The sequence below is a fragment of the Salmo salar genome, chromosome ssa08 (assembly GCF_905237065.1).
Source record: "Salmo salar chromosome ssa08, Ssal_v3.1, whole genome shotgun sequence".
NCBI classification, from domain to species: Eukaryota; Metazoa; Chordata; class Actinopteri; order Salmoniformes; family Salmonidae; genus Salmo; species Salmo salar.
Window position 1 is genome coordinate 879,578 of NC_059449.1, and position 129,434 is coordinate 1,009,011.

General features: G+C 42.1%; 2 protein-coding genes and 1 long non-coding RNA gene across 5 annotated transcripts; all 3 read left to right on the plus strand.

The window, feature by feature from the left end:
• Positions 1–5,167: 5,167 nt before the first annotated feature.
• LOC123744182 (uncharacterized) lies at positions 5,168–7,745 on the plus strand. The gene is made up of 3 exons (XR_006770759.1): positions 5,168–5,484; positions 6,820–7,374; positions 7,484–7,745. It is a non-coding gene; the product is annotated as an uncharacterized lncRNA (long non-coding RNA).
• A 21,522-nt stretch (positions 7,746–29,267) lies between these two features.
• LOC106610008 (guanylate cyclase soluble subunit alpha-1) lies at positions 29,268–42,848 on the plus strand. Of its 2 annotated transcripts, XM_014209099.2 has the most exons (8): positions 29,268–29,706; positions 29,944–30,005; positions 30,391–30,485; positions 30,707–31,497; positions 35,564–36,049; positions 37,645–37,788; positions 40,769–40,923; positions 41,942–42,848. In XM_014209099.2, the coding sequence occupies exons 1-8, from the start codon at positions 29,464–29,466 to the stop codon at positions 42,135–42,137; spliced, it is 2,172 nt and encodes a 723-aa protein (XP_014064574.2). In that variant the 5' UTR covers positions 29,268–29,463; the 3' UTR covers positions 42,138–42,848. The 2 variants fall into 2 exon arrangements, with proteins under 2 accessions (XP_014064574.2, XP_014064575.2); XM_014209100.2 differs by lacking the exon at positions 29,944–30,005 and having other exon boundaries at positions 29,424–29,706.
• A 9,553-nt stretch (positions 42,849–52,401) lies between these two features.
• On the plus strand, positions 52,402–121,062 carry LOC106610009 (guanylate cyclase soluble subunit beta-1). 2 transcript variants are annotated; one of them, XM_045722638.1, is made up of 13 exons: positions 52,402–52,611; positions 53,022–53,095; positions 54,747–54,847; positions 55,029–55,147; positions 55,589–55,786; positions 57,267–57,497; positions 57,720–57,836; positions 58,004–58,137; positions 61,781–61,978; positions 75,513–75,750; positions 94,750–94,890; positions 120,451–120,605; positions 120,819–121,062. In XM_045722638.1, the coding sequence occupies exons 4-13, from the start codon at positions 55,055–55,057 to the stop codon at positions 120,949–120,951; spliced, it is 1,638 nt and encodes a 545-aa protein (XP_045578594.1). In that variant the 5' UTR covers positions 52,402–52,611; positions 53,022–53,095; positions 54,747–54,847; positions 55,029–55,054; the 3' UTR covers positions 120,952–121,062. The 2 variants fall into 2 exon arrangements, with proteins under 2 accessions (XP_045578594.1, XP_014064578.1); XM_014209103.2 differs by having other exon boundaries at positions 52,436–52,679.
• The last annotated feature ends 8,372 nt before the right edge of the window (positions 121,063–129,434 follow it).

Genomic DNA, 129,434 nt, shown 5'->3' on the forward strand with positions numbered 1-129,434 from the left:
TTGCACCAATGTACCTAACCATCAACATCAATGCCTTTCTTAAAATCAATACACAAGTATATTTTTTTAAACCTACATATTTAGTTAAAATAAATTTATGTTAGCAGACAATATTAACTAGGGAAATCTCTTGCATTCAGTGCAAGCAGAGTCAGGAAATATGCATCAGTTTGGGCCGCCTGGCTCGTTGCGAACTGTGTGAAGACCATTTCTTCCTAACAAAGACAGTAATTAATTTGCCAGAATTCTACATAATTATGACATAACATTGAAGGTTGTGCAATGTAAAAGCAATATTTAGACTTAGGGTTGCCACCCGTTCAATAAAATACGCAACGGTTCTGTATTTCACTGAAAGAATCAACATTTGTTTTTGAAATTATAGTTTCCGGATTTGACCATATTAATGACCAAAGTCTCGTATTTCTGTGTGTTTGTCATATTATAATTAAGTCTATAATTTGATATTTGATATAGCAGTCTTACTGAGCGGTGGTAGGCAGCAGCAGGCTCGTAAGCATTCATTCAAACAGCACTTTCCTGCGTTTGTGTCACGTCCTGACCAGCAGATGGAGCTAGTGTTTTAGTTTTGGGGTCAGGACGTGGCATGTTTGTGTTGGTTAAATGTTGGGTGGATGATTGGGACTTCCAATTGAAGGCAGGTGTGTATAGTTGCCTTTGATTGGAAGTCCTATATAGGTGTGTGTGTTTGTCTTTGGGGTTGTGGGGAATTGTTCTGTGCTTAGCCGTGTGCCTAGTCAGACTGTTATTGTCGTGTTATTGTTTTCCTGTGGATGCCTTACTGGAGTCTATTAAAGTATGAGTATTCACAGTCTCGCTGCGCCTTGGTCCTCTTCTCTCCAGTACGACATTTTCAAGGATGAGTACAACTTATTTTATGACAGAATTCCCCACCAACAAAGGACCAAGCAGCGGAAGAAGGCTGGCGAGGTAAGGGAGACCGAGAGGCACCCCCAATAATTTTTTAGGGGGGGGCACAAGGGCTGTTTGACGGGGCAAGAGCTGCCCGCCAGTCAACAGTCGCCAGAGCTGCCCGCCAGTCAACAGTCGTCACCAGAGCTGCCCGCCAGTCAACAGTCGTCACCAGAGCTGCCCGCCAGTCAACAGTCGTCACCAGAGCTGCCCGCCAGTCAACAGTCGTCACCAGAGCTGTTGTAGACGAATGAACCTCGTCACATGTCTATTCGACGTTCGCTTCAACAGGTAAACCCTGTCAGAACCCGTAGCGTTCGGGTAGCCATCCAACGCGTCCTCTATCTCAGCTAGGAACGTCTCAGTATCGTTTGGCTGACCTGGAACGGGGTCAAAGGTGGGGAAATTCTTGATGAGTTTGTCAAGGTATTCCGCGCCAAGCGGGCGGAGAGGGTTGGATTTACATCTCTTGAACGCAATCAACTTGCCAGATTTAAAAATAACCTTACTGGGAAATCACACTTTGCAATAATCTGAGCACTGCGCCCAGAAAAATACGCGTTGCGATACAGACTAGCCGCCATGTTGGGGAGATCTAAAATCGAAAATACTATGTAAATAATCCATTACCTTTGATTCTCTTCATCAGATGTCACTTCCAGGTATCACAGGTCCATAACGAATGTAGTTTTGTTCAAAAAAGCTCATAATTTTATGTCCAAAAAGCTCCGTCTTGTTAGCACATGATCTAAGCCCGCCGGACTTCACTTCATGAACGAGGGGAAAAAATATATTTACGTTCGTTCAAACATGTCAAACGTTGTATAGCATAAATCATTAGGGCCTTTTTTAACCAGAACATGAATAATATTCAAGGTGGACGAATGCATTCTCTTTTAAAACGTATTGGAACGAGAGTACCCAACATGAACTCGTGCGCCAGAGTCTAATCGGCCACCACCGTTCCAAGGCTCTTGTTCGTTCAGTTCTCACAGTAGGAGACTCAAACCACTTTCTAAAGACTGGTGACATCTAGTGGAAGCCATAGGAAGTGCTCAAAGATTAATAAGCCCCTGTGTGTTTCAATGGCATAGGCTTAAAGGTAATTCAACACATCAGGTATCCACTTCCTGTCAGAATTTGTCTCAGGGTTTTGACTGCCATATGAGTTCTATTATACTTACAGACACCATTCAAACAGTTTTAGAAAATTCAGAGTGTTGTCTATCCAAACCTGAACAATAATATGCATATTCTAGCTTCTGGGGCAGCTGAGAAGACCCTACAGTTCATTAATATTAACAATTGACATGCTAATCCTTTGCACATGAACGCTCACTCATTTGAGAACAATTGCAATCAATATATATTTACGCTCAGTGTGTCGTCGGGATCCTTGTTGGAGCGTCGTTCTGATGGAGAGTTCTCTCTCTCTCTCTCTCTCTCTCTCTCGGTTAGAATGGATCTTTCAAAGCGACATTCATTAATGTCGTCATAGAATGGATGTTTCATTGGTCTTCGTGTTCAATGATATAATTTACTTAGCTGCAGACTAATAATTAATATCAAAGACTTGTTCTTATTCTGTCGGTATCAATAGTCTAAAAGTTAACCACGTGGTATAGTTCACTTTCAGTAGAGTACTTGGATGGTCAAACCTATTGGCCAACTCGCAATGGAGTGGAGGCCGGGTCTGTTAGACTCGTAAGTCAGGGGGGGTTTTATAGTGAACATAGAACATGACGCCTGGTCCTGTCTGTGTCCCTGGGGGTGTGCCGATGACTGAGTTAAGCTTGGTACAGGAATACAACTCCATCACATTAACATCAGTACATAGCATCTCAATGTATTACAAAAGCTTTATCCTTATTAATACATTCTATACAACCATGTGGATGCAATTCTCTTCACTGAGGCTATTATATAAACCGTTTTATGGTAATATGGCTATATTGTCTCTTCTGAGTATCACAAAATTGTACCAAGCGGACCAGTTCGTAGCTGGATTCTTCACCAATCTTCCATACCTTCTCCAGAACACAAATGTCGCTTGGCTCCCCAATTCTGTGAGTTGGAAGAATTTCCTGTGTCTCTCTATGGGCCATGTGGCAAGAGATTCTCCTCTTAGAGTTTTTACAACCCTTTCACACAGGGCCTGGGTGGGGGAAGGTAGGTTGGGGGATGGTGCAAAGGGGGGGAGGGGGTCAACTGTCCTCCCTGTACTCAAAGAGGCCAACGTCATGACAGTACTTACGCTGCAGATGTGGTATTTAAAAAAAAAAGAAAAACATTTCAGCATCATCATACACTATATTTTACAGTGACAATAATATTTTGTTTATTTGATAGACCGATACAATACATACATTGCTGAGCTTAAAATTCGAAATTCGTTTAATTCAATGCATCACATTTTATGCCTCCTGATATTTTAATCTTCAAGTCAACACTATCGATTACGTAGAGACAAAATGTAATGATACTTTTTACCATTATTTCCAATGGGAATTCAATGTTTTAATAATTCCCAATGAAATGTATAGGTTATTATAAATATATAATTACCATTTTATCATGTTATTGTTTTAGTACATACCTGGTCATTTATGTACCGTAAAATAAAGTGCTATTGGTTTTCCTATAGAATAGTCTCGTAACTGAAAACCCCACCCATCTGGCACATCAGGCAGGCTCAAGAAAATTATATTTCAACACAGGTCTGATCAGCAGAGGGCAGCTTTGCTGTGCTGATAGAACACAAATCCATTTATGGCTGGGACAAACTTCTAGACAGTGTTTCGTAATATGGTGCAGTACATTCAACCCAATAAATGATTTATGCTTGGTGAAATAAATGAAAAACTGAAAGTCCTGGATGTCCTTAAAATGCAGAGAGTAGATTTTCTGCACTGCGTTTTTTGGAAGTAACATTTGCACAGCAGTGTGTCCAGGGTGAAGGGAGTTGATAGTTGATTTAGAAATTGGCTAACTTGTAGCTTGACCCGTTCAGTGCTGAGGGTTAACCTGGCCGAGAAGTTGTTTGGTAAACAGAACAGAGCTGTCGATTCCTAAATGTGAGTGTGATCTCCCTCCATCTGGGACATTCTGCAGTGCAAATCAAAGATACTTATGATAGCACAGTGCAGGAGAGTCAGTACTGTGCATAGTGTTAGTAATGCACACTGACAATAAACTCAAACAGCAATAAGAGATTGCCACCGACCTGTATTCATCTCTCAGATGGTAAACAATAAAATAAAAGTGGCTTAACCATACCAAAATGACCTTTGTCATTTAACATAGAGCCACCCCTCCCACCAAGCATATACCCTGGCCTAACTCACAATGAGAGAGATGGAGGCAGATTGGAGTGGATTGACCAGAATAGCAATATTCATCCCCTCTCGATGAGCCAGCTGGCTTGTGCCAATAACATCCTCCCACATCGTCACATAATTTCCCCAAACAATCCAGTTTAATTGCCATGTCACTGACTGTAGTCTCTGTAGTGCATAACAAACAGGAGCTCGAGTGGCCTAGAGACCAGAGTTGGACGCTTAACCCTGAACTGCTGTTGTGATTCAATTGGCACCACACCTTGTTAAAACTTTCCCTCATTGAAAGCCAATTATAAGACGAATTGCATGTCAGCTAAGATCATTTTCTGGCACCACTACAATCATGTCTGTGTTGCGTATGTATACAATGATCAGTAGCTTGTGAACTGGTTGGTTGTCAAAAAGGGGCATAACCGATGTATGGGCTTTCTCACTTATATTTGATTCATAGCGTCCAGTGGTGTAAAGTACTTAAGTAAAAATACTTGATCGTACTACTTAAAAGTACTACTTTTTTGGGGTATCTGTACTCAGGTGTGGAAGTAACAATTACAACTACTCACGTTCCTGTAATTGAGTAGCTTTTCTGTGTACCTCTACTTTTTGAATATTTTTCAAAGGCTGTACTTTTACTTTTATTTAAGTACATTTTGAATTAAGTAAAGTACTTAAGTACATTTTCAAAACCATCCGTTACAGAGTACAATCTAGAAAAAGGATACACATCATCATGTCAAACACATACAGTTTGCGCCTTTTGCAGCAGCAAGAACTGTTCACATGTTTGTCAGTGACAAATAACATGACCAGATGGACCAATACAATTCAATTTCACGCATTGCGCCAAAACGGCCCAATCACAGCTGTGTATGCAAACCAAATTATGATCGGTAGCAGGATTTTCTAACCGTAAAAAAAGGTAGCTAAATGACATGAAAAAAAAGGTTTCCTAATCAACTTGAAAAATAAATGGAGCCTAACGAGATTGAGCAGGTTCAGGAGTCAAAACACACACAGAGACAGAGCCAGTGGCTGGGTCTTCTGAAGACCATGAGGAAGGAAATCCCTGGTCGCATCTCAAAGAACACTTCAGCTTCAATGCCAGCAGAGAAGAGGGGACTGTATGATTATGGAACGTAAACTCTGCTTACCAAAGATGGTGGAGGTGGCTGCCTACAAAAACTCTGCGTCAAACTTGAGGAAACATGTAATGGTACGAAAAGTAAAGTTTTAAATATATTTTATCGCCATGAATGCCGTTTGTTGTGTAGGCTATGTAATGTAGCTAACAAGGTGTTGCTACTAGCCAGTTGCATTTAATCTGTATCATAAGGCTAACGTTAGCTAGTTCATCCTGTTGCTAGCTAACGTTAGTTAGACGATGACCCTGACCAACATCTTTACAGAGCTGAAGGAACTATAAACTAGTGTCTTCCCTGTGGCTCAGTTGGTAGAGCATGGTGTTTGCAACGCCAGCATGGTGTGTGCAACGCCAGGGTTGTGGGTTCGATTCCCACGGGGGGCCAGTACAAAAAAAAATACATGAAATGAAATGTATTCACTACTGTAAGTCGCTCTTGATAAGAGCGTCTGCTAAATCACTAAAATGTAAATGTAGTGCGGGCACTACCGCATTGATATTATGGTGGCTAGTAGCTAGCCATCCCCATAATATAAGTTGTTGCGGACAGCTAAAAGTGAAATTAATGAACTTGTGAATAAATAAATGATTTGGAGACCTGGGATTTTTAGGTGTGTGCTTGCTTATTATCTAGCTATATCTGGTTGGATCACTGAGTTTCGATTAATAGCCAAAAATAATTTTTGGGAAAACTATAGTTCTTTTAACTGGGGAAAAGAAAGAACAATATTCCCAAACATCTGTATGCATTTGGACAGTGACATTATTCAAAACATGCTGACATTTCTAAACGGTTCATTTGATATGAATAAAAACATCTAATAGCTGACAGTCTGCACATTAACCACATTGTCATTGTATCTTTTAAAATCTAATGTGCTGGACTACAGAGCCAAAACAAAAATGTTGTCATTACCCAAATACTTAGAGATTGCACTTTAATTTGTATAAAACCAAACTGGTCAGGGTATATACATTTTTTACTTTTTTTTATTTCACCTTTATTTAATCAGGTAGGCTAGTTGAGAACAAGTTCTCATTTACAACTGAGACCTGGCCAAGATAAAGCAAAGCAGTGCGACACAAACAACAACAGAGTTACACATGGAATAAACAAACATACAGTCAATAATACAATAGAAAAAGTCTATATACAGTGTGTGCAAATGAGGTAGGATAAGGGAGGTAAGGCAATAAATAGGCCATAGTGGCAAAATAATTACAATATAGCAATTAAATACTGGACTGATAGATGTGCAGAAGATGAGTGTGCAAGCAGAGATACTGGGGTGCAAAGGAGCAAAATAAATAACAATATGGGGATGAGGTAGTTGGATGGGCTATTTACAGACGGGCTATGTATAGGTGCAGTGATTGCCCAGATTGATGCAATCATTTTGTCTACAGAGGAAACATCCATTCAAGATTACAAACTACAATATGCTAACCTCTACAACCACAAACAAACAAACAAACCAAGGAACCACAACAGACAGTGGATAAAACTTCATCAAAGCATTCAATGTTTTTGGTGAGCAGAGCCAGGCAGTCGAATCAGCAGACCGAGACCCAGATGCTGAAGAGCCAGCAGAGCAGGTTGAATACCAAGACACCTATTCCATCCTGGAAAATTACAATATCAACTCCCTCAGCATCAACGGTGTGCATGTCACCTGCTGAACCTCATTGCAACAACAGATTCTGCATTGGCAGAGACAAATAGTCATAGCTACAAAATGTTGTCCAGGTCGTCTTTTGCCAAATGCCAAGCCATGTGGAATAAAACGACCGGTCAACCTTAGCTGCTGAAGTTGTAGAGAATGAGTGCAAACTGCAGTTGATCCATCCAAATCAAACACGTTGGAACTCAATTTACCTGGCTGTGGAGAGGATCACACGTATCATACAAGAGAAGGGGGAGGATGCCATAAGAAATGTGTGTGAAGAATTAAAAGTGAAAATGTGAGTAGCAATTCTTTGAATCAATGTACTGTCCTATTACAGTAATATTTATTGTCCATGAAATGTTAGAATTCTAAGAGGTATTAATTACATTTACCTTATCTTTCAGGCTGAGCCCGGCAGAAATGTCCTTCTTGAATGAGTACTGCAAAGTGATGAAGCCTTTGGTCTCAGCTTTGAACATTCTACCGTCTGAGACCAACACAGATATGGGGTGGCTGCTGCCAGTGATCTTACTAAAAACTAAACCTCAAAGGCTGGAAGCAACTTGCCAAATGTGCCTACCACTTATAAGAGCCATTCAGAACGGTCTCCAAAAGCGCTTTGGAGAAATGATGGAGGAGCCACATCTTATTGCTGTTGCAATCCTTCTGCCAAAGTTCAAGACGTCTTGGAATGACAAAGCTGATGTCATCACAGCCGGTATGATTTCTTTACTCCAAAAGGTTTTAACCTCAGTGTCCATATGATGATATCTTTTGGTCTTTGAGTCTTTTCTTTAATTGTTTTTTGTTATGTTTTTCATTATTTAAGTTGCATTACAGGTGCTGGACAATAACCTTTGCATATACAGTTGAAGTCGGAAGTTTACATACACCTTAGCCAAATACATTTAAACTCAGTTTTTCACAATTCCTGACATGTAATCCTAGTAAAAATTCCCTGGCTTAGGTCAGTTAGGATCACCACTTTATTTTAAGAATGTGAAATGTCAGAATAATAGAGAATGATTTATTTCATGTTTTATTTCTTTTATCACATTCCCAGTGGGTGAGAAGTTTACATACACTCAATTAGTATTTGGTAGCATTGCCTTTAAATTGTTTAACTTGGGTCAAACGTTAAATTGTTTAACTTGGGTCAAGCGTTTCGGGTAGCTTTCCACAGGCTTCCAACAACAAGTTGGGTGACTTTGGAAGTATGCTTGGGGTCATGGTGGAGAGTTTGGAATCTGATTGATTGATTGCTTCTGTGGACAGGTGTCTTTTTATTCAGGTAACAAACTGAGATTAGGAGCACTCTCTTTAAGAGTGTGCTCCTAATCTCAGCTCGTTTACCTGTATAAAAGACACCTGGGAGCCAGAAATCTTTCTGATTGAGAGGGGGTCAAATACTGATTTCCCTCATTAAAATGCAAATAATTTTATAACATTTCTGACATGCGTTTTTCTGGATCTTTTTGTTGTTATTCTGTCTCTCACTGTTCAAATAAACCACCATTAAAATTATAGACTGATCATTTCTTTGTCAGTGGGCAAACGTACAAAATCAGCAGGGGATCAAATACTTTTTTCCCTCACAGTAGTCTATAGAAAAATACATTTTTTTTGTTATTCATTTGTTTGTGAAGCTTGCATTCAATTGGCACACCCTTTTCACATGGACTTCCATTCTTGTAAAAGGAGAAAAAAAATAACCATTAAAATTCTTTTAGAAGTAAGTTAGTAACTTTTACTCTGAGTACTTTTTAAATGTGCTACTTTTTACTTTTACTTGTAGTTTTTTACACCTGTACTTTTACTTCTACTTGATTACAATTTCTACTTGAGTAGAATTTTACAGGACTTTCCACCCCTGTCTGTATTTGGCTTTACTATTTATATTTTTGACAACTTTTCACTACATTCCTAAAGAAAATTATGTACTTTTTACTCCATACATTTTCCCTGGCACCCAAAAGTACTCGTTACATTTTGAATACTTACCAGGTCAGGAAAATTGCCTAATTCACACACTTATCAAGAGAACATCCCTGGTCACCCCGACTGCCCCTGATCTGGCAGACTCAATAAACACATGCTTTGCTTGTAAATTATAACTAAAAGTATCTAAAAGCAATGTTGGAGCATGCACCTGGCTATCCGTAAATAAATAAAAAACAATAAAATAATGCCGTCTAGTTTGCTTTATATAAGGAATTTGACATTTATATACTGTTACTTTTAGTTATATTTTAGTATTTTAGCAAATTCATTTACTTTTGATACTTAAGTATATTTAAAACCCAAATACTTTTAGACTTTTACTCAAGTAGGGTTTTACATGACTTTGACTTTTATTTGAGTAATGTTCTATTAAGGTATATTTACTTTTACTCAAGTATGACAAATGGGTACTTTTCCACTTCTGATAGTGTCTTTCTCAAAATGCATTGGAGGAGAAGATTCTAGGTTCCACCCCTTGGATCTTTTCCTCAAATGTGTTTTGAGGAAGAGGCAATTAATCAAGGATTCGAGGAATCAAGAAACATTTGAGATTCATCCCATTTTAGTTTCCTCTCAATCAACTTATCCTCCCCTATTGTCACTAAGAAAAACATGAAAACCTTATGTCAATTCATAACATGGACCTTGGTGTACTGTAAAAACGTGCTACATTCCCCTACAGTGGGTGGGTGAATAGGAATTCTCCTGAGATAGGACTTCCCTCGGGAGATGAAAGATTTATATTTTTTCTGTCTGTGAACAGTGCACATCTCAACAAACATTCCTTGTACTTGTGTGACTGGACAGCTGTGTCCACATATACATTTAGTATTTTTTTTCTTCTCAAATGTCTTTCAGTGTTGGATCCCAGGTTGCTATTTAAGGACTATTTGTAGTCCTATGTTGTTTGTGCCTGCCATCTTACGGTTCAGTATAAACAAAGGATAGGTGGACTCTACTTGAAGCTGTCTGGGCATGTGGCACACACCGTGGGAACTGCCTTGTTTATCAGACATACCTTTTAAGACCACATGCCAAGTTTTGCAACCCTGTCAATGTAAACAGGAAGAGAGACAAGGTGGAAGAGAGGCAAGGTAATGAATTCCTACTTGGGAGAGATGTTGTACCCAAATTACACTACAAGGCATGGTGGCAAAATTGGTTCTCCACATGTTAAGAAAATAAAAGAGATTACAGTTATAAGGTCGATGTAATTGTCCACTTATGATAATAATTTAAGCCACTGGAGTGATGTCCATGTGTTGTAATTTTACCTTTGCGGTATCACATGAATAGTCTACTGTAGCCTATGCCATTAACATCACAGAGGCCTCAAAAAAGCCTTTTGGGGACAGTCAGGAATTTGCTATAATCTTCCCCCTAAACCAACCTGGTCTCAGAGCATTTCGTCTGATTCTGTACGTAAAGTTAGCTAGCTGCCTAATGTTAGCTAGGCTAGGGGTTAGGGCTAAGGTTAGGGTTAAGTTTAGGAGTTAGGTTAAAGGGTTAGCTAACATCCTAAGTAGTGCAACTTAGCTAAAAAGTAGTAAGTAGTTGAAAAGTTCCTAATTAGATACGATGCTAAAGTTGTCTGTGATGAGATTTGAAGTCACAACCCTTGGGTTGCTAGACATTCGTATTACACACCTACCCAACCACCCTATTTTCATTTCTGCCATACCAAACGTAACATATCATACACATTTTGTGTCCTGGATTTACATTTACATCTAGTCTATGAGACCAGGCTGCCTAAACAACAACCAAACTACGACCCACAGTTTCCATTTGACATCTTTTTTAACCTACTCCTAACATTATAGTGTTTTATCCTCTTTTTGTGCATGACACAGAATGACAGAACAACAGATTTTTACCTTGTCAGCTCGGGGATTCAAACTTGCAACCTTTCGGTTACTAGCCCAACACTAACCACTAGGCTACGCTGTCATCTAGTTCTTGCTTAATCTGGGATAGAATCCTCGAGGCGAAAGAAAACAGATGCTGCTACATTTTTTCCCTAAAAGTTTTGTTGACTATTAATTAGGCTTACCCCAACAGATGATGCTTTTAGTGCACAGACTCTCTTAATACAAATAATGCCTTGCATTTGCCCAGGACAAGAAAGATAAGAGCGTAAGATAGGGTTTCAAAATGTAATTGATGCTCTTTTATTATCTTAATTAGTTGTGCTTTGATGTCATGGACTTGTTCTGTTTATGTACTTCAGTGAAGCTACAATATCTGGGGATCAGTGCAGATAGTTAGCCTGCGCCACCAGATTGTTAGGCCCCTGAGCTAAAGCCTATAGGGTATTAGCTCGGGGAGCTTATGCAAGTCTTTAGGTCTCAGGCAAGGTTTCTCATCATCATTTACTCAACCACCTCCGCTACACATACATGAGCACACCTAACAGGCTGAACTCTTAAATGCTCTACGTATTAGGATTTGGAAACTAACAAAAGCAAAAGTGGTATAATGAAATAGATGTCTGTCTTTGCTCATCAACATGTTAGCTAAAATACCCAAGTGGCCTTCTTTAATCTAAGGTCCCATTATTATCAAAAATAGAGTGCGCAGCGTCAGCCAACGGATGCTTCAATAATTCAAATTCATCGTTTGGCTTATTTGGAGGATTTGTGGGTGAAATTGAAGTTGAAATAGAAAAAAAGAGAAGTCCCAAAACAGTTTCCCTGGCTTCTGTATTTGTTATGAGGAGTAACAAAGGATGCCGTCCAAATGCTTCCTTTCCCAAGGAGAGATCGGAAAACTTTCAAGTGCCGGCCCCTCCTTCCCTGCTTGTTTATTATTTAAACTCTGAAAAGTGTTTTATGTCAGATTTTAAAATGGCTGCTCCAATGGAATTGTCTCTAGGCCATTTCACTCCAAGCTTCCACAGTGACTCATGAGCCACCGATGACAAGTATTTGCTATAATTGTGAAGATTTGACATATACTGAATAAGAGCAGGTCATTTTCATTTTAAGAAAGAAGTCATCCTCCTTTTGTCACCAAATTACATATTGACCATACATTGACCTCCGTGATTCCCTGGTCCAAGTCATTGATGGATCCTAAGAGTTTGCAAAACGAAAGCATGACTACATTGAGTAATGTCTATTCACCGCTTAGCATAATCAATTAGTGCAAAATAACAGGACCACTGTCATCAAAATATTGTGGGCCTTAACTTGTTGCTTTCTTCGATACAATTCTGTAAAAGGCACATGACAACCTACTTGAAGTTTGTCAAAAGGCACCTAAAGGACTCTCAGACCATGAGAAATTAGATTCTCTGGTCTGATGAAACCAAGATTGAACTCTTTGGCCTGAATGCCAAGCGTCACGTCTGCAGAAAACCTGGCACCATGAAGCATGGTGTGGCAGCATCATGCTGTGGGGATGTTTTTTAGTGGCAGGGACTGGGAAACTGGTCAGAATTGAAGGAATGATGGATGGTGCTAAATACAGGGAAATTCTTGAGGGAAACCTGTTTCAGTCTTCCAGAGATTTGAGACTGGGATGGAGGTTCACCTTCCAGCAGGACAATGACCCTAAGGATACTGCTAAAACAACACTCGAGTGGTTTAAGGGGAAACATTTAAATGACTTGGAATGGCCTAGTCAAAGCCCAGACCTCAATCCAACGGCTTCACCGTGGGGATGGTGTTCTCAGGGTGATGAAAGGTGTTGGGTTAGCTAAGTTTTAGTCTCATCTGACCAGAGTACCTTCTTCCATATGTTTGGGGAGTCTCCCACATGGCTTTTGGTGAACACCAAACGTGATTGCTTATTTATTTCTTTAAGCAATGGCTTTTTTCTGTCCACTCTTCCGTAAAGCCCAGCTCTGTGGAATGTATGACTTTAAGTGGTCCTATGGACAGATACTCCAATCTCCGCTGTGGAGCTTTGCAGCTACTTCAGGGTTATCTTTGGTCTCTTTGTTGCCTCTCTGATTAATGCCCTCCTTACATTTACATTACATTTAAGTCATTTAGCAGACGCTCTTATCCAGAGCGACTTACAAATTGGTGGATTCACCTTATGATATCCAGTGGAACAACCACTTTACAATAGTGCATCTAAATCTTTTAAGGGGGGGTTAGAAGGATTACTTTATCCTATCCTAGGTATTCCTTAAAGAGGTGGGGTTTCAGGTGTCTCCGGAAGGTGGTGATTGACTCCGCTGTCCTGGCGTCGTGAGGGAGCTTGTTCCACCATTGGGGTGCCAGAGCAGCGAACAGTTTTGACTGGGCTGAGCGGGAACTGTGCTTCCTCAGAGGTAGGGAGGCGAGCAGGCCAGAGGTGGATGAGTGCAGTGCCCTTGTTTGGGTGTAGGGCCTGATCAGAGCCTGAAGGTACGGAGGTGCCGTTCCCCTCACAGCTCCGTAGGCAAGCACCATGGTCTTGTAGCGGATGCGAGCTTCAACAGGAAGCCAGTGGAGAGAGCGGAGGAGCGGGGTGACGTGAGAGAACTTGGGAAGGTTGAACACCAGACGGGCTGCGGCGTTCTGGATGAGTTGTAGGGGTTTAATGGCACAGGCAGGGAGCCCAGCCAACAGCGAGTTGCAGTAATCCAGACGGGAGATGACAAGTGCCTGGATTAGGACCTGCTCCGCTTCCTGTGTGAGGCAGGGTCGTACTCTGCGAATGTTGTAGAGCATGAACCTACAGGATTGGGTCACCGCCTTGATGTTAGTAGAGAACGACAAGGTGTTGTCCAGGGTCACGCCAAGGTTCTTAGCACTCTGGGAGGAGGACCCCATGGAGTTGTCAACCGTGATGGCGAGATCATGGAACGGGCAGTCCTTACCCGGGAGGAAGAGCAGCTCCGTCTTGCCGAGGTTCTGCTTGAGGTGGTGATCCGTCATCCACACTGATATGTCTGCCAGACATGCAGAGATGCGATTCGCCACCTGGTTATCAGAAGGGGGAAAGGAGAAGATGAATTGTGTGTCGTCTGCATAGCAATGATAGGAGAGACCATGTGAGGATATGACAGAGCCAAGTGACTTGGTGTATAGCGAGAATAGGAGAGGGCCTAGAACAGAGCCCTGGGGGACACCAGTGGAGATAGCACGTGGTGCGGAGACAGATTCTCGCCACGCCACCTGGTAGGAGCGACCTGTCAGGTAGGACGCAATCCAAGCGTGGGCCGCGCCGGAGATGCCCAACTCGGAGAGGGTGGAGAGGAGGATCTGATGGCTCACCGTATCAAAGGCAGCAGATAGGTCTAGGAGGATGAGAGCAGAGGAGAGAGAGTTAGCTTTAGCAGTGCGGAGAGCCTCCGTGACACAGAGAAGAGCAGTCTCAGTTGAATGACCAGTCTTGAAACCTGACTGATTTGGATGAAGAAGGTCATTCTGAGAGAGATAGCAGGGATGGCACCAAGGACGGCACGTTCAAGAGTTTTGGAGAGAAAAGAAAGAAGGGATACTGGTCTGTAGTTGTTGACTTCGGAGGGATCGAGTGTACGTTTTTTCAGAAGGGGTGCAACTCTCGCTCTCTTGAAGACGGAAGGGACGTAGCCAGCGGTCAAGGATGAGTTGATGAGCGAGGTGAGGAAGGGGAGAAGGTCTCCGGAAATGGTCTGGAGAAGAGAGGAGGGGATAGGGTCAAGCGGGCAGGTTGTTGGGCGGCCGGCCGTCACAAGACGCGAGATTTCATCTGGAGAGAGAGGGGAGAAAGAGGTCAAAGCACAGGGTAGGGCAGTGTGAGCAGGACCAGCGGTGTCGTTTGACTTAGCAAACGAGGATCGGATGTCGTCAACCTTCTTTTCAAAATGGTTGACGAAGTCATCCGCAGAGTTTTGGTGGATGGCCCTCTCTTGACAGGTTTGTTGTGGTGCCATATTCTTTCCATTTTTTAATAATGGATTTAATGGTGCTCCGTGGGATGTTCAAAGTTTCTGATATTTCTTTATAACCCACCCCTAATCTGTACTTCTCCACAACTTTGTCCCTGACCTGTTTGGAGAGCTCCTTGGTCTTCATGGTGTCGCTTGCTTGGTGGTGCCCCTTGCTTAGTGGTGTCGCCGACCCTGGGGCCTTTCAGAACAGGTGTATGAGATCATGTGACAGATCATATGACAATTAGATTGCACACAGGTGGACTTTATTTAACTAATTATGTGACTTCTGAAGGTAATTGGTTGCATCAGATGTTATTTAGGTTCAATTCTTAAAATATGTAGCCAAGATAGTCAACCCAGCAAAAAAAATCACATTCTGGGAGTCATAGGATCCATTGAGGACTTCTTGCAAACTGAATTGTTCGCATTCATCAACATAATTTCAATAACATATTTCAATATTACTTCTGAGGCCCGAGGTAAGTCTGGTAAAGATGTGGTAAAGAGCCACATCGTAGGACTCTAGTGCCATGCACAAGAGTCCTCACTTTTTTAAGAAAACAAATTCTACTTTCTGACAGCAATAAAGGTGTGGATTTTACCAAAGCTTGTGCTGATATAGGAAAAGCAGCATACATACCTGTCTGATAAAATGAATCTTTCTGGGGAAGTAAGATTAACAGTGAAGACTGGAGCAATTAATCACAGACTCTAACCACATCTCTATTCACAGTTTTTATGCGAGAAAAGTCATACTGTATAAAAAAATAATTTTTTAATTACATTTTTTATTTCACCTTTATAAATAAATAATCATGACAGCTGTGATAGAAACAGGAAGTTTCGCTACCGTTTAATAAATGCCGACAGGTCATTTGGTAGGATCTTTTTGTGCCTGTAAAATATATTATGCAAGAAATGGAGGTGTAAACGCCTTTATACACAAATGTTGATATAACAACCACCATATCAAAGTAAACTTGGAGTCACACGATGACATGGTGTGTGGTCTTCCCACTTGAGTAACTTTCTATTAAGGTATGTATACTTTTGATTATTGCATTTTTTTTTATCAATTCCCCATTACATGTGTAACCAGTAGGCCTAGTAAATGTGTCGTTAAACCCTGTAATTTGGTTACATTAATATCTGTTAATAATGCATGTATTACAGTCATTTACCATTCTCGAAGTAGAAACGTTGTTTGCAGAGTTCAAAACCTGCTGCACTTGTGAGAAACAAATTTGTGTTTACTTCATAATCATCATTAAGGAGTTTTGTCAATGTCTTATGTTTGTATTTGTATTTATTACGGATCCCCATTAGCTGCTACCAAGGCAGAAGCTACTCTTCCGGGGTCCAGCAAAATTAAGGCATTTATACAATTTTTACAACGTTACAAAACATTCACAACAGATTTCACAACATATTAAGACTGTGCCCTCAGGCCACTACTCTTCAACCACATATATTCAACACAAAATCATGAGTACGTGTGTGTATAGTGCATATGTTTTTGTGTGTGTGTACAGTATGCATGTCTCTGTGCCTTTGTTTGTGTCTCTTCACAGTCCTCGCTGTTTCATAAGATGTATTTTTAAATCAAATTTTACTACTTGCATGAGTTACTTGATGTGGAATAGAGTTCCATGTAGTCATGGCTCCATGCAGTACTGTGCGCCTTCCAAAGTCTGTTCTGGACATGGGGACTGTGAAGAGAATTCTGGTGGCATGTCTTTTGGGGTATGCATTGGTGTCCGAGTTGTGTGCCAGTAGTTCAAACTCTCACCCAATGTGGTACAGATCTGCTATTTTTACACTTTAGAACCGGAACCCCCATCAGGAGATAGCCAGCAAACTAGCTACTGGCTAGTAGTCAGTTAACCACTGCTAGCGGTCATCACCATTAACTCGGACATCAGCCAGCCTCAGCCCGGTCAATTCCTGCCAGTCTGCACAGTGCGATATCAACCCAGAGCATATCGGACTGCTTTTTCTCTACCACATCTCCGGATTCCTACCGCACGCTCTGAACCTTTAGACCGGATCATCGCAGCTGGCTAGCTGCTATCCGAGTGGCTACTCCTGGTCCATCAGCCAATTATTGGGCTACAATACCTATTTTGCCTGGACCCTTTTACTGCCGACACGGAGCCCAGCTGATCCATCATGACTGGTCTGCCGACGTAACCGTCCGAGGGGGTTTCAACAGGCTCTTCCGTTGCGACGTCCCTCGGAGGCCCATCTTCTAGCCTGCTAGCACCGGCCCACTAGCTGTCTGAATCGCCGTGTCTCCAGCTCGCCTAGCTACTCACTGGTCCCCTATGATCACTTGGCTACACATGCATTTTTTACATTTTTTACATTTTAGTCATTTAGCAGACGCTCTTATCCAGAGCGACTTACAGTAGTGAATGCATACATTTCATACATTTTTTCTCCATACTGGTCCCCCGTGGGAATCGAACCCACAACCCTGGTGTTGCAAACACCATGCTCTACCAACTGAGCCACACGGGACATGCCTCTCCCTAATGTCAATATGCCTTGTCTATTGCTGTTTTGGTTAGTAATTTTTGTCTTATTTCACTGTAGAGCCTCCAGCACTGCTCAATATGCCTTAGCTAGCACTTATTTTCCACCCCCCACACATGCAGTGACCGCACCTGGCTTAAATGGTGCCTCTAGAGACACAACTCTCTCATCGTCACTCAATGCCTAGGTTTACCTCCACTGTATTCACATCCTATCATACCCTTGTCTGTAAAATTATGCCTTGAATCTATTCTTCCACGCCCAGAAATCTGCTCCTTTTACTCTCTGTTCCAAACGCACTAGATGACCAGGTCTTATAGCCTTTAGCTGTACCCTTATCCTACTCCTCCTCTGTTCCTCTGGTGATGTAGAGGTTAACCCAGGCCCTGCAGCCCCTAGCTCCACTCCCATTCCCCAGACATTCTCATTTGTTGACTTCTGTAACCGTAAAAGCCTTCATGCATGTTAACATTAAAAGCCTCCTCCCTAAGTTTGTTATATTCACTGCTTTAGCACTCTCTGCCAACCCAGATGTCCTAGCCGTGTCTGAATCCTGGCATAGGAAGGCCACCAAAAATCCAGAAATTTCCATCCAAAACTATAACATTTTCCGACAAGATTGAACTGCCAAAGGGGGCGAAGTTGCAATCTACTGCAGAGATAGCCTTCAGAGTTCTGTCATACTATCCAGGTCTGTGCCCAAACAATTCGAGCTTCTACTTTTAAAAATCCACCTTTCCAGAAACAATTCTCTCACTGTTGCTGCTTGTTATAGACCCCCGTCAGCCACCTGCTATGCCCTGGACACCATATGTGAATTGATTACCCCCATCTATCTTCAGAGTTTGTATTGTTAGGTGACCTAAACTGGGACATGCTTAAGACCCCAGCCATCGTACAATCTAAACTAGATGCCCTCAATCTCACTCAAATTATCAAAGAACCTACCAGGTACAACCCTAAATCCGTAACCATGGGCACCCTCTTAGATATCATCTTGACCAACTTGCCCTCTAATTACACCTCTGCTGTCTTCAACCAGGATCTCAGCGATCATTGCCTCACTGCCTGGTGCGTAATGTGTCCGTGGTCATACGACCACTGTCAAATGCTCACTAAAACACTTCAGCGAGCAGACCTTTCTAATCGACCTGGCCCGGGTATCCTGGAAGGATATTGACCTCATCCCATCAGTAGGATGCCTGGTTGCTCTTTAAAAGTGCTTTCCTCACCATAAGCATGCCCATTCAAAAAAAATTGAACTAAGAACAGATATAGCCCTTGCTTCACCCCAGACTTGACTGCCCTTGACCAGCACAAAAACATCCTGTGGAGTTCTGCATTAGCATCAACTAGCCCCCGCGATATGCAACTTTTCAGGGAAGTCAGGAACCAATATACTCAGTTACGAAAGCTAAGACTAGCTTTTTCAAACAGAAATTTGCATCCTGTAGCACTAATTCCAAAAAGTTTTGGGAATCTGTAAAGACCATGGAGAATAAGAGCACCTCCTCCCAGCTACCCACTACACTGAGGATAAGAAACATTGTCACCAACGATAAATCTATGATAATCGATCATTTCAATAAGCATTTTTTTACGGTTGGCCATGCTTTCCACCTGGCTACCCCTACCCCTGCCAATATCTCAGCACCCCATCCAGCAACTTGCTCAAGCCCCCCCCCCCCCGCTTCTCCTTCACCCAAATCCAGACAGCTGATGTTCTGAAAGAGCTGAAAAATCTGGATCCCTACAAATCAGCTGGGCTAGACAATCTGGACCCTCTCTTTCTAAAATTATCCGCCAAAATTGTTGCAACCCCTATTACTAGCCTATTCAACCTCTCTTTCGTATCGTCTGAGATCCCCAAAGATTGGAAAGCCCAAACTGTTATAGACCTATATCCATCCTGCCCTGCCTTTCTAAAATCTTTGAAAGCCAAGTGAAAAAACAGATCACCGACCATTTCGAGTCCCACCGTACCTTGTCCACTATGCAATCTGGTTTCCGAGCTGGTCATGGGTGCACCTCAGCCACGCTCAAGGTCCTAAACGATATCATAACCGCCATTGATAAAAGACAGTACTCTGCAGCCGTCTTCATCGACCTGGCCAAGGCTTTCGACTCAGTCAATCACCGCATTCTTATCGGCCGACTCAATAGCCTTGGCTTCTCAAATGACTGCCTTGCCTGGTTCACAAACTACCTCTCAGATAGAGTTCAGTGTGTCAAATCGGAGGGCCTGTCGTCCGGACCTCTGGCAGTCTCTATGGGGGTGCCATAAGGTTCAGTTCTCGGGCCGACTCTTTTCTCTGTATATATCAATGATGTTGCTCTTGCTGCAGGTGATTCTCTGATCCACCTCTACGCAGATGACATCATTCGGTATACATCTGGCTGTTCTTTGGACACTGTGCTAACAAACCTCCAAACGAGCTTCAATGCCACACAACACAGCCTCCAACTGCTTTTAAATGCTATTAAAACTAAGTGCATGCTCTTCAATAGATTGCTGCCATTCACCCTCCCGCCCGACTAGCATCACTACTCTGGACGGTTCTTACTTAGAATATTTGTACAACTACAAATACCTTGGTGTCTGGTTAGACTGTAAACTCTCCTTCCAGACTCACATTAAGCATCTCCAATCCAAAATTAAATCTAGAATCAGCTTCCTATTTCGCAACAAAGCCTCCTTCACTCATGCTGCCAAACATACCCTCGTAAAACTGACTACCCTACCGATCCTTGACTTCGGCGATGTCATTTACAAAATAGCCTCCAACACTCTACTCAGCAAACTGGATGTAGTCTATAACAGTGCCATCCATTTTGTCACCAAAGCCCCATATTCTACCCACCACTGCGACATGTATGCTCTCGTCGGCTGGCCCTCACTACATATTCGTCACCAAACCCACTGGCTCCAGGTCATCTATAAGTCTATGCTAGGTAAAGCACCGCCTTATCTCAGCTCACTGGTCACCATAGCAACACCCACCCGTAGCACGCGCTCCAGCAGGTATATTTCACTGGTCATCCCCTAAGCCAACACTTCCTTTGGCCGCCTTTCCTTCCAGTTCTCTGCTGCCAATGACTGGAACGAATTGCAAAAATCGCTGAAGCTGGAGTCTTATATCTCCCTCTCTAACTTTAAGCATCAGCTTTCAGAGCAGCTTACCAATCACTTTACCTGTACACAGCAAATCTGTAAATAGCACACCCAACTACCTCATCCCTATATTGTTACTTATCCTCTTGCTCTTTTCCACCCCAGTATCTCTACTTGCACATCATCATCTGCACATCTATCACTCCAGTGTTAATGCTAAATTGTAATTATTTCGCCTCTATATCCTATTTATTGCCTTACCTCCCTACTCTTCTACATTTGCACACACTGTACATAGATTTTTCTATTGTGTTATTGACTGTACGTTTGTTTGTGTAACTCTGTGTTGTTGTTTTTGTTGCACTGCTTTGCTTTATCTTGGCCAGGTCACAGTTGTAAATGAGAACTTGTTCTCAACTGGCCGACCTGGTTAAATAAAGGTGAAATAAAAAAAATAAAAAAAATATAGGAGGCAGACAAGCGGAGTAGAGAGATTAATGTGATTGAAAGAAACTGCATTTTCATCAGGATATTTTTTACAGGTATTTTTGTCGGCTTTAGGCCTTTGTATTTTATTTAGTTGATGATGGAAGTTACAGTATAGGCTGCTGCATTGGCCTGTCGGCTATCTCTGAGTTACATTACATTACATTTAAGTCATTTAGCAGACGCTCTTATCCAGAGCGACTTACAAATTGGTGCATTCACCTTATGATATCCAGTGGAACAACCACTTTACAATAGTGCATCTAAATCTTTCAGGGGGGGCAATCACCATGGTCTTGTAGCGGATGTGAGCTTCAACTGGAAGCCAGTGGAGAGAGCGGAGGAGCGGAGTGACGTGAGAGAACTTGGGAAGGTTGAACACCAGAAGGGCTGCGGCGTTCTGGATGAGTTGTAGGGGTTTAATGGCACAGGCAGGGAGCCCAGCCAACAGCGAGTTACAGAAATCCAGACGGGAGATGACAAGTGCCTGGATTAGGACCTGCGCCGCTTCCTGTGTGAGGCAGGGTCGTACTCTGCGAATGTTGTAGAGCATGAACCTACAGGATCGGGTCACCGCCTTGATGTTAGTGGAGAACGACAGGGTGTTGTCCAGGATCACGCCAAGGTTCTTAGCACTCTGGGAGGAGGACACAAGGGAGTTGTCAACCGTGATGGCGAGATCATGGAACGGGCAGTCCTTCCCCGGGAGGAAGAGCAGCTCCGTCTTGCCGAGGTTCAGCTTGAGGTGGTGATCCGTCATCCACACTGATATGTCTGACAGACATGCAGAGATGCGATTCGCCGCCTGGTTATCAGAAGGGGGAAAGGAGAAGATTAATTGTGTGTCGTCTGCATAGCAATGATAGGAGAGACCATGTGAGGATATGACAGAGCCAAGTGACTTGGTGTATAGCAAGAATAGGAGAGGGCCTAGAACAGAGCCCTGGGGGACACCAGTGGTGAGAGCGCATGGTGCGGAGACAGATTCTCGCCACGCCACCTGGTAGGAGCGACCTGTCAGGTAGGACGCAATCCAAGCGTGGGCCGCGCCGGAGATGCCCAACTCGGAGAGGGTGGAGAGGAGGATCTGATGGTTCACAGTATCAAAGGCAGCAGATAGGTCTAGAAGGATGAGAGCAGAGGAGAGAGAGTTAGCTTTAGCAGTGCGGAGAGCCTCCGTGACACAGAGAAGAGCAGTCTCAGTTGAATGCCCAGTCTTGAAACCTGACTGATTAGGACCAAGAAGGTAATTCTGAGAGAGATAGCAGGAGAGCTGGCCAAGGACGGCACGTTCAAGAGTTTTGGAGAGAAAAGAAAGAAGGGATACTGGTCTGTAGTTGTTGACATCGGAGGGATCGAGTGTAGGTTTTTTTCAGAAGGGGTGCAACTCTCGCTCTCTTGAAGACGGAAGGGACGTAGCCAGCGGTCAAGGATGAGTTGATGAGCGAGGTGAGGTAGGGGAGAAGGTCTCCGGAAATGGTCTGGAGAAGAGAGGAGGGGATAGGGTCAAGTGGGCAGGTTGTTGGGCGGCCGGCCGTCACAAGACGCGAGATTTCATCTGGAGAGAGAGGGGAGAAAGAGGTCAAAGCACAGGGTAGGGCAGTGTGAGCAGGACCAGCGGTGTCGTTTGACTTAACAAACGAGGATCGGATATCGTCAACCTTCTTTTCAAAATGGTTGACGAAGTCATCCGCAGAGAGGGAGGAGGGGGGGGGGGGGAGGAGGATTCAGGAGGGAGGAGAAGGTAGCAAAGAGCTTCCTAGGGTTAGAGGCAGATGCTTGGAATTTAGAGTGGTAGAAAGTGGCTTTAGCAGCAGAGACAGAAGAGGAGAATGTAGAGAGGAGGGAGTGAAAGGATGCCAGGTGCGCAGGGAGGCGAGTTTTCCTCCATTTCCGCTCGGCTGCCCGGAGCCCTGTTCTGTGAGCTCGTAGTGAGTCGTCGAGCCACGGAGCAGGAGGGGAGTTCCATGCGCTAATTTCTTTAGCTGCCAATGGATCACAGTGTAGGCTATCAATGTGTCCACATGGCAAAGGCTGGTGCTCTTGCATTAGTTTAATAAAACATTTCAGATTTTTTATCATTTTAATTCAGATTTTTATGCCACGTGACAATAAAACATTATTATTGAATTGAAGCTGTTCCACGAAAATGCGCATATAAAAATAGTCATAACTGGCACACAGGTAGATCGAAATGGTAGGATAAATTGTACGTTTCCCTAAACTTGAAATGCACAAGCTGCCTATGGTCTTTATTATAACACCCACAGGAGGTCGCATGAAAAAAACAGGCCCGCAACAATAGAAATCAAATCCCCATCCAGTTGATTCGTTCTGGCCCCAGCCCTGGTTTCACCATTGATTTTATATCATGAAAATTGTATGAAAACATTCAGGAGCATATAATACTGGAAAAATAATATAAACTAATACTTTGCTCTATATTGACCCTGATTTTTGTTCTGTTTTAGCGTTAAATCCTTTAGCCTGAAGGAATAGACTGGCACAGCACTGCAGCAAATAAGGTTTTCGTTATTTCAAAATTGAGATGCAGTGCCAAAGCTGGATGGACATCGGTAAATGTTATTCCCTATGGATGGTGTATAGCTATGGTGTTCAGCTGTGAATAATTCTGGACAAACATATACACACACACACACACACACACACCAAATTCCTAGCTGCAGTGTACAGAATCATATACCAAAAATGTTGAGCCTAAATGAAGCAGGATAAAAATGCTGGAGAGACAGGGGATTCTGCCTTGGTGGTGTTCAGCACAAAATCTCCTATTTAGGGATTTGGTTGGCTCTTTCAGTCTAGGTCGAGGACTCGGAGAAATTGGCCCCCACACCGCATGCATTTTCTCTGACATCATCATCCATATACTAAGTGGGTCCATTCACCTGGAAGCTACAGCAATTCACTTCTGTCAACTCCTTAAATCTGGGCAATTAAAAAGTATTCTTTGATTGTTCTGGTTGGGCATAATCTTTCAAGTTCAATTTGGAAGCTGGAACGAGGCATGACCGGGGCATACAGAGTGCAGGGGCCTTGGTACAGAACGGAAAAGGTTACAGTCCTTTGTTTGATCACAGGCCCAGTACACAACTGTGATATGCTCAGAACAAACCCTGGCATGGAGAAGCACAGAATGGCAGAACAGCGGCCAGCTGCTTTGATGAAACGTAAAGGTCAAGATAGCTATGTGGTTTTCAGAGTGACTCGGTTGTTGTGTCACAGGTTAAGACCTAATGGGTTTCCGTAGTTTTGTGATGGTTATTCACCATTGATGCCATTGAATGACCTTCACTGTAAAATCAATGTCATTATGCACATAGGGAAAGTGATATGCAGATTATTTGCTGAGGGAAACAAACATGCAAACTCTTATTCAAGCACAGACTGACAGACAGACAGAACACACTCACACTCTCACTCATATTGCTGGAGTGTTAGGGGGAAAACTATTTCAGAGTAAGTGAGAGTGCTTGTTAAGCGACAACGCCAGGCTATTTCATTTTACATATATATAGCAATACCTCTGTGTTTTCTCAACACAAGCTTAGTTGAGGGAGTCACCAGCAAAATCTAATCAGAGTTGGGAAGCACAATTTTGAAGCCAGATACTTTCCTCAATCAATTCCATATTTTTCTTGTAAAGGAGAGGAGAGATTTGGCCCTACTAAACTCAAAAATCTTTCCAACACATTTTGAATGATATACACCTTCATGTGGCAGACTGAGTGCAGCAGCACACATACATTTTCAAGTTAAAGCTAGGATTGGTGAATTTCAACAAATATGTGCCACACAAACTTTGAGATTAAAAAAGGAAGTAAAACATTTTAGAATATCACAACTTTTCACAGCTGGCTTTATGTAAACACAAGTGTGTGAGTCAAGTAGCTGCTGTTTGGCTTTATTTGGACTATTGTACACTGCGGATATGTTTGTTTATCATCTTGACCATGTGCTAGCGTGGTAGGCTAGTCGACACATTGTTTGTTTTTGAGTGAGTGATGATTTTGACTCTGTAATAGAGAAAGATATTTATGGGATCCCACAACATTCCACTGGTCAGTGTCCATTTTAGGAGGATATGTTGTAAATACAGACTTTAAGTTATGAAATACATGGAAAAGGTGGTTCGACAGTAAAGCAGTGATATAGGTTGACATTTTAAAATGTGAGAACTAATTTATGATTATTATGTGGAGGCTGCGATTCCGAACATAACCCCTCTTTTGCCCTTTTCCCGGCCCCATGAAAGCCTTTTCCCCAAAGCAAAAAATCTGTATCACATCTGTGCATGAATTTCTTTATGCCTCGATCACACCGACAGCATCATTGCATTTTAGTACACCAGAAGTACATTCATTTCCAATGGAACACTGTGTTTACCTTGCAGCATTGTGTTGCAGAGGCAGTTGCAGTGCGTTCTGTGTGGTGTATACATTGTATTTGTTGAATGTATGCGTCAAACTGTATACGCAGACGGCTTGACAGAAATGGTAGCAGAATGTGATGATGAACTTTTGTTGCACACATATCCAGATGATGATGTATTACATTTTGTGCAATGACGCTGTTGGTGTGATCGAGGCGTTACCTCTACTTTACTCACATATTTTTATGAACACCTTCCCTTCACATTCTTCAGTCTGTAAAGTAGGGAATCCCATACATGTGCACAAGCTACAGATTTTTAGCTATAGAGAAGAGGCTTCCAGAGAATTCAGAACCGCAGCCCCTTCGTTATTATCATTCAACCTCTATTTGACCAGTTTAGACTCTCAAATCTTACACAAAATAAGCATAACGTTAAGATGATAAGCATTTAGCTTGACATCAGTAATCTTAAAAGTATGGGCTTGTGACAGCATTGGTAAGGTAACCGTGGTATACAGTATATCTGCCAGAAGTAAAATTGCGATTCAATTATTGAAGTTAAACTCTATTTTCGGGACCCCACAGCCACTTATGTCTGCTGGAGTATTTGAGTCTGGTAATTGTTGAAACAGAAGGACACAGCCTACAAAAAGGACATAGCCTACTCTGTGTAAACACACTGGACCGTGGTGTGGGCTACATTACATTTCTGATTCCTTAGCAACCTTCACATGCAGCACTATGGTATAAAAAGTATATTGACCAGTCCAGTTGGGAATAGGGCCAAGCATGTGCAAGACGTATCAGTATTGGCTCTGTTCCAATAGCATAAGTGAATGAATCAATGTATTGGCCATGAAGTCCCGTTCACTGGAAACAGATAGAGCCTAGTCCTGGATTAAAAAGCACTTTCAATGGAGAACATACTTCTTAGTCCAAAAGTAATCTGGTTCAGGAAATCAGCCTATAATGTGTGGGAGTTTGTCGGCTATAGCTGTGGGATTCTAAAACAGATTTTGAGCATGGAAGTGGACATGCAAGAAGGGCATATGATGAGGGGGAGGGGGCAGGCTTGGCTAGGGAGTCGAGGTGTGTGCGAGTGCGCTTGTGACTTGGCAGTCTTGGCAGTGGAGATAAGAAGTGTGATTTGGATGGGGAGATGGTCGGAGGGGCTTTCCATTAGAAAATGGGGAGTTGTTACTGCGCTGCCAATACAAGTTGGCGGCATACACATGCAGAACGCTAATGGTGATGCTCACACTAACACTTCATTATAGCCTACATAGCTAGGCATTAACCCAGGGGAGATACATTATTATTTATGGAATTATGTAAATACATTTGAACATGTAATATGTGGCTCAGTTGGCAAAGCATGGCGCTTGCAGTGTCAAGATTGTGGGTTTGAATCCTGCAGGGGCCACCTGTACGAAAATGTATGCACACACTACTGTAAATTGCATAAGATTAAAGCATCCACCCTAATTTGTCTCCAGGTGTGTCTTGTTTTGAGGGTTGGGATGCACCTGGAAACAATAATTAGGACATGATGCACTATGTCAAAGTACTGTTAGTGCAGACAGGTACAGCGCATTCGTAAAGTATTCAGACCCCTTTTTCCAGATTTTGTTACATTACAGCCCTAATCTAAAATGGATAAAATACAATGTTTTCCTCATCAATCTACACACAATAACCCGTAATGACAAAGCGAAAACAGGTTTTTCGAAATTTTGGCAAATGTATTAAAAATGTAAAACCTTATTTACATAAGTATTCAGACCTTTTGCTATGAGACTCGAAAATTGAGCTCAGGTGCATCCTGTTTCCATTGATCATCCTTGACATGTTTCTACAACTTGATTGGAGTCCACCTGTGGTAAATTCAATTGATTGGACATGATTTGGAAAGGCACACACCTGTCTGTATAAGAACTCATAGTTGACAGTGCATGTCATGCCAAACACCAAGCCATGAGGTTGAAGGAATTGTCCGTAGAGCTCCGAGACAGGATTGTGTCGAGGCACAGATCTGGGGAAGGGTACCAAAAAATGTCTGCAGCATTGAAGGTCCCCAAGAACACAGCGGCCTCCATCATTCTTAAATGGAAGAAGTTTGGAACCACCAAGACTCTTCCTACACTCTAAAAAGAAAAGGTTCCTGGAGTATCCTTTAGGAGTTCTTCAAAATGAAACTGTGGGGGAACCTCTATAAGTTCTTCGAAGAACCCTACAAAATGGTTCTTCAAAGGACCCCTTTCAATGGATCCTGGAATAACCTTTTGAAGAACCTTTTTGGGTACATTTTTTAACTTCCCCTTCCCCTATTTTTTTTATAATAATACGCATAACAATAACAACAATAACACAACATTTCAGTTGTCAGTGTTTATTATGATTTTAGTGGCAAAGCAGAATTTAAAATTCCAAAGATGAGGTAAACTCCCAGCCAAGCCTAAGTCCAATGGATAGATCCTCTGGCATGTTCATTTTTTAAACCTTTTTTATCAACGCATACATTTTTTTGCAAATGTATGCCTTTATTACTATATGATTTATATTGCCTGAATACTCAACGATGATTAACACCTCAGTTATGTGTGCTTCTGTCAGGGTTGTGGTCAAATGTGTAACGCCCTGGCCATAGAGAGGGGTTTTTTGTTCTTTATTTTGGTTAGGCCAGGGTGTTACATTGGGTAGGCGTTCTATGTTCCTTTTTCTATGTTTTGGTATTTCTTTGTTTTGGGCCGTGTGTGTGCTCCCAATCAGGCACAGCTGAAGCTCGTTGCTGCTGATTGGGAGTCACACATAAGGAGCATGTTTTTCCTTTGGGTTTTGTGGGTAATTGTTTCTGTTTTGAGTATTTTCCTAACAGGACTGTTTGCTGTCGTTTTGTTCATTTTTGTAGTGTTCTCTTGTTTTTTTAATTAAAATTCTAATGATGAACACATCCTCTGCTGCACCTTGGTTCCCTCTTCCAGACAGACGTTACAAAATGCATGTCATTTAAAGTCAATTTAGCAATTGAACAAAAATCCAATTCAATTTGAAAATGTTCCTAATTGCAAAGTCATGTAAAAGAATTTTGGTATTCCAGAACTGTAATTTGCATGTAAATAAACACTGTAGATAGAATGCTCTGTGTGCCAGAGATGGGTACCATTCAGCTTGTCTGGGGATGACAAAGAAGGACTTCAAAAAAGGCAAAATAGAAAATGATTGCTGTTAAATTAGAGATGTTTAAATAAATTACTGTTGTACCTTGTAACTACTTTAAATGTGTAACTGCTGCACTAAAAATGTGAACATTGATTTGGTATACAATTTAAGATTGTAAACATTGTACAACTTTAAGTAAACATTGTCTAACTTCAGATAGAACAAATTGCACTTGAAATATATTTTTTAAAGTTATTGCAAATAAATGCATATCTTCACTTTATTCTCAGACAATCATTGAATTAGATTTCTTCATCTTTAAATGCAACATTTGAGATTTTATGTATTTCTATCAAATCAAAACTGGAATTTCTACTCAAAGCAAAGGTTATAAAAGTATACTAAACATTTCTAGAATAAATCATATCTAGTTTGATGTTTATGTGACAAACGGTGAATTAGTTATTGATTTATACCTGAGTAGCCTACAGGGCATTTCATACTGATGTATTTTTTAAGAGCTCAACCTACCCGCGCATCGATTGGCCAGGTGGACTCTTCTGTCGGTTTTCATTGGCTTGTGGTAATAGTATTTCACTCATATTTTGCCATGTAATTTCATATGAATATTGTGTGTGGTTGCTGGCATAGGTGTGGATCATTTATAACATACGCAGGGGAGAAAGACAGTTGTCCACGAGAGGATGCGCATAAAATAATATATTTTTTTCTCCTCGCTCCCTTGCGAATGCCATGATGTGGGAATGGAATTTCCAACTGAGACAGGAGTTGCGTGTCCAAAATGTAGACATTTGCATGTAACCAAGAGATGAGGATAAGCACTAAGAATGTTTTGCACAAAATTGAAAGACCTGAAAATCTCTGGAGAATGCCCATTCGCCGGTATTGGTCGTGTGGACGAACCCGGAGACTTTGAGGAACGTACAAGTGACCATACCGGGGATGTACTGGCAATTTCCAAGGATGTGCATGGACATGTATCGGAGGTGCTACCTCAAAGGAAGACAAGCAAGACTAGAGTCAATCTTCATTCATTAGGGGAGAGCATCCGAAAATTAGCATTTCCCGAGGTAAATTGAGATTGTGCTGTAATAAAGCAATTTCTCCAAAAAATCATCAGAATTGACTCGTGCACTGTTGTTGAGTGTTGTCTCAGAAGAGAGCAGTTTACACCTATCTGTTTTGGCGGTATAATCTCGAACCAAATGATTTGTTTGCTGTTGCGTTAATGTGATTGCAATGGGCCAAACTATAAGATTTCTTATACAAATATATTGTCAATAAACTTCTGGACTTGTTGTTTACAGTTTCAAAGCCTGCGTACTGCCTTTCTGCAAATGATGAAACGGCATACGTTAGACAAGAAATGGTAAGAAATAAATCCAATAAATGCTGGCGAAATTAATGATTTAAACAATGCTGCCCTGATATTTAATTATTGTCAAAGGTCATGATTATAAGAAATGACGATGTTCAGTTAAGTTCAATTGAATGCGTTCAGCTATTATTCTTATTGAATACCTATTGACTGCGTGCCATGCATGGATGCCCCATGTATCACGACCTGTGTATGGTCAATCAGCAAGATGGCTTTGAAGAGAATACAAGGAATAGGAAAAATAGTCAAACCTTTGGTTAGGAACAGTTTTTCATAACATGCATGGGATTTCATGGAATAGGATATCTAGACCCATTCATTCATGTGGTGAGTGCAGTGCTTACTAATATAATACTGATGTAATTTCTGTCCACAGCCCTTCCGTGTGTTATGCAGACATCTGTCAAGATAGGACCTTTGATCGACCAGAGCATTTACTGGAGATCATGAAGAATTATTCTCTCAAAACAGGTATTGTAAAGCTGATCAAATTCAAACAACACTGAACATGAGTTGCTTTTATTCCGTTGTGGATGTTTTTAACATCTGTTATATTCATGCCTCTGTGAAACAAAAGACACATTTGTACCTTGTGTGGACAATACAAGTATTCTATTCTATTGTTTTCTATTCTAATCTACAGTATTGTTTTTTTTATTTACATTGTTTTATTCTATTACATTCACGACCAGGTATTCACATGGACGCTTTGAAAGTCTCCCTTGGCGAGGAGCTGTTTCAAACGTGCTTCGACGAGGACGGCCATATTCTGCGGGTGGTGGGGGGAGCCCTCAGCGACTTCCTGAACAGCTTCAATGTCCTGTTGAAACAGGGCAGCGTCCCAAACCCTCCAGAACTAGCCTCTCTGCAAGCCAACCCAGACAGAATAACAGATCATGTAAACAACGAAGCAGCGTCGGTGCTGTGCCTGGACAAGGATCTGGGTCTGCACACCGTCTACTACTTCAACCCTGGGCAGACCACGGAGTTCTTCTTCCCCGGGGTCATCAAGGCAGCCGCCCGCCTGCTCTACGACACCACCGTGGAGGTGTTGATGGACATGGACATGGAGATGGACCTTCAAGGAGGCACCAAGGAGAGCGTAGGCCCCTTGCAGTTCCAAGCTGGGCCCCGGCAGCCCACCCTGCTCTACTCGGTGGTGGTGAAGGATGCCAAGAGCCTGAGCCCCAGTCCCATGAGGGCCACGTCGGTTGGGACCATGCCCACCTCCCTCTTCTCCTCCACCTTCCCCTTCCACCTCTTTCTGGATCAGGACCTGGGCCTGTTGCAAATCGGGGATGGCCTCCGGAAGAGGCTTAGCCGGAAGGACGGCCTGAGGCGGCCCGCTGCCTTCCAGGAGCACTTTGCTATCGTCACGCCCCAGATCAGGTGCACCTTCCAAGGCATCTTGACTATGCTGAACACACAGTTCATCATTCGGATAAAGCACCAAGGGGGCTCAATGGCCGATGACACAGGGAGGGTATGACCCTATTTCGACTGGATATCAGACCTGGGTTCAAATAGTATTTGAAGTCTTGAGTGATGCTTCATTGAGCTCGCCTGGTTCAATGGAACCAAGTGCAAACCCACCTATTCGGCAGTCCAGGCAGGCTCAAGCTAACCTAACGTAGCAGCCGTAGAAAGACGCCTGAGTGGAGTTCCCACTACTGTTTTTCAGTGGAAAGTTAGGTGGAAAATACTGTATCCCTTGAAACATCCACTTTCTGTTGATTCCGCAGGGAGTGGGCTCAAGCAAACACTCAAAGTCTTTGATTTGCAAAACCATTTGAACTCAGGTCTGTTGGATATGATCCCTTGGAGTTGAGACGAATGCCTAACAAGGTATTGAAGGTTGTCTAAATGCAGGTTTGATGTTAAAAATAGCCCTTCAGAAAGGCAAAATGCCGCGTTGTTAATTGGTATGTGCTAATTAGCGGAATGCTCCCCCTGAGGTAGAGAACAATATAAGCCCAGGATGAAATTGGACAGCCGGGTCTCATAGACTAGATGTAACATAGTAAATCTAAATCCGGGACACTCAAATTAATATGATATGGTACGTTTGGTATGGTTACATAAGACGGATGGTTACTTAAGGCAACAAAAAAAAGTAGGGAGGTTGTATAATGCGAACATCTAGCAACCCAAAGGTTGCGACTTCAAATCTCATCACAGACAACATTGGCTAATTAGCAACTTTTCAACTAGGTACTAATTTTAGCTACTTTGCAACTACTTAGAAAGTTAGCTAACACTTCCTCTAACCCTAACCGTAACCCTTTTATCTAACCATTTTTCTAACCATAATTATTTTAGCTAACCTTAACCCTTTAATCCTTTAACTCCTAAACTTAACTCTAACCTTAACCCCTAACCCCTAGCCTAGTTAATGTTAGCCAGCTAGCAAATGTTAGCCTCCTAGCTAAAATTCGTAACAGATAGTACATTTTGCAAATTCGTAACAAAAAGGACATTTGCAAATTCGTAACGTATAATATGAATTGTAATTCATAACATATCATACAAAATGGGTGATGGACATCCACAAATGAATATATACCATACAAACAATAACATATTAAATGTGTCTTGGATTTACGTTCAGAATAATATGAAATGCTCTGAGACCAGGTTGAATTGGAGGAACTATGTCAAATCAGTTCACCCATCAAAGTCTCTCACGAGGATGCTGATATAATTGTGTAACAACCTCTATTTATGGTCAACTATTGAGAGCAGTAAAAAGAAAGTCAGGTCAGGTCAAAACATGTACAAAGTTAACTATTCACAGGGTGAGAATCCCTGAAAGCTTCATAGTTATTTTAACACTTTATTTCTCCTAGTGAGTAAGACCATTCGTAGAACTACAAAGTACTTCAGTTAGATTTCATATAAGAAAATCTGTCAATAGAAATAAATTAATTAGGTGTGACCATTCGCCTCATGCAGCGCGACACATGTCCTTTGCATAGAGTTGATCAGGCTGTTGATTTGGGGAATTTGATGTGTGCTAGGGATTATTGTCTTGCTGGAAGATCCACTTGATCTTGTATTCTTAACAGTCCTCTGCCTCCTGGTAGAGGCAACCAGGTTTTTGGCTAAAATGTCCTGGTACTTGGTTGTTCATGATGCCATTGACTTTGACAATGGCCCCAGGACTAGTGGAAGCAAAATATCCCCATAACATCAAAGATCCACCACCATATTTTACAGTGGGTATGAGGTTATCTTCTACAAATGCATCCTTCTTTTGATGCTAAACCCACCACTGGTGTGAGTGGCAAAATAGCTCTATTTTCATGTCATCTGACCATAGCACTGGTTCCAATTCAAGTGCCAATACTGGTTAGCAAAGCTATTTTTCTTCCACTGGTCCTTGGGCCCTTGTTAAGGTCAACGACATCATGAACTTTACCAAGTATCAGGACATTTTAGCCAAAAACCTAGTTGCCTCTGCCAGGAAGCTGAAACTTGGCCGCAAGTGGATCTTCCAGCAAGAAAATAACCACTTAGCACACATCAAAATCCATAAAGAAATGGTTAACTGACCACAAAATCAACATTTTGCAATGGCCATCTCAGTCTCCATACTTGAACCCCATTGAAAACCTGTGGTTTGAATTGAAGAGAGTATTGAATTGAATAGATCAGTCCATAAGAGCAGATGTAGGATATCAAGGATCTGGAAAGATTCTGTATGGAGGAATGGTCTAAGATCCCTCCCAATGTGTTCTCCAATCTCATAAAACATTCTAGAAAAAAGCTCCGTGCCGTTATCCTCACAAGGGGAGGGTGGTGAAGTTTTGAAAACAAGGGGTGCCAATATATTTTTTTTAATGACTTGTTAAACAAAATCTCTTTCTCTGAACAATTGTATTTGAGAATGCAATGTAGCTCACCATTTGTATTATTTATTTTATACAGTATTTTTTGCTAATCTTGATCAAGTGCGCCAATAATTTTGGACATGATTGTGTACAGTGAGTGAAAAAAGTATTTGATCCCCTGCTGATTTTGTATGTTTGCCCACTAGCAAAGAAATTATCAGTCTATAATTTTAATGGTAGGTTTATTTGAACAGTGAGAGACAGAATAACAACAAAAAAATCCAGAAAAACACGTGTCAAAAATGTTATAAAATGATTTGAATTTTAATGAGGGAAATAACTATTTGACCCTAATGCAAAACATGACTTAGTACTTGGTGGCAATACACTTGTTGGCAATCACAGAGGTCAGATGTTTCTTGTAGTTGGCCACCAGGTTTGCACACATCTCAGGAGGGATTTTGTCCCACTCCTCTTTGCAGATCTTCTCCAAGTCATTAAGGTTTCGAGGCTGATGTTTGGCAACTCGAACCTTCAGCTCCCTCCACAGATTTTCTATGAGATTAAGGTCTGGAGACTGGCTAGGCCACTCCAGGACCTTAATGTGCTTCTTCTTGAGCCACTCCTTTGTTGCCTTGGCCGTGTGTTTTGGGTCATTGTCATGCTGGAATACCCATCCACGACCCATTTTCAATGCCCTGGCTGAGGGAAGGAGGTTCTCACCCAAGATTTGACGGTACATGGCCCCGTCCATCGTCCCTTTGATGCGTTGAAGTTGTTGTCCCCTTAGCAGAAAAACCCCGCCAAAGCATAATGTTTCCACCTCCATGTTTGACGGTGGGGATGGTGTTCTTGGGGTCATAGGCAGCATTCCTCCTCCAAACACGGCGAGTTGAGTTGATGCCAAGAGCTCCATTTTGGTCTCATCTGACCACAACATTTTCACCCAGTTGTCCTCTGAATCATTCAGATGTTCATTGGCAAACTTCAGACGGGCATGTATATGTGCTTTCTTGAGCAGGGGGACCTTGCGGGCGCTGCAGGGAACTTGCGGGCGCCTCACCGTTCTCATGATCATTGCAACTCCACGAGGTGAGATCTTGCATGGAGCCCCAGGCCGAGGGAGATTGACAGTTCTTTTGTGTTTCTTCCATTTGCAAATAATCGCACCAACTGTTGTCACATTCTTACCAAGTTGCTTGGCGATGGTCTTGTAGCCCATTCCAGCCTTGTGTAGGTCTACAACCTTGTCCCTGACATCCTTGGAGAGCTCTTTGGTCTTGGCCATGGTGGAGAGTTTGGAATCTGATTGATTGATTGCTTCTGTGACAGGTGTCTTATATACAGGTAACAAGCTGAGATTAGGAGCACTCCCTTTAAGAGTGTGCTCCTAATCTCAGCTCGTTACCTGTATAAAAGACACCTGGGAGCCAGAAATCTTTCTGATTGAGAGGGGGTCAAATACTTATTTCCCTCATTAAAATGCAAATCAATTTATAACATTTTTTACATTTTTCTGGATTTTTTTGTTGTTATTCTGTCTCTCACTATTCAAATAAACCTAACATTAAAATTATAGACTGATCATTTCTTTGTCAGTGGGCAAACGTACAAAATCAGCAGGGGATCAAATACTTTTTTCCCTCACTGTATGTACCATTTAGCATGGAGTACCCGGACAAAGCCATTTATCTCATGTCTTGTTTCGCTCTCTTCTAGCTCATGGACCTGAAAGGCCAGATGATCTGCATCTCAGAGTCCAATACCATCCTCTTCCTGGGCTCGCCGTGCGTAGACAAGCTGGAGGAGCTGACTGGCCGCGGCCTCTACCTCTCTGATATCCCCATCCACAACGCCCTGCGCGACGTGGTCCTGGTGGGCGAGCAGGCCAAGGCCCAGGATGGCTTGAAGAAACGCCTAGGCAAGGCCAAGGCGGCCCTGGAGCACGCTCACCTCGCCCTGGAGGAAGAGAAGAAGAGGACGGTGGATCTGCTTTTCACCATTTTCCCGGGGACGGTGGCCCAGGAACTTTGGCAAGGCCACACGGTGGATGCCAGGGAGTTTGAGCATGTCACCATGCTGTTCTCGGACATCGTGGGCTTCACGGCCGTGTGCTCACGCTGCACGCCTATGCAGGTGGTCACCATGCTCAATGAGCTGTACACACGCTTTGACCACCACTGCGGGGAGCTGGATGTATACAAGGTGTGTTACAGCAGGGCCCAAGGAAACTCAGGGAACTTCTCAACCGGATTTACCGGATACAACTAAACATTGTGGTTATGCTTTATTTTACAAAGTGCCTGGTAATTACTTGGAATGATAAAGGTGAAATTAAATTCATAATAATAACCACAGAATATATTTGTTTATGGGGATAGATCGAATTAATTGAAACACTACGCACAACGCACCATTTGGTACAACGTAGTTATCAATTTTGTGGAATTCCTTCCAGTTAAGTACCAGAAAGTACCAGGTTATAATGACATTTCTCAGTAAAACAGCAGTTAAACAGCAGTTTAAATGGAACAGCAAAAATTGCCTTACAGTGTAAGAAAGCAAGATTAGGTTTTTTATACAGCTAAAATTTACATTATTAAGAAATGGACTCCAAATGTGCCCAAAATGTTGCTTTAGTCTTATTCCACAACCCCTGTTACCGGTTTTGGATTGAATGAATAAGGCCCTCTATATAATCTTATGTTAATATCAACAGATTATTTTTAGAACAAGAATTTATGTTGTTGACTACAGACCCTTGCTGGCATTCCCATATTATGTTGATCCCATCATGAATACAGCTTCATTTGAATTGAATTAGCCATGGAGGTGTTAAGGTAAGATATGCTTCATGTTGCTCTTCGATAGCATTTCATAAGAATGTGTTTACTGATATGAATCATTTGAGAGTGGAGGCTTGTCTCCCTAATGCTTTTGCATAATTTAGCAATAATTCATCAATGTATTAATATAGACAATACTTAACAGTTATGTCTTGACCAAAGCAATTTAGAGAGAATAACAGTTGTGTATTCTTAACAGTCATCAATAATGAAAAGGTCTACTCCAAAATAAGAGTGTGCCATATAAAACAGATGCACAGGCTCCAAAAAGGGGAAAGATCATGGTTGTTTTTGACCTTGTCAGAATGAGACTTATGTGATTTAGGCACAAAAGTACTTTAAGTTCATGGTAGAAAGGTTATTTTTGTTGCGTTCTCTCATAGATTCCACAAGTATTGGACAAAAATGACACAGTTCCACCATTTTATTTGGGTTTATTATTTCTTCAAGAACAGACTGTACTTGTCTCACGGCCAAACTTGCTTGCTCTCAGCCAACAGTCTTGTAATCTGCGGGGAGTTTGGTTAATGTAATCAGTGTGTCACTGAAGTATAACAGAGGAGAGCAGCATGTCTGACGGATCTTTCGTAAAGCACTGGGAAGTCAGAGGTTCCTTTAGGACCTCTGTTTCCATTCCCGATCCAAAAGTAGATTTTGTCTGCTTTCCAAATGGCACTCTATTCCCTTTTATATTGCACTACAATTCACTATATAGAATGCCATTTGGGACATCGACTTTTACCTCACCACCACCACCACCACACAACTGTCGAGTGCTCTCCTGCTCCGGAGTAAAACATAAACACCTCCCAGAAGACTTATTTTGATGCTAATTGGGCAAGTCTTTAAAAAAAAACGTTTAATAGTATTATACAAGATATTATACAAGTCTTGTGATGAAGTTAACTGTATGTCATGTAGTTTGCCTATGGGATATTAAACTATTCTATCTAGGTGGAGACTATCGGTGACGCATACTGTGTGGCTGGTGGCTTGCACAAGGAGAGCGAGACTCACGCAGTGCAGATTGCCCTCATGGCGCTGAAGATGATGGAGCTGTCCGATGAGGTCAGGACGCCCACTGGCGAGCCAATCAAGGTGAGTGTTACGGCTTGCCTTCTTCACAGTGTGAAACCATCAATGGAAAGCCCCTTTCAGAACGGCACTGAGTAGCACAGGAAGTTGCCTGGACAAGAGAGTTTTGTACACAAAACTGATTTTCAGGCTTTTCTACTGTTATGCCATTTGCTCAAAATGTAGACAAAGGTGTTCCCTGCTAGCTGGTTTTTATTTATATCAAGAATGACAATATTGTTCATCTGAAAGGGAGCAACTCTCCATTTGGGCTGATCTATGACACGCTAGCACCTGCCCCGTTAAGAGGGGAATGAGGCAACCTCAGAGTAATTTTATTCACAGACAGAGATGTACATGGGGCTGAAGAATGGTAATGGTTCTGAAACAGAAGAAATAGAGGTAATGGATACACTGTACACAATACGATAAGGGTTCCCAACATTTTTCCCTAGGGCCCCCCTTTTCACATTTGATTTGTTATTGTTTATTGAGATAGCCTATATTAAATACACCACCAGCTTTTATAATTGATTTTATTATTTTGTTTAACTTGACAGACCTTGACAGAACTCATTACATCTTTTAGGTAGGCTATTTAATAATAATAATAATAATGCATATGGAACTCTAGACTCGATTTCCCCAAAGGTCCTTCCGCTACCAAATATGTTTTATTATGACAATTTATATAAAGTCAATTTAATTCTACATATTCTCTTTTTCAGAAATTGAATAGATCAATTGATAGCGACAGAGTCACACATTGTATAAGATTACTTCCCAGCCCCCCGAGTGGCGCAGTGGTCTAAGGCCACTAGAGATTCTGGGTTCGAGTCCAAGCTCTGCTGCAGCTGGCTGTGACAGGGAGACCCATGGGGCGGGGCACAATTGGCCCAGTGATGTCTGGGTTAGGGGAGGGTTTGGCCGGCAGGGATGTCCTTGTCCCATTGCGCACTAGCGACTGCTGTGGTGGGCTGGGTGCAGTGCATGCTGACGAGGTCGTCAGGTGTACGGCGTTTCGATGAGACAAGACTGTAACTACCAATTGGATACCACGAAATTGGGGAGAAAAAGTGGTACAAAAAAGATTACTTCCCAAGCAAAGTCCCATTGGCATCAGAGTTGTGTTTTCCTCTGGCATTTTACAGCTTGTTTCTTGCCTAAAACATCGCATATTTCTGCATAATGTTAGACCGTTATAAACAATCGCGAATTGTAAATGATTAGCTATTATTATCGTTAATTGTATATATGTTTTACCCCCCACCAAATGTTGTGTCCCCCCCAGGTTGGGAACCCCTGCAATAAGTGATAGCACAAGTAGAGTAACAAGGTTATTAACAAGGGAGGGACTATATGAATATATATGCTACCTGCACATATTACAATACAGCTATACACAAAGGCAGCATATAACTACTATAAGAACAACAAGCAGGAATGATATACATGTCACAGTATATGCATGTCACGCTCACTTTGGCCATGCACACCAACCCACAAGTCCAGAGATACAGTAGGAATGAGTCCAGTTGTTGATGGGCAGAGACAGAGGTGTTGCGGGAGACTGTGTATTGTGTTACCTGCAGAGTCAAGAGGATGGGCAGATGTCAGGCCGGCTAGTAACCTCCCTAGCAAACTGACAGTGGCTCATCAACATCTCAAATTTGGAGATTACAATGAGAAAGCTGCAGCTGTTCCTGTCTTTCAGTATTTTTATATATTATTTGACATTTGACATTATATTGAAAACTTAGAGGTAGTTGACCCCATCTTATGAATACCTAGAACACAGATTATGGACCCAAAGAGTCAGTGATCCATGATTTGGATTCGTTCACTTTGCTACAGTTAATCATTAGCGTCATTGAACACAAAACAAGGGGTACACTACAAAGCAGGATCAAGGAGTTAGCCAGCTCTTTAGGAAGATAAGCTTGAAATGTGCATTGTCTTATATACTAAACAACCAAAAACACATCTAAGTTTAGCTTTCCTAATGAACTAGAAAATCAATAGTTATTTCTGGTTGTTTATCCAAAGTAGCTGGCTAACTCATAGATCCTGCTTTGTATACCCCTCTGGTTAGCATGCTCCAAAAATCAGGCCTAAATCACATTCAAGTAACTTCTAAAACACAACTTTGTGCCCTGGGTGGTCAAGTGGTCTAAGCCGCTGCCTCTAGAACACACATACAGAACACACATATATAACACTGCAAGCATGGGTTCGAATCCAATGCTCTCTGCTGTCTGTCATGGGACTGCCCTACTCCTTTGGAGAGGACGTAAAACGGATATCTTGACTCTACGGTCATTACAATTTCATGGCACTTATCGTAAGAGTAGGGGTGTCCTGACCCCATTTCCATCATGGCCACCTAATCATCCCTGTCATTCCTAATTGGCATATGTCACTCCTCACCTCTACACCATGCTTTCTGATGTGTGCTGAGCCTTCTGGCACAAATGGTTGCCTTGCATGACCAAAGTGGGTGCCACACATTGATGGTGGATGAGTTTCCTCCCTACTATGAAAGCGCTTTGAGCATCTGGAAAATTACTATATAAATTCAATCAATAAATCTAAATAATAATTTGGCTAAATAATCCATTCAGAAGTAGGACATGTGGATAAGGTTATTTCACATAAAGCATCACAGCCGATAACAAGGGAAATGTTCTTGAATTATTATCACAAATTACATTTAAATTATATTTACTACAGTCAAAATGTGATTTCCCAAAAAGATATGAGTTGCAATGACTTGATTGTTCTTCAAAGAGTGTCTTGGAAATCTTAAAGCCACAATCACAATTTGTTGTTCCTTGAAGTCACCTTGGTGAACTTTACTTTTCGAATATACAAACATTTATATTGGATTTTTGTTGATTTCACCTTATAGCTATCGCTTCAAAGGAAAACTTAATATAATCAATGAAGCTTTGATTTAATGTTGTAGTTTTTCCCCTCAGCAGAAATGATATTTTTTTATTTACAGATGCGAATTGGCCTGCACACTGGTTCAGTTCTGGCCGGTGTTGTTGGCGTGATGATGCCGCGCTACTGTCTGTTTGGCAACAACGTCGCATTGGCAAATAAGTTTGAGTCCTGTAGCGTACCTAGAAGAATCAACGTTAGCCCCACAACCCACAGGTGACTTAAAACTTCTGCAATTCCAAAATATATTTTATTTTAAGCTCAGCCACTAGCTAATGTTTTATATTAAAAAATGTTTTTTTGTGGTGTTCTTCAAATGACAAGCTACCTGACTCACTGTGATAATGAAAGATGCACTGGCATTCATCAGAAGATAGACCATTAAACCCTATGTTGTCTACAGGTCTTGCCTGGATCTGTACTATTTACTCTTTGTTCTTACGCTCCGTCCACTGTTGGTCATAGAATTTGAACCCTAATTTGGCTGCCAAACATTTGTCATAGTCAATAAAGCCAAGGTCTTTACTACAAACATTCTTGGATGTTCAGTGTGGTCTCTTTAGGGACACAGTTGAGAACAGTTTCACAAAACACTTGATTGGCCAGAAAGTTCACCCACCTGCTTTCCCAAGTCTGAATCTGTCCCTGATTGAAAGGAAAAATGAAAACCAGAAGGTGTATGGTTGTTCTCTCGGACTGTAATAAAAATAGCCCTGGCATTGGGGCCGCTGAAAAGTGTGTCCAAACATTACCTGTGTATTTGGTAATACTTTCAATAAAGTCCTTATTGCACCTGTGTAATAACACTGTAATTACTACATTAACAACATTTTTACATATTTACTGCAGTGCTCTTTATTATTATAATGCGGTTACTAAAGTAAGATGTAACAAGATGTTATATACATTGTTATTACTAGTGTAATTACAGTGTAATTGGTTGATATGTTACTGTATATTTTTTGTAAGGAAGGCAAAACAACATTGTTCATGTGTTTCAAGAGAACGTGTTTAACTTCCTATCCAGTTGAGTTGCTTTTTGGTTTCAGACAGCAACTGTGTTATACAATACATTCTCACAGTACAAGATAAATAGTTTATGTGGTCTTGCACAAGAAACAGGATCCAATGTTGATTGAATAGAGAGCCCCGTAGCCCCCATTTCTATCTGCAGCACACACTAAAACGTTGTATTTACATTCATAATGGTTCATTTGTTCTTTTGGGTTTCCAGATTGCTGAAAGATTGTCCAGAGTTCGTCTTCATTCCCCGGACCAGACAGGATCTTCCGCCAAACTTCCCGCCGGATATTCCTGGTGTTTGTTACTTCTTGGAGGCTTTTGATCAATGGTCGGGCAAAACCACAAGTGACTGTGAGACTGATGAACCATGCTACAGCAATACAAACTTCATGGTTGAGCAAACATAGATGGTATAATGAGACACAGCCAAACCTGGGTTCAATTAATATTTGAAATCTTTGAGCGTTTGATTGAGCCTGCCTGGAGCACCAAATTGGTAGAGTTTGCACTTTTAGCAATATTTCATTGGTTCCATTGCGCCATGCAAGCTCAATCGAGCAGAGCAAAAGTATTTGAAAGAACTAATATTTGTACCCAGGTCTAAATACAGCTAGCACCCGTTGCTGTAGATTTCTTTAGGGGATGTAGAAATGTTGATTATTCTCTTACAAAATCACTAGATGTACATTTTGTATGCTTTCACTGGTTTATTCACCTCACCAGATTCACGTCATTTCTTAAACTATAATTACACTACAACTGCCTATGTAACTACCATGTAAATACATACAGGTATTAATCACACATTGGGACTTAAAGGGATAGTCACCAAAATTACATATTGGTTTCCTTACCCTGTAAGCAGTCTATGGACAAATTAAGAAAGCAATGCATGCTTTAATTTGGATTAACTGGTCTCCAAATGCAAGTCAATATCCCTGCATTTTTATATATTTTTAATTTTGTAATTTGGTTGAACTATCCCTTTAAAGAGAATTACACAATAACTAATGTCACGGCATGGCTAGAACACAATGAATGTGCTTCCATTCCAATTAATATTTATTACTGTGATTATTTTTGTATTGTCCAAGCGACAATAAATATTGTGATTAACAGTTTTGTTCTACTACTCTGATGTTTGGAATATATTTCCAGTTTTCCTATGAGCATAGTCATAGTACAGGTAACTGCCAAAATAAAGGAAACACTAACATAAAATGCCTTAAAACCTGTTGGGGATCGAGGGTAACCTAATCCCACTGACGGGATTGCTAGCAAGGCGGGAAATTCAAAACATCAAAAATCGAATAATTTCAGTTTCTCAAACAATCAACTATTTTACACCATTTAAAAGATAAACATCTCCTTAATCAAACCACATTGTCCGATTTTCAAAAAGACAATACGGCAAAAGCATAAAGTTAGATTATGTTAGGAGAATACATAGCCAAAAAAGTACACACATCCATTTTCAATTCAAGGACAGGCGTCACCAAAAGCAGAAAAACAGCTAAAATTATGCACTAACCTTTGACAATCTTCATCAGATGACACTCCTAGGACATTATGTTAGACAATACATGCATTTTTGTTCTATCAAGTTCATATTTATTTCCAAAAACAGCATTTTACATCGTCTTGTGTCGTTGAGAAAATGTGTCTCCCCCAAAACTGCCAGTGAATTTACCAAAAAAATACTCATTATAAAACGTGGTTAACCTCTATGGGCTAGGTGGGACGCTTGCTAAATGCAGCACTAACCTTTGATGATCTTCATCAGATGACACTCCTAGGACATTATGTTATACAATACATGCATGTTTTGTTCAATCAAGTTCATATTTATATCAAAAACCAGCTTTTTACATTAGCATGTGACTAGCATTCCCACCGAACACTTCTGGTGAATTTACTAAATTACTCACGATAAACGTTCACAAAAAACATAACAATTATTTTAAGAATTATAGATACAGAACTCCTTTATGCAATCGCGGTGTCCGATTTTAAAATAGCTTTTCGGTGAAAGCACATTTTGCAATATTCTGAGTAGATAGCCCGGCCATCACGGGCTAGCTATTTTGACACCCACCAAGTGTGGTACTCACCAAACTCAGATTTACTATTAGAAAAATTGGATTACCTTTGCTGTTCTTCGTCAGAATGCACTCCCAGGACTTCTACTTCAATAACAAATGTTGGTTTGGTTCCAAATAATCCATAGTTATATCCAAATAGCGGCGTTTTGTCCGTGCGTTCAAGACACTATCCGAAGGGTAAAGAAGGGTGACGCGCCCGGCGCGTTTCGTGACCAAAAAATTCTAAATATTCCATTACCGTACTTCGAAGCATGTCAAACGCTGTTTAAAATCAATTTTTATGCGATTTTTCTCGTAAAAAAAGCGATAATATTCTGACCGGGAAACCCTGTTTTCGTTCAAAGACGAAAAAATAAAAACATGGTGTCGGCTCAAACAATTATATGCATATTCTAGTTACTGGGCAGGAGTAGTAACCAGATTAAATCGGGTACGTTTTTTATCCGGCCGTGCAAATACTGCCCCCTATCCCCAACAGGTTAAAGTATTAAACTGTTATTCAAAGAATAACGGTTGCATTCTGAATGCAACCGCATTGACAGATTTCAAAATAACTTTACTGGGAAAGCATACTTTGCAATAATCTGAGTACTCTGGTCAGAAAAATACACTAGGCTATACAGCTAGCCGCTATGTTGGAATCATCTAAAACCATGAATAACATTAGCAATATTCCCTTACCTTTAATAATCTTCATCAGAAGGCACTTCCAGGAATCTCAGGTCCACAACAAATGTTGTTTTTTTCGATTAAGTTCATAATTTATGTCCAAATAACTCCATGCTGTTCCGTGTTGTTAGCGCGTTCGGTAGGCTACTCAAAATGGGAGGGAAAAGTCACGACGAAAAGTAAAAAAAAAAAATCTATTTACGTTCGTTCAAACATGTCAAACGTTGTTTAGCATCAATCTTTTGGTCCATTTTTAACGTGAAACAAGTTTTGAAAAATGTCTCGCCTCACATGAACGCGCATGTGCGCGCAATAATGAAGTGACGACCTCCCAGGGACGTCAACTTCCCTTCCTTCTCATTCGTTCTCTGTTCATCATAGACGCTTCAAACAACTTTATAAAGATCGTTGACATCTAGTGGAAGCCATAGGAAGTCCAAAATGAATCCTTTGTCACTGTGTGATTTATTACCAATGACTTGAAAATAGTACAGCCACAAAATGTTCATTTCCTGCTTGTATTTTTTCTCAGGTTTTTGCCTGTCATATGAGTTCTGTTATACTTAGAGACACCATTCAAACAGTTTTAGAAACCTCAGAGTGTTTTCTATCCAAATCTACTAATAATATGCATATTCTATTTTCTGGGCCGGAGTAGTAACCTGTTTAAATTGGGTACGTTTTTCATCCGGCCATGAAAATACTGCCCCCTAGCCCCTAGAGGTTCGTTGGGCCACCACGAGCCAGAATATCGTCAGTGCACCTTGGCATAGATTATATAAGTGTCTGGAAACTATCGGAGGGATGCAACACCATTCTTTCACGATAAATTTGATCATTTGATGTTTGTTGATGGTGGTGGAAAACGTTGTCTCAGGCGCCGCTCCAGAATCTCCTTTAAGTGTTCAATTGGGTTGAGATCTGGTGACTGAGCATATGGTTTACATAGTTTTCATGCTCATCAAACCATTCAGTGACTAGTCCTACCCTGTGAATGGAGGTATTATCATCCTATATGGCATAGCCATGGTAGCCAAAATAATGGCCTGCCCAGCATTTTTATACATGACCTTAAGCGTGATCGGATGTGAACTGCTTAATTAACTCAGGAACCACACTTGTGTGGAAGCACCTGCTTTCAATATACTTTGTATCCCTTATTAACTCAAGTGTTGACATTATTTTGGCAGTTACCTGTAGGTTGATATTACACTGCAACAATGTGAGGATCAAACATTTGCTCAAAGTTTGTTTTGTATTTTCACACAAAGGAAATTGTATTCAAAATTGCACTCTATTCCCTCTGGACCTCAAAGCCAGTTTTTTCATTCTAACCCCTCTGATCAGGGACTAATATAGACCTGGGACACCAGGTGGGTGAAATTCATTATCTGCCTTAATTGACAGCGACCAGTTGTTGTTGGGGGTTATCTGCCTTCCTTAAGGGCAGAACAGCAGATTTTTACACCTTATCAGCTCAGGGATTTGAACCAGAGACCTTTCAGTTACTGGCCAAATGCTCCTAACTGCTAGACTACCTGCCACTAGTGGCCCTGGTTAAAAGTAGTGCACTACAATACATAGAGAACAGGATGCCATTACAGCTGTGATGGTAGGCCTAAAGGAGGAGATCAGATGCAATTCAGAAAGTGGAATGGGGTTGAGAAAAAGGTAAGGAAGAAAACATTTATTTTGTTATGTTCTGTTATTTTACAATCATGTAGCCCTCAGGCATTATAGGCTGCACAACTCGAAACATGGATCAGTAAACAGGAGGTAAAACTTGTCCACCCCTCAACATTTAAAAAAAAAGCAACAGAAACACTGATTCTGTCCCTAACAGCCCCCTTTTACCTATATAGTGCACTAGTTTTGTGCAGTGTACTGAAACTACAAGGCCCATCCAAGTTGACCTGTGAGCCAAAACCAGTGCAACACCACAGCAGCTTTGACTAAATGAAGGGGATTGTGTTCTTTCTTTGTAAATCTCGATGTTCCAAAAAGGACAATCTATCTAAAAACAGTAATAAATGCTTTTATTAGTGAACATTTGATCAAATGTTTGATTCAAAGAGGACATGTGACATGATAAGTATAGGCTTATATCTAAACATTAGACAAATATTTATTGAACCTTTATTTAACTGGGCATGTCCGTTAAGAACAAATTCTTATTTACAATGTCGGCCTACCACGGCCAAACCCAGACGACGCTGGGTCAAATGTGCGCCGCCCTATGGGACTCCCAATCACGGCAGGATGTGATAGTCTGGATTCGAACCAGGGACTGTAGTGACGCCTCTAGCACTGAGATGGGCCCCCACTCGTGAGCCCAAAATATATATCAATTACAGTACCAGTCAAAAGTTTGGACACACCTACTCATTCAAGGGTTTTTCTTTATTTTGTATTATTTTCTACATTGTAGAATAATAGTAAAGACATCAAAACTATGAATTAACACATATGGAATCATGTAGGAACCAAAAAACTGTCAAACAAATCAAAATATATTTGAGATTCTTCATAGTAGCCACCCTTTGCCTTATTGAAAACTTTGCACACTCTTGGCATTCTCTCAACCAGATTCACCTGGAATGCTTTTCCAACAGTCTTGAAGGAGTTCTGATATGCTGAGCACTTGTTGGCTGCTTTTCCTTCACTCTGCGGTCCAACTCATCCCAAACCATCTCAATTGGGTTGAGGTTGGGTGATTGTGGAGGCCAGATCATTTGATGCAGCACTCCACCACTCTCCTTCGTGGTCAAATAGCCCGTACACAGCCTGGAGGTGTGTTGGGTCATTGACATGTGGAAAAACAAATGATAGTCCCATGAAGCGCAAACCGGATGGGATGGCGTACCGCTGCAGAATGCTGTGCTAGCCATGCTGGTTAAGTGTGCCTTGAATTCTAAATAAATCACCGACAGTGTCACCAGCAAAGCACCCCCACACATCACACCTCCTCCATCCTTCACGGTGGTGCTTCACACCTACTCTGCGTCTCACAAAGACGGTTGGAACCAAAAATCTCAAATTTGTATTCATCAGGCCAAAGAATAGATTTCCACCAGTCTAATGTCCATTGCTTGTGTTTTTTGGCCCAAGCAAGTCTCTTCTTCTTATTGGTGTCCTTTTTAATAGTGGTTTCTTTGCAGTAATTTGACCATGAAGGTCTGATTCACGCAGTCTCTTCTGAACAGTTGATGTTGAGAAGTGTCTGTTACTTGAACGCTGCAATTTCTGAGGCTGGTAATCTAATGAATGTATCCTCTGCAGCAGAGGTAACTCTTGGTCTTCCTTTCCTGTGACGGTCCTCATGAGAGCCAGTTTCATCATAGTGCTTGATGGTTTTACGACTCCACTTGAATCTTTCAACGTTTTTTTACATTTTCTGGATTGACTGACCTTCATGTCTTAAAGTAATGATGGACTGTCATTTCTCTTTGCTTATTTGAGCTGTCTTGCAATAATATGGATTTTACCAAATAGAGCTATCTTCTGTATACCCCCCTACCTTGTCACGACACAGCTGATTGGCTCAAATGCATTAAGGAAAGAAATTCCACAAATGAACTTTTAACAAGGCACACCTGTTAATTAAAATGCATTCCAGGTGACTACCTCATGAAGCTGGTTGAGAGAATGCCAGGAGTGTGCAAAGCTGTCATCAACGAAAAGGGAGGCTACTTTAAAGAATCTCAAATATATTTTGATTAACACTTTTTTTGGTTACTACATGATTCCATTTGTGTTATTTCATAGTTTATGTCTTCACTATTATTCTACAATGTAGAAAATAGTAAAAAATTAAGAAAAACCCTTGAATGAGTAGGTGTGTCCAAACTTTTGACTGACACTGTACTTAAGTAGTTTCTTTGGTACAGATGAAGTCGGAAGTTTACAAACACCTACATTTAAACTTAGTTTTTCACAATTCCTGACATTTAATGCAAGTAAACATTCCTTGTTTTAGGTCATTTAGGATGACCACTTTATTTTAAGAATGTGAAATGTCAGAATAATAGTAGAGAGAATGATTTATTTCAGCTTTTATTTCTTTCATCACATTCCCAGTGGGTCAGAAGTTTACACACACTCAATTAGTATTTAGTAGTGTTGCCTTTAAGTTGTTTAACTGGGTCAAATGTTTCGGGTAGCCTTCCACAAGCTTCCCACAATAAGTTGGGTGAATTTTGGCCCATTCCTCCTGACAGAGCTGGTGTAACTGAGTCAGGTTTGTAGGCCTCCTTGCTCGCACACGCTTTTTCACTTCCGACCGCAAATTTTCTATAGGATTGAGGTCAGGGCTTTGTGATGGCAACACCAAAACCTTGACTTTGTTGTCCTTAAGTCATTTTGCCACAACTTTGGAAGTATGTTTTGTGGTCATTGTCCATTTTAAAGACCCATTTGCGACCAAGCTTTCCACATAATTGTGCTTCCTCATGATGCCATCTATTTTGTGAAGTGCACCAGTCCCTCCTGCAGCAAAGCACACCCACAACATGATGCTGCCACCCCCGTGCTTCATGGCTGGGATGGTGTTCTTCAGCTTGCAAGCCGCCTCCCCCTTTTTCCTCCAAACATAACGATGGTCATTATGGCCAAACAGTTCTATTTTTGTTTCATCAGACCAGAGGCCCTTTCTCCAAAAAGTATGATCTTTGTCCCCATGTGTAGTTGCAAACCGTAGTCTGGCTTTTTTTTATGGTGGTTTTGGAGCAGTGGCTTCTTCCTTGCTGAGCAGCCTTTCAGGTTATGTCGATATAGGACTCGTTTTACTGTACATTATACTTTGTACCTTTTTCCTCCTGCATCTTCACAAGGTCCTTGTTCTGGGATTGATATTGTTCTGGGATTGATTTGCACTTTTCGCACCAAAGTACGTTCATCTCTAGGAGATAGAACGCGTCTCCTTCCTGAGCGGTTTGACGGCTGCATGGTCCCATGGTGTTTATACCTGCATACTATTGTTTGTACAGATGAATGTGGTACCTTCAGCCGTTTGGAAATTGCTCCCAAGGATGAACCAGACTTGTGGAGTTCTACAAAAAAAAATCTGAGGTCTTGGCTGATTTTATTTTTATTTTCCCATGATGTCAAGCAAAGAGGCACTGAGTTTGAAGGTAGGCCTTGAAATACATCCACAGGTACACCTCCAATTGACTCGAATGATGTCAATTAGCCTATCAGAAGCTTCTAAAGCCATTACATAATTTTCTGGAATTTTCCAAGCTGTTTAAAGGCACAGTCAACTTAGTGTAGGTAAACTTCGGATCCACTGGAATTGTGATACAGTGAATTTTAAGTGAAATAATCTGTCGGTAAACAATTACGGAAAAATTACTTGTGTCATGCACAAAGTAGATGTCCCAACCGACTTGCCAAAACTATAGTTTGTTAAAACTTCTTATGGATGGTGGCAGTATTGAGTAGCTTGGATAACTGATGTGCCCAGAGTAAACTGCCTGCTACTCACGCCCAGAAACGAAGATATGCATATTATTATTCGATTTGGATAGAAACACTCTGAAGTTTCTAAAACTGTTTGAATGATGTCATATGGCAGGCTAAAACCTGAGAAAGAATCCAAACAGAACTCATATGGCAGGCTAAAACCTGAGAAAAAATCCAAACAGGAAGTGGTTTGTAGTTTTTCAAGTGATTGCCTATTCAAACTACAGTGTCTGTGGGGTCATTTTGCACTTCCTACGGCTTCCACTAGATGTCAACAGTCTTTAGAACCTTGTTTGAGGCTTCTACTGTGAAGTGGGGATGAATAAGAGCTCATTGAGTTAGAGGACTGCCAGCAGGGCATGAGCCTCAGCCATGCGCACTCACATGAGAGGTAGCTCAGTTCCATTGCATTTCTGAAGACAAAGGATTTCTCCGGTTTAAACTTTATTGCAGATTTATGATGAAAACATCCTAAAGATTGATTCTATACATCGTTTGACATGTTTCGATGAACTGTAATGAGATTTTTTGAGTTTTCGTCTGACCTGTGTGTCGTGAATTTGGCTTTGTGAACTGAAGGCGTGAACAAAAAGGAGTTATTTAGACATAAAGGATGGACTTTATCGAACAAAACAAACATTTACTGATGAACTGGGATTCCTGGGAGTGCATTCTGATGAAGATCATCAAAGGTAAGTGAATATTTATAATGCTATTTCTGACTATTGTTGACTCCAACATGGCGGATATATTGTATGGCATGTTTTTGTGTCTGAGCTCCGTACTCAGGTTATTGCATGGTGTGCTTTTTCGGTAAAGCTTTTTTGAAATCTGACACAGCGGTTGCATTAAGGAGAAGTGTATCTATAATCCTATGCATAACACTTGTATTTTCATCAACATTTATGATGAGTATTTCTGTAAATTGATGTGGCTCTCTGCAAAACATTACTGAACGTAACGCGCCAATGTAAACTGAGATTTTTGGATATAAATATGAACTTTATCAAACAAAGCATACATGTATTGTGTAACATGAAGTCATATGAGTGTCATCTGATGAAGATCATCAAAGGTTAGTGATTCATTTTCTCTCCATTTCTGCTTTTTGTGACTTCTCTCTTTGGCTGGAAAATGGCTGTGTTTTTTTGTGTATAGGCACTGACATAACATAAGGCTTTACGCCGTAAAGCCTTTTTGAAATCAGACACTGTGGCTGGATGACACTCATATACCGCCCACAACCTCAGGGCTCTCCAGAGGGTGGTGCGATCTGCACAAAGATAATCAAGGACAATAACCACCCGAGCCACTACCTGTTCACCCCGCTTCCATCCAGAAGGTGAGGTCAGCACAGGTGCATCAGAGCTGGGGCAGAGAGATTGAAAAATGGCTATCTCAAGGCCATCAGATTGTTAAACAGCCACCACTAGCACAGAGAGGCGGCTGCCTACCTACAGACTTGATGTCATTGGCCACTTCAATAAATGGAACACTAGTCACTTTAATAATGCCACTTTAAGAATGTTTACATATCTCGCATTCCTCATCTCATATGTATATACTATATCCTTCGCTATCTATTGCATCTTAGCTGCTCTGTCACTGCTCATCCATATATTTTATACTTCTATATTCTCATCCCATTCCTTTACTAGATTGTGTGCATTAGGTTTTGTTGTGGAATTGTTAGATATTACCTGTTTGATACAGCTGCACTGTCGGATCTAGAAGCATAAGCATTTCATTACACTCACAATAACATCTGCTAACCATGTGTATGTGACCAATACGATTTGATTTGAATAGCCTGAAGCCACAGGGCTCTTCTTGCAGGCTCTATTTCCCTACTTGGGAACATTGTGAACTGTAGGTCGGGATTTCTGACCTGGTTACATGTACATTGAACAACACAGTAGCTTTTCGGCATGTTTTGTTATTTCTGTATAACTACTAAACATTGTAAAAGTTGGCTTTTTTACAATTGGGGTCAATAAGAAAGAAAATGTGTTTAGTGGTTGAGGACAATTCCTTATTACGCGAATATCGAGTATACTGTGCATTATAGGGAAATAATGCACGCTCTATAATTTCCTTCAAGACAATCAGAAACGAGTATTCAACAATGCCATGATATAGTTAAGCAATAAGGCACCTCGGGGGTGTGGTATATGGCCAATATACCACGGCTAAGGGCTGATACCGCACGACGAATCGCGGAGTGCCTGGATACAGCCTTTAGCCGTGGTATATTGGCCATATATCGCAAACCCCCGAGGTGCCTTACCAACGTAATTAGAGCAGTAAAAATACCTGTGGTATGTGGTCTGATATACACCCAATCAAGATTCAGGGCTCGAACCACCCAGTTTATAATCAATTCTACCTAAGATTTCTTTCTCAATTGATTGTGGAATTTAAATAGGTTGGTTTCGTTGTGTAATCTTTCTTGTAGTGTATAAATAACGTTTTATCGGACTGTTTCCATAAACAACGCTGTCTTCAGCGAGCAACCCTCACTTCTTCCTCAGTGGTCAGTTACCGAGTGAGTATTTTTGTCCTTGAGCTCCCATTGGACACATTCAATGTCAATCTGATGAGGAACGTTTTCAAGAATGGAGCCGCAACGTAACATCTGCGAACTGTGAAGGTGCGGTGTTGATTTAGACATAACAGTTTACATTGATAGGGAATCGTGAAGAACTGGTCGTAGAAATGGTATGTAAACATCAACATATTAGATTTCACGGCGACATTTGATTGCTATGGCTATTTTGATGTGTAGTGGTGTGTTTTCTCGTATGAGAACGAGCTATCAGCCTACGGCTACAATATCTGTTCACCATGCTACTCACTGTAAATTACCACTGAAATTCGTGATGCGAGTGCGATTTTATCGTTCTAATATTCATGTTGCATCAATGAAAGCATTATTTGCTGTTGAACAAGTCCTTCCAATTACAGTGGAATCATAACACTACCATCGCTCTAAGACATTTATTGACATACATGTATTTTCTGATTTATGTTTCTCTTATTTCTGTTTTATATCCGTTTTAGTATGGTTTTGTCAATCACGCCTTGGAACTACTTGTATTAAGAAATTATGGCGAAGACGTGTGGGAAGACATCAAGTGAGTTCAAAGATTTGTTTTGTATTTGTGATTGACACAGGGCATTTGCATACCATAATTCAAAGCAGAAAATGAAAATAAAAACTAAATGGGGCCATGTTACAAAATGCAAAACAAGGAATCAGCAGGTATGTTCAGTAGATAGATATGTTAGTAACGCTTCACATTAAGTTGCTCCTATAACTAACTGTGTGTAGCAGCATTGTAGTAACACATTTTTACACACATGAACGCATAGATTTTGTATTGTAGATATGTGGTAGGAGAGTAGCTTAGTGGCTTGAGGTCAGACACTTAATGTGTTGTGAAAGGTTTTATGAAATGTACGATTTTAAATTGTAGATAACTGCCTTAATGTTACATAATAAATACAAATGACACTACTGCTTAAGTAATTACCATGTAATAACAATTGCTGTTACTTTACATTATTACACTTTAATTTTGTTTACTACATTGTCTTGACCACAACTTTATGTAACCTACCAATATGACATGGATAATAATGCAAAAATATGTCCATTAACCATATTATAGTTTTGAAATCAATAATCTCCCCCTATTGCTAGACAGAGTGGATAACGGATGGCCATGTCATTCCACTGATGATACATGACCAGCAGATATAGTGGGTCTATCTGTAACTTAAACCATGTGACCATAAATCACCAGCAAGCATAAAAGAAAACAATATATATAATTCCTTATTAAATTACACCACTCTTATGAGAAGGCGAGCCATATTTTTGCTCATCATTTCATTTTCATTAGCTTTCTAATAGTGGTGATAAAGGGAGGTTGTTGTATTATGATAACCCCTCTTTTCAAAGTGCTCAAATATTTGGCAAGATCCACGTTTATTTTTCTTCCTCAGTCTTCGCTGTTCCAGGACCCATTCATCCCATCCTATCTTATAAGAACAGAGGCACAGCTGCCTCTCCGAAAAACGTGTTTTGAGGAATCTGGTCATTTTTATCACCCAAGAACATTGTGCTGCAATATTTCTCAACCTTATCTTGGCCGACGTAATTCAACATTATTACATGCCTAATTATTCAAGCTAGGTTTTATTTTCAGATCAGTTTGTTCAGCAGATCACATGCTCAGAAAGTGGTTGCTAGCCAGCACAGCAAATCAGTAATTGTTTTCTCAGATCAACTCGGTAATCAGGTCAAATAGACCTCATTAGGATATATAACAGGCTTATTTATTAGCATGCCAAATACATTTTCTCATTGTAACTTCTAAATATAGATAATCCTACGATGCAGTTAGTGCTCAAAGGTAGATTAATGGTACTGCAACATTCATGAAGGTGTCATGACTTTTTTCGTAAAGTTGTTATGAATGCCTCATGTATACCCCCATAAAGTAAAGTGTTACTGATTGTTTTTGTTTGGACCAAATAAGTGTAGCTATCACTTTACTGAAGGACCCTTATGTAGGATTCATTTAAGGCTTTTATAACAACTATTTAAGACGTTATAACATCAGTCATAGGCATAAACAACGGCATACAATGTTATGAAGCTAGTTTTAATGGATACTATATGTTGTCATATGCTCTTGTCAACTGTCTCTTTATTACATAGGTAGTAATCACATGTTAATATGATATCTAATAATTCAATTTTCTTTTTCCTGTTATCAGGAGGGAGGCGCAACTCGATGTAGAGGGTCAGTTCCTTGTCAGAATCATATATGAAGATGCCAAAACATACGACCTTGTTGCTGCTGCAAGCAAAGTTCTCAGTATGTTTTTTAATCATGTTTTGAAATACAAGATACTTTACTTGAACCAGTTTATTCATAACATAATTGTACGGCAACACTTTAAAATATGGTACCCTTTATAAAGGGTAACTTATTGTAAAGTGTTACCAATGGGACTGAGATGGTGTATGCAACAAGTGTTTATGTTTTTATCTTGCAGAGATTGATGCAGGGTGTATCCTACAGATGTTTGGGAAGATGTTTTTTGAGTTTTGCCAAGAATCAGGGTATGACACCATCCTGCGTGTTTTAGGCTCCAATGTCCGTGAATTCTTGCAGGTAAGCACTCCAGTTCCCTTCTTAATCTTTCTTCAGTTAACAGAGACTAATGTAAAACAATGTCCTCTTCAATGTCATGAATGCTTCAACGTAAGTTAAATACGGTATGACCTATATTTCAATTGTACAGTGCCAAAACAATTCTGTGACCGCCCCCTCGTCTTTGGATTTGGGGGAGTTGACCATGTAATTCAAATAGGACAGTGGCAGTTAGATTTGCCAAGACCGAACCCTCTATTTACAAATAGAAAATGTAGGGCTTCACTTTGGGTTGAAACAGAGATAAAGGAGTGAGGACTGGAGTTATGCAACCTTGTGGTGTTTGGTATGACAATGACCACAGGAGTTGGCAATATAACACAAACTGATATGGGACTAGTCTAAGTGGAATCTTAATGGAGAGAAACTCCCGTTTCAATCATTTATGCAACCCCCATACAGAATCTGGATGCCCTCCACGACCACCTAGGTACCATCTACCCTGGGATGAGGGCTCCGTCCTTCCGCTGCACAGACGCGGAGAAGGGCAACAATCTGATCCTGCACTACTACTCGGAGAGGGAGGGGCTCCAGGACATTGTGATCGGCATCATCAAGACGGTGGCCCAACAGATCCACGGCACAGAAATAGAAATGAAGGTGTGCTGTTTCAAATAAAATAATAAGTATATTATTACTTAAAAGGGATTGGACCCTTTTTTTCAATTTTTGCCTAAAATGACATACCCAAATCTAACTGCCTGTAGCTCAGGACCTGAAGCAAGGATATACATATTATTGATGCCATTTCAAAGGAAACACTTTTAAGTTTGTAGAAATGTGAAATTAATGTAGAGACAGCACGGGTTCAAACTGTAGAAGCCATTACCTACTTTTGAATTTAAAAATGGATTTTATCAAACAAAACTATGCTACATTTTATCTCTGGGACCCTTAAGATGACAAAACAGCGTAAGATTACTGAATGTAAGTACATTATTTACCTTCAGAGGTGAATGTATAAAACCAGTTGCTGTGATAAAAGTTTGTTGTTGTGCACTCTTCTCAAACAATAGCATGGTATTTTTTCACTGTAATAGCTACTGTAAATTGGATAGTGCAGTTAGATTAACACGAATGTAAGCTTTCTGCCCATATAAGACATGTCTATGTCTTGGAAAGTTTGCGGTTACTTACGTCATTCTAGTTAGCAACAACTGTCCCGGTATAGGGACTCCAATCCCGTAGATTCTTAAGAAATTAAAGGGATAGTTCGGGATTTTGGCAATGAGGCCCCTTATCTACTTCCCCAGAGTCAGATGAACTCGTGGATACCATTTATATGTCTCTGTATTCAGTATGAAGGAAGTTAGAGGTGGTTTCGCGAGCCAATGCTAACTACTGCTAGACCTAACTCAGAAACTGTTTTTTTGTGTGCCTTGGTAGTTATTCGGATTCTGTGCTGCTTGGGGTTCTTACCTTCAGTCCAAAATGGGACAGTGGTCGACTTTCAAATGCCCCTCTCCATTCAGGAGTTGTTTGGGTCTGAGCAACTGCTAGTGTTGGTCACTCAGTAGGCAGTTTTTGATCTGAGATGCTGGTGGGTCTCTGTTGACTTGGGTCAGATGTCTATGAAAGGGGCAGAATGTTAGTACACTCAGAAACCTAATCATATCGCAGAGATAGGTGTCAGTATGTATTTTTGTTATCTCCCAGGCTCAGAGTAAAATTAAATGGGGGAGCTGAATTGACAGACCCTCCAAATATGAAGTCTGGAAATGTTATTCGTCATTGCCAGGGAAACCGTGTGCGTCAAGCCATTTGACGTCAGTGTATAGACTAAAAAGGACTTGTTGTGGCCAGGCAGTAACCCTCACAAGAACATCACTGTGTTTAGAACCATCACACCAAACCTTAGATATTTATATAAAGACATACAGTATTTCGATGTCTATGCATTTACCAATCACCCACCGGTATGTCTTACATTATATATTGCCATAATGGGTGGACTGGTGGACATTTTGAGTGTCCCCATAAAGTAAAGCAGGATATAAACACAGGAAGCATAGCATGCACTCTTTCTAAGTTTATGGTTGCACCTTCCTCCCTTTTATGAAATCCATTCTTCCTTTCCCAGGTGATCCAGCACAAGAGTGAGGAGTGTGACCACATCAAGTTCCTGATCGAGGAGAAGGACTCAGAGGAGGAGGCCTTCTATGAGGATCTGGACGGCTTCGAGGAGAACAGCACGCAGGAGACCCGGATCAGCCCCTACACCTTCTGCAAGGCCTTTCCCTTTCACCTCATGTTCGACAGGGACCTGATGCTTACGCAGTGCGGCAACGCTATCTTCCGTGTGCTGCCGCAGGTTTATGTCTATTTAGCTATAGGACATTCAGATTTTATGTGTGTAAATAACTACTCTTATACTGCATTATAACTCAGTAGGAGTGTGTTTATAATGCACTGTAGATATGGGCTTCACAGGTAGCCTGCAGTTGTAATGCATTATGTGGTTATAATGTATTGTAAGACTTGTCATAAGTATGTATGACCCCCTTATGAAGTGTTTTGCTGTTGTATTCCTTAGCTCCAGCCGGGCATCTGTAACCTGCCCTCCGTGTTCTCTCTGGTGCGTCCACACATAGACTTCAGCTTCCAAGGCATGCTCTCCCACATCAACACTGTCTTCGTTCTGCGAAGCAAGGTACGCCAAGAATACTCACTACTGAAACGTTTCATTTTTTAATTTAACGTTAAAATTACATCACCAAAATAATAATAGAGAAACTGGATAGAAAGCTACATTTATATTTTTTTGTGTGTCCTGGCTGCTTGTGTGTCCATGCGTGTGTTTATATTATGCCCTTCCAGGAGGGCCTCTTGAACGTGGAGACTTCAGAGAACGAGGATGAGCTGACTGGTGCTGAGATCAGCTGCCTGAGGCTGAAGGGACAGATGATCTACCTGCCCGAGGCGGAGAACATCCTCTTCCTCTGTTCCCCCAGGTTCTGCTGCTGTGGCGTTAGACAAAAACAATGGGCTGTTCTAGGCTGCGTTCCAAATGGGCACATAGTGCACTACTTTTGACCAGAGCTTTATGTAGGGAATAGGGTGCCATTTGGGATGTAGTCCTAGACTTGGGGTGGATGGCTGGGCTGGATGGATGTCTCTTGGTTGGTGTGTGAAACCTAAATTGGATTCAAAACCACAGCTACTCTAGTGCAGCAGATGGTCTGGCCTTAAAGGGCCAATCTACAGTGGAAACAATAAAAGTCCAACCCCGCCTTTGCTTTGGTAAAAAGCTGAGGGATGGGTCTAAACATTTTACTACTCTCAGATTCAGACAGAGCTATGGCTGCAATGACTGACCATCCATTAGATAAAAATTATAGTTTTAACCATGGTTTGAGGCTATACAGTGTTTGTTTACATTTGCAATGTTTAATAACATTGGAGTAAAACAAGGTTCTATTTGGGTTCTGACAGGGTGTCACAGTTGAACTAAGCTCATTAGGATTTTAAGTGATATTCAAGAATCACTGTATACATACATAGAGTTGAAGTCGGAAGTTTACATACCTTAGCCAAATAGATTTAAACTCAGTTTTTCACAATTCCTGACATTTAATCCAAGTAAAAATTCCCTGTCTTAGGTCAGTCAGGATCACCACTTTATTTTAAAAATGTGAAATGTCAGAATAATAGTTGAAAGAATAATTTATTTCAGCTTTTATTTCTTTCATCACATTCCCAGTGGGTCAGAAGTTTACATACACTCAATTAGTTTTTGGTAGCATTGTCTTTAAATTGGTCAAACGTTTCAGGTAGCTTCCCACAATAAGTTGGGTGAATTTTGGCACATTCCTCCTGACAGAGCTGGTGTAACGGTGTCAGGTTTGTAGGCCTCCTTGCTCGCACACGCTTTTTCAGTTCTGCCCACACATTTCCTATAGGATTGAGGTCAGGGCTTTGTGATAGCCACTCCAATACCTTGATTTTGTTGTCCTTAAGCCATTTTGCCACAACTTTGGAAGTATGCTTGGGGTCATTGTCCATTTGGAAGACCCATTTGCGACCAAGCTTTAACTTCCTGACTGATGTCTTGATGTTGCTTCAATATAGCCACAATTTTCCTTTCTCATGACGCCATCTATTTTGTGAAGTGCACCAGTCCCTCTTGCAGCAAAGCACTCCCACAACATGATGCTGCCACCCCCGTGCTTCACTGTTGGGATGGTGTTCTTCGGCTTGCAAGCCTCCCCCTTTTTCCTCCAAACATAATGATGGTCATTATGGCCAAACAGTTCTATTTTTTTTCATCAGACCAGAGGAGTGAAAAGTATGATCTTTGTCCCCATGTGTAGTTGCAAACCGTAGGCTTTGGAGCAGTGGCTTCTTCCTTGCTGAGCGGTCTTTCAGTTTATGTCGATATAGGACTCGTTTTACTGTGGATATAGATACTTTTGTACCTGTTTCCTCCAGCATCTTCACAAGGTCCTTTGCTGTTGTTCTGGGATTGATTTGCACTTTTCTCACTCTAGGAGATAGATTGCGTCTCCTTCCTGAGTGGTATGACGTCTGCATAGTCCCATGATGATGTTTATACTTGCGTACTATTGTTTGTACAGATGAAAGTGGTACCTTCAGGTGTTTGGAAATTACTCCCAAGGATGAACCAGACTTGTGGAGGTCTACAATTATTTTCCTGAGGTCTTGGCTGATTTCGTTTGATTTTTCCATGATGTCAAGCAAAGAGGCACTGAGTTTGAAGGTAGGCCTTGAAATACATCCACAGGTACACCTCCAATTGACTCAAAAATATGTCAATTAGCCTATCAGAAGCTTCTAAAGCCATTACATAATTTTCTGGAATATTCCAAGCTGTTTAAAGGCACAGTCAACTTAGTGTATGTAAACTTCGGATCCACTGGAATTGTGATACAGTGAATTTTAAGTGAAATAATCTGTCTGTAAACAATTGTTGGAAAAATGACTTGTGTCATGCACAAAGTAGATGTCCTAACTGACTTGCCAAAACTATAGTTTGTTAACAAGAAATGTATGGAGTGGTTGAAAAACTAGTTAATGACTCCAACCTAAGTGTATGTAAACTTCCGATTTCAGCTGTATATAGTCATTAGTTGAATGTAGCAACTACAGATTGTTAAAAGGGACAATCTTTGGTAACACTTTACTTAAATCATCCATTTATATGTTGTCTTATAACCGGGCTTGTCTCAAACGGTACTGTATTTAGTTAACACATTTTATGGTTGAAAACGGCCTGTTGGTGGTAGTCATGTACACCATTTCTAGTCCCAGAAGTGACTAAAAAGCGTAATTAGGATAACTTGAGTCATAAAAAAAGTTTTTTCCAAAAATAAAATGTCAGAGGGTTGGGTTTGATTTTAAGTTATGCCCACAAACATGTGGGTATTGGTTTGTAAATTTTCTCTTTGAATGCACACTGACCATGGTAAAGTTTGTTAGATGTTGGATCTCTTTATGGGGCTAGTTAGGTACCATCAATAAAATGACAATGTATATGGGACAATATGTTCACATTTCAATAGTTCCACATTTTAGATGTCATACAAACCTCAAACCAACTATAAATTGTATAAATTCATGTAAAATAGTGAAAGCATTTAATAAGGAAACTAGAAGGTGTGCAACATGAAAATATTGTCCCATGCCAACCAAAAGCATTGGTTGGCATGGGCTAGATGTCCTTTCAAATCAATGAAGGGAAGTGAACAAGTTCACACTTTGGGAGATAATTGGAACACAGCCCATGTACCCAGTAAAACCTTATTTCTATCAAGGGATAATCTAGAGGCAGTAATGTCCCTGCATGGTGCCAGCAGGTGGTGAAACGTGTTGTTTCCGGAAGGAAAGAAAACTTTTGCAATTGTATCAGTTTGGCCCTACTGATTATTATGTCTCTAACAGAGAGCTTGGCATCTAGAGTACATTGTGTGTGTTTCATTGAAGTTTATTGAAATTGATTGTGAGAGAATTGAGCTCTTGATAATGGACAAAGGGATAGAAAAATAACATAGCTAACCCTCCTGCGTTCATAAGAGGACAAGGCTTTATGATGTCTTTATGTATAACATTTTCAACTGACCCAAATTACTTATTTAGTCAATCTATCACAACTCCGGAGAAGACTTCGAACTGTCTGCATCTGGGTAACGAAAGTTTATTTAAAAAACAGGGGGCAGGTAAACGACCGGTCAAGGGCAGGCAGAGGTCAGTAATCCAGAGCAGAGTACGAAAGGTACAGAACGGCAGGCTGTCTCAGGGTCAGGGCAGGCAGAATGGACAAAACCAGAGAGAAAAAAACAGGAGTACGGGAAAAAACGCTGGTAGGCTTGACAAGACAGACAAACAGAGAACACAGGTATAAATACACTGGGGAGGATGGGCGACAACTGGAGGGGGTGGAGATGAGCACAAAGACAGGTGAAACAGATCAGGGTGTGACACAATCATTATAAGATGATCATTATTAGTTATTATAAGAGGGGCATACATGCTAATCATAATGCATTATGTTGTCCCTACTGAACATAGCCCCTGTTGAGTTGTGTTCAACCACTGTTCAGTGTTCAGCCTCTGATGCGTCACCAACACTGTGTTCAGTGTGATGAACCTGGACGACCTGACGCGGAGAGGCCTTTACCTGAGTGACATCCCGCTGCACGATGCCACACGTGACCTGGTGCTGCTGGGAGAACAGTTCCGTGAAGAGTACAAGCTGACCCAGGAACTGGAGATCCTGACTGACCGTCTGCAGCACACCCTTCGGGCCCTGGAGGATGAGAAGAAGAAGACAGACAGGTTCGTAGAGACTCCCGACCCATCGCACTCACCGTTTGATAGAATCAACCTCTTCACCCATTTCCATAAAAAAATATATAAAAAAAAGTAATGTAAAGGGATGGTCCACTCCAAATAGAATTTCAGCAGTGTTGGAGTCTTTGGTGTAGCTTTCTAAACTCCCGACCACGCACACACACACACCCCCTGACTGGGGTTCGAGCCCTGTTGTGGCCACTTCTCTGTGTCTCTCCCTCTAACTTCCTACTGTACTGTAAAAAATGATAACTTACACATTTATTTAAAATTGACAAAATGCCTTTTGTGAATGTGAAACCTAATTAACCACAAATTGTTTGAACTTTGAGTGCAGTAGCGCCAATCTGCTCAGTAGTGCGGATTGCCTCAGAAGGAACTTATGTACCGCTCATCCACTGAAAATCAGAAAAGGGGTGGCTTCCCTTGATCCTTGATCTTCATGAACGTTAACATATTTTTATAAAATATACAACGCTACATTATACCTCATGTAATGTCATTAACTCCGTCTTTTTTTTTTATTGCAATATTCCAATGAATGTGTGAGGTACAACTCTTCATATAAAATACCAGTCAAAAGTTAGGACACCGACTCATATTTTCTACATTGTCGAATAATAGTGAAGACATCAAAACTATGAAATAACTCATATGGAATCATGTAGTAACCAAAAAGTGTTTGAGATTCTTCAAAGTAGCCACCCTTTGCCTTGATGACAGCTTTGCACACTCTTGGAATTCTCTGAACCAGCTTCATGAGGTCATCACCCAGAAAGCATTTCAATTAACAGGTGTGCCTTGTTAAAAGTTCATTTGTGGAATTTCTTTCCTTAATGAGTTTTAGCCAATCACTTGTGTTGTGACAAGGTAGGGGTGGTATACAGAAGATAACCCTATTTGGTAAGATCAAGTCCATATTAAATGGCAAGAACAGCTCAAATAAGCAAAGAGAAATGACAGTCCATCACTACTTTAAGACATGAAGGTCAGTCAATCTGGAAAATGTCAAGAACTTTGAACGTTTCTACAAGTGCAGTCACAAAAACCATCAAGCGCTATGATGAAACTAGCTCTCAAGAGGACTGCCACAGGAAAGGAAGACCCAGAGTTACCTCTGCTGCGGAGGATAAGTTCATTAGAGTTAACTGCGCCTCAGATTGCAGCCCAAATAAATGCTTCAGCATTCAAGTAACATCTCAACACCAACTGTTCAGAGAAGACTGCGTGAATCAGGCCTTCATGGTCAAATTGCTGCAAAGAAACCAGTACTAAAGGACACCAATAATAAGAAGTGACTTGCTTGGGCCAAGAAACAATGGACATTAGACTGGTCTTTTTGAGACGCAGAGCAGGTGAAAGGATGATCTCCGCATGCGTGGTTCCCACCATAAAGCATGGAGGTGGGGGTGCTTTGCTGGTGACACTGTCAATTTTATTTAGAATTCAAGGTACACTTAACCAGCATGGCTACCACAGCATTCTGCAGCGATACGCCATCCCATCTGGTTTGCACTTAGTCCCACTATCATTTGCTTTTCAACAGGACAATGACCCAAAACACACCTCCAGGCTATGTAAGGGCTATTTGACCAAGAAGGAGAGTGATGGAATGCTGCATCAGATAACCTGGCCTCCACAATCACCCGACCTCAACCCAATTGAGATTGTTCGGGATGAGTTGGAACATAGAATGAAGGAAAAGCAGCCAACAAGTGCTCAGCATGTGTGAACTCCAAGACTGTTGGAAAAGCATTCCAGGTGAACTTGGTTGAGAGAATGCCAAGCGTGTGCAAAGCTGTCAAAGGCAAAGGGTGGCTACTTTGCAGAACCTAAAATATTTAGATTTGTTTAACACTTTTTTGGTTACAACATGATTGCATATGTTTTATTTCATAGTTTGTCCTCACTATTATTGTACAATGTAAATAAAAAATGTTTAATGAGTAGGTGTCCAAACTTTTGACTGATACTGTATGTAAAGTCCAAAGTCCAATTTTATTAAGCATTTAGGTAAAAATAAATTACCCTGTTCAAAATGTTATTGCCATAATGTCAAACTAGGTCTTCTCAGATCTTGAAATTGAATCCATAATTCTAATCTGACACAGACAGAACCCAGTCATAATAAATAAATAAATCAATACGGATTTGAGGTGGACCAAATCCGACCCAATGTCAGAAATGAGGGAGAATCAGATCCACATTGGATAATGTCTATCGGACTCAAATGGATCCGAAAGAAATGCAGCTTTATTGATGTGCAAGCCAGTATAATTGTTTTGACTTGTCTGGCAGGCAGTGAACGTTAACATATCTAAAATAATTGAGTTATGGTCTACACAACAACTTAGTATTTTCATAAATGACATCCCTAATTTAAAATGTCAACACAAGAAGGGAAGGGGTGTGTGACGACAAACGCGCTATAGGAGCTTCTCTCTCCAGAATGCGCTTTCTGCCTCCTGCTAGTTCGTGCGCATTCATTGTTTCATTGTGTGAATTGTTTGTCCCTTTGTTAATGTTTATTTTGCTTGAGCATGCATAGAAGTACCTGGGCTGACGTTCACTAATGTAGGCCTATGAAAGTTCCCATATGGGAATGCCTGATAGGAATTTTTTTTTTCATCACCTCACACAACAGAGTTTTACATCCATTGCGAATGACAATAGTTCCTCACTCTATTTGAAAAATCTTTCCAACACTCTCCTTCCCGATAGGCCTAAGCAACCACTGCACCTCGGTGTGCTACAGCAACATATTGCTGATCCCATATCTCCAGAGGAACATCATAAAATAGGCTACCTGAACACACCTACCGTGCGCAAATACAGCAGTGTCTATTCTGAGCTCATTGGTGTGGGAAACCGTGAGCGCCCAGTTGAAACAATGTTGCAAGTTTGCTATGGTAAGAGTTCAAGCCAGACAGGCAGAGCACCAACTGCAATGCGTAGCAAACATGATTTATGGAGGATATTTATTTTCCTCTGGATATGTTCTTCAAATATAATTTTAGGATCTGGTCGGTATATCATATTTTCAGACAGATCCAAGGTCCGTGGCCACCGAGCGTGATCCAATCTGGCTTTCGAGGGGAAACTACTGAATTTTGTATCCGACCTGTTTGGATACCAGGTCTAATCTCGGGTAATCTGAAGACCTTTTTTGGAATGTTTTATTTTTTTTAAACTTTATTTAACCAGGTAGGCTAGTTGAGAAGAAGTTCTCATTTGCAATTGCGACCTGGACAAGATAAAGCAAAGCAGTTCGACACATACAACAGAGTTACACATGGAATAAACAAACATACAATCAATAATACAGTAGAAAAAAAAATCTATATACAGCATGTGCAAATGAGGTAGGATAAGAGAGGTAAGGCAATAAATAGCCTATTGAGGTGAAGTAATTACAATATAGCAATTAATCACTGGAATGGTAGAATGTGTAGAAGATGAATGTGCAAGTAGAGATACTGGGGTGCAAAGGAGCAAGATAAATAAATACAGTATGGGGATGAGGTAGGTTGGATGAGCTATGCTATTTAAAGATGAGCTATGTACGGGTGCAGTGGTCTGTGAGCTGCTCTGACAGCTGGTGCTAGTGAGGGAGGTAAGAGTCTCCAACTTTAGTGATGTTTACAGTTCGTTCCAATCATTGGCAGCAGAGAACTGGAAGGAGAGGCGGCCAAAGGAAGAATTGGCTTTGGGGGTGACCAGTGAGATATACCTGCTGGAGCACGTGCTACGGGTGGGTGCTGCTATGGTGACCAGTGAGCTGAGATAAGGCGGGGCTTTACCTAGCAGAGACTTGTAGATGACCTGGAGCCAGTGGGTTTGGCGACGAGTATGAAGCGAGGGCCAGCCAACGAGAGCGTACAGGTCGCAGTGGTGGGTAGTATTTGGGGCTTTGGTGACAAAACGGATGGCACTGTGATAGACTGCATCCATTTTGTTGAGTAGAGTGTTGGAGGCTATTTTGTAAATGACATTGCCGAAGTCGATGATCGGTTGGATGGTCAGTTTTATGAGGGTATGTTTGGCAGCATGAGTGAAGGATGCTTTGTTGCGAAATAGGAAGCCGATTCTAGATTTAATTTTGGATTGGAGATGTTTAATGTGAGTCTGGAAGGAGAGTTTACAGTCTAACCAGACACCTAGGTATTTGTAGTTGTCCACATATTCTAAGTCAGAACCGTCCAGAGTAGTGATGCTGGATGGGCAGGCAGGTGCGGGCAGTGCTCGGTTGAAGAGCATGCATTTAGTTTTACTTGCATTTAAAAGCAGTTGGAGGCCACGGAAGGAGAGTTGTATAGCATTGAAGCTCATCTGGAGGTTAGTTAACACACACCTCTATGTCAAACCACAAACAAAATGTTATATTTGTACGTACTAGGCTACTTCTTCGCAATGATGTTCTGTCTGGTAGTTCCCCTTTTGTATTATTTGCCTCTGTCTACTCAGTGGCTCAACAACTTTTCACTGTAACCCAAACACAGCTTCCTCGGTGGCAGCTGTATACAAAGAGCCCATATATTATTGTTCACCCATCTCCCACACCACTATATCTCCCAGAGAGAGAGAGAATAAGATGCAGTCAGAGCTGCTCGAGGCAAAGTGCTTTGGGAGGGGGGTGAAAGGTAAAAAAGGTCAGAGGTCAGGAATGTCAACCTCAGTCAGACGCCTGCGTTCGTACAGTAAACACTGGCAGCTGTTTGTGCTAGCGAACCGTACTTAGTTACCTCGGTTGGGGTTAGGTTTCAAACCAAATGTTATGTCACATGCGCCAAATACAACAGGTTTTGTGAAATGCTTGACGTTCTGCCAAATATCCAATGGAAGAACGTGGCGCGAAATACAAATACCTCAAAAATGCAATAATTTCAATTTTTCAACCATACGACTATTTTACACCATTTGAAAGATAAGACTGTCGTTAATCCAACCACATTGTCCGATTTCAAAAAGGCTTTAGAGCGAAAGCAAAACATTAGATTATGTTAGGAGAGTACACAGCCAAAAATAATCACACAACCATTTTCAAAGCAAGCATATATGTCACAAAAACCCAAAACACAGCTAAATGCAGCACTAACCTTTGATGATCTTCATCAGATGACACTCCTAGGACATTATGTTATACAATACATGCATGTTTTGTTCAATCAAGTTCATATTTATATAAAAAAACAGCTTTTTACATTAGCATGTGATGTTCAGAACTCGCATTCCCACCCAAAACTTCTGGTGAATTTACTAAATTACTCATCATAAACGTTGACAAAATACATAAATTATTTTAAGAATTATAGATACAGAACTTCTTTATGCAATCGCTATGTCAGATTTTAAAATAGCTTTTCGGCGAAAGCACATTTTGCAATATTCTGAGTACATAGCTCAGCCATCACAGGCTAGCTATTCAGACACCCGCCAACTTCAGGGCTCACTAAACTCAGAATTACTATTAGAAAAATTGGATTACCTTTGCTGTTTTTCGTTAGAATGCACTCCCAGGACTACTACTTCCACAACAAATGTTGTTTTTGTTCCAAATAATCCATAGTTATGTCCAAATACCCCCGTTTTGTTCGTGCGTTCAGGTCACTATCCAAAGGGTAATGCGCGAGCGCATTTCCAGACAAAAAAATGCAAAATGTTCCATTACCGTACTTAGAAGCATGTCAAACGCTGTTTAAAATCAATTTTTATGCCATTTTTCTCGTAAAATAGCGATAATATTCCAACCGGACAATGCTGTATTCATTCAAAAAGGAAGAGAAAAAATGGCGAGGTCTCGTGAATGCGCATCTCCAATCTCTCTGTCACCAGGCAGTCCACTGACAAACTGTGCTCCTGTTATCTGCGCAGAGACAGGAGACGCCTCAATCCGCTTTCTGAACACTTTAGAGAGCCAATGGAAGCCTTAGAAAGTGTCACGTAACAGCTCATATACTGTAGTTTCGATAGAGAAGCAACAGAAGGACTACAAATTCGCAGACAGGCCACTTCCTGCTTGGAATCTTCAGGTTTTTGCCTGCCATATGAGTTCTGTTATACTCACAGACACCATTCAAACAGTTTTAGAAACTTTAGAGTGTTTTCTATCCAAATCTACTAATAATATGCATATTCTCGTTTCTGGGCAAGAGTAGTAACCAGTTTAAATCGGGTACGTTTTTTATCCGGCCGTGAAAATACTGCTCCCTATCCCAGACAGGTTAACCAACAATGAAGATCAGAAAAATAAGTCTTAAGTAAAGACAAAAAAAATAAAGAGCTGCAGTAAAATAACAATGGCGAGGCTATATACATGGGGTACCGGTACAGAGTCAATGTGTGGGGGGCACCGGTTAGTCGAGGTAAATAGGTAGCGTTAAAGTGACTATGCATAGATAAACCGAGTAGCAGTGATGGTGTCGGCAGTCGTGCCTGGCCATGCAGTCATGAGTGAACAGGGAGTACAGGAGGGGACTGAGCACGCACCCCTGAGGGGCCCCCGTGTTGAGGATCAGCGTGGCGGATGTGTTGTTACCTAACCTTACCACCTGGGAGCGGCCTGTCAGGAAGTCCAGGATCCAGTTGCAGATGGTGTTTAATCCCAGGGTCTTTAGCTTAGTTATGAGCTTTGAGGGCACTATGGTGTTGAACGCTGAGCTGTAGTCAATGAATAGCATTCTCACATAGGTGTCCCTTTGTCCAGGTGGGAAAGGGCAGTGTGGAGTGTGATAGAGATTGCATCATCTGTGGATCTGTTGGGGCGGTATGCCTACATCTACATATTACCTCAACTAACCGGTGTCCCCGCACATTGACTCTGTACCGCTACCCCTGTATATAGCCTCGCAATTGTTATTTTACTGCTGCTCTCTAATTATGTTACTTTTATTGTTTACTTCTGTTTTTTAATTAACACTTTTCTTAACCAACAATGTAGTTAAGGGCTTCTAAGTAAGCATTTCACTGTAACACCTGTTGTATTCGGCGCATGTGACAAATACAATTTGATATAGGCCTACTGAACTGATACAATCGTTTTTTGTTGTTGCTCAACTACCAATAACCTAAAACACAATACAAGAAGCCAAAGACAACTCTCTTGTCATTTAAAAGCATAATATACACAGTGTTCAAAACATTAGAACACACCCCCTTTTGCCCTCAGAACATCCTCAAATCAAATTGTATTGGTCGCAAACACATATTTAGCAGATGTTATTGTGGGTGTAGCGAAACGCTTGTGTTCCTAGCGCCAACAGTGCAGTAATATTTAACAATCCAAAACACATCTAAAAGTAAAATAATGGAATTAACAGATAGAAATATTAGGACGAGCAATGTCGGAGTCCGGAGTATGTGTGTGTGTGAGAGAGATGGGATGTAAAGACAATATGGACAGTATGTGGATAGAATATGTATTATATCTGAAGAATACGTAAGACAGAAATAGTATATGTACAGTTGAATAGAAAATACAGTATATACACATATGAAATGGGTAAAACAGTATGGAAACATTATTTAAGTGGACAGTGTTCCATGTCTATGTACATAGGGCAGCAGCCTCTAAGGTGCAGGGTTGAGTAACCAGGTGGTAGCCGGCTAGTGACAGCAACTAAGTTCAGGGCAGGGTGTTAGGTGGAAGCCAGCTAGTGATAGCTATTTAACAGTCTGATGACCTTGAGATGGACAGAGAGAAGCCGTTTCTCAGTCTCAGTACCCTGATGCACCTGTACTGACCTCACCTTCTTGATGATAGCGGGGTGAACAAGATGTGGCTCGGGTCTTGAGGACCTTGATGATCTTCTTGGACTTCCTGTGACACCGGTTGCTGTAGATGTCCTGGAGGGCCGGCAGTGTGCCCCCGGTGATGCAAAGGGCAGACCGCAACACCCTCTGAAGAGCCCTGCGGTTGCGGGCAGTGCAGTTGCCGTACCAGGCAGTGATACAGCCCGACAGGATGCTCTCAATGGTGCATCTGTAAAAGTTAATGAGGGTCTTAGGTTACAAGCCAAATTTCTTCAGCCACACTGTCTGTGTGGGTGGACCATTTCAGATTGTCAGTGATGTGTATGTCGAGGAACTTGAAGCATTTCACCTTCACTGCGGCCCTGTCGATGTGGATGGGGGCGTGCTCCTTCTGCTGCCTCCTGAAGTCCACAATCCGCTTTCGTTTTGTTGACGTTGAGGGAGAGGTTATTTTCCTGGCAACACTCCGCAAGGGCCCTCACCTCCCTGTAGGCTGTCTCGTTGTTGTTGGTAATCAGGCCTACTAGTGTTGTCTGCAAACTTGATGATTGAGTTGGAGGCGTGCGTGGCCACGCAGTCATGGGTGAACAGGGAGTACAGGAGGGGTGGCGCCTGTGTTGAGGATCAGCGTTGTGGAGGTGTTGTTGCATACCTTCATCACCTGAGGGCGGAAACTCAGGAAGTCCAGGACCCGGTTGCACAGGGCGGGGTTCAGACCCAGGGCCCCGAGCTTAATGTTGAGCTTGGAGGGTACTATGTGGTTGAAGGTTGAACTGTAGTCAATGAACAGCATTCTTACATAGGTATTCCTCTTGTCCAGATGGGATAAGGCAGTGTGCAGTGCGATGGGGATTGCGTCCTCCTTGGATCTATTGGGGCAGAATGCAAATTACATTGGGTCTAGGGTGTCGGGTAGGGGGATGATCCTTAACTAGCCTCTCAAAGCACTTCATGGTTACAGAGGGAGTTCTACGGGGCTATAGTAATTTAGTTAATTTACTGTCACTTTCTTGGGAACAGGAACAATGGTGGACATATTGAAGCAAGTGGGGAGACTGGGATAGGGAGAGATTGAATATGGTCCCGTGGCCACGGACCTTAGATCTGTCTGAAATGTTATATACCGACCAGATCCTAAATTATATTTGAAGAAGAAAATATTAAGGAAAATATAGTCTATAAATCACATTTGCTACGCATGGCAGTTGGTGCAGTCCATCGCATTAATCTCTTAATGCTCCACCTGTCTGCCTCTCCATCTGGCTTGAGCTTTTGGTTTAGCAAACTTGCAACATTGTTTCAACTGGGTGCTCACTGTTTCCCACACCAATGAGCTCAGAACAGATACAGCTGTATTTGCGCAAGGGAGGTGTGTTCAAGTAGCCTATTTTATGACTTTTCCTCTGGAGATGTGATACACACGGGAAACTATTGAGCGTGAATGACAAACCGGTGGCCTACCATACCCTGTTCAAAGGCACTTAAATCTTTTGTCTTACCCATTCTGAATGTCACAAATACACAATCCATGTCTCAATTATCCTTATTTAACCTGTCTCCTCCCCTTCATCTAGACCAGCTATTCCCAAACTGGTGTACGCGCAATTCCGTACGCCAAATAAAAATGTGATTCACATTTTCAAACAGTCCATTTAGATTTTCTAAATGTTTCACTGCCAAAAATAAAATTAGGCGCAAACATGTCTGACAATGAATGGGCAACATAAACCAAATTGAAACTGATAATTGTGCACGACTTCAACTGAATGATGAGGATGAAGGTGATTGAATTTAGAACAGTGTAAGAATTGCTATTCCTCTGTCCTGCACACGCACTCCCGGGAAAACACTTTGTTACCACTCATCAGTGATACTTACTAAAACTGTTGTTACACTAAGGTTTTTATTCTAAGAAACTTAGACTACAATTAGGGTGTGGAAATGTTAAGATTATTTTGCTCTTACTGTAGTACTGTAGCCTACTCCCGACCGGTCACGTTGTACAGCGCCCGAGTGCGCAGTGGTCTAAGACACTGCATTGCTACAGATGCTGGTTCAAAACCTGTGTCGGCCGCAACCGGGAGACCCATGAGGCGATGGTAGGCTTTTGGTTTCTCTCCCTCTAAAACAGAAATAATTCTAAATCACAAACTGGCTTTATTTACAAATTAGTAACAATGTCTCAACCCAAGTTCAAGAATGGCCTTTTTCCTCGCTCACTTTAGGTTATTTGAAAATTAAATCTCAAAATATATTTTTTAAACAAGCCATAGAAAGTTGTTGAAGAAGTATAATTATTAACCCTGTTTTTCGCAGGCTGTGAATTCTGCAAACATTTATAGGATGGGCTATTAGCAGGACAATATATATTGGTCATGGCTCTCGAGTGGCATAGTGGTCTAGGGCACTGCATCGCAGTGCAAGAGGCATCACTACAGTCCCTGGTTCGAATCCAGACTGTATTACATCCAACTGTGATTGGGAGTCCCATAGGGTGGCACGTTATTATTATTATTATTATTATTATTATTATTATTATTATATAAAAAGCCCCTTAGATATTCTCAAAGATGAAAATTCCCCCTTAGATATTACATTTACAATCCTCCAATCCTCTAAATGTAATTTATTTCACTGAATCTCCTTTTGGGTATTGGTTAGACTACAATTAGGGTGTGGAAATGTTATGCTCTTAGTACTGTAGCCTACTACCGACCGTCACGTACAGCGCCATATTTTCTGTTCCATCCTAACAGAAACCCTGAGGGTTTAATTTTTCTTGGAATAGAAACACCATAATATTAATCAAATGAAGCTTAATTTCTTAAAATCAATCCCATATACTATGTTCTTACAAAAAAAGGTTTTAAATTATCTTGTACAGCCAATATTGAAGGCTACCAAATGCTTCTCAAAGACGCACTCTGGTGGTCAAACTAGCACTAACTAGCATTAATGGTAACAATGGCTGACAAATAATGTGCCATAGAATTCTACGGCAGCCCGCAAGGTGTGCTGCAGTATGACGCAACTTTTAAAGCAAGAACCACTGTATGTGCAAAAGTTCTATCTCAAAACCTGATGAAACCTTCACTCTTGCGTGTACATTTATTTAGAAACAAAACATGCCAATTTGAAAACAAGACACGGGAGTTTGAGCGAGAATTAAGACGACTTAAGTGTTACGTGCCTCCAAGTAGGAGGGAGGTGCAGGGAGCAGGAGAGCAAGGAAGTCCCAATTAAAGCAGTCCCTACTCAACAACAACATGGGGGGGGAAACAAGCTCAAAACGAAGTCGCCACACACAGGGAAAGTAACGCAACACACGGAGGAGAAACCTCTACTCCTAAACAAATATCTAAACGGTACAACTACCGAAAGAAAAGAAAACCCCGTGGTGCAGACACGCACCCCTAACAAAGTACACATACAAACAATCCCGCACAAAGACTAGCAGGCAGCGGAGGTATATAAACCCACCAAAATCAACTAAATGAAACACAGGTGTGACAAAACAGACAGACACAAACGAAAAGGAAAAATGGATTGGTGGCAGCTAGTAGGCCCGCGACGACGACCGCCGAGCATCGCCCGAACAGGGAGAGGAGCCACCGTCGGTGGAAGTCGTGACATTAAGAGTAGTAAGACCTGTATAAAAGCAACAGGTAACATTAACATTAATAAGGGGCTAGAAGCGTATTTTTGGGTGAGCTACCAAGTGGCAAGGACAGGCAAGCTCCATACTATTGAGGAGGACTTCATTCTTCCTGCTGCTGCGGATATGGCTGGGATAATGCTGGGGAAAAGGCAACAAAAAAAAACGATACAGACAATGCCTTCATCAAACAACACTTTCACGACGCACGTTTTGAAACAATTACTGCTTTGCATACAAGCCAGTGAATTCTATGCGTTACAGCTGGATGTGTCAACAGATGTGGCGGGCTTGGCACAGCTCCTGGTATATGTCCGTTATGTTTATAGGGGAGTCAATTAAGACTTCCTCTTCTGCAAACCAGGACAACAGGAGAGACTATTTTTAAAGTACTGGACAGCTTTGTGACATCAAATGGACTTGTGGTCAAGAAATGTTGGTATCTGGCAAAAAGCCATGACAGGGAGACATATAGTGGAGTGGTAACGCGCAGGCAAGCAGTGGGTATCACTTGGGTACACTGCTGCATCCACCGAGAGGCTCTTGCTGCCAAGGGAATGCCTGACAGCTTGAAAGACATTTTGGACACAAGTGAAAATGGTTCACTTTGTTAAAGGCCCCTGAACACTCGTGTATTTTCTGCATTATGCAATGATATGGGCAGCGACCATGTACCGCTTTTACAACATGGTTATCAAGGGGCAAAGTATTGACATGTTTTTTTAAATTGAGAGACCAGCTTAAAGTTCTTTACTGACCATAATTTTTTTTTTTTTTGTCTGACCGCTTGCATGATGATGAGTTTAACACACGACTGGCCTATCTGGGTGACGTTTTTTCACGCCTGAATGATCTGAATCTAGGATTACAGGGACTCTGCGCAACTATATTTAATGTGCGGGACAAAAATTGAGGCTATGATTAAGAAGTTGGAGCTCTATGTCTGCATTAATAAGGACAACACACAGGTCTTTCCATCATTGTATGATTTTTTTGTGTGCAAATGAACAAGCTTACAGAAAATATCAAATGTGATATAGCGAAGCACCTGAGGGAGCTGGGTGACCAGGTACTTTCCCGAAACGGATGACACAAACAACTGGATTTGTTATCCCTTTCATGCCCTGCCTCCAGTCCACTTACCGATATCTGAACAAGAGAGCCACATTGAAGATGCAACAAGCAGTTCTGTGAAAATTCTATTTAAATCAGAAGCCACTGCCAGATTTCTGGATTGGGCTGCACTCAAAATATCCTGCCTTGGCAAATTGTGTTAAGACACTGATGCCCTTTGCAACCACGTACTTATGTGAGAGTGGATTCCTGGCCCTCACTAGCATGAAAACGAAATACAGGCACAGACTGTGTGTGAAAAATGATTTAAGACAGACACTCATACAACACAACACAGCAGAGTTTTGTGCATCCTGTCAAGCAAACCCTTCTCATTAACCTGTGGTGAGTTATTCAGTTTGATGAATAAATAAGGTTTTATATGTAAGATGGCTAAATAAAGAGCAACATTATTGATTATTATATTATTATTTGTGCCCTGGTTCTATAAGAGCTCTTTGTCACTTCCCACGAGCCGGGTTGTGAACAGACTCAGTCATTCTTATGTTTAATAAATGTATGTATAGTGTGTGTGTGGCAAGCTTACAATGATGGCAAAAAACATTTGAGTGCACTGACCCTGGTGCTAGAGGGGGTATGCAGCTGGAGGTTTAATGTTTGAAGGGTACCGGACTATAAAAAAGTTTGGGAACCACTGATCTAGACTGAGGTGGATTTAACAAGTGACATCAATAAGGGATCATAGCTTTCACCTGGTCAGTCTGTCATGGAAAGAGGAAAATAAATGTTTTGTACACTCAGTGTATATGCCATTTAGCAGACACTTTTATCCAAAATGATTTACAGTCATGCATACATTTACCTGTGGATGGCTCCGGGAATTGAACCCACAATCCTGGCTTTGTAAACGCCATACTCTACCAACTGAGCCATACAGGACCACACTCTGTATGTTTTGGGGGGGGGAAAAAATGGGAATAAAAACTTCTCTAGAAGACAAAATAAATCTATACGAGGCGTTTTCTTTTCACTTTTCTTTAGATTGCTCTACTCAGTCCTGCCTCCGTCGGTGGCCAATGAGTTGCGCCACAAGCGTCCAGTCCCGGCCAAACGCTACGACAATGTGACCATCCTCTTCAGCGGCATTGTGGGATTCAACGCCTTCTGCAGCAAACACGCGTCAGCCGAGGGTGCCATCAAGATAGTCAACCTGCTCAACGACGTCTACACCCGATTTGACATCCTGACCGACTCGAGAAAGAACCCCTACGTGTACAAGGTTTGAAGGAATATTTTGTTTCTCTACTCTTATTTACAGATAAAATTAAAACATTGACACATGTGCAACAGTCAGATGCATTGCACCATTAACACACCTTATACCATGGCATTGTTTGAAAGCTCCGTTATGATTAGCTTGAAGGGTATTCTAAAGCGTGCATTAATTAATTAATAATGCCCTCGAAGCCGGTGTTTGGAGGATATATTGGCACGTACCAATATATCCTCCAAACACCGGCTTCGAGGGCATTATCACTTTTATACAACGGCTTAGCAACATAATGAAAATGTCAATCATGATTTGAATAAGTTATTGATGAATTTATTAATACCATTTCATCCATCCACAAGATATAGGCCCGACCACAAATCTAGGTTTGCTACCCAAGCCGGCTGGTCATTGCCAGAGATGCAACCCAGTCATTCAGTCTTTTTGTTCTGTCTATGGACCCGACCCAGTCGTTCGTTCTAAATGTTCCATTGTCATACTGGCTGGCAACGTTCTTATCCCTTGCTTGCTAGCTAGCCAACTATGGCTAACTAGTCACGTCAAACACTGCAGCCAGAACAACAGCATCAGTTGCATTTGCATTTGTTTAAGCTGTTTTCTAGTGAAATTTATTTGGACACATCCATAAAAATGAGGCATGATTTCACCTGGCATAGAAAATATGCTCTCGTTCAGAGGAGCTGAACAACGAAGCTGGAAAGACTGAAAACTAGCTGCACTTCGTTTCGTTTTACCTTTTTTGAATTGAATTGTCTTTTGTATATATCAATAAAAATTATGCCAGCATGATTTCAACAGGCTGAGAAACGTTGCCTGCCTTTGTCTCGTCAATTTGAATATTGAAACAATGTTGCAAATGTCGGAGACATATACAGCAAGGTTTATACAAATCTCCACTGTTAAAAACTAAATGTTATTCTAAAAGAAATGTGAGAATGTCTAGATGCTTTTTATAGTGGAGATCAAGTTTATAAAGTTGGGGGGTGGATTGAAACAATTTTGCATTACTGCTTTTGGCTAGTAGAAACACATTGAATAACAGATTCACTACATGGAACAACAAATAGTCCCCCCAAAAAATCGTAATAAGTTTATTCTGAAGTGTCTGTCCTATATCTGAAAGGAAACTATATTTTAAAAAACATTTGACATGCATCTATCCCCTTATTTTAAGCACTAAAGCATCTCCATATATACTACCATATACAGTTGAAATCGGAAGTTTACATACACTTAGGATGGAGTCATAACTTGTTTTTCAACCACTCCACACATTTCTTGTTAACAAACTATATAGTTTTGACAAGTCAGTTAGGACATCTATTTTGTGCATGACAAGTAATTTTTCCAACAATTATTTACCGACAGATTATTTCACTTATAATTCACTGTATCACAAAAACAATGATCCATATAAGGTGCAAGTAAATCATAACATAAATATTGTGTTGCAAACATTAAAAAGGAAATACATATTGGAATAGAAAAGTCAATAGAAAACTACAGCAAGATAAAGGAATGACTTGTGATGAATGCATGAAGTTGACTGTGCCTTTAAACAGCTTGAAATATTCCAGAAAATTATGTCATGGCTTTAGAAGCTTCTGATATGCTAATTATCAAAATTTGAGTCAATTGGAGGTGTACCTGTGGATGTATTTCAAGGCCTACCTCCAAACTCAGTGCCTCTTTGCTTGACATCATGGGAAAATCAAAAGAAATCAGCCAAGAATTGTATACCTTCACAAATCTGGTTCATCCTTGGGACCCATTTCCAAACACCTGAAGGTACCACGTTCATCTGTACAAACAATAGTAAGCAAGTATAAACACCATGGGACCAAGCAGCCGTCATATCGCTCAAGAAGAAGACGCGTTCTGTCTCCTAGAGATGAAAGTACTTTGGTGCGAGAAGTGCAAATCAATCCCAGAACAACAGCAAAGGACCTTGTGAAGATGCTGGAGGAAACTGGTACAACAGTATCTATATCCACAGTAAAACGAGTCCTATATCGACATAACCTGAAAGGTCGCTCAGCAAGGAAGAAGCCACTGCTCCAAAACCGCCATAAAAAAGCCAGACTACGGTTTGCAACTGCACATGGGGACAAAGATCATACCTTTTGGAGAAATGTCCTCTGGTCTGATGAAACAAAAATAGAACTGTTTGGCCATAATGACCATCATTATGTTTGGAGGAAGAAGGGGGAGGCTTGCAAGCTGAAGAACACCATCCCAACCATGAAGCACGGGGGTGGCAGCATCATGTTGTGGGGCTGCTTTGCTGCAGGAGGGACTTGTGCACTTCACAAAATAGATGGCATCATGAGGGGAAATTATGAAGCAACATCTCAAGACATCAGTCAGGAAGTTAAAGTTTGGTCGCAAATGGGTCTCCCAAATGGACAATGACCCCAAGCATACTTCCAAAATTGTGGCAAAATGGCTTAAGGACAACAAAGTCAAGGTATTTGAGTGGCCATCACAAAGCCCTGACCTCAATCCTATAGAAAATTTGTTGGCAGAACTGAATAAGCGTGTGCGAGCAAGGAGGCCTACAAACCTGACTCAGTTACACCAGCTCTGTCAGGAGGAATGGGCCAAAATTCACCCAACTTATTGTGGGAAGCTTGTGGAAGGCTACCCAAAATGTTTGACCTAAGTTAAACAATTTAAAGGCAATGCTACCAAATACAAATTGAGTATATGTAAACTTCTGAACCACTGGGAATGTAATGAAAGAAATAAAAGCTGAAATAAGTCACTACTATTATTCTGACATTTTCACATTCTTTAAAGGAAGTGGTGATCCTAACTGACCTTAGACAGGGAATTTGTACTTGGATTAAATGTCAGGAATTGTGGAAAACGGAGTTTAAATGTATTTGGCTAAGGTGTATGTAAACTTCTGACCTCAACTGTATATATTTGTTTACTGGTATCAGGGACCTTCAGACGAGTCTTGTGTGCGTCCTAGAGAACAACATTGTGTTTGTGAGAGTCTCAGCTTTCCACAGAGGTGTCATTTTAGTGTGTAGCCCAAAGCATTCGGATGCTACAGACGTTTGTGTGAGAATACTGATTCCTTTGTTGTACCCCATCAGAATCCAAAATATAAGCTTCTTTTACTCCTTTGTTTGTAAACAATCTAAATGTGGAAAAAAATACTGTATAGCCTTAAAACATGGTTAAAACTATAATGTTGCTATGATGGATAGTCAGTCCTTGTATCCATAGCCCTGTCCATGAGTTTGAAAGTGGTTGCATTTCTCCAGCCCCATCCCTCAGCTGTTTACCAAATCAGTAGCACCAATTCAAACTTTTTTGAATGTCGTATTGTCACAAGTGTAATGTACAGTGAGGGGAAAAAAGTATTTGATCCCCTGCTGATTTTGTACGTTTGCCCACTGACAAAGAAATGATCAGTCTATCATTTTAATGGTAGGTTTATTTGAACAGTGAGCGACAGAATAACAACAAAAAAATCCAGAAAAACGCATGTCAAAAATGTTATAAATTGATTTGCATTTTAATGAGGGAAATAAGTATTTGACACCCTCTCAATCAGAAAGATTTCTGGCTCCCAGGTGTCTTTTATACAGGTAACGAGCTAAGATTAGGAGCACACATTCTTAAAGGGAGAGCTCCTAATCTCAACTTGTTACCTGTGTAAAAAATACCTGTCCACAGAAGCAATCAATCAATCAGATTCCAAACTCTCCACCATGGCCAAGACCAAAGAGCACTCCAAGGATGTCAGGGACAAGATTGTAGACCTACACAAGGCTGGAATGGGCTACAAGACCATCGCCAAGCAGCTTGGTGAGAAGGTGACAACAGTTGGTGCGATTATTCGCAAATGGAAGAAACACAAAAGAACTGTCAATCTCCCTCGGCCTGGGGCTCCATGCAAGATCTCACCTCGTGGAGTTGCAATGATCATGAGAACGGTGAGGAATCAGCCCAGAACTACACGGGAGGATCTTGTCAAAGATCTCAAGGCAGCTGGGACCATAGTCACCAAGAAAACAATTGGTAACACACTACGCCGTGAAGGACTGAAATCCTGCAGCGCACGCAAGGTCCCCCTGCTCAAGAAAGCACATATACATGCCCGTCTGAAGTTTGCCAATGAACATCTGAATGATTCAGAGGACAACTGGGTGAAAATGTTGTGGTCAGATGAGACCAAAATGGAGCTCTTGGCATCAACTCAACTCGCCGTGTTTGGAGGAGGAATGCTGCCTATGACCCCAAGAACACCATCCCCACCAACCCCCACCGTCAAACATGGAGGTGGAAACATTATGCTTTGGGGGTGTTTTTCTGCTAAGGGGACAGGACAACTTCACCGCATCAAAGGGACGATGGACGGGGCCATGTACCGTCAAATCTTGGGTGAGAACCTCCTTCCCTCAGCCTGCCCTCAGCCAGGGCATTGAAAATAAGTCGTGGATGGGTATTCTAGCATGACAATGACCCAAAACACACGGCCAAGGCAACAAAGGAGTAGCTCAAGAAGAAGCACATTAAGGTCCTGGAGTGGCCTAGCCAGTCTCCAGACCTTAATCCCATAGAAAATCTGTGGAGGGAGCTGAAGGTTCGAGTTGCCAAACATCAGCCTCGAAACCTTAATAACCTGGTGGCCAACTACAAGAAATGTCTGACCTCTGTGATTGCCAACAAGGGTTTTGCCACCAAGTACTAAGTCATGTTTTGCAGAGGGGTCAAATCCTTATTTCCCTCATTAAAATGCAAATCAATTTCTAACATTTTTGACATGCGTTTTTCTGGATTTTTTTGTTGTTATTCTGTCTCTCACTGTTCAAATAAACCTACCATTAAAATGATAGACTGATCATTTCTTTGTCAGTGGGCAAACGTACAAAATCAGCAGGGGATCAAATACTTTTTCCCCCTCACTGTTCTGTAGAATTGATTCATTTGGATGTTTCTCTATTCAATAGCCTCACTGGGTAAACTTCAATTTAAAACCCCATTTTGTTATCGAGCAAGATTTTATATTCATCGTCACTGGGCACTTTAGGCTTTCAGACAAGAATGCACTTTAAGAAGTCAAACAAACCCAGGACTTCAGCACTGGGTCACCAAAATAAGTAACATTTATACTACCATCCTCAATGACTCGGTGGTCCAAGTTGTTAACTGGCTCCGAAGAGCCTTGAATGTCTATAAGCTGGCATAAGTGTTTAAGTAGAGATGTTTCAACTGCAGGGCATTTGCCTGAAGTTAAAATAACTGACATTATCATGGTCCGCTTCTGAAGGGGTCTGAGTTGGGCTAGATGAGCCCAAAAGGGTTGTCTCTTAAAGAAATACTACTGCAAATTGCACTATCATGACAGTTTTTTTCTCTGTACTCGTAGTATCTTAAGAGGCTTCTTAGATTGATGACGCCGGACACATAAGTACGTTTTAGTATTTAATGGTAACTTAGAATAACATTCCCTAATGCACCTGGTGTAAGCTACCTGAGGTTCTCTCAAGCATGGTTATATGGTAGACACAAAACGGCTACCGATAGCAGAACGCAAACCCCCATCTTGAGTCAATACTGCTATCTATTGGTAAACAAATATACCAGGTTACTACATTCCACTCTTTAAAGCTAATAACACAATTCCTTTCTGAGCTAAAGCTGCCAATTTTTTCATAACAAATCACATGCTATTTTTATATTTTTTTCCCGAACATGATCTCCCTTAGGATCTGAAATAGTCTGGCGGACATCTCTCTAATAGAGCGTCTCAGAGGTGGTGTAGCTAGTGCCACCAGCACTTCACCCCTTGATTGTGAAAAAGTCCTTTTGTGGAGACTTCACAGGAGGATGTCGTCTCGGATTGGTGGTCTCAGGAAGTTGAGCCTTGGTCTGTTTGTCCAACTGCAACTCTAGGGAACGTTCCAATGTCCTGTCCTGCTCATTTCAGCATTGATCCATGTCCTCGGATGGAACTGGAATTCGAGCTCGGATCTGATCCACGTGTCTCCTTAGTCTTTGTCCACTTCCGATGATCACAGTATAGGATACTGGTCCTGAGCAATCCTCAGTTGTAGCTGGAATCCATTTAGGACCAAACCCATAGTTTCTTGTGTAGACATCTCCAGGTGAGAAACTTCTAAGTTTGGCTCTGTCATGACTCCATTTTTGATTCCATTACTTTTGTTGTATTTTCACTTTCAGGTCTGGCCTGATGAGATCAAAAGGTTGACCTTAACCTCCTTGGCATCAGCATTTCTGCAGGTGACAACCCAGTTGTAGCTTGAGTGATCCTGTAGCTAAACAAGAATCTTGACTCCTTTGTTTCAATGCTGTCCCCTTGCATCTTCCTCATCCCCTCCTTCAAGGTCTGAAACGCACGTTCTGCTAATCCGTTTGAAGATGGGTGAAAAGGGGCTGACGTTACATGCTGAATTCCATTTAGTTTTATGAAACTTGTGAATTCAGTGCTTGTAAAACAAGTAGCATTGTCGCTAACCAACATGAGGCAATACCATGACACTGAAGCTTTGTCTCAACTTCTCAACCGTAGCCTGCGATGTCGACGTGTTTATGGGGTAGACATCCATCCACTTTCATTCTTATTCAATCAGCACATGGAACATTTTCCCTAGGAAGGGTCCAGCGTAGTCGTGCCCATGGTTTTTCCAGCCATTTCCATGGATGTAATGGCACGGTGGAGGGGGGTGACTTCCTGTTACTCTGACAATCTGCACACAGGCTAACCTCATTTTCCAGATCCTGGACCATCTTTGGCCACCAGACGTAGGACCTCGCTAGGCCTTTTATTCTCAACATACCTGAATGCGACTGTAGGCATGATCTGAGGCTATGTCACTGTAGGCCATCCTTTCAGGATAAATTCATGCACTTGTGATAACGTCACATCCTTTGAAGTCCATTTCCTGATTTGTGCTGTGTTCACGGTTGGATCTCCCAACACGTCGATCATTTTCTCCTTCCTGATCGATGCTTTCTGGAATTGGCAGCTGTCACAGTATCCACAGAAGATGGCGCCCCTCCTCGGTCGGGCGGCGCTCGTCGTCGCCGGTCTACTAGCTGCCACCGATCTATGTTTCTGTGTTCTTTGTTTTTTGTCTAGGTCCGCACCTGTTTCTTGTCTGTCATTAGTGGGGGGGGGGGGGTGTATTTAGTTTGGTCCTTTGGGTTCGTTTTTTGTGCGGGATTAATTGTATGTCAGCAGGCAGTGTTTGTGTACGCTGTTGTGTGTTCCCAGTAGCGGAACACGTATTATTATTATTATTATTATTATTATTATTATTATTATTATTGCCGGGCTGCACCCCGTGCGTATTTTTCATTCGTGGATTACCTGTTTTTCCCTTTTTGGTATTGTGCGCACCCTGTGCCTTTTTGACCACCGATTGTTCGGTGTAATTAAACTTCGGCACTACTGGACATACGTCTCCTGCGTTTGACTCTGCCCCTTCCTCCTGCCCTTAAGGATCCGTGACAGCAGCCTACTCAGAGCATCAGCATTCCCATGGTATCTACTTGGCTTGTAAATTATCCTGTACTCGTAGGCCCTGAGCCACACAGCCCAATGTTTAACTCTTGGAGAGACCATTTGTGGTACTGGCTTTTGTTCATAGAACAGAGAGAGCAGAGGCTTATGGTCGGTCACAATAGTGAATGTTGTCCCGTATAAGTACTTGTGGGATCTCTGTACTCCGAATATGACAGCCAGTTCTTCCTTGTCCAGCTGGGAGTACTTTTTCTCCGCTGGTAACAATGTTATTGACATGAACCCGATGTTTCTCTGCGCCATTCTCCATCCAGTGTGATAGTGCCACACCCACACCATACGCTGAGGCGTCGCACGATAAGATGAGGTCTCTGTCTGCTGAGTAGTGCACCAGCACTTCTGCTGATTGCAGTAACACCTTTGACTTTGCAAAAGCTTCTCCTGTATTTCTGACCATTTCCAGGCCACATCCTTCCTTAACAGTTGATGCAGAGGAGCTAAGAGGGTAGAGAAGTTCGGGAGGAAGCGATTATAATATTTCAGTAAGCCTAAATAGGCTTTCAGCTCTGTAACGCTTGCTGGAGCTTCCACGACAGCCCTCACTTTAGCTTTGACTGTGTGTAACCCCTTGGCGTCCACCTTGTGACCCAGGTACGGCACTTCATCAGCTAACAGTGTACACTTGCTCCTCTTCAGCCGGAGATCAGCCTCCTCCATCCTCCTCAAAACTTCACCCAAGTTTCTGAGATGCTCCTCCTACGTGACAAGAAAGTTGAGGTAAACTGCTACCTTGGGTATCTCCTGCAGAACTCCCTCTATGGTTCTTTGGAAGATAGCTGGTGCGGAAGACACCCCGAAAAGGTAAGTGTTTATAGGTAAACATCCCTCTGTGGGTGTTTATGGTCAGGTACTTCTGTAACGCTTCATCCATTAGCACTTGCAGATATGTGTGACTCGTGTCCAGTTGTGAACTGTTGCCCTCCGGTTAACATTGAAAGCAAATCCTCCACTTTGGGTATAGGTTCCTGCTCCAGTGATGAAACTATTTAGTCCGCTTGTAATCACCGCATAATCTGATTGAACCATCTGGTTTGAATATGGGAACTGGTGCTACCCACTCAGAAATTGACAGGAATAATTACATCCTCTGCTAAGTGTCTGTCAATTTCCACATCGACTTTAGGCTTCATGGCATATGGAACTGATCTTGGCCTATAGAATCTGGGAGTAGCATCTGCAGCAACATGAATGGTAGCTTGGACACCTTTTAATATTCATAGCTCTTCTTTGAAAACACACTCATGCTTTGAAAGCACCTGAAGCAGTGTCAATGTCTCTGTGGTGACATGTTTGATTTCGTCCCAGTTCAATTGTATTTCCTCCAACCACTCTAGTTAGCTGGAGCCAGTACCTTCCACTACTAAAGAGACAGACATTTCTTTTGTCCATGATATTCCACTTGAACATCAGCAACTCCAATCACAGTGATCTTCTCCCCTGTGTACGTTTTGAGTCTAACTTCTTATGGGCAGGTGGGACAGTAGCGTCCCACCTGGCCAACATCCGGTGAAATTGCAGAGCGCGGAATTCAAACTACAGAATTATAAATTAACTTTCATAAAATCACAAGTGTAATACATCAAAATAAAGCTTAACTTCCTGTTAATCCAGCCGCTGTGTCAGATTTAAAAAAGGCTTTACGGCGAAAGTACACCATGCGATTATCTGAGGACAGCGCCCCGCATACAAACACATGAAAAACATATTTCAACCAGGCAGGTGCGACACGAAAGTCAGAAATAGCTAAATAAAAAATACCTTACCTTTGATGATCTTCTTCTGTTGGCACTCCAAATGGTCCTTTTTGTTCGATATTGTCCTTTATATCCATAAAAACTTAGCTGGCGCGCTTCAGTCAATAATCCACCCAGTTTCCCTCCATCAAAATGCATACAAAATGAATCCCAAACGTTACTAATAAACTTTTCCAAACAAGTCACAACATTTATAATCAAACCTTAGGTATCCTAATACGCAAATAAACAATACAATTTAATACAGAGAATCGTTATTGTCTTTACCGGAGAAAAATACCAAAAAACGTGCTCTCTTCCACGCGCTTGGAAACACTAAAGCCAAAATGAAAGCCACCTAGAAAAACTACAATTTCTGCCTCATTTTTCCAAAAACCAGCCTGAAACTCTTTCTAAAGACTTACATCTAGTGGAAGCCCTAGGAACTGCAATCTGGGAGGACTTGGCCTTATAATAAAAGTGATAGCCATTGAAAATAGTTGTAGGCTGAATTTGTTTTTTTTGGGGGGGGGTGGTTTGTCCTCGGGGTTTCGCCTGCCATATCAGTTATGTTATACTCACAGATGACATTTTAACAGTTTTAGAAACTTTAGAGTGTTTTCTATCCAAACCATATGCATATCCTAGCTTCTGGGCCTGAGTAACAGGCAGTTTACTTTGGCACACTTTTAATCCGGACGTCTAAATACTGCCCCCTACCAAAGAGAGGTTAACGGGGTCTCTCGGTTTAGGCACTTCCACTTTTTTACACTTCTCATTGAATTGGGACCTGTTCAGTGTGACGCTACATCCTGTGTCTATTTCAAACGGTACCTTAAATCAATTTATTCCCATTTCCACATTGAAAGGCTTCACCTTTTTCATATTTGCCCCCTGTACACTGTACATTGAGAGCGCTTGATCTGCGTCTACGTACTCACTTTCACTTTATCAATTGATTTGAGCGGTAGCTAGAGTGTCGAGAGGTATTCCGTTCTGTCCGTTCTCTTTTCTGTAGCCCGTGGCTTTTTCTTATTGCTGCACGCCCTCGCAATGTGTCCTATTATCCCACAGGCATAACACTTTTCATGTTTGAATTTACAGTCAAACGCTGCCTTTGCAACGATAAGTCTATTTATTGGCTGCTGCCCCGCGGCTTTCCCCACTTTGAAATTCAGCGCGCTCAGAGCTACTCTCCTTTGCTGTATGGCACGCAGTTGCGCCCCATGCCTGCAAATCCAGTACATTTCTATTCGTGGACTCCGTGGCCTGGGCCAGTTTGAGTGTATTCTCAAATGTGAGATTAGGCTCTGATAACATGCGTATTTATATCCTGTCATCATTAATCCCACACACCAGCCGATCGCGTAGCATTTGCGATAATGTATTCCCATAGTTACAGTCCAGTGCTAGTTCAACTCAGCCACATATTCCCCCACTAATTCGGTATGTTCTCTCATGCGTGAATCAAACTTGAATCGTTGCACTATTTCACTGGGTTTGAAGTGATATTTTAATAGATCGACAAATGACTTTTCTCCTGGCATATCTGGGCTCAACAGCTTTCTCATTAAGATGTATGTCTGTGCACCGACAACATTTATGAGTATGGATTTATGTTTAGCGGAATCAGTTATTTTAGTACCAGCAACGAAATGTTCCATTATTTCACAGTATTCCTCCCATTCCTGATTTGTAGGATTAAATGGTGGTAGCGAGCCTATTGTTGCCAAAGCCATCTTTTCCGATTCACTCTCCCCGCAGTCAATAATTTGTCCTACCCGTATCCAGGCAATCAATTCTTCAGAATCTTCCACCGCTCACTTGAGTCTCACATCCAGCGTCGCACGCCAAACACTCCATTGAATTTGTGGCAGACAAATCCAAAGCAGTCATCCTCGTCGCCAAATATGTAGTATCTTAAAGATTGATGACACATAAGTACGTTTAGTATTTAATGGTAACTTAGAATAAATAACATCCCCTAACACGGAACCCAAACCGGCCGCGCATGTGCTCCATCGTGCATAAATGTATTTTGTCCCCCCACACTAAACGCGATCACGAAACGCAGGTTAAAATATCAAAACAAACTCTGAACCAATTATATTAATTTGGGGACAGGTCGAAAAGCATTAAACATTTATGGCAATTTAACTGGCTAGCTTGCACTTGCTAGCTAATTTGTCCTTTTTAGATAGCTTGCTGTTGCTAGCTAATTTGTCCTGGGATATAAACATTTAGTTGTTATTTTACCTGAAATGTACAAGGACCTCTACTCCGCCAATTAATCCACACATGAAACGGCCAACCGAATCGTTTCTAGTCATCTCTCCTCCTTCCAGGCCTTTTCTTTTCTTTTATTTTCTTGACTTTATATTGCGATTGGCAACTTTCATAAATTAGGTGCATTACCGCCACTGACCTCGTTTGTCTTTCATACCCACCCACATGGGTATAACCAATGAGGAGATGGCACGTGGGTACCTGCTTCTATAAACCAATGAGGAGATGGGAGAGGCAGTACTTGCAGGTGTGCGCTAGAAGTGTGGGGGCAATAATTGAATAACATGTTTGTTTAAATGTATTTTGCGATGCGAGCGGTGTAGTCAGCCTGTAAAGCACCTAGCGTAAACTACCTGAGGCTTTCTCAAGCATGGTTATATATGGCAGACATTGAAAACGGCTACGGATAGCGGAAAGCAAACCCCCGTCTTGAGTCAATACTGCCATCTATTGGTAAACATAAATATACCAGGTTACTACAGTACTGAAAGGGCTTTATCTTGACAACTTGACTATTGACATACACACTCGAGGATTGCATTAACAGGGACTCACTAAAAGATTACAATAATGAGTGTAGTATTATTTTAAGCACCTCACCTCACTTTTAACACAAATACCCAATAACATACCGGTAACTGCAAAAATAAGGAAACACCAACATAAAGTCTCTTAATAGGGCTTTGGGCCGCCACGAGTTGCCAAACACCTTCAATGCACTTTGGCATAGATTCTACAAGTGTCTGGAATTCTATTGGAGGGATGCGACACTATTCTTCCATGAGAAATTCCATAATTTGATGGTGGGGGAAAACGCTGTCTCAGGCACCACTCCAGAATCTCCCATAAGTGTTTTATTGGTTTGAGATATATACAGTGCCTTCAGAAAGTATTCACACACCTTGACTTTTTGCACACTTTGTTGTTTTACATCCTGAATTTGAAATGGATTCAATTTAGATGTTTTTGTCACTGGCCTGCACTCACTACCCCATAATGTCAAAGTGAAATTATGTTTTTTGAACTTTTTACAAATTAATTAAAAGCTGAAATGTCTTGAGTCAATAAGTATTCAACTCCTTTGTAAAGGCAAGCCTAAATAAGTTCAGGAGTAAACATTTACTTAGCAAGTCACATAATAAGTTGCATGGACTCACTAAGTGTGCAATAATAGTGTTTAACATGATTTTGGAATGACTGCCTCATCTCTGTAGCCCACATATACAATTATCTGTAAGGTCCCTCAGTTGAGCAGTGAATTTCAACCACAAAGACCAGGGCCTCTCAATGCCTCTCAAAGAAGGGGACCTATTGGTAGATGGGTAAAAAATAAAGCAGACAATGAATATTCCTTTGAGCATGGTGAAGTTATTAATTATACATTAGATGGTGTATCAATACACCCAGTCTACAAAAATACACACGTCCTTCCTAACCGCTCTGGGATTTCACAATGACGCCAATGGTTATTTTAAAACAGTTATAGAGATTAATGGTTGTGATATGAGAGCTGAGGATGGATCAACAACATTGTAGTTACCCCACAATACTAACCTAAATGACAGAGTGAAAAGAAGGAAGCCTGTACAGAATAAAAAAATATTCCAAAATATGCATCCTGTTTGCAACAAGGCACTTAAGTAGTACTGCTAAAAATGTGGCAAAGAAATGAACTTTTTGTCCTTAATACAGAGCGGTTATCTTTGGTGCAAATCCAGCACAACACATCACTGTGTACCACTCTTTATATTTTCAAGCATGGTGGTGGCTGCATCATGTTATGGGTATCCTTGTCATTGTTTGCCATGTTCTACCAACTGAACCCATTCCAAAGATTAACACAGTTCAGAGATAAGATAGTTGTAGTTCCTCAATGTTTTTTGTTGAGTTACATGAACTTGAAATAGTCTATCCAACTCTCATTCCATCGCTTACGGCCATACCAGCCTGAATAAGGACTGGGGAGTTTTTTATTATAAAAATAAATGGAATGGAGCTAAACACAGGCAAAATCCTAAAGGAAAACCACATTCCACCAAACACTGGGATATGAATTCACCTTTCAGCAGGACAATAACCTAAAACACAAGGCCAAATCTACATTAGAGTTGCTTACCAAGAAGACAGTGAATGTTCCTGAGTGACCAAGTTACAGTTTTGACTTAAATCTAATTGAAAATCTATGGCAAGACCCAAAAATGGTTGTCTAGCACAGGAGGCTGCTGAGTGGAGAACTGCTCATAATAATGGCCGGAATGGAATAAATGGAATGGCATTAAATACCTGAAACCATTAACACGAGCCCATTCGCCCCAATTAAAGTGCCACCAACCTTCTGTGTTGTGTATCAATGATCAACAACCAATTTGACAGAGCTTGAAGAATTTTTTTGAATGAATAAATTGCACAATCCATGGTGTGGAAGGCTCTTAGAGACTTACCCAGAAAGACTCATAGCTGTAATCACTGCCAAAGATGCTTCTACAAAGTATTGACTCTGGGGTTTGAATTCTTATCAAAATTAGAGATTTCTGTATATAATTTTGAATACATTTTCAAAGATTTCTAAAAACAGGTTTTCACTTTGTCATTATAGGGTATTGTGTGTAGTAGATAGGTGAGAAATATATACTGTATTTAATCAATTGTGAATTCAGGCTGTAACACAACAAAATGTGTAATAAGTCAAGGGGTATGAATACTTTTTGAAGGCACTGATTGAGATGTATCTATATACAGTCCCAGTCACAAGTTTGGACACACCTACTCATTCAAGGGTTTTTCTTGAATTTGACTATTTTCTACATTGTACAGTAGAATAATAGTGAAGACATCAAACTATGAAATAACACATATGGAATCATTTAGTAACCAAAAAAGTGTTAAACAAATCAAAATATATTTTAGATTCTTCAAAATAGCCACCATTTGCCTTGATTACAGCTTTGTACACTCATGGCATTCTCTCAACCAGCTTCATGAGGTAGTCACCTGGAATGCTTTTCTAACAGTCTTGAAGAAGTTCCCAAATATGCTGAGCACTTGTTGGCTGCTTTTCCTTTACTCTGCGGTCCAACTCATCCCAAACCATCTCAATTGGGTTAAGGTCAGGTGATTGTGGAGGCCAGGTCATCTGATGCGGCACACCATCACTCTCCTTCTTGGTCAAATAGCCCTTACACAGCCTGTAGGTGTGTTGGGTCATTGTCCTGTTGAAAACAAATGATAGTCCCACTAAGCGCAAATGATGGTTAAGTGTGCCTTGAATTCTAAATAAATCACCGACCAGTGTCACCAGCAAAGCAACCCCACACATCACACCTCCACCTTGCTTCACGGTGGGAACCACACATGCGGAGATCATCCGTTCACCTACTCTGTGTCTCATAAAGATACAGTGGTGGGAAACAAACGTTTTACATTTGGACTCATCAGACCAAAGGACAGATTGCCACTGGTCTAATGGCCACTGCGTGTGTTTCTTGGCCCAAGCAAGTCTCTTCTTCTTTGCAGCAATTCGACCATTAAGGCCTGATTCACGTGGTCTCTGAACAGTTGATGTTGAGAAGTGTCTGTTACTTGAACTCTGTGACGCATTTATTTGGGCTGCAATCTGATGCTGGTAACTCTAATGAACTCTGGGTCTTCCATTCCTGTGGCGGTCCTCTTGAGAGCCAGTTTCATCAGAGCGCTTGATGGTTTTTGCGACTGCACTTGAAGAAACGTTCAAAGTTCTTGACATTTTCCGGATTGACTGACCTTCATGTCTTAAAGTAATGATGGACTGTTGTTTCTCTTTGCTTATTTGAGCTTTTCTTGCTATAATATGGACTTGGTCTTTTATCAAATAGGGCTATCTTCTGTATACCACCCCTACCTCCCAACACAACTGATTGGCTCAAACACATTAGGAAGGAAAGAAATTCCACGAATTAACTTTTAAAGCACATCTTTTCATTGAAAAGCATTCCAGGTGACTACCGCATGAAGCTGGTTGAGAGAATGCCAAGAGTGTGCAAAGCTGTCATCAAGGCAAAGGGTGGCTATTTGAAGAATCTGAAATATAAAATATATTTTGATTTGTTTAACACTTTTTTGGTTATTACATTACATTAGTTTCTTATTTTTCAGAGTAAATAACTCCGGACACTAGAGAAGCTTTAACCAAGTTGAATCATTCCCCAAAGGTTCTGTACAGCTGAAAATAGATAGCTAAAGATTTCAGACTTCACAGTTTATATGCATTCTACTTAAGACACTCCACTTTCTCTCCAATCCTTAGATATTATGGCTCTACAGGAAGCTAATAAAGAGGGTAACAGGATTCCAAAAATGTATTACTCTCTTAACAGAATCTGTCCTCACCTTCTGACCTCAACCCCTCTCATCTAATACACAGATGTCCATCTGTCTCCTCTGTATCAACACATCGCTCTCCTCTCCTCCATCAAACACATTCCAAAGCCTTCTTCTTTCTTCTGAGAACCATTAACTTCTAACATAACCCAGTCTCTTTCATTTCCTATCATTCATTTAATATCTCAATGTTCAAAGTTTAGCACATCCCAACACATGATTTCACATGTGTTATTTCATAGTTTTGATGTCTTCACTATTATTCTACAATGTAGAAAATAGTACAAATAAAGAATAACCCTGGAATGAGTAGGTGTGTCCAAACTTTTGACTGGTTATGTATGCATGCAGTGCATTCGGAAAGTATTCAGACCCCTTCTTTTTTTCCACATTTTGTTATGTTAGCCTTATTCTAAAATGGATTAAATAATTTTCTTTATTCATCAATCTACACACCATACCCCATAATGACAAAGCAAAAACAGGTTTTTTGAAATTCTTGCAAATGTATGGAACATAAAAAACAGATACCTTATTTACATAAGTATTCATACCCTTTGCTATGAGACTTGAAATTGAGCTCAGGTGCATCCTGTTTCCATTGATCATCCTTGAGATGTTTCTAAAACTTGAGTGGAGTCCACCTGTGGTAAATTCAAATGGTTGGACATGATTTGGAAAGACACACACCTGTCTATATAAGGTCCCAGTTGACGGTGCATGTCAGAGCAAAAACCAAGCCATGAGGTTGAAGGAATTGTCCATAGAGGTCCGAGACAGGATTGTGTCGAGGCACAGATCTGGGGAAGGGTACCAAAAAATTGCAATTGGGGGAGAGGGGCCTTGGTCAGGGAGGTGACCAAGAATCCTATGGTCACTCTGACAGAGCTCCAGTTTCTCTGTGGATATGGGATAACCTTCCTGAAGGACAACCATCTCTGCAGCACTCCACCAATCAGATCTTTATGGTAGAGTGGCCAGACGCAAGCCACTCCTCAGTAAAAGGCACATGACAGCCCGCTTGGAGTTTGCCAAAAGGCGCCTGAAGGACTCTCAGACCATGAGATTCAAGATTCTCTGATCTGATGAAACCAAGATTGAGCTCTTTGGCCTGAATGCCAAGCACCACGTCTGGAGAAAACCTTTCACCATCCCTATCGTGAAGAATGGTGGTTGCTGCATCATGCTCTGGGGATTTATGGTTTATGGCCCCAAGTGGCACTTTATACACTGCTCAAAAAAATAAAGGCAACACTTAAACAACACATCCTAGATCTGAATGAAATAAATAATCTTATTAAATACTTTTTTCTTTACATAGTTGAATGTGCTGACAACAAAATCACACAAAAATAATAAATGGAAATCCAATTTATCAACCCATGGAGGTCTGGATTTGGAGTCACACTCAAAATTAAAGTGGAAAACCACACTACAGGCTGATCCAACTTTGATGTAATGTCCTTAAAACAAGTCAAAATGAGGCTCAGTAGTGTGTGTGGCCTCCACGTGCCTGTATGACCTCCCTACAACGCCTGGGCATGCTCCTGATGAGGTGGCGGATGGTCTCCTGAGGGATCTCCTCCCAGACCTGGACTAAAGCATCCGCCAACTCCTGGACAGTCTGTGGTGCAATGTGGCGTTGGTGGATGGAGCGAGACATGATGTCCCAGATGTGCTCAATTGGATTCAGGTCTGGGGAACGGGCGGGCCAGTCCATAGCATCAATGCCTTCCTCTTGCAGGAACTGCTGACACACTCCAGCCACATGAGGTCCAGCATTGTCTTGCATTAGGAGGAACCCAGGGCCAACCGCACCAGCATATGGTCTCACAAGGGGTCTGAGGATCTCATCTCGGTACCTAATGGCAGTCAGGCTACATCTGGCGAGCACATGGAGGGCTGTGCGGCCCCCCAAAGAAATGCCACCCCACACCATGACTGACCCATCGCCAAACCGGTCATGCTGGAGGATGTTGCAGGCAGCAGAACGTTCTCCACGGCGTCTCCAGACTCTGTCACGTCTGTCACATGTGCTCAGTGTGAACCTGCTTTCATCTGTGAAGAGCACAAGGCGCCAGTGGCGAATTTGCCAATCTTGGTGTTCTCTGGCAAATGCCAAACGTCCTGCACGGTGTTGGGCTGTAAGCACAACCCCCACCTGTGGACGTCGGGCCCTCATACCACCCTTATGGAGTCTGTTTCTGACCGTTTGAGCAGACACATGCACATTTGTGGCCTGCTGGAGGTCATTTTGCAGGGCTCTGGCAGTGCTCCTTCTTGCACAAAGGCAGCGGTAGCGGTCCTGCTGCTGGGTTGTTGCCCTCCTACGGCCTCCTCCTCGTCTCCTGATGTACTGGCCTGTCTCCTGGTAGCGCCTCCATGCTCTGGACACTACGCTGACAGACACAGCAAACCTTCTTGCCACAGCTCGTATTGATGTGCCATCCTGGATGAGCTGCACTACCTGAGCCACTTGTGTGGGTTGTAGACTCCGTCTCATGCTATCACTAGAGTGAAAGCACCGCCAGCATTCAAAAGTGACCAAAACATCAGCCAGGAAGCATAGGAACTGAGAAGTGGTCTGTGGTCCCCACCTGCAGAACCACTCCTTTATTGGGGGTGTCTTGCTTATTGCCTATAATTTCCACTTGTTGTCTATTCCATTTGCACAACAGCATGTGACATTTATTGTCAATCAGTGTTGCTTCCTAAGTGGACAGTTTGATTTCACAGAAGTGTGATTGACTTGGAGTTGTTCCTTTTATTTTTTTGAGCCGTATATTTTGATGAACCATTGAAAGCCAAAGATCCTTTTCATCATAAGGATTTAAATTAAGGGGAAATAATATTGTATATTGATATCAAGATCTGCATAGTAACCAAAATAGCTCTCTCTACCGATAGATGGAAACAGTGAGTGATATAAAGTGTTAAAAATGACAGTTTTCTAGACCTCACGTCCCTTTAACATATAACCACTTACGACACACAGCATTTTCTGATATAACATTCTGCCTAGCAACCAAAATGTCTCTCTTTCTATAGGTGGAGACAGTGGGTGATAAGTACATGACGGTCAGTGGGCTGCCAGAACCATGTACCCACCACGCTCAGTCTATCTGCCACCTGGCCCTGGACATGATGGAGATTGCTGGACAGGTCAAAGTGGATGAAGAGCCAGTACAGGTGAGGATAGGATATGTTTCCTTTTCCCAACATTTTTACCAGAATCAATTGAGAAAGGCAGCAAATGTGAAATGCTGGTGCTGGCTGAACCATTTATTTCATCAGCCTTGTCTAGAAACAACCCCTAGGCCATAGACAAGGGGTGGGCAATAATTTTGGCTCAAGGGCCACAAAATTCAACTGAGGGCCACACAGTTTTTTGGGGACCAATTTGTTTGTTAAAATCAATTTTGGTGGCAGAAAAATTACAGTTATTTCAAAGTATACAGTGCCTTCGGAAAGTATTCAGACTCTTTGACTTTTTCCACATTGATTAGGTTACAGCCTTATTCTAAAATTGATTCAATCGTTTTTTCCCCTCAACAATCTACACACAATACAAAGCAAAAACAGGTTTTTAGACATTTTTGCAAATTAAAAACAGAAATAGCACATTTGGCATTTTTCCTATTTTGTTGCCTTACAACCTGGAATTTAAAATAGTTTTTTGGGGGGTTTGTATCATTTGATTTACACAACATACCTTCAAGTTTGAAGATGCAAAACATTTTTATTGTGAAACAAACAAGAAATAAGACCAAAAAAAAAAAACACTTGACCGTGCATAACTATTCACCCCCCCAAAGTCAATACTTTGTAGAGCCACCTTTTGCAGCAATTACAGCTGCAAGTCTCTTGGGGTATGTCTCTATAAGCTTGGCACATTTAGCCACTGGGATTTTTGCCCATTCTTCAAGGCAAAACTGCTCCAGCGCCTTCAAGTTGACCGAATACAAACATGACCGAATACAAACAGCGTAGCTATTCCCTCCGCAAGGCAATCAAACAAGCTAAGCGTCAGTATAGAGACAAAGTAGAGTCGCAATTCAACGGCTCAGACACGAGAGGTATGTGGCAGAGTCTACAGTCAATCACGGACTCCAAAAAGAAAACCAGCCCTATGTTAATTAGCTATCTAGCATCCTCTGAACACCTGTGTGTAATCGTAGAAGGCCACCAGAAACGTGTTGTCACTGAAAAATACTGTCGACTGTACCTGTGATAAAGTCGGTTAAAACAGTGTACAGTAACTGTATATTTAGCATTTGTGAAATTATTTTGATGTGATATGAAAGTTAAGAGCCTTATCTTTCTAGAACCGTATCGGAATTGATAATCAATTTGTTCAGATGGAGTATTATGCTGTTTTGGCTGCCAGAGCCAGTACTAAAAAAAACATACAGTGAGCTGCTAAAGTATTTGGACAGTGACAAATATTTTATTTTTTGGGCTCTGTACTCAAGCACTTTGGATTTAAATGATACAATGACTATGAGGTTAAAGTGCAGTCTGTCAGCTTTAATGTGAGGGTAATTTCATTCATAATGGGTGAACCGTTTAGAAATTACTGCACTTTTTGTACATATTGCCTCCATTTTAGGGGACCAAAAGTTTTGGGATAAATTAAATTATGTGTATTAAAGTAGTTCCAAGTTTTCTTTTTGGTTTCATATTCCTAGCACGCAATGATTACATCAAGCTTGTGACTCTACAAACTTGTTGAATGTACACTGCTCAAAAAAATAAAGGGAACACTTAAACAACACAATGTAACTCCAAGTCAATCACACTTCTGTGAAATCAAACTGTCCACTTAGGAAGCAACACTGATTGACAATAAATTTCACATGCTGTTGTGCAAATGGTATAGACAACAGATGGAAATTATAGGCAATTAGCAAGACACCCCCAATAAAGGAGTGGTTCTGCAGGTGGGGACCACAGACCACTTCTCAGTTCCTATGCTTCCTGGCTGATGTTTTGGTAACTTTTGAATGCTGGCGGTGCTTTCACTCTAGTGATAGCATGAGACGGAGTCTACAACCCACACAAGTGGCTCAGGTAGTGCAGCTCATCCAGGATGGCACATAAATGCGAGCTGCGGCAAGAAGGTTTGCTGTGTCTGTCAGCGTAGTGTCCAGAGCATGGAGGCGCTACCAGGAGACAGGCCAGTACATCAGGAGACGTGGAGAAGGCCGTAGGAGGGCAACAACCCAGCAGCAGGACCGCTACCTCCGCCTTTGTGCAAGGAGGAGCAGGAGAAGCACTGCCAGAGCCCTGCCAAATGACCTCCAGCAGGCCACAAATGTGCATGTGTCTGCTCAAACGGTCAGAATCAGACTCCATGAGGGTGGTATGAGGGCCCGACGTCCACAAGTGGGGGTTGTGCTTACTGCCCAACACCGTGCAGGACGTTTGGCATTTGCCAGAGAACACCAAGATTGGCAAATTCGCCACTGGCACCCTGTGCTCTTCACAGATGAAAGCAGGTTCACACTGAGCACGTGACAGACGTGACAGAGTCTGGAGACGCCGTGGAGAACGTTCTGCTGCCTGCAACATCCTCCAGCATGACCGGTTTGGCGGTGGGCCAGTCATGGTGTGGGGTGGCATTTCTTTGGGGGGCCGCACAGCCCTCCATGTGCTCGCCAGAGGTAGCCTTACTGCCATTAGGTTCCCGAGATGAGATCCTTAGACCCCTTGTGAGACCATATGCTGGTGCGGTTGGCCCTGGGTTCCTCTTAATGCAAGACAATGCTAGACCTCATGTGGCTGGAGTGTGTCAGCAGTTCCTGCAAGAGGAAGGCATTGATGCTATGGACTGGCCCGCCCGTTCCCCAGACCTGAATCCAATTGAGCACATCTGGGACATCATGTCTCGCTCCATCCACCAACACCACGTTGCACCACAGACTGTCCAGCAGTTAGCGGATGCTTTAGTCCAGGTCTGGGAGGAGATCCCTCAGGAGACATTACATTACATTACATTTAAGTCATTTAGCAGACGCTCTTATCCAGAGCGACTTACAAAATGGTGCATTCACCTTATGATATCCAGTGGAACAACCACTTTACAATAGTGCATCTAAATCTTTTAAGGGGGGGGGTTAGAAGGATTACTTTATCCTATCCTAGGTATTCCTTAAAGAGGTGGGGTTTCAGGTGTCTCCGGAAGGTGGTGATTGACTCCGCTGTCCTGGCGTCGTGAGGGAGCTTGTTCCACCATTGGGGTGCCAGAGCAGCGAACAGTTTTGACTGGGCTGAGCGGGAACTGTGCTTCCTCAGAGGTAGGGGGGCCAACAGGCCAGTGGTGGATGAACGCAGTGCCCTTGTTTGGGTGTAGGGCCTGATCAGAGCCTGAAGGTATGGAGGTGCCGTTCCCTTCACAGCTCCGTAGGCAATCACCATGGTCTTGTAGCGGATGCGAGCTTCAACTGGAAGCCAGTGGAGAGAGCGGAGGAGCGGGGTGACGTGAGAGAACTTGGGAAGGTTGAACACCAGACGGGCTGCGGCGTTCTGGATGAGTTGTAGGGGTTTAATGGCACAGGCAGGGAGCCCAGCCAACAGCGAGTTGCAGTAATCCAGACGGGAGATGACAAGTGCCTGGATTAGGACCTGCGCCGCTTCCTGTGTGATGCAGGGTCGTACTCTGCGAATGTTGTAGAGCATGAACCTACAGGATCGGGTCACCGCCTTGATGTTAGTGGAGAACGACAGGGTGTTGTCCAGGATCACGCCAAGGTTCTTAGCACTCTGGGAGGAGGACACAAGGGAGTTGTCAACCGTGATGGCGAGATCATGGAACGGGCAGTCCTTCCCCGGGAGGAAGAGCAGCTCCGTCTTGCCGAGGTTCAGCTTGAGGTGGTGATCCGTCATCCACACTGATATGTCTGACAGACATGCAGAGATGCGATTCGCCGCCTGGTTATCAGAAGGGGGAAAGGAGAAGATTAATTGTGTGTCGTCTGCATAGCAATGATAGGAGAGACCATGTGAGGATATGACAGAGCCAAGTGACTTGGTGTATAGCGAGAATAGGAGAGGGCCTAGAACAGAGCCCTGGGGGACACCAGTGGTGAGAGCGCATGGTGCGGAGACAGATTCTCGCCACGCCACCTGGTAGGAGCGACCTGTCAGGTAGGACGCAATCCAAGCGTGGGCCGCGCCGGAGATGCCCAACTCGGAGAGGGTGGAGAGGAGGATCTGATGGTTCACAGTATCAAAGGCAGCAGATAGGTCTAGAAGGATGAGAGCAGAGGAGAGAGAGTTAGCTTTAGCAGTGTGGAGAGCCTCCGTGACACAGAGAAGAGCAGTCTCAGTTGAATGCCCAGTCTTGAAACCTGACTGATTAGGATCAAGAAGGTAATTCTGAGAGAGATAGCAGGAGAGCTGGCCAAGGACGGCACGTTCAAGAGTTTTGGAGAGAAAAGAAAGAAGGGATACTGGTCTGTAGTTGTTGACATCGGAGGGATCGAGTGTAGGTTTTTTCAGAAGGGGTGCAACTCTCGCTCTCTTGAAGACGGAAGGGACGTAGCCAGCGGTCAAGGATGAGTTGATGAGCGAGGTGAGGAAGGGGAGAAGGTCTCCGGAAATGGTCTGGAGAAGAGAGGAGGGGATAGGGTCAAGTGGGCAGGTTGTTGGGCGGCCGGCCGTCACAAGACGCGAGATTTCATCTGGAGAGAGAGGGGAGAAAGAGGTCAAAGCACAGGGTAGGGCAGTGTGAGCAGGACCAGCGGTGTCGTTTGACTTAGCAAACGAGGATCGGATATCGTCAACCTTCTTTTCAAAATGGTTGACGAAGTCATCCGCAGAGAGGGAGGAGGGGGGAGGGGGAGGAGGATTCAGGAGGGAGGAGAAGGTAGCAAAGAGCTTCCTAGGGTTAGAGGCACATGCTTGGAATTTAGAGTGGTAGAAAGTGGCTTTAGCAGCAGAGACAGAAGAGGAGAATGTAGAGAGGAGTGAGTGAAAGGATGCCAGGTCCGCAGGGAGGCGAGTTTTCCTCCATTTCCGCTCGGCTGCCCGGAGCCTTGTTCTGTGAGCTCGTAGTGAGTCGTCGAGCCACGGAGCAGGAGGGGAGGACCGAGCCGGCCTGGAGGATAGGGGACAGAGAAAATCAAAGGATGCAGAAAGGGAGGAGAGGAGGGTTGAGGAGGCAGAATCAGGAGATAGGTAGGAGACAGGAGACCATCCGCCACCTCATCAGGAGCATGCCCAGGCGTTGTAGGGAGGTCATACAGGCACGTGGAGGCCACACACACTACTGAGCCTCATTTTGACTTGTTTTAAGGACATTACATCAAAGTTGGATCAGCCTGTAGTGTGGTTTTCCACTTTAATTTTGAGTGTGACTCCAAATCCAGACCTCCATGGGTTGATAAATTGGATTTCCATTGATTATTTTTGTGTGATTTTGTTGTCAGCACATTCAAATGTAAAGAAAAAAGTATTTAATAAGATTATTTCTTTCATTTAGATATAGGATGTGTTGTTTAAGTGTTCCTTTTATTTTTTTGAGCAGTTGCTGTTTTTTTTGGTTGGGTTTCAGATTATTTTGTGCTCATTTAGAAATGAATGGTAAATAATGTATTCTCATTTTGTAAATAATTGTAAATAATAATAGAATATGTTTCTAAACACTTTACGTTAATGTGGATGCTACCATGATTACGGATAGTCCTGAATGAGTCGTGAATAATGATGAGTGAGAAAGTTAGATGCAAAAAGATCATACCCCTAAGATACGTACTAACCTCTCACCATTACAATAACAGGGATAGCTTTTATTGGGTGGTATGATATTTGTGAGTCTGTAATTTTTTAACTCATCATTATTCACCATTCAGGATTATCTGTAATCATGGTAGCATCCACATTAATGCAAAAGTATTTGGAAACATATTCTATTATTTACAATGAAAGTGACTCAAAAATTTGACAAATTATTTACACACAAAATACTCACAAAATAATCTGAAAGACAACTAAAACAGCAAATGCATCCAATACATTTGTAGTCACAAGCTTGATATAATCATGGCGTGCTATGAATATGGGACTAACTACTTAACTTTTGACTACTTTAATACACATACAGTACCAGTCAAAAGTTTGGACACATCTATTCATTCAAGGGTTTTTCTTTATTTTTACTATTTTCTACATTGCTGAATAATAGTGAAGACATCAAAACTATGAAATGACACATATGGAATCATGTAGTAACCCAAAAAGTTTTAAACAATTCAAAATATATTTTATATTTGAGATTCTTAAAAGTAGCCACCTGTCACATTCTGACCAGTATGAGGGTTATTTTGTTAGTGTAGGCTGGTCAGGACGTGGCAGAGGGTATTTGGTTTATGTGGTTCGGGGTGTGTATATTATGTATAGGGTAGTTAATTTATGTAGTCCCGGGTTTTTGGTCACTGCTCTGTTAGTCTATGTTCTTTCTAGTTGGTCTGTTTCTATGTTTAGTTAATTGGGGTGTGGACTCTCAATTGAAGGCAGGTGTTGCCTTTGATTGAGAGTCCTATATATTAGGGTGTGTTTGTAATTTGTGGGAGGTTGTCACTTGAATTGCTGTTGTTTGCCTTTAAGTCTGTATTTGTCGTCCATCGTTTTGTTTTGTTTGGTATAAGTGTTTTCATTAGAAAGTTAATTATGAGCACTCAACCCGCTGCGCCTTGGTCCATTCCTGACGACCGTCGTTACAGAACCTCCCACCAAATCCGGACCAAGCCGCGGAGGAAGGAGCAACTTAGTGGAGCAAAGGGAATTTGAGTTGGACCAACGGGAGAAATGGACATGGGAACAGATTATGGCCGGAGAGGGCCCATGGAAAAAATGGAGCGAAGACCGGGAACGCTACAGGGGAACACGACTGGCTATTAAACCGGAGAGGCAGCCCCAATAATTTTTTTGGGGGGGGGCACACGGGTAGTTTGGCAGGGCCAGGAGTGAGCCGCAAGCCAAATCCCCGTGCTTATTGAGGGCAGTCTAGTATTAGTCAGGTCCCGTGCGTTGGAGTGAGGTGCACGGCATTGAGGCCTAGTATTCACAGGCCGGTGTGCGCAGTACCTGCGGGGGGAAAGTGGGCATCCAGCCAGGAAGGGTGGAGCCAGTACTGCACTCGAGACCGCTAGTGCGCCTTCACGGTTCAATATATCCTGTTCCCGCTCCACGCACTAGCCCTAAGGTGTGTGTTTCCAGGCTGGCATATCCAGTACCAGCACCACGCACCATGCTTCCAGTGCGTCAGCCCAGTCCAGTACGTCCTGTTCCCGCTCCACGCACTAGCCCTAAGGTGTGTGTTTCCAGGCTGGCATATCCAGTACCAGCACCACGCACCAGGCTTCCAGTGCGTCAGCCCAGTCCAACCCGTCCTGTTCCCGCTCCACGCACTAGCCCTAAGTTGTGTGTTTCCAGGCTGGCATATCCAGTACCAGCACCACGCACCAGGCTTCCAGTGCGTCAGCCCAGTCCAGTACGTCCTGTTCCCGCTCCACGCACTAGCCCTAAGGTGTGTGTTTCCAGGCTGGCATATCCAGTACCAGCACCACGCAACAGGCTTCCAGTGCGTCAGCCCAGTCCAGTACGTCCTGTTCCCGCTCCACGCACTAGCCCTAAGGTGCGTGTCTCCAGTATGGTACCTCCATTACCAGCACCACGCACCAGGCTTCAGTGCGTCAGCCCAGTCCAGCACGCCCTGTCCATGTTCCTCATACTAGCCATGTGGTGCGTGTCCTTAGTCTGGCACGTCCTAAGCCAGCCCCACGCACCAGGCCTTCCGGCAACAGTGCCTCGTCCAGAACTTCCGGCAACAGTGCCTCGTCCAGAGCTTCCGGCGACAGTGCCCCGGAGAGAGACGGCCCACTGTTCGGAACCAGGTGAGACGGCCCACTGTTCAGAGCCGAGTGAGTCTGGCTACAGTCCAGAACTTCCGGCAACAGTGCCTCGTCCAGAACTTCCGGCAACAGTGCCTCGTCCAGAACTTCCGGCAACAGTGCCTCGTCCAGAGCTTCCGGCGACAGTGCACGGAGAGAGACGGCTCACTGTTCGGAACCAGGTGAGACGGCCCACTGTTCAGAGCCGAGTGAGTCTGGCTTCAGTCCAGAACCAAGTGAGTCTTCCTACAGTCCAGAGCTCCTAGAGTCTTCCTACAGTCCAGAGCTCCTAGAGTCTTCCTACAGTCCAGAGCTCCTAGAGTCGTCCTACAGTCCAGAGCTCCTAGAGTCGTCCTACAGTCCAGAGCTCCTAGAGTCGTCCTACAGTCCAGAGCTCCTAGAGTCGTCCTACAGTCCAGAGCTCCTAGAGTCGTCCTACAGTCCAGAGCTCCTAGAGTCTTCCTACAGTCCAGAGCTCCTAGAGTCGTCCTACAGTCCAGAGCTCCTAGAGTCGTCCTACAGTCCAGAGCTCCTAGAGTCGTCCTACAGTCCAGAGCTCCTAGAGTCGTCCTACAGTCCAGAGCTCCTAGAGTCGTCCTACAGTCCGGGGTCGACAGAGAGGGACATCACTATAGAGACAGTTTATGAGGGCAGTGAGCCAGGGGTGGAGTGGGGTCTGCGTCCGGCTCCTGAGCCACCTCCTGAGGGGAGAGTATTGGGGTTGGGGGGGGGGGTGTTGCAGGAGCATCGTCGGTGACGGTGGCCACCCTCCCTTCCCTCCCATGTACTTTTGGGGATTTATTAGTGTTTTGGGGGTTATTTGTTGTTGTTTTTTTTGTGTGTGAGGTGCATCCGGGGTCTGCACCTTTGGGGGGGGGTAATGTCATGTTCTGACCAGTATGAGGGTTATTTTGTTAGTGTAGGGTGGTCAGGACGTGGCAGAGGGTATTTGGTTTATGTGGTTCAGGGTGTGTGTATTATGTAGAGGGTAGTTGATTTATGTAGTCCTGGGTTTTTGGTCACTGCTCTGTTAGTCTATGTTCTTTCTAGTTGGTCTGTTTCTATGTTTAGTTAATTGGGGTGTGGACTCTCAATTGAAGGCAGGTGTTGCCTTTGATTGAGAGTCCTATATTTGAGGGTGTGTTTGTAATTTGTGGGAGGTTGTCACTTGAATTGCTGTTGTTTGCCTTTAAGTCTGTATTCGTCGTCCATCGTTTTGTTTTGTTTGGTATAAGTGTTTTCATTAGAAAGTTAATTATGAGCACTCAACCCGCTGCGCCTTGGTCCATTCCTGACGACCGTCGTTACACCACCCTTTGCCTTGATGACAGCTTTACACACTGTCAACTTTTGACTGATAGTGTGACAGTGTAAGTGAATTTGTCACAATACTTTTGGTCCCCTAAAACAGTGCGAGAGCTGCCCCCCCCCCCATTTTCTTTTCTTCTATTGTACATGTGATGTTACACTATATAGTCTGAGGACATGCTTTCAGATGATTCCCTTGTTTTTGAATTGCCACATACCGTTATTGATCCCCTAGAGTAACTTTAGTGCATCATAGCTTGCTAGCTATCTGGTAGAAAATAAATAACCATGATAGTTACAAAAAAGCCACTTACCGAACAAATGTACAATGGTGGTAGTAGTACAATGAGAAACATTTTTGGGGGGCCATGACCATAGTACTGGTGCAAATACCATGGTATTTTCTTGGTAGTGACCAAAAAAACATGATAGTACCATGATATTTTTTTCATTGTACTAACATGGTAGGAAAATACCTTGGTATTTGCACCAGTGCCATGGTATTTTCCTCCCATGGTAGGGACCAAAAAAACATGCTTGTTTTTTTAATTGTATTAGCTAGTATGGTACAAAAATTAACAATGGTAGTACAATGAAAAAAAAAAGTAGTGTACCCACTTAAACGTTGGGACCTGAATGGGGCATGGTGAGAAAAATGAATGTATTCTGAAACCTTGAAGATTTAAAATAATTAGTTTATCTGGAGCTTCTTTCTTCAATACAGTTTTCAGTTGACTCTCTCTCATTCAACTGACTCGGCTACTCTTGTGCATTTCTAAGTAGCCAACATACTGTCCCAAAAAATATTTGTAAAATGGTATTATCATCTTATAAATACATTTTCATTTAATTCTCCACATATTCCTTAAAACAACAAGTTACAATGTTTCCCTTTGTTTACACTCTGTGTGAACATTCATTGTCACCATGACGGCAGGGAGCCTAGTGGTTAGAGCGTTGGGCCAGTAACCGAAAGGTTGCTCGATAGAATCCCTGAGCTGACAAGGTAAAAATCTGTTGTTCTGCCCCTGAACAAGGCAGTTAACCCACAGGTCCTAGGCTGTCATTGTAAATAAGAATTTGTTCTTAACTGACTTGCCTAGTTAAATAAATAAATACAAATTACTACGGCAGGCTGTCTTGATTGGCCCTAACTTTAGCTGACGTTAGTGTCTATGCTAATGGTCTTTTATACATTTATTAAACTATCAAAACATTATAAAAAAATAACAATTATATCATTACACTCTGCTTAACTTGGTGTTTCATATCTTATGCTTTATAACTCGCTCACCGTGACGATAATGTTTAAAATAATTTGTTTATCTGGTGCTTCTCTCTTCAGTTTTCTGTTTGCTTTCTCATTCAACTGATTCACTGACTAGGTAGGTTAACACGAGAGTGCGTGAAGCAACCAATAGAGCGGGCCGAAACAAGCTACAGTTGTCAGCGCTACAGTTGTAATGTGGAAATGTGCAAGTTTGTAGATGCATGCCTATGTTTGGTTTTGTTAGTCCTGTTAATGAGAAAGTGAGATAAGTAAATGGTAAGGATATGATGCAAGATACTTTTTATCACAAATTATAAACCCAGGAAATATAATCATATTTCATTCATGAAATATGTATCATATTACATTAAACAAATTATAAGAATATTGAGATATATTGTCTCTTATTTAATAATCTCTATTTTATTGTCCCGTCTCAGAAATGAGTGAATGATTTGTTTTACCCCCTAGTATTTTTAAGCATCAAGTATTTGTCAACTCTTCTTCAAAAAAGCCACCGTCCACGTAAGACATTGTAAGAGTTGTAACTTTGATGTTAAACAGCAGACTTTTACTTTAACTGACAGATTGAGTTTGTTATTGTATCAGTGACTCTTGGAGACTTGGCATTGGAAAATCACATCTGGTGAACAAAACATTGTTTATCAGACACATGGCATGGGGTGGAGAGGATCCCAGTTTGGCAGTAGAAACAACCTTCAATCATCTCACTGCCCCAGGTTAAAAATAGGTCCCCGTTGCACTTTATCCTAAACATTTAGTGTTCTCACTGTTCGCGCACCGACGGTCCTGAACCCATAAGGAACACGAATAGAGGGTCTGCTACGTTCAAGAGAATGTCTAGTGTAACAATTCCAATCATGGTAGCAGTTATTGAAGTTATGTCTACTAAAAACAGGAATTTGAGAGTCCAAAAATGACTGCATATTGCAAAACACTGCTCGCCTGTAGCAATTTCCCCAAAAAACAAACAATTCACAGTGGCTAGAATATTCACTGTAGACACTGTAAACAGTTATAACAGTCTTCATCTATCATGTTCTCTCTTTTCATGAGCTCATCTGCATAGGCACACAGAGCCAGTGCCACTTTTAAACAATGTAAAGACTTTTTTGTCAAATGAAATGGATCCTCGCACAATAAGGGGTGGAAGGGGCTGGCACAGTCATATAAATATACTAATATACTCAGACCATGGCAATTTGACTGGCACACTCAATTCCTAATTCTATGGGCACAGTCCAATCAGGGCTGGGTTACCTAATGGGCATGCAGGGCAGATAGCATTTGAACACATCAGTTGAGGGCCCCTGGAGGTCGGGCCCAGATAGCATATGAGCACGTCATTAGCCATGGGAAAATGTCTGGAATTGCAGGAAATTATCTTTTAAAACTGCAGAATTTCCTCAGCCTCATAGCAAAGTGTGTAGAATGACATTAGCTAAACAACTGCACATTTTTCTCTGCATCATAGCAAGTGTGTAGAATTGCAGGACCTTAGCTCCTCCCTCCCTCCCTCAAAAAACATTTGCCCACTTGAAGTAGGTGCCCCGAGGCCCCAGATGTGGTAGTCTGGCCCTGAGTCCCATAGAGCTGTAGAGAACTATAAAGATCTGAGAAAGCTTGACCTTGTAACACCTCCAAACTAATGTGCCAAAAACATGTTCACAGTTGTTTCAACCTGATCACATTTAGACACATGGCAGAGATGTTAAAAACAACAACACTGCATCAGATACATTGTTAAACATTCCATGACCAAGGACTAGTCATCTCGTCTCTGGTGTTTATCCATGTCTTTGTGGAACACATCATCAACCCTGTCTATTGTTTAACGTTGGCTTAACATTTGGTTACAAAGATGTAAATGTCATGGTGGGTGTTTCGGCCTCATTTGTAAACAGTTCATTTACTATAGACAGTCGGCTCCAAAATGGTTAGCTATGTGGAAGTTATGATGGTAGGAATGTTGTGTGAATTATCTGATGCATACTGGGTTATTACATGGCAGGTGATCAGCCACTGAACAGTCCAAACAGCTTGATGAAGTCAATAGATTTATGTACACTGTTCAGCATGTGCCAATATTATGGGAATCCCGCTCTACCTTTAGTATGTTTCATGCTTTATTAGACAGACTTAAAACAGATGCTAGGACACAGGCAGGTAGGGTTGAAATGGAGATCAAACCCCAGTCTCCAGTGGGGAGGCATGTACATATGCTGTCCCGGAGTGTTCGTTTGTTTTATTTATTTGCAGGGGACAATATCAATATTACAATAATGCAACATCCATGTAAATGTGCCGGGGTTAGCCAAAAGCTCATTTGCACCCGTGGTCCCAAGGCAGCTAAGGACAATTACACAACCACAATATAAATACTCACTAAAACAACACAAAATACAAATACATTACATCCTATAATATAAAATTCTAACGACAACAACAATACTATCATCAACTGTAGTCTTACATATGAGGAACATGGGGGGGGGGCACACACCCCGCCTGGTATAATTAAATTCTACCACTATGAAATAAAACGTGTATTAAGAAATAAATAATGTCCTTTTTATTCTTATCTTTTGTCTCTAGGATGCTTCAGAAAGAAAAACAACAATCTCTGAGATTGGTCTCAGAAACACCTTAGCAGCTCCTTGCTTGACAATGTTTAGTTCTACTTTCCTAACCTTTTTGTCAGTACTTTGTTTTGGGAACTCTTTTCCATTTTCAAGGCATTTGAATTCCACTTTGAAGGCTTCATGTTGCACACAGTGAATCATTGCTGTTTTGGCTTGTGACAACTCACTTGTTACTGCATGGTTTATTACAGTCGTGCCAGCCTCTGCAGCTGGTGTTGTCCGCACCTTCATGGAAGGATCTGGCAACATGAATGAGTCGTGCTGTGGCTTGATTGAGAGCTTTCCAGCTTGAGAACCTCTCAAAGCGATGAGAGCCGAGTTGAGCTCCAGAAACCTTAGTGGCGAAGACAGTGACATCTGGTCAAATCTGCATCTACGTGAGGCTCCAAGGTCAAAATGTATGTTCTCAGGCTCACTTGAGTTTGTTTGGGTCAGGAAAGGTGGACCTGAGAACCAACTAGTGTGCTTTAAGAGCGCAGCTAGTATGGGCCTGGTTGCATGGTCTGCTGGATTGCTGTCAGTGTTTACATAACACCACTGATCTGGATGGGTAGACTTCCTGATGTGAGTTACCCTATTGGCAACATATACATAGAATCTTTTGGTGACATTGTGGATGTAACCGAGAACTCTCTTACTGTCTGTATAGAACCCTCAAAACTCGTCATTAAGCTCGAGACCCTGGGTCTCGACCCCACCCTGTGCAACTCGGTCCTGGACTTCCTGACGGGCCGTCCCCAGGTGGCGAGGGTAGGAAACAACATCTCCACCCCGCTGACCCTCAAAACTGGGGCCCCACAAGGGTGCATTCTCAGCCCTCTCCTGTACTTCCTGTTCACCCATGACTGCGTGGCCATGCACGCCTCCAACTCAATCATCAAGTTTGCAGACAACACTACAGTGGTAGGCTTGATTACCAACAACGACGAGACGGCCTACAGGGAGGAGGTGAGGGCCCTCGGAGTGTGGTGTCAGGAAAATAACCTCTCCCTCAACGTCAACAAAACAAAGGAGATGATCGTGGACCACATCGACGGGACAGTAGTGGAGAAGGTGGAAAGTTTTAAGTTCCTCAGCATACACATCACGGACAAACTGAAATGATCCACCACAGACAGCGCAACAGCACAACGGCGCAACAGCACCTTTTCAACCTCAGGAGGCTGAAGAAATTCAGCTTGTCACCAAAAACACTCAAACTTTTACAGATGCACAATCGAGAGCATCCTGTCGGGCTGTATCACCGCCTGGTACGGCAACTGCTCCGCCCACAACCGTAAGGCTCTCCAGAGGGTAGTGAGGTCTGCACAACGCATCACCGGGGGCAAACTACCTGCTCTCCAGGACACCTACACCACCCGATGTCACAGGAAGGCCAAAAAGATCATCAAGGACAACAGCCACCCGAGCCACTGCCTGTTCACCCCGCTATCATCCATAAGGCGAGGTCAGTACAGGTGCATCAAAGCTGGGACCGAGAGACTGAAAAACAGCTTCTATCTCAAGGCCATCAGACTGTTAAACAGCCATCACTAACATTGAGTGGCTGCTACCAACATACTGACTCAATCTTTTGCCAATTTAATAATAAATAATTGGATGTAATAAATGTATCACTAGTCACTTTAAACTATGCCACTTTATATAATGTTTACATACACTACTCATCTCATATGTATATACTGCACTCTACACTCACGAGTGTAGTGAAATGCTTGTGCTTCTAGTTCCGACCATGCAGTAATATCTAACACGTAATCTAACAATTTCACAACAACTACCTTATACACACAAGTGTAAAGGAATGAATAAGAATATGTACATAAAAATATATGGATGAGCGATGGCCGAACAGCATAGGCAAGATGGTATAGAGTACTGCTAACCATGTGAATGTGACAAATAAAATTTGATTTGATTTGAACTTGGCCACATTTACATCAATGTCCATTTAGTCTCTGATCAGTTCATACATCTCAACAGCTAGCACAGCCGCACACAGTTCTAGGCGTGGGATAGTGTGGGCCGGTAGAGGGGCCAATTTTAATTTCCCCATGACAAATCCAACATGGCATTGACCTTCCGGGTCAATAACTCTCAGGTAGGCTACCGCTCCTATGGCTACTGTAGAGGCATCCGAGAAGATATGTAGCTCTCTTCTTTGAGTGGTAGACAAAGAGACTGGGATGTAGGTCCGCTGAATATACACATGTTCCAACTCCATCAAAGTTTCCTTCCACACTTTCCATTCCTCTTCTTTTTCTGTGGGAAGAGGGGCCTCCCACTCACTGGTCAGAAGCGAGTTCTCTGATTAAGGCTTTACCTTGCATTGTTATTGAAGCAACAAACCCAAGGGGGTCATAAAGAGTATTCACTGTGGACAGGATGCCTCTCTGCGTAAAAGGCTTCTCATTGTGGGACACCTGGAATGAGAAGCTGTCTGTTTCCAGGTTCCAGGAAAGTCCCAGGCTCCGTTGAAAAGGGAGAGGATCCACTCCGAGGTCCAGGTCTTTTAAGTCTTTAGCACGGTCCTCCATAGGGAAGGCTTCCATAACTGTTTTGCTATTGGATGCAATCTTGTGTAGTTTCATGTTGGACTCCGCTAACATTGCTTGTGTTTTTCTTAGAATGTTGACAGCTTCTTCTGTAGTAGCTACTGATGTCAGCCCATCATCGACGAAGAAGTTCCTCACTACATATTGCTTGGGTTCTGACCCGTATTTCCTAGAGCTGCTCGTCTCATGCAGTAGATGGCTTTGGCTGCTGAAGGGCTGTTCCCAAATACATGGACTTTCATCCTGTACTCAGTTATGTTTCTATCTGGGTTGTTGTCTTCATACCAGAGCAACCTTAAATAATCTCTGTGATCCTCACGTACACCAAAACAGTAAAACATTTGTTGCACATCTGCCGTTAGTGCAATGCAATCCTTGCGGAAGCGCAATAGGACGCCCAAGAGTGTGTTGTTTAACCTCTTGGGGCTAGGTGGGACGCTAGCGTGCCACCCGTGGTGCACTCCATCAACAGCAGGTGCATTTCAAGAGCGGCAAATTTGAATCCAAATAAATGTCAAAATTCAAATTTTTCAAAAATACAACTATGTTACACCATTTGAAAGATAAACATCTCCTTAATCTAACCACGTTTTACGATTTCAAAAAGGTTTTACGGCGAAAGCATAAATTTAGAGTATGTTAGGACAGTACATTTACAAGAGTTGTGTGTAATGTTTTGTCAAGTCAAAGACAGGGTCACCAAAACCATAAAACCAGCTAAAATGATGCACTAACCTTTTACAATCTCCATCAGATGACACTCCTAGGACATTATGTTAGACAATGCATGCATTTTTAGTTCTATCAAGTTCATATTTATATACAAAAACAGCGTTTTACTATGGCATTGATGTTGAGGAAATCGTTTCCCTCCAATAACCGGCAGTCAAGTCAGCGTCAGAAATTAAATAATTAAAATTAGAAAACATTGGTAAAATATTATATTGTCATTTAAAGAATTATAGATTTACATCTCTTGAACGCAATCAACTTGCCAGATTTAAAAATAACCTTACTGGGAAATCACACTTTGCAATAATCTGAGCACTGCGCCCAGAAAAATACGCGTTGCGATACAGACTAGACGTCATGTTGGGGAGATCTAAAATCGAAAATACTATGTAAATAATCCATTACCTTTGATTCTCTTCATCAGATGTCACTTCCAGGTATCACAGGTCCATAACGAATGTAGTTTTGTTCAAAAAAGCTCATCATTTATGTCCAAAAATCTCCGTCTCGTTAGCACATGATGTAAGCCAGCCGGACTTCTCGTCATGAACGAGGGGAAAAAATATATTTCCGTTCGTTCAAACATGTCAAACGTTGTATAGCATAAATCATTAGGGCCTTTTTAACCAGAACATGAATAATATTCAAGGTGGACGAATGCATACTCTTTTATAACGTATTGGAACGAGGGTACCCAACATGAACTAGCGCGCCAGGTGTCTAATGGGACATCACCGTTCCATGGCTCTTGTTCGGTCAGATCTCCCTCCAGAAGACTCAAAACACTTTGTAAAGGCTGGTGACATCTAGTGGAAGCAATAGGAAGTGCCAAAATATTCCTAAACCCCTGTGTTTTTCAATGGGATAGGTTTAAAGTCAATACAACACATCAGGTATCCACTTCCTGTCAGAAAATGTCTCAGGGTTTTGCCTGCCAAATGAGTTCTGTTATACTCACAGACACCATTCAAACAGTTTTGGAAACTTTAGAGTGTTTTCTATCCATATATAATAAGTATATGCATATTCTAGTTACTGGGTAGGATTAGTAACCAGATTAAATCGGGTACATTTTTTTTATCCAGACGTGCAAATGCTGCCCCCTAGACCCAACAGGTTAAGTCTGGACCACTGAGCAGGATGTCGTTAAGTGACACACCTTGACACTTAGCACTGGAGTCAAACACCACTCTAATTTGTTCAGGCTTTTGTGGATGTAAACACCAAATATGGGCAGATACCAGCGTTCTTTGTCTCCCTCTAGTGGCGGAGAAGGTTCGGCTTGGTCGTTATCCAGCATCTTTTGCATGAAGTCAATAAAATGATGCTTCATGTCAGGCTTTTTGTCTAAAGTCCTGCGAAGTGATGTGAGACGGTTCATGGCCTGCTCCCTGTTATTAGGAAGGCGATGTCTAGTGGGGCGAAAGGGTAGTGGAGCCACCCAGTTGTTTCCATCATCCTGAAAAACTTTTTCGTCCATAATGTCCAAGAAGGCTTTGTCCTCCACTGATGGTGCTGGTTTTTCATCGTCTTGTGTTTTGTCGAACACGGAACATCCCAGGCTGTCTGTGTTCACAGTTGTGCTTGGATCTCCCGAGTGCACTGTAGAGGGAGAGATGTGTTTCTGAGCTACGCTGTTGTAGTTCTCTTTCACCTGGATGATGTCAGGGCAAGGGCTCAGATAGGATGTGCGACCATTTTGAAGTATGTTTGTCCTGAACACATTGACACTGGCTGGTCGGTGAGCCGTTCCCAGACAGACCTCACCCACAATGACCCACCCGAGGTCGAGTCGCTGTGCATAAGAAGTGTCGTGGGGCCCATTGATTTGCTCTCGTACCTTGTGTACCCTTAAGATGTCTCGTCCTAAGAGCAGGAGGATGGGAGCGTCTGGGTCCACAGCTGGAATTTTGTCCATCACTGGTTGCAGATGGGGATGATGATACGCAATGTCAGGGGAGGGAATCTCCATCCTATCTGGCATCATATCACACTCTATCAGAGTAGGGAGAGTGAGCTGCATGTGTCCATCTATAGACTCCACCATGAAGTTGACGGCTCTCCAACCTGAAGTCTGTTACCCCAGAACAGGTCTTCATGGTGTATGGAGCAGAGTTGTCATTGATGTTGAAGAGATTGAAAAACTCTGTCTTGGCCAGAGATTTGTTGCTCTGTTCATCAAGCACTACATACATTTTGACAGCTTTCTCTCTTTTCCCAGCTGGATAAGCTTTGACTAGGTATATTTTTGAACATGATCTTGGATTGACTGCCTCACCACAGATCTCGGTACACTTTGAGGTGACAGATAGAAGAGCATCGTCACCTTGCTCCCCGCCATGCTCTTTCTCTGCTGTAGCGGTGTCTGTATTTGAAGGGGCCTGGATGCAGAGCAGCAAGATGTCTGTCGCTGTCACACTTAGAGCACTTGATTGACACCTTACAGTCTTTAGCTCTGTGCTGACTTGACCCACAACATCGGAAACAAATGCCATTCTCTTTGAGATATGATTTGCGCTCATCTAGAGTTTTGTATCTAAACCCTTTTTAAGAGGATGAGGCTTGATATGTATTGGGCAGTGATGGTCAGGGCTTTCAACCTTTGTCTTACTGGGTTTGGTTTGGTGGTCTGAGGGCTCAGATGACACGTCTGTTTTAGATACAGTCACAGGTGTCTTGCTGCTGTATCTGGCAGGTTTCTCACTTTTCGTAGACACCTGGGTAGTTGAGGTGTAGAGGATGAAACTGTGGTCGTTTCTAGTTTTCGCCTGGTTCCTGATGAATCTCGAGAAGAACGAGAATGGTGGGAATACTACCCAATAGTCCTCCTTGTATTTGGATCCTTGTGCTACCCATTTTTCTTGTCAACTGAATGGAAGTTTCTCTACTATAGGGTTTACCCCCCGAGATGTGTCCAGATAAGCGAGGCCTGGAAGGTACCCTTCTACTTTAGCACACTCCAGTTCAAGAAGAGCGTCACCTAGTTCTCTTAGTTTGTGATTGTCTTTGTTAGCCAGTTTTGGAAAATCATCAATTTTCTTCAACAGTGCATTCTCGATCACTTCGGGTGTACCATAGCACTCTTCTAGTCATTGCCAGACCATGTTATGCCCTGCTGTTGCGTTGAAAATATGGACAGATTTAATTCTCTTTGCTTGCTCAGACGACTCTGCCCCTAGCCACTTGGTAATTAGATCTAACTCTTCCATGGCTGATAAATTCAAGTCTCTGGTCGCATTCAGAAAGGATGCTTTCCATGCCCAATCATTTTCAGGATGATCATCAAACTTCAGGAGTCCGGAACTCACCATCTCACGGCGTAGGAGGTACTTGATGAGGTCTGGTGCCACTTGTGACCCAGGGAAGTTTTGTGTGTGTGACTGGAAGTGGGCTTGTTTTCCATTTCCACCATGCTGCTGTTAATTTCTTTTGAACGAAGAGTCTCTGCTCATGCGCTGTTGTTTGCTACTTTCTGGATTGTGGCATTGTCACGTCCTGACCAGCAGAGGGAGCAATTGTATTAGTTTTGGTCAGGACGTGGCAGGGTTTTTGTGTGTGTTAAGTGTTGTGTTGGTGATTGGACTCCCAATTGAAGGCAGGTGTGTTGAGTTGCCTTTGATTGGGAGTCCTATATAGTAGTGTGTGTTTTTCTTTGGGGTTGTGGGTAGTTGTTTTTGCACTGCATTTGTTAGCCTGCAAAACTGTTGCTGTCGTGTTTATTGTTTTTTCCTGTGGATGCCTTACTTGAGTTTATTAAAAGTATGAGTATTCACATTCCCGCTGCGCCTTGGTCTTCTCTCCAGTACGACAACTGTGACAGAACTACCCACCGCACAAAGACCAAGCAGCGGAGAAGAGGACAGAGGGAAGTCAAGGAGGACTATTGGAAGCAGCGCGCTCAGGAGGAGATGGCATCCTGGTCGCTGGAAGTATTGGAGGAAAGGATTGACTGGACATGGGAGCAGTTGCAGGTCCACTGTGACAACCTGCCTGGGAGGCAGGTAGAACCCGAGAGGCAGCCCCAATAATTTTTTTGGGGGGGGCACAAGGGCTATTTGGCGGGGCGAGATTAGAGCCCCAGGCCAGCTCCCCGTACCCTTGTAGGGCAGAGACAGACTGGACAGGTCCCATGCTTTGGGGTTGGGGCTGTGGTGAGGCCTGGGATTTTCAGGCCGGTAGGCACAGTACCAGCGCCCCGCATGTGCCAGGGTGAAGTAAGCATCGAGCCTGAAGGGGTGATGCCAACCCTGCGCTCAAGACCGCCAGTGCGCCTCTACGGTCCGGTGTTTCCCGCTATGCGCACTAGCATGGAGGTGCGTGTCTCCAGGCTGGCACGTCCGGTACCAGCCCCACGCATCAGGCGTCTAGTGCGTCAGCAAAGCCTCGCCAGTCAAGAGTCGCCAGAGCTGCCCGCCAGTCAAGAGTCGCCAGAGCTGCCCGCCAGTCAAGAGTCGCCAGAGCTGCCCGCCAGTCAAGAGTCGCCAGAGCTGCCCGCCAGTCAAGAGTCGCCAGAGCTGCCCGCCAGTCAAGAGTCGCCAGAGCTGCCCGCCAGTCAAGAGTCGCCAGAGCCGCCCGCCAGTCAGGAGTCGCCAGAGCCGCCCGCCAGTCAGGAGCCGCCCGCCAGTCAGGAGCCGCCCGCCAGTCAGGAGTCGCCAGAGCCGCCCGCCAGTCAGGAGTCGCCAGAGCCGCCCGCCAGTCAGGAGTCGCCAGAGCCGCCCGCCAGTCAGGAGTCGCCAGAGCCGCCCGCCAGTCAGGAGTCGCCAGAGCCGCCCGCCAGTCAGGAGCCGCCAGAGCGGCCCGACTGCCCGGAGCCGCCAGAGCGGCCCGACTGCCCGGAGCCGCCAGAGCGGCCCGACTATCGTCCGGCCCAGCCCGAGCGGCCCGACTATCGTCCGGCCCAGCCCGAGCGGCTTGGTCTTCTCTCCAGTACGACAACTGTGACAGGCATGTAGCTGGGTTAACACTAAGCTCTTGTGTCTCCACTTCAAATGGAAGTTCAGCAAAGTAAGGCCTAGCATGTTGTTGCACATACTCACATCTACGTTGGACTGGACTTAAGGGCTGTTTTCCTGTGTCTTGTTTTTTGCGAAGCTCTCTGCGTTCTGATCGTACAGCTTCTTCAAAGGCTGCAGCTTCAGCCAACGCAGCAGCAGCTGTTCTCTCAACTTGGAGAACATATAAACTTGCCTCGAGGTCAACGTTTTGCTTCAACAAGTCTATTTCCGCCTTTTGTTTCATCACAGAAGCTTCCTTCTCAGCATAGGAGACTTGAGCACGCGCTGCGTCCGCCTTGGTGCGTGCTTTGATGGCTGCAGAACTCGCCGCTAAGGATTTGCTTGACTGTTTTGATGACCTTGATCTTGTAGACTGAGACTTGGTCGCAATGTGCTGAAGAGGCTCCTCCATCTCTCTCTGTCGAACACTTGGTTCTGGTTGTTGTATCGTAGACTGCCGGATCAGAGGCTTTGTTGGCTGATGAACGTAGAAACATAACCACCGTAGCTGCTTCTATGCGTGCAGAACGAATTCTCCCCATTAACAAGAACAGCTCATTGGGAAGAATCAATGGATTTCTTAGAGAAGTACATACAAACAGTCTTGTCGATATTTAAATGGAGGCAAGAATTAGTCATCCATTTAGAAACATGTACCATAGCTTCAATTAACTTCTCTAGGCAAGGGGGCGGTATTTTCACGTCCAGATGAAAAGCATGCCCAAAGTAAACTGCCTGCTACTCAGGCCCAGAAGCTAGGATATGCATATTATTAGTAGATTTGGATAGGATACACTCTGAAGTTTCGAAAACTGTTTGAATGATGTCTGTGAGTATAACAGAACTTATTTGGCAGGCGAAACCCCGAGGACAAACCATCCAGGATTTTTTGTTGTTGTTGAGGTCACTCTCTTTTCAATGGGATTTCAATGGGAATCTAGAATTCTAAGGCAGTTGCTTGCAGTTCCTATCGCTTCCACTGGATGTCAACAGTCTTTAGAAATTGGTTGATGCTTTTCCTTTGTGTAATGAAGAAGTAGCCCTGTTCAGAACGAGGGTCGAGTGAAGTGTACTGTTGTGGTTGAGGCACGTGACCTGAAAGCACGCTCCACTTTGTTTTCCTCCGGTATTGAACACAGTTTATCCCGTCTTAAATTTTATTGATTATTTACATAAAAAAATACCTAAAATTGCATTAGGAAAGTTGTTTGAAATGTTTGGACATAGATTACAGGTCATTTATGAGATATTTTGTAGTCATGTTGCGTGAGTTGGAACCGGTGTTTTTCTGGATCAAACGCTTCAAATAAATGGACATTTTGGATATATAACGACGGAATTAATCGAACAAAAGGACCATTTGTGATGTTTATGGGACATATTGGAGTGCCAACAGAAGAAGCTCATCAAAGGTAAGGCATGAATTATGTCTTTATTTCTGCGTTTCGTGTCATGCCTGGCGGGTTGAATTATAATTGTCTGTGTTTGTTTGGTGGGGTGCTATCCTCAGATAATCGCATGGTTTGCTTTCGCCGTAAAGCCTTTTGAAATCTGACACGTTGGCTGGATTAACAACAAGTGTAGCTTTAATTTGGTGTATTGCATGTGTGATTTCATGAAAGTTTAATATTTATAGTAATTTAATTTGAATTTGGCACTTTTCCATTTCACCGGATGTTGTCAAATCGATCCCGTTAACGGGATTTGAACCATAAGAAGTTAAACAATTGGTTGTTAACAAGTTATTTTTTGAGTGTACATACAGAACTGTATTGTCTGCATACATCTGCATGTTAATAACTTGTGGGCAAGCAAGTGGGAGGTCATTTATATAGATGGTAAACAGAAGGGAGCCTAATATTGACCCCAATGTTATAGTAAAGAGTCCGACTGAGTGTCCCCCAAACGAATCCTTTCACTTCTGTTTGTCAGATAGTAATGCATCCAACTAATGACTTCAGTGGACACATTAAGGGAGGATAGTTTGGATAGGAGGACCTCATGATTCACAGTATCAAAGGCCTTTTTAAGATCCAAAAAGACTGCGCAGACTACACCACCTATGTCCAGTTTAGATTTAATGCACTCCAGAAAATAGCAATTGGCTTTTTCGGTAGAATGGTTAGTTCTGAATCCAAATTGCATTTGATGAATGGAGTTGCCCTGAATGAGGTGAGTCAGGTGATCAACCACCCATTTTTCAGCTACTTTTGATAGCACTGGAAGAATGCTTATAGGTCTGTAATTTTCCACCAGTGTTGGGTCACCAGATTTTAAAACCGGTATCACTGCAGCTGACTTCCAAGCATTGGGGAAGAACCCATATTTGATGGACAGATTAACTAGATGTACAATAGAGGCAATAAGAGAATGTGTTTGTCTCTTCAGGAATACATTGTCTAGACCAAATACATATTTTGTTCTAGAGCTCCTGAAGAAGCTAATAATACTGTCCACTGCTGACGCTGAGATTTCAGGAATTCTGAATATTGGTTTATTATTATCTATGGGAGTGAAAACTGTGACCTTGGTTGAAAATCTTTGAGCCAGTTCCCTGAGCCAGTTCTTTGAGTCAGGTTGAAATAATCTGATCTGAGTTTTTTCCTGCAAGTTTTGATTTCCCAGTTTATATTGAAATTGCCCATGAAGATAAGAAGGAGATTATGATCACATTCTTTAAGCATGGCATTTAGATGGTCTTAAAACGAGATATCAGATGTTGATGGACGATATAATCCAATAATAGTGAGAGACATTCAGGGGAAGACATTCAGCCCCATACATTCAATGTCATTGGCATGTTTCCATATGATACGATTGCATTTAAAGTTATCTTTCATGTACATAAGCAATCCACCCGTCTGCCCTCTCCCCTGTCCCTCCTGAATATGAAATGTCCAGGGACATTAAAGGCAGAAATGTGAGAATATTTCTTCAGCCATGTCTCAGAGAAACAGAAAAAAATCTAGATTAGAGTCGTTCAATAAATGTTCTACTTGTTCACTCTTAGAAATAATGCTACGAATATTCAGATGACCTCCCAATATTCCTCTAGGCTTGGAATGAGGGTCCCAGAGCATTTTAGCCTGATTAACAGTTTGAAAAAGTTTCATAGTACAATGTCTTCTAATACCTGGGTTAAGGGAACTGAGTTTCTGTGTCGAAGCCGGGTTTTGTTTGGGACATGTATCAAGAGTTGTGTCACGTCCTGACCAGTAAAGGGGTTATTTGTTATTGTAGTTTGGTCAGGACGTGGCAGGGGGTGTTTGTTTTATGTGGTTCGGGGTTTGTTGGGCTATGTTCTTGTTAGTTTATTTCTATGTTAGCTCTAGTCTTTCTATTTCTATGTTTAGTTAATGGGGTTGACCTTCAATTGGAAGCAGCTGCTCCTCGTTGCTTCTAATTGAAGGTCTTATTTAAGAGGGGTGTTTTTTTTCTATAGGATTTGTGGGTAGTTGTTTCTTGTTTAACTGTGTGCCTGACAAGACTGTTATTGTCGTTATTTTTGTATACGTGTGTTTTTGTTATGGTTTTTCCTTCTTTCTGCCAATTAAAAAGAAGATGAGTATACACATTCCCGCTGCGTTTTGGTCAAATCCTTACGACACCCGTGACAAGTTGGCATTAAAATTAAATTATCAGCACATTGCCCATTCTCTTGAAAAGCCATGTTAGCAACAGAAGTTATGCTCACATACACAGATAATATAGGTTGCTCAAATATAAATTATTTCAATCCATCAATGATTTCGGTCTGTATGGCTAATTAGGGGGACTTTTCTCCACTTCTTCCAGAATTAAATCCTCCATATCAGTCTTTTTTTCTGCATGTGACCTAACTCCAGACTCTGATGGGGAGCTTGGTACCCTGGGCCGCTTGGGTGTATATTGATTCCGGATTGTTTGAATGAAGGCCAGCATTGATGTTTGGCTGCCTTCTATTGTATTCCCCAAAGAGTTGCACCGCCTTCCGGGTCCCTTATTAACCTCAAGATTTTCTATTGGGTCATGATTGTCACTGGTCTCAGTAGCTACTTTCCCAGCTTAATTCTTTGCATTTTTCCAAATTTTTCTCGGAATGAGAGGTCACTGTTGCAGACTCTGGCTCACCAGGTACCAACTCCAATGTTTCATTTACTCCGTCTTTGTCCTTGGGAGCCGAGGAATTATCTTCTTCAACCTCAGTCTCTCTGAGATCAGTCATTTCAGCTGAGATATGTGATACGTCTGCCCTACTCATGGGGACAGGATTGTTGTCCTGCACATAGTGTTACTTACTCGACCGTGGCTCTGTATGGGAACCCTGTTTTCTTGAGCATCCTCTTCTCTCCCTAGATAACCATTGGGATCCACACAGGAGAGGTGGTAACTGGGGTCATAGGTCAAAGGATGCCCCGCTACTGCCTGTTTGGAAATACTGTCAACCTCACCAGCCGTACAGAAACCACAGGAGAGAAGGGAAAAATCAACATTTCAGAATATACTTACAGGTAAGGATAATAACGGGTTTATTTAGATGAATGAGACATTGCTGTGAAGTGCTGATCCATCCTTTGTAAAATTGTGCATGGCATGTTATATTACTGTTGCTGACACCTGTATGTGTGTGTCTAAAGGGGAAAACCCCTTTCTTTTGAAGCAGCCTTTGGGAACAACATATTGTTGAATTCTGTGAAAATGTGGGAAATACATTTTGATTTCAGGTGTTTGCAGTCAGCAGAGAATGCTGACCCCCAGTTTCATTTGGAGTACCGAGGACCCATCACCATGAAAGGCAAGAAGGAGCCCATGAATGTCTACTTTCTGTCGCGCAAAAGTACTGAAAGCATAGTTTGATCATAAAAGCATTCCCCTTTCCCTAGTGGGCAAAATGCATAAAGGTGTAAATTTGGGGTTCTAATTTGGTTTTATGGGTTGAAGAGATGTCAGATAACCAAATTAGAACCAAGAGAAGATGTCCTTTTCTGGTCGCTAAAAAGAGATGTTAAACGTTTTACAATCAGCATAAAACCGGACCATGACGTACGCCTGACCAGTTTTGCTCACTGGGTCACTTGTCAGTTTCAAGAAGCTGCTATATCTGAAGACATAACAATTTTACCATCTAGAAATATACCTTGTTCTCTCCTTCACCAACAGTTATTCGTATTGTTGGTATGTACAGTTGAAGTCGGAAGTTTACATACACTTAGGTTGGAGTCATTAAAACTAGTTTTTTAACCACTCCACACATTTCTTGTTAACAAACTATAGTTTTGGCAAGTCGGTTAGGACATCTACTTTGTGCATAACACAAGTAATTTTTCCAACAATTGTTTACAGACAGATTATTTCACTTATAATTCACTGTATCACAATTCCAGTGGGTCAGAAGTTTACATACACTAAGTTGACTGTGCCTTTAAACAGCTTGGAAAATTCCAGAAAATGGCTTTAGAAGCTTCTGATAGGCTAATTGACATCATTTGAGTCAATTGGAGGTGTACTCTTTGCTTGACATCATGGGAAAATCAAAAGAAATCAGCCAAGACCTCAGAAAAAAAATTGTAGACATCCACAAATCTGGTTCATCCTTGGGAGCAATTTCCAAATGCCTGTACAAACAATAGTACGCAAGTATAAACACCATGAGACCACGCAGCCGTCATACCGCTCAGGAAGGAGACGCATTCTGTCTCCTAGAGATGACCATCGTTATGTTTGGAGGAAAAAGGGGGAGGCTTGCAAGCCGACGAACACAATCCCAACTGTGAAGCACGGGGGTGGCAGCATCATGTTGTGGGGGTGCTTTGCTGCAGGAGGGACTGGTGCACTTCACAAACTAGATGGCATCATGAGGTAGGAAAATGATGTGGATATATTGAAGTAACATCTCAAGACATCAGTCAGGAAGTTAAAGCTTGGTCGCAAATGGGTCTCAAAAATGGACAATGACCCCAAGCATACTTCCAAAGTTGTGGCAAAATGGCTTAAGGACAACAAAGTCAAGGTATTGGAGTGGCCATCACAAAGCCCTGACCTCAATCCTATCGAAAATTGGTGGGCAGAACTGAAAAAGCGTGTGCGAGCAACAAGGCCTACAAACCTGACTCAGTTACACCAGCTCTGTCAGGAGGAATGGGCCAAAATTCACCCAACTTATTGTGGGACACTTGTGGAAGGCTACCTGAAACGTTTGACCCAAATTAAACAATTTAAAGGCAATGCTACCAAAAACGAATTGAGTGTATGTAAACTTCTGACCCACTGGCAATGTGATGAAAGAAATAAAAGCTGAAATAAATCATTCTCTGTACTATTATTCTGACATTTCACATTCTTAAAGTAAATTGGTGATCCTAACTGACCTAAAATTGAATTTTTACTAGGATTAAATGTCAGGCATTGTGAAAAACTGAGTTTAAATGTATTTGGCTAAGGTGTATGTAAACTTCAGACTTCAACTGTATGTTTGTTTCAAGTGACAAATAAGGTACATTTATAGGTTTCATTTAGTATGATATGACACAGATGAAGAACCTATTTTATGGATATACTGTAGGTACGGGCACATATTGAAATACAATGTCATGTATTTTTTTTCTCTATCCATTCCAGCATTTGAAGTAGTATTTTACACTCAAAGTATTCTGTATTCTATGTATTTATTCACTGATGTTGTATCTGTGCACTGATTGTATTTGTTATTTTAATTTGTGGTGTAATATACATGTATAGGTCAAAATCTATAGGCCAAACCATAATCTCAGCTGTGAATTCCATATTCTGTAGGACACACTGAACTTTTGGTATTATGTATTAAACACATTAAATATTTCACTTAACCGTCCAAATACATTTTAACACCAATATGCAGTGTTGTGTAGTAGTGAACTACATGTAGTTCAACTAGTAATTTAACTACATTTTGCAGTAGCTTGGTGGTAGTTGAACTAAATTCAAATCTAGGTAGTGTTTTCAGTAGTTAATGACTTTCTTTGCCGTGTAGCTAACTGCTGGAACTAAACACTACTCTTTTTGCAAAAATAAAATAAAATATGGGTGATGTAGGCAATCATTTCCTTTCTTTTTCGGCCTCAGACCTGCCTAATTCTCACTTGAAACATAGTTTTTGTGTTTAATAGGCTAAATTACATATTCTGTTAACATATGACCCCAATGAGATCTGTTCTTGGAATTTGTAGTCTATGACATTTCAGATTTACGTATCGTAATTCTCACGATTTGTACGATTTGATGTAGAGAACTACTTTTTCAAAGTGACTCGGGCTCCCGAGTGGCACAGCGGTCTAAGGCACTGCATCTCAGTGCTAGAGGCGTCATTACAGACCTTGGTTTGATTCCAGGCTGTATCACAACTGGCCGTGATTGGGAGTCCCATAGGGTGGCGCATAATTGGCCCAGGTTAGGGTTTGGCCAGGGTAGGCCATCAATGAAAATAATAACTTGTTCTTATCTGACTTGCCTAGTTAAATAAAAATAAAAGTTAAGTAAACTAGATTTTTCTCAAGGGTAGATTTAGTGTAGCTTAACTTCTTCCAGTGTGGAGTAATTGGTAGCTTGGTAAACTATATTTTCAGAGCAGCTTCCCTAACACTGTCAATATGTTGTTCTGTAAGTGTAACATTTTATTTTGAACTACACTCACCCAAAAAACCTTGTTAATGTGCAAGTGCCTCACAACGTGGATGCTATTGTGCAGGAGACTATTGTTTCATTTATGATTTTTGTTGAATAAAAAGAGGCTACCAGAGCTGTGGTATTGTTTATTTGTTCGTTTTTATTCCTTATTTCCACACTGGCATGTAATGGGGTTCGTTGGTAGCCTTGTGGAACCAGCAGAGATCGGATAGTTGGGACAATAATTGTGAGAAATGTATCAAATATTTGAATAGGGGTGGACTGTCAAGGAATAAGTGAGGCAAGAGGTAATTCTACTGTACATACACTACTGTACCAACTGAGCAGATGAATTAGAAAACAGTTCACAAATTTTGAACAAAGTCACTGTTTTCAACTGAAATAGTCAACCTTGCAGAAGCAGAGGAAGTCATTCTTGGTTATTGCGCTCTCAAGTGGCCAGTTGTAGAACTGTTGATACTGACAGATCAGAGCCTTGGCAAGGCTCCATAGCTTTAATTTGTGTTCTGTTGAAATAACAGAGTACACAAAGGAAAGAAATGTTTAGCACCATGTGTCCTACGCACCCTCCCAACCACCCACCTTCCCTAATGGTCCTCAATGATTTTTGTTTCTTCCTATCCCAGTATTGAGGTACACATCATATAGATATCTCAATCAATCAATCAAATGTATTTATAAAGCCCTTCTTACATCAGCTGATGTCACAAAGTGCTGTACAGAAACCCAGCCTAAAACCCCAAACGGCAAGCAATGCAGGTGTAGAAGCATGGTGGCTAGGAAAAACTCCCTAGAAAGGCCAGAACCTAGGAAGAAACCTAGAGAGGAACCAGGTTATGAGGGGTGGCCAGTCCTCTTCTGGCTGTGCTGGGTGGAGATTATAACAGAACATGGCCAAGATGTTCAAATGTTCATAGATGACCAGCAGGGTCAAAAATCTACACTACCGTCAACAGTGAAGAGGCGACTCCGGGATGCTGGACTTCTAGGCAGAGTTGCAAAGAAAAAGCCGTATATCAGACTGGCCAATAAAAATAAAAGATTAAGATGTGCAAAAGATCACAGACACTGGACAAAGGAACTCTGCCTAGAAGGCCAGCATCCCGGAGTCGCCTCTTCACTGTTGACGTTGAGACTGGTGTTTTGCAGGTACTGTTTAATGAAGCTGCCAGTTGAGGTCTTGTGAGGCGTCTGTTTCTCAAACTAGACACTCTACTGTACTTGTCCTCTTGCTCAGTTGTGCACCGGGGCCTCCCACTCCTCTTTCTATTCTGGTTAGAGCCAGTTTGCGCTGTTCTGTGAAGGGAGTAGTACACAGTGTTGTAAATGATCTTCAGTTTCTTGCCAATTTCTCGCATGGAATAGCCTTCATTTCTCAGAACAAGAATAGACTGACGAGTTTCAGAAGAAAGGTCTTTGTTTCTGGCCATTTTGAGCCTGTAATCGAACCCACAAATGCTGATGCTCCAGATACTCAACTAGTCTAAAGAAGGCCAGTTTTATTGCTTCTTTAATCAGGACAACAGTTTTCAGCTGTGCTAACATAATTGCAATGAGCAACTTGGATTAGCTAACACAGCGTGCAATTGGAATACAGGAGTGATGGTTGCTGATAATGGGCCTCTGTATGCCTATGTAGATATTCCATAAAAAAATCTGCCGTTTCCAGCTGCAATACTCATTTACAATATTAACAATGTCTACACTGTGTTTCTGATCGATTTGATGTTATTTTAATGGAGAGAAAAATGTGCTTTTCTTTCAAAAACAAGGATATTTCTAAGTGACCCCAAACTTTTGAATGATAGTGTACACACGTCAATACAACTGAAAACTCAGGTACATAATCAATCAGACAACAGCATATATTAAAGCTTGCCATGTCCTATAAAATAAATAAAATAAAATGTTATTGGTCACGTACACATATTCGGCAGATGTTATTGCGGGCGTAGTGAAATGCTTATGTCTCTAGCTCTAATAGTGTTGTCACGTGTGCTCCTTCTCCGGCCTCTAGGTCACCAGGCTGCTCATTAGGGCGCACACGTCACCAGCGTTACGCGCGTAATGACACTCACCTGGACTCCATCACCTCCTTGATTACCTGCCCTTTATATGTCACTCACTTTGGTTTCTTCCCCAGTCATCATTGTTCCTGTTTCATGTCGGTGCGTTTTGTGTTTCTTGTTTTGTTCATTTATTTATTAAATATATTCACTCCCTGAACTTGCTTCCCGACTCTCGGCGTACATCGTTACAAGTGCAGTAATACCTAACAATGCACACAAATTCCCAAAATGATCAAAACAATTATAAGGTTGTGGATTTGCTTATTGTGCATTTGATTTTCTCCAAAGTGAGACTTTGTAACATGCTATTAACCCATTGATTGTAAGATGGTGGGTTTGGCCTTTTCCGGTGTTCCATGTTTCTGGCAATCAGACAGGCATATCCCAAGGCATTTGATTCTGCCTTTTCTATTCCTGAACTACCAGAATTGTCCCAAAGATAGCTATCAGTGGGTCATGATTTATACAGTAAGTACCTGTGTTATATGGGATAGTGCATAAAAAATAGCATCCAAATAGTTTGCTATATGTGCAAACCAAAATATATGTGCATGAGTTGCAGTGGTATGCTGGCATCCACATTAAGGGGTCAACTTGGGAGTAGAATTTAGCCAGTTTGGCATTAGTATAGTGACTTCTTTGTATCACTTTGAAGTGTGTAAGAACATCCCTGGTACAGTGCATTCGGAAAGTATTCAGACCCCTTACGTTACAATCTTGGCACACCTGTATTTGTGGAGTTTCTCCCATTTTTCTCTGCAGATCCTCTCAAGCTCTGTCAGGTTGGAATGAGGGAGCGTCACTGCACAGCTATTTTCAGGTCTCTCCAGAGATGTTCAATTGGGTTCAAGTCCAGGCTCTGGCTGGGCCACTCAAGGACATTTAGAGACTTGTCCGGAAGCCACTCCTGCATTGTCTTGACTGTGTGCTTAGGGTCATTGTCCAGTTGGAAGGTAAACCATCACCCCAGTCTGAGGTCCTGAGCGCTCTGGAGCAGGTTTTCATCAAGGATCTCTCTGTACTTTGCTCCGTTCATCTTTCCCTCGATCCTGACTAGTCTCCTAGTCCCTGCCGCTGAAAAACATCCCTACAGCATGATGCTGCCACCACCATGCTTCACCGTACGGATGGTGCCAGGTTTCCTCCAGACGTGACGCTTGGAATTCTGGCCAAAGAGTTCAATCTTGGTTTCATCAGACCAGAGAATCTGGTTTCTCATGGTCTGAGAGTCCTTTAGGTGCCTTTTGCCAAGTTCCAAGTGGGCTGTCATGTGCCTTTTACTGAGGAGTGGCTTCCGTCTGGCCACTACTGTAAATACCTGATTTGTTGAGTGCTGCAGAGATGGTTGTCCTTCTGGAAGGTTCTTCCATCTCCACAGAGGAACTCTGAAGCTCTATCAGAATGTCACCTCCCTGACCAAGGCCCTTCTCCCCCGATTTCTCACTTCCTAGAGCGGCCAGCTCTAAGAAGAGTCTTAGTGGTTCCAAACTTCTTCCATTTAAGAATGAAGGAGGCCACTGTGTGTTTGGGGACCTTCAATGCTGCAGACATTTTTTGATACCCTTCCCCAGATCTGTGCCTCAACACAATCCTGTCTCAGAACTCTACGGACAATTCCTTCAACCTCATGGCTTGGTTTTTGCTCTGACATGCACTGTGAACTGTGGGACCTTATATAGACAGGTGTGTCCCTTTCCAAATCCAATGTCCAATCAATTGAATTTACCACAGGTGGACTCCAATCAAGTTGTAGAAACATCTCAAGGATGATCAGTGGAAACAGGATGCACCTGAGCTCAATTTTGATTCTCATAGTAAAGGGTCTGAATACTTATGTAATTAAAGTATTTCTTTTTTTCTTTTTTTGGCAAAAAAATGTATAAATACTTATTTCGCTTTGTTATTATGGGGTATTGTGTGTAGATTGATGAGGAACACATAACTTAATCCATTTTAGAATAAGGCTTTCAAGGGGTCTGAATACTTTCCGAATGCACAGGGAGGCCTTTATGAAATGTGTCACATATTTTTGCCCTCCTGATGTGTGACTCAGGTTGTGACCCTGAAGTTGAGTCTCTGATGTTATCGATCAGCACCAAAGATAACCTGAGGGCTCTCTCAGTCTCAGTCATATTGCTTAGCCTTTAGATAAGCAACACCAAATAGGATGACATATATTATACTTTTATAGTGTAACTCAGGCCATGATTTAATCCCATCGTTCCTTGTCAACAATTAACCCTTTAAAGGCAATGTTCCCGCGTTTGCAGAGAAAAAATCCAGGGTCAATTCTGCATATGTTGGCTCAATCGGAAATTACCTTTCAAATTGCGCATTGTCGAAAAAGCGCGATTGGATTGAATAGCAGCCTTATTATTTTCTCCATTCACCATCTCCTGTAACTGTTATATCTCAATAAGCAACTAAATTAAATTAAAAAATAGTCAAATGTTTTAAACCAGATGTGCAGTTTTATCAGCTTTACAAACATTCATATGAAGTGTTATTATGTTTGAATGTTTCAATTTCCTTTTAATGTGCTTTGATTCACAATTTATAAAAGCACTCGCACTTCTGAGTTATCTCATTGCAGGTTTTCATGGGAATAATGCGATAACTTCAAAGAAAATAAAAACCAGCACGCTGTTCTTGCTAGTATGACTTATTTATTCAAGCTTAGACTACGTGGTGTACTCTTGGCCTTTCTTCTGAGCTTTTTATGTGTCGTGCTCAAATGCAATTGGATGCTTGATATCGAAATCATTATTACAATTATTTACATATATCGATATGACCTTTCCATATTGATGCCTATCACTACTACTGAGTATAATGCTGTTGATGATTAACCTCCCACATCTACGTTGTTGAGTAATGTTCCCTTCATTGATTACATCACTACAGCTAAAATAGAAAGGCATCTTCCAAAGACAGCTTCTTTGGGGTGTATGTAAAGGTCATGTGAAGTTTGCTAATGGCAAACGGTGTCCAGAAGGATCTCTTAGGATGACAGTTGTGTCATGTCTGCATATTGTATAGTACTCATTCATTCATTCATTCATTCATTCATTCATTCATTTCGAGACTTCTGGAATAAATCAGTGTGTACCATGGTGAATATGGTACAATTATTTAGTGGGAAAGAACCTGACATACTGTAGGTAGCATACAAGTTTGAAATGGTGCAAGACAGGGAATCATTTTTCTATCTATTAACCTATGTTTTCACTTTAAAGAAAGCTACACAAATTTGTAGAAATGAACAGTAGAAACACAGCAACCCAGTGCCACACAAACATCAATCCCTTCATTACAGCCAATGTTCTCCTACACGTCAGATTATTTCCCCATTGGCTCTTTTTGTGGCAGACCACCTAAACTGAGGGCATCTTAACAGAAAAGATCATCTGCTATTCTCCTATAGGACAGTAAAGACCTCACAATAAGCAATCTGTTAGGGCTTACACTATCCCTGTGCAATATTAACTGACAGCTACAAAGGTCATCATTTTTAGGTCAAGTAGTGGGAAGATTATTAAGGTTAAAGTCTTAATAGAACCAAACTTTATCAGAGATGCAGATGATTAAGATAGGCAATAGAGAGGCAAC

What these genes read in the sequence shown, in the direction of transcription:
- LOC106610009 (XM_014209103.2), top strand. An exon ending in GCACAGAAATAGAAATGAAG is followed by an intron (nt 55,787 to 57,266) that starts GTGTGCTGTTTC and finishes TTCCTTTCCCAG; the next exon opens with GTGATCCAGCACAAGAGTGA. An exon ending in GAGAAGAAGAAGACAGACAG is followed by an intron (nt 61,979 to 75,512) that starts GTTCGTAGAGAC and finishes ACTTTTCTTTAG; the next exon opens with ATTGCTCTACTCAGTCCTGC.
- LOC106610008 (XM_014209099.2), top strand. Translation starts at nt 29,464, where the DNA reads ATGTTTTGCACAAAATTGAAAGACCTGAAAATCTCTGGAGAATGCCCA. An exon ending in GAAAATTAGCATTTCCCGAG is followed by an intron (nt 29,707 to 29,943) that starts GTAAATTGAGAT and finishes TGTTGTTTACAG; the next exon opens with TTTCAAAGCCTGCGTACTGC. An exon ending in GGGAGCTGGATGTATACAAG is followed by an intron (nt 36,050 to 37,644) that starts GTGTGTTACAGC and finishes TATTCTATCTAG; the next exon opens with GTGGAGACTATCGGTGACGC.